Below are 118,969 nucleotides of genomic sequence, written 5' to 3'. Positions count from 1 at the left end.
TTTAAAATATTGCTATAAAATATCGATATATCTTTAGGTTTCCAGTTTTCCAAAAAAGTGCCTCAGAATAAAAAGTAATATAAGTTAAACGTTAATTCAAACAAACAAAAATAATATGAGATAAGATTCCATTCTACGTTCCACTTCTTTCTCTTTGACCCCCCATTGAGCATAGCATCTCTCTTGACCGCCCTCTTCACAACGATAACAAATCTGCCGAAAAGTATGCAATGTTCAATTAAACTCGAACAACAGATGTCGCTCAACTCGGATAAAAACCTTAATGCTTGTTATACCCTTGCAGAGGGTATTATGATTTCAGTCAGAAGTTTGCAACTCAGTGAAGAAGACTTTTCCGACCCCATAAAGTGTATATTGTGAATCACCATCACTAGACGAGTCGATCTAGCCATGTCCGTCCCTTTCTACGCAAACTAGTCTCTCAGCTTTAAAGCTATCGGGCTGAAACCTTCCCAAAAGTCTTCTTTCTTTTGCTGGTAGTATATAAGTCTGAACCAGCCAGATCGGACAACTATATCTTATAGCTCCCATAGAAATAATCGGAAAAAAAAATTATTTCTTTGGTGTTTTTTAACATATAAACTCCCACGCTTGGTAATAACATTTTTAAATTAGTTCTGAATTTCGAATTTAATTTTATCAAAATCGGACGACTATGTCATATAGCTGCCATTGGAACGACCGGAAAATTGGTGGAAAAATAATATGAAACAAATTATAGCTTCGGTGTTTTTTGACATATTATTTTACATTATTGGGAATATCATTTTTTGTAATTTGAAGAATTTCGAATTAATTTTAATAATTATAACTGCAAGGGTATACAACCTTCGGCTTGCCGAAGTTAACTAACATCCTCGTTTATTTTTTTTTAAACTTATCATTATTAATATGAGTATTTATTTGAAATACTTTGCCAAAAATCTTGTTTTAAATTTTAATATTAAAAACAAATAAATTGGTATTTAAAACATATTAATTATTTTAATTCAAAAAACGTAAGCGATGAGTCAAACGATGAGTCGGAAACGTTGGATCAATTTATTATTATTTTTAAAATATTAATAAATGGGCCGTAAAATAAAGAATTTTTTTACGGTCTTTCGACAAAATATGAAATTGTCTCATCTTTTCATTTTAAAGATAATTCCAAAGTCACACAGATATAAAATTTTGTATCTCGCAAGATTTTTATATTCGTTGTTATTCGGTAATAATATGAATTTTATTAATTTTGCAAAAAAAATTTACTCTTACCAAGAAACTTACCCAAACTGCGAATCCGGCTTTTCCCCGAAGCCTGCCAATCAACAATGAAAACCGGTGCCTAACCATTACTTATGTTTTCCTGTTCAGCTGCTTTGTGCAAAAGTTATATTTCGCAAAGGAAAACAAGGGTAGAATGTTGTTTTGGATAGAATATTTGTGTAGCGAGGGCTGTTCCATAGAAAGTCTGCTCCCATTGGTTCGCTTCGGCTGAGAAGCGGATACAGAGAGTGTGCAGCCGGTTGTCTCGCTTCAACTTTATCCGGTTCAAAAATGAAAGACTCTTGAGCCATAGGATTTTGGTTAATACCGGGTGGCTTTACTATCTTGTCCGAGGAGTTTTTGCATAATTTTGCACCTTAAACAGTCAAGGTCATTCACGAGTCCTTCGTCAATGTTTATGTTGTTCAAATTCCACGAGATTCCAAGAGATTAAAGTTAAGTGAATTGTCAGGACGTGTACAATTCGAATTAACGAATACAATGCGTATATAATAAAAACTTAAGATCTAATTAAAAAGTTTGAAGTTAATTTAATAAAAAAAAAGGTTACAGTGCCCTTTTTTCTTTAACTTCGTTCTTTTAATAATTTCAAGAGGGAAATATCATGTGGTTTTCGGTTGCACTCTGTGAACAACCCAGTATACATTTAAGAGACTTCATATGCTAATTTTATGTTACCATACATACATTTTTCTACATGTAAAGAAAAATTTTCGCAAAGCTTAAACAACAAGTTCAATTAAAGTTATTACCCTACAGGTGGAAACTAAAATATGTTACAGTAAAGTTTTTACATATAACAAACCAATTTGACTTTTCTTTTTTTTTATGAGGGTTTTGTTATTTTGCAACACGGTGAAGAAGATATTTATTAACCTATAAACTTTATATAATTTTAAAAATCAGCAGACTTTCTGCTTGTCTGCCCGTCTCTACGCAAACTAGTCTCTCAATTTTTAAGCTAACTCAATAAAATCTTTGCTTAAATATTTTTGTTGATCTAATTATTCTAATGATTGTAATACTAGTTGTACGTTTTATATATCACATATCAACCAAACTGATGTGTATTTGTTTATTGATAAAACAAGAGAAAACGATATAGTCGATGGCTTCGACTATCAGACTACCCTTTACTTAGTTAGAGATAACAGAGAGATGCAGATATCTGCTGTTTCCGAGATTGCACATCACACTACCCGACCACCTAACCTATATTCCTTTATTATACCCTTGCAGAGGGTATAATGATTTCAGTCAGAAGTGTGCAACGCAGTAAAAGAGACGTTTCCGACCCAACAAAGAATATACATTCTTGATCAGCATCACCAGACGAGTCAATCAGAATTCATATGGCAAGACAAAGACGTCCGGTTTTTTACATTTTATTCGAAACGCTTGGATAATTAATGTCAAAATTATACAAAGAGCGTTATATGTTGTTTTCCATAAACATATACAATAGTAAATTAAATTATTACATTATATCAATATATAAGTAACAAGTTTTTAGTTTTCTAAAAATAGGAAAGCTCTGATGGGCCCAGAAACTTAGCTTCCTTTCATGTTTGTTAATAACTTTTTGTTGAATGGTCCGATGTAGATGGGTATTGATTATGGCCATGTAGGTATTGATAGAAGGAACAAAATGGGCGCTAGACAGGTTCTAGCGTTACTTCGATTAAACAATCTTGCGCTGCGCAGAAAGCACATGCTTAATCCCAACTTTTTGGCTCTTATAGATTCAGATATATCAGTACTCATACGCACAGACGGACATTGTTAGATCGAATCGGCTAGTGATCCTGATTAAGAATATTTATAATCTATAGGGTCGTAACGATTACATACAAAGGTATATTTGCCTATTTGAGTATTTAGATATTCAACCATTAGCCAGAACTAAATGAAATAAAAAAATATTTCCTTGAAGTATAGGAAAGAAAAACTCTTTCGTAACTTCGCAGCCAACCTCGATTTGCCGACTCGAAGTGACCGACTTATGTGTGTAAATTGAGGAATTTTCATAAAAACTCTGAAAAATGAGTCGTCTCCAATTAGATGTATCAATCAAGAAAATACCTGACGAGATCCCCGTGAAGAAGTTTTGGAATTAGCCGAAAAATTGACATGTGATGAATTCAGCAACTAATTGGGGTAGGAAGCTTAAAATCCTATTCATAAAGGTAATGAGCTTGTCTGGTCTGATTCCATATTCAATTAAAGAGGCGACGGACCAGTCAGCACGACTCTTGGCCAACATGCAACAGGCATCCGTCGCCCTCTCAGCAGAGCCTGATAAGTACTTTCGATTAATTAATCATTACAGAAGCGAACAAAACGCCAGAGTCAAAAGCTGCACAAAACCAAAATCCCAGAAAAAAAAACGAAACAAAAAAATGGCACAAATATCGATTTACCCAAAAATTACAAAGGAAACCCAAAAAGTACCGCCAAGTTTTGTTCTTGGAGCGGTGACAGTCGGCGCCGGGCAATCCATCAATTTGGTTGCAGTGCCAATTACGCCAGTTACTCGTCACGTCACGTCTCGAACACCGGCGGACAACGGACACTGGACAACGGACAACGAACTACGGACACCGAAGACCGGACAGATACGGGCTGCCGTGGGGAGACACCAAAACTGTGTAACAAAAATCGAATCGAATCAACTTAAATCGAACGACGCTAGTTCAGGTTTTTGGAGTTTCGGAGCTATAGCAGCGGCGCCCATCAACTTGGCGTCAGCTTGTGGTCAGTTTTGGGCCCATATATCTTACTTCCGACGCTTTTCATGGCGCTAAACAGACGTTAATGGCGCGCCTACAAATCCACCGAAAGTCATAAGGTGCTTCAAGCACTTGACTAGACATTATAGGAAGGGTGTGGAAATGGCCTCTATTGTTCGTAGATTGTGATAACATGATCTTTACAGATATGCCTTAATGTACTATTTGATTGGAGGAGGAAATGATTAAAGAACAACTCTCTTAGATAATTATCACGAGTAATTTAAAATCGGTGGCCATTGGGCAAGGGCAGGAGATATTTAATATACTAAACTTTGGCTATATTAATAATTGTCCGACGTCAACTTTTGATCAAACAATTGCATTTCAATAACACTGTGAATCATTTCTTTGAGATTTGAATTATAGCCGAAGGTTGGATTTTAAATTCTAAAAGTACTGAATAAAATGAGAAATTGTTATAGCGACATGACTTTTTCAAGTAAAAATTGGCTATATCTAGGACCGAGTTTTCATTATTATAATCACTATTTAAAAAGTTGTTAAAATTATGTCATTACCTAGAATACTTTTGAAGGCGTGCACCTAAAATGTGAACAGGCTTAAGAAAACCCTATAAATCCATTTTCATATACAAAAAAAAAGAAAGAATGCTATAGCGAGTACCTAGACTATCAGATACCCGTTACTAAGCTAAAGGAACTAAAGGGAGATGGAGAGTGGAAGTGGCAAACTTTTTTTGGGTGAATCGATCGTCAATACGAGACTAATTCATTTCAGATACAATTTTTTTCTAGCACGAAAATTGTGGTTGCCACAGGCTTTGGCGGCTTGTGGGCGTAGGAGTGGGCGAAACTGACGATAAAATCTGCATGCCTAATCCCAGTATTGCAGCTTTTATAGTTTCCGAGATCACAGCGTTCATACGGACAAACGGACAACGGACAGACGGACATGGCTAGATCGACTCGGCTAGTGATCCTGATCAAGAATATATGTACTTTATGGGGTCGGAAACGCTTCCTTCTGCTTGTTACATACTTTCCGACGAATGTAGTATACCCTTTTACGCTACGAGTAACGGGAGTTAGGCCAGATGAACTATAAATGGGGTTTTTAAACTTTTAGATTTTAAAATTCTAACTGCTCCTTCCGCGTTCCAGTTTTTCATTTTAAATGTAACATTAGTAGGCGTCTCAAAATATTTCGACTAGTGGGCGTGGAAACATCTTGAAACACAACCCTCTAGCTTGTATAATAAAAATCCGACTGTACGTTTCTAAGCAAACTCTCAGTTTCAAAGTTATCGACTATATCATACAGATGCCACCGAAACAAAAGAGAATCAACAAGAAAATAATATATAAAACATTTTACCTGTGGCGTTCTTCTAAAGTTCTCTTCTACTCAAGAGTTTAAGATTTTATAATTTTGAATAAAGAGTAAACTAAAATGTACACTAAATAAAAGCTCAAAAAATGTGCACTTCACAAACTTCAAATTGTGGGAGTTCGAGTGGGCGTGGCACACTGTTGAGATGCGAAAGAATCTCCAATATCTCCGTTTTTAATCCCAAAGTTAATGCTTTTATAGTTTACAAGATCTAAGCTTCCATACGGACATGGCTAGCTGATCCTAGTCAAGAATATATATAATTTATGAGGTCGAAAACGCTTCCTTCTACCTATTACTTACTGTTTCTACTTATATACCCTTTTACTCTACCGGTATAGTAACATGAAAAAAGTAAAAGCTCATTTGTTTTTAATCATATTCTTTTTCAAATATACAGCATATTAACAATTCAGATCTTCTAGTTAATTTATTTACTTTATTGGCTGTTATAGGAACTATTGATATATTTATACGGTTAAAATGGTTTCTTTTATAATTAAATCCAGTCACTTAGTCGTACTTTAAGAAATTGTCACACCAGATTTTTATGTAAAGGTAACAAGGTAACAACTCTCCGGTTTTCTTAATATACTTATAAATTACTTACAAATATAAGATTTTTAATATAAATAATGATTTCGATTTGACCTTTAAAATATAATAAAATAATAAACGGACAAGTTTGCCGCTTATGTTTCTTAGCCAAAATTTAAACATCTACATTATGGTAACAAACATTTTGCAAAAAGAGGAAATATCGCTTAACTCCCCAGGAACTGTCGTGTTGTATCCCAATCCCTACTCAATGCTGAAACATGGATACCTTGGCCATTACATATACTTCGCTTTAGCCGTGTGGGACAGTTTCAGTTTTGGGATCGGGATTGGGCCGAGCTATGTTAGTTGTGTACATATGTGTGTATATTGAGAGACACTCGCCCACATCCTGTTACTATTAATTGCTGCTGTCCGAAAAATATAACAAATCACCTTGGAGCGTTGGGCAGGACCGCCCGAAAGGACGAAACGAATGGCCACTCCAGTGTTCCTTTCCCTCGCACCAAATTCCCCGTGCGAGTGTAGAGACAAAAACTTGTGAAAATGTCAATCAAGTTGTACAAAAAACGAAAAATTCCCAATCCGAAAGAGGAAGGAGCGAACAACGAAGTTTTCCAGACAGCCAAAGATGATGCATTGTGCGTGAAAGGTGCATGAAGATATCTGACGGTTGTATCTCTATCCCTGCCAAGTGACAGACCCATACACCGGATAACTCTTAGGGGGCGCCTACGAATTGCATCCCACTGAGTCAGAGTCAAGGCCCGGAGATAATGTCAGGAATCGGTGTCCGTCGGGGTCGGGGGAAGTCGTTCGACGACGATTTAAATTCCACAGTGCTGCCATAGATGAGCTGTCATATGTGCAAATGACGATTGACAGCTGCCACAGTCAGCATCCGTTGGCAGCTCCTCCTGGTCGCAATCCCAGTCCCGAAAACCCATTCCTAGTTACCAGATCCCAGTTCCCAATTCCAATCCCCTGGCAAGCTCCTCTTCCTTACCTGCCCGTCAATTCATTTGGGAATTTCGTGCGAGGTGCTAAAACGTGCCAAAACCACAAAACAAATACACAACATTGGGTTTCCAGTTAAAACAAGACGTCGACATGAGCATGGTCTGGTCAGGGGCGTAACTTTTAGTACTATCAGCGGGCGGCAGGGGTGGATTAACTTGGAAACGAATTGGGCCCAAAACAGAAGACATGGAACCTGTGGGTAAAATGCATATATGGTGGGCAAGCAGTTGTCTACTTTTACTTTTTAATGAATAAACATGAAATAATGGTATTGTGAATTTAAGTTTGTTTCTCTAGAGTTTTTGACAACCAGTTTTTGCAGATGTGAGTCGTTTTGTTTTCTCATATAAATCTTTTTTGCCATCGATTAATATTTGAGGTATAAGAAAATTGAACACTCGTAGCAGATATTTTGTTTAATATATATGTTTTCAATTATGTATAATAATCTAATCTAATATAATATTTTTTTGCCATCGATGAATATTTGAGGTATAAGAAAATTAAAGACTCTTAGCAGATATTTTGTTCAATATATATGATTTCAATAACTTATACACTTAAGACAATGTTTCCTTTGATTATGTATAGTGTTTTGCTAGATCTTAAAGATCATTTCGAATCAAGAACAGTGTTATGTGAAGTATTACGATTTATTTGGAATGGGTTATAAGTATAACATCTACAACGGAGATGTTATAAAGATCATATTAATGTAGAAGTAATGCCAAAAAGTGCCTATAAGTTATCAAACAAACGATTTCCAAAACGAGTTACTATTATTATGTCTAAACTAATATACTATAAGTTTTAAGATTTTTAAAATGCATTGAAGGACAAGAAACAGTGAGGTACTTTATTAAAATGGATTAAGTTGTTTTCAATAATTAGTGAACTTAAACGATATCTCGGGTATCTGAACTAATGGTAAACCCAGACAGACCAACACCAGCTTATTACATAATTTCGACTCCTCTCCCTACATAGATCTCCCATCTTGGTTGCTGGAAATCCGCTCCTGCCATGGCGACTAGCAAAAAACACGGGCAAACAGAGAACGAGAAAATCTAAATGGAAACGGCAACTGCCAAAAACCGGTAGTGAATATACGCTATACATGACTAACCCCCGAACCACTGATAAGGCCAGTCATGCGGGGAACCCGGGAGAGGGAGCGAGATGACAGTGGGACCACATGCGCAGCACCCACAAGAGCAGGCGAGACAGCAGGCTGTGCGCAGAGGGGCGTGGCCTAAGGCCAGTGGTTGTATGGTCTGAAAGAAATCGGGTTCGGGCCAGTAATCAGTCACGACTTGGTTAGCGCGCAGGCAGCACGTCGTCGTCGTCACCGGGAGTCGTGTTTGCAGTTCAATAAAGATAAAACCCAAACCCCAACCGATACCACTCGACCGTCGCGTAATATTCTCGAGGAGCAAACATTCAAAACAAATATTTCAAGAACTGTGTGCGGCAAAGTGAAGTGAAACAAGAGATATACCGGTTATATCGAAGTTGAAGAAAGTGCGGTTCCGGCTGGACAATATGATGGACGTAAGCAGCATGTACGGCAACCACCCGCACCACCACCACCCACATGCCAATGCCTACGACGGCTACAGCACCACCACGGCGGCGACCGCCAACGCCAGCAGCTACTTTGCCCCGCAGCAACACCAGCACCACCTGCAGCAGCAGCAGCAACAACATCAGCAGTTGCAGCAGCAACACCAGCAGCATCTCACCTACAACGGCTACGAGAGCAGCTCCCCCGGCAACTACTATCCGCAGCAGCAGGCGCAGCTGACACCGCCGCCCACCGGCAACCACCAGGTGGTGCAGCAGCAGCAGCAACAGCAGCAGGCGCAGCAGCAACAGCTCTATCCGCACTCGCACCTCTTCAGCCCCAGTGCGGCGGAGTATGGCATCACCACGAGCACGGCCACGGGAAACCCGGGCACTCCACTGCACCCCAGCAGCCACTCGCCGGCGGACTCCTACTACGAAAGCGACTCCGTGCACTCGTACTACGCCACCGCCGCCGTGGCCACCGTTGCCCCACCCAGCAACAGCTCCCCCGTTACTGCCACCAATGCCAGTGCCACCAGCAACACGCAGCAGCAACAGCAGCAACAGGCGGCGATCATCAGCTCCGAGAACGGGATGATGTACACCAACCTGGACTGCATGTATCCCACGGCCCAGGCCCAGGCTCCGGTCCACGGATACGCCGGCCAGATCGAGGAGAAGTACGCCGCAGTGCTGCATGCCAGCTATGCCCCCGGACTGGTGCTGGAGGAGCAGGACCCCATGATGCAGCAGGCCACGCAGTCGCAGATGTGGCACCACCAGCAGCACCTGGCCGGCGGCTATGCCCTGGACGCCATGGACTCGCTGGGGATGCACGCGCACATGCACCACGGCCTGGCCCACGGACACCTGGCCAACCTGGCCAGCAACTCGCACCAGCAACACCCACAGCTCCAGCAGCAACAGCAGCAGCAGGCGCACCAGCAACAGCCACACCCGCAGAACCAATCGCCAGCGGCACAGCAGCAGCAACACCAGAACTCCGTGTCGCCCAACGGCGGGATGAGCCGCCAGCAGCGCGGCGGGGTGATCTCCCCCGGCAGCTCCACGTCCTCCTCCACCGCCTCCGCCTCGAATGGCGCGCATCCTTCGAGCACACAATCGAAATCGCCGAATCATTCCAGCAGCATCCCCACCTACAAGTGGATGCAGCTCAAGAGGAATGTTCCCAAGCCTCAAGGTAAGTCTTGAGCTAAGAAGTCAAGTCAAAAGAATAGGTTTTAAATGCATAAAGGTAAACTCAAATATTTTTAGAAAATTGGGTAAAGCTTACTTTATTTAATAAATACTTAAATTAAAAAATTCTTTTTGATTAGAGTACAAGTGTTTGGCAGAAACGTTTCCTCAATATTTTGTTTAAAATTGTTAAAAATTTTAAAAGTTTTTAAGTAAGTAAGTAATAAGGAAATAAGAATTTTTCAAAAACTATTTTCCTTACAATTATTATGATTTTTCGATTGCAAGATGGCACCCTTTATTTGCTTATAACTTTTTAATGCATTGTCAGATTTGAGCAATTCCTAGTATGTAGATGGATATTAATAATAAAACCGAATCCTTTTTACTTTTTTCGAAACTTCAAAAATGTAGGCACTAGGCCGTTTTTAGCGTTCTGGGCGTTTGTGAGCGGTAGAGTGGCTTGGCACCTCGATGGAATAAACTTGCGCTACGCAAGAAGCTCGAGAATCTGCATGCAAAATCCCAACTTTCTAGCTCTTATAGTTAGCTAGGTCGACTCGGCTAGTGATCCTGATCAAGAATATATATATATATATACGTTATAGAGTCGGAAACGCTTCCTTCTACATGTTACATACTTTCCGACGAATCTAGTATACCCTTTTACTCTACGAGTAACATTATAAAAAGGGAAAAATATGCCTCAAATGCCACAAAATATTAGCAAAGATGCAGTTACTATTAGTTTTTTTGCTTTCAAACCGAGGAAAAAAGCTCAAAAAGTAGACTCTCACAAAAATTCGGCACTTTCAATAAGTGCTAAATGGGTTAAGAAAAGTCTTGTGTCATTCAAACGGAATTTTAATGACCTCTCAATTAATGCCGTACTATCCACGAAATAAGTTATAATTATGAGTATACCTAACTTTGGTTTGTAGTGTAGTTCAACACTTACAAATTTAAATGCCTAAATTAAATTATTTCTGGCTTTGCTATTCAGTGATACCTTTTAAATCGTCAACTACTCTTCACACTCTCACCACTTTGAAATAATATCCGGTTACTAGAAGTAACTAAATATATGACAACGGCTCATTAGGCAGCGCCTCTGGCAATTAAAGAACCACATATTTCTCTAATTGCCGCATTTCAGCTTTTCACCTACCTGACTGCAAAAATAGTGTCAACTCAAGTGGTTCCCTCAATAGATCACATATTAGCTTAGGGAATATATTAAGCTAATCAGAAAGTAATTATGCAAACATGCTCTCCCATATATAAAAAAAATGTTTGTTAAAAGAATGAGCGTATAAAGGAAAACAAAGACGATTTCAAAAATCATAAAACGATGACTTTCAAAACTGATTGACAGGCCCAGATACAAGAATCAGTCAACCAGTGAAACCAAAGAAGATGAATAAGAATGAGAATGATATGACGTCGAAGAGAGGAGATTTAACAAATTTATAAAGAATGTAAATACATAGTATAAGAAGATGAACAATTTTAACAATGGTAGGATCACAAATATGAACAATTAGCACAGCAGAAATATTAGCAAGCATAAAGCAAGTTGATGCGTCAGACAAAATGTCAAGAAAGACGTCCAACCGAGGGCATGTCACCTAAAAATAAGAATGTCTCTTCAAATGCCAAAGATTTCGCCCACCTCTTCCCTCCTTTCTACAGCCCCCAGGCTACAGAATCTCAATTCTCCCCGATCTCCACGCCCCACTCCACCTCTCATAATTTTCGCCGTTCTCTTGGACTCTCCTTTGGCATATTTCTTGCATATTTCAGATAATTTTGTCAATGCCTGTGCAGTCAGTCAGGTTGTCACTTGTCACATTGCCGAGTGGAGTTTTGTATCTCGGAATTAGCCAGCTAAGAAAATGTATTTGCTTTGATAAAAAAGATTCGAACAACGTATAATGTATACGATAAATAAAATGTTGAATATCCAAAAGAAGCAGCTGCCACTGAAAAAACGAGTATTTTTATTGATACTTCATGAATTGCATAAAATTCGAGCTTAAGCTTTTAATTGCTTTCCTAAGAGTTTAAGGTCATTCAAATAAATATCAACTTACTGAATGAGGCACACGCAAGTGTTTATGGTTCACCCTGAATTTTATATAATTGTTGGGGAAAGGTTGTAGAACAAATTTGAGGCCAAATTTTATTCATCTTAGTTTGGTTCATATAAAATGTTCGAAAATTGATGTTAAATATATTTTGTTCTGTATCATTATGTGTTAATGATTCTTTTTACATACTCGATTTAAATAGCGAAGATAGAGTAACTGTAGGGATTTCCTTTACATTTTGTACACAAAATTCTGCTACCCACAGTTCAATATTTCACTTATCCAGCCCCCAAACCTGCTGACCAATTTCAGTTGGCTTGTGGGCCTGTTGGTAATGCACTTAACCTGTTCATGAATCGGGTTGCACAACTGACGCTGATCGCTGATATCGGAGCATCGAGCGTCGGACCACTTACAGTTCAAACGTTAATCCCTTGGCTACACCAATAATCATACAAATATTTGCTTATTAATGCTGAAAAGTGTCATTTACATGCATCGTTTTCAATTAAACGACGCCACAGAGGCCCAAGTCGAACGCAGCCGATCTGAGATCCCAGATCGCCGATCCGAGATCCCCACGCCGCACCCAAAACCGAACCGCTTCGAGACCCAAATACGATCCCAAAAGCCCCTCGAATGACGCGTGCAAGTGGAACCAGGCGCTAAGAAGAGGGAGCTGGGTGGGGCAGGGAGTTGTAGATTGCACCGAAAGAAAATTAATAAATTTGTAATGATTAATTGGTAGGCTTGCGATGTTTAAAAACCTGGTTTTGATCCTTATATTACGGGAACTTTTTAACTCTCCTGATCATTCCGACTATCTTCTGCTTACTCCAAAGTTTCTGGCATTCTATGTCTACAAACATGATATAGGTTTAACAGTGATAAACATTTTGTGGTATTCATTATTTAATTATTTGGTGAGAAAAAGTAGGGACTTAAGCCTATCATGTCACCTTACCCGAAGACGCAATTGAAATGCAGAAAATAGGATCATTTGGAGTTTTAAAAAGTAGTATGTTCTTTTTTTACAAATTCTGGAATCTAAATCATCGATTCTTTTTCATCGATTTGGAATATGTTTTTTCTCGGTGTGTTGCAGGGGCGACCACAAGTCAAACAAACAATTAAAGCGTGCAGCCAGCGGTCGGGAGATGCAGCTCGAATCCAGAATGAAACTTGCAGCCAGGGGAGGGGGCTTAAATTGGGGGACAGGGGCTGCTCCTCTGCATGCCGAACTGGAACTGGAAGTCAAGTTGGCTGTCAGAAAAAATGATTATTTAAATAAGAGTCTCTCGTTTGAGCCTCACTGCAACCGAACTGTCACTGAGCAATGATCTGCTGCCTCGTGGCTCCCCTGGAATCCCTGGGATGTTGGGTGCTGGATGCTGTATGGTGGATATTGGATGCTGGATGTGGATGCTGCGAGATGCTGCTCGCTGTGAGCACATGCTTGGGTCCATCTGTCATGTCATCCATTTTCAGGCAGGGAAACAGCATAATCAGCAATCATGGTTATAAATGGTAGCATTCGACATATTGGCATTCACGCACATACCGACTGGATGTGCGCTGACCAGTCTTCGATTCAAAGAGTTCTCTAATGTGTTAATCAGCATTTTTCAGTAACCAGACCACGATCGCCAGTTGGAGTAGGAAGGAAAAAGGAGCTCGCCATGAAGATTAATGGACATTTTTACAGGGATTTGTCACTGACTAGGAATCGGTTTAAGATACACAAATACACCCATAGAACTTTCTACTTTTTCAGTAACCAATATCAATCAATGTGCGAAATCTCGAAAATACTTTTGACAAGATTATGATGACACCTAGATAAAACTAAAATTAGCAAACGCTGAACAAAATAAGCCAAGCAAGGAAACGAAAAACTTATCCATCATTCAAATGTCAGGGTTAAAGTATTTAGAACCCATAGGAACTCAACGTTTGCGTACGAATCATGCGAGATTTGAGTGGAATAAACTGACGCTTAGTATGCAAAAAGAAAACATTTAACAAAATCACTTTAATAAAATCCATAGACCCATTATCAGTTTTATGCTTCAATGGTAAATCGTGAAATTTAATACCATTCTTAAATAATTAAATATCCATTTAATCTCTCAAGATTTCTCCTCCATTTTCCATTGATTTTTCGCCTTATCTTCCATACATCTACCCTGCTTAGCACCCAACTAAAGTTTTACGACCTGATATAGTGATAATTTTGTTTACTTTTATTAGCCTTTTGATGGGTCCTATCGTAATTGAAAAGTTCCCATCGAGGCGGGTCAGCCTTGTTGTGGTTGAACAGTTTAATTAATGCCTGGCAACTGGAAGTTCGCCGCTGTTTCTGTTCGTGTTTTATTGTTTTTTAAACGATCTACCACTTTGTTCGGGAATTCGACCCACTCCCCTGAGGGCGGGTGGGAATTTCCACACGCAAAGCTACTGCTCTGAAAATATGAAATATGAAAATAGCTGACAAAAGTGAAGGAAACTCGAATTAACATAAATGTTGGTGGAAAAACGAAACGCTAGAAAACTTTTGGCCAAAAGGCTGCAAAAGGTGTTGGTTCTCTGGGCCAATGGAAGTTCAGGGGTCAGGGGAGTGGCAGAGGAGGGGCCTTTGCTTGGGGTATTCAACATTTATTTGATGTGATGTTTTGATATTTCTTGACACCAACACGCGACGCTGCCCGAAGAGCGACGAATGTGCCACAATGAAAACGAAATGAATTAATTACGTGCATTTCAAAACAGAAATTGGTAAGATATATAAAGCAGCGAGCGGCGACCGAAAACCCCGAAACAAAGACCCTTGGTCAAAAAATGAGGCAGACTATTTAAATGAAATGATATTGTGGATAGAAAAGTGACCACCAGGAATGCGAGATAACATCAAACGCTTGCCCAAACCCGGCCGCACCGAACTGAACCTAACCGAACAGAACCGAGAGCTCAACCGGGAGCCCCGCCCGCCTGTCTGTCACCGACATCGTCATCGTCAGTTCTGGGTTCTGGGGTCTGCGGTCCGTCACAGAGGCTAGCTAGTTAGAGATCGCAGCGTGAGCGGTTCGGAATGAGATCTAGAATGTTAAAAATTTGAAAACACCGTCACATTATCATCTATATCTCCAAAGCTTGGTTACAGAAACATGTTCTAAAATGCTACATTTTGGTTTCATCTTAAATTGTTTTAAATATAAATTGGTGTATTTGAATTATATATATATATTAAATATGCCTTATGATGTAAAACCATTTTATTTCTACTAATACGCACTAGACAGAGCCAAGCTATAACCAGTAGTTATTATTTTTGGAAAGACTTTTAATACCCAATGACCTTAATTATTTTTGATAAAGTCCTTCATTCGCCACCCTCTAACGCTTCCATCTCTATCTTGGGTTCTCGTATACCTCCTCCAACCTCAACCAAAAACAAAAAGGGCCAAACCGGAGCCAAAAAAAATGTATGGCATGTGTCGTGACAAATTTTGTTGGCTGGCGCGCGCTGAGTTAACATTTTTGAAAGCGTATTATTAAATTTCATTCCCCTCTGTGCCTTTCCCTTTCTCCACACACCTCAATCAGGGTCGAGGGGTCCAAGTCTTAACGAAACCCCAGAACCCGGAGGAGCCTAGCCTTGGCCTTTGACTTTTTTTCGGCCGATCAACGAATCGATTTGTTAGGTGATAAGCCCCGGTTAGTACCTACAATAATTACCACTTAAGTGGGATAGGAAAGGGTCAGTCTTGGACCCGAATCCGAATCCCTATCGCACTCCAAATTACCTCTACTGCCAACCGAACTTCGTCTGCACTGCCTCAGTGACATTTACACACCTAAAATGTCAGTTTTCATAAAGTCTGACTCGATCCCAGGCGAGTTTCTGGAGACAACATGAGAAGCACATTAGTCCAGTCTGCGTGACAGTCAGGGGAATTTCGGAAGGGGAGAAACTGGCAGAGCTGCTCCCAAAAATAAAAGGAGACAGAATGGTATTGCCGATATATGAACTGGTAGTTACTTGGTACTTAGTTTTGATAGAAAAGTTAACTGTGCAGATTTGCAAATCTGTTTCAATTTGTGAGTAAGTTGAAAATGTGGGTCATATAATATTCAATAACAAATTACTGTTTCATTTTATTTTACAATTTAAAAAGGATCGGCAATCAAGTTGTTTTTTACATTTACTCAAGTAATTTTCTTGGTAAGGTAATGTTATCTATTTTAAAAATTCAAGTGCAACTTTAAAAAATAAACCGTTAAAGCTCGCATAAAAGTCTTCCATCTGAATGAAATAAAATATGTGGAACAGTGCCAAATTCCCTTTTCGAAAATGAGTGACAGCCCGACTACACTGCATTAAAGGATATTCCTTCAAGGGTGCGCTTTCTCGATGTCCTTCCTTGCGATGTGTTATGTAATATTAAGCACAAATATACACACAGTGATGTGGGTATCTGCGCGGAGTTGTTTGCCCTGAGCGGACATTTGGTGCAAACAGTGCGCCAAAAGCGGAGGATACGGATATCTTATCTGCTGTTTGCATTCGGTTGGCGTTGGCCCAAGGTTCCCGTACTCTCCATATCCATGGCGCCCCGTATTCCGTTTCCTTCGGCGGCGCTGGCCGCCTTAATACTTTTCGAGTGTATAATTTAGTAAATTATATAAATATCGCGTTACGTGGCCTGACACAAACCCAAACACACTCAGCCCCCACCTCGATATCGTCGATAAATGCGGCTCAATATCGTTAGGCTTTGCCCTTTGTTTTCCCTCCTTTCCGTCTGCAAAATTGCACAATGTCATCATAGTCTTTCGATTTTCCCGAGAACTTTCGTTCTGATAGGGTTATCAATGCGTAGCTAATTGATTGTGATTTATTTGTGGCGAGAATTTCGTGGTTCAGGTCTGTCCTTTCCAAACTTCACGTTATTTTTAAGTTGGTTTTACTAAAAATAAATTTCGCTTGAAGTGGCTCGTCTAGAGCTGCAATTTAAGTGGATTATCGCTTGTGGAACTGGTGAAATAAGCTAAAAGGCACATAATTATTTGATTTACATTCGTAAAAATTAAAAAAAAAAATATCAGTAGAATGCGGAAACTCAGCTCAAAAGCATGTACCATTTTTTTGGGAGGAAAACCCCATTCCACTCAAATGGAGTTTCGTTGTAAGCGGCAGCAGAAAACAAAATACTTGGCGACCTAATGAATCATTTGACGAGACAAACAGTAGTCGACCAACAATTTAAGCTGTTCCCAAACTGATTTGCGGCCAAAAAAATGGGCAAAACAATGAGACAAATGGTTTGGGCTATGAAAAGTTTTGCTCTGCGGTGCGCTTTGAATAGTTGGTCAAAAAGCTCGAGCATTTAGCAATTGATCTGCGAATCAAAGGCACCGCTCTGAGCCCCAGAGCTCTACAATTGTCTCGATTTCTCAGTGTGCCGGCGTGCGAGGTGATTTCATTCCAAAATTCTCTCCGTACCCTCGAACGGTAGATAAAATGGTAAACGAAAGCTGTCAATTTGAAGTCCCATTGTTGACTTCGATTATTGTTACTGCTCTCGCTTTGGATTCCGTTCGAAGAAGGTGTCCACCACTCCCAACTCCCGATCCACCCGATCCGCCCCACCACCCCGCAGATAACAACAATGGACAGCGGGCGGCTTTAAAGCGGACATTCTAGTGTCCAGAAAGGTATTAGCCCTGAACGCCTGAACTTCAACTTGGCTGCCGAGTTGATTCATTTAGTTTTCATTTCGGCCGCGAACGAGGCCAACTGATGGATGTATCCTATCTATCTTTAGGCCCGGCCACTAGGGACAGAAGGGTGGTATTAGGGTATTAACTGTACGACCCCATATGGGCTTAGTTTAGATTGAAAAGATTTGATTCGACGATGATTGAGAATTGATGGGAGGTATCGAAAATTAAAGCGTGGTGAGAAATTAGGGAAGGGGCTTGTTGAATTCGTTGTTTAATCGCAATGATCAACGGAGCAATTTTTTTTCATTGTTATATATATATTTATTATTAAACTCGTTAATAGTTCTCTAAAAATGTATAAAATGTTCTTACTTTTTAATTATTTAAACTTTGAAGCACATGATTCATGATTTCATGCCCGAGTAATTCCTAAGCCTCGTAACACTTGGCTACGACAGTTCGAATCCAAGGACAACCAAAAACAAACATAAAAATTAAAATCTCAATTTTGTGAGAACAGCTAAGAAAAAAATACACCGAGAAAGAAAAAATGATTTATTATATAGAAATTATCTCATGTAAACAAGTCAAGTCAGTTGCCAGTTTGGCTAATGCCACTTGTCTCCTCGGAGGCCCCATAAACCGCCACCCCATCGCACCAGTCGGTAAAATTTGTTAATTTGTCTAATGAAAATTGTATATACTTTCTGGGGGGACTCGGGAAAATCCAAAGTAAACCCGAGGCCTATGAGCCATGTCGCAGACATACTTCGGGTAGTATTGAAGGCGACAGGCTGAAGTCTGAGGCTCGGCGTCTTGTCTGCACGAATTTCCACGGCGGGCACGAAGATTGATGATGACATTAGCATCATTGTCGAAAAATATTTCTTTTAAAGCCAGCCAAAGGACCAAGGCAGCAACCTTTTCCTTGCCATCCACTTGAGAGGCAAAATGTTTTGAAATTTGTTTTGTTGACATTTTAATTTGCAAATACTTGGTGTGTTGTGTGCGAATATAGACATGGTCGTGTGTGCGAACGAATGGAGCATTAATTGAATTAAATCATCAAAAAGTGGAGGAGGGGATGGGGTTCTGGGATGGGGAAGGGCCATGTCAAGTGGAGCCACTCAAAGTGTTGACTGCCAGCCACACGCACACCCAACTGGAGTGTATATAAGTATATATATATCTCCGTGCGTCTATGTGTGTAGCCCACATTTCCTCTTTTTTGGCATTTGGCAGCCATTTTTATTTCTTCTTTTTCTTAGACCCTATCAAACACCCTTATTTCTTTCCTTATTTCAACAGCTCTTCAGCAAATGTCCGTATATACGGTGTACTATGTACGAATACAAAAGGGAAACTACACACATCTGCACATGTGTTCGTGCATTTTCGTTTGGTGATCCGTCATCTTGTCAGAATGTATTATTCGAATTAAGATTTTACTTTTTTTCTGCTGCCATTGAATTGAATTAACACAAGACCGAAAGAGCAGCTGTAACTCACACAAATGAGAAACCTACCCCCTTCCGAGCTCACCCACCCCCTGGAATCAGTAATTTCACCTACTCACTTCTATTTATATGTGCAAATCAAAGCACTTTAGCCTAAGTTTAAAAATAAACACCGGCCAACAAATAATTATCCGTAAAAAACAGCTTTTAGTCGGAAATGTGGAGTTGTCAATCCTATCGGCCGGGGAACAGAAAGCCTCTCGAGCCAATTATCGCCAAACGGGGAAAGATAATCTACCAAATAGTTGTCAAACTCAACTAAATTTCTTGAAAATACCTTCAAGGAGCTATCGATGCATAGAAAGACAACTAAAATTAAATCGACCACGTTTTTGAAAGATTAGACTGGAAACTAGAAGAGATATTAATGTTTACTGAATATGAACATGATAGAAATATTTATATTTTCATCAAGACATAAAATACTGAACTTGAATTCTATTTTATATTTTATTACATTTTCAAACTATTTTATTAAAAATAATGTCAAATGCTTAAGAGGACTTACGCTGTATGGCGAAGATTTACTTAAATTGAGATGGAAACTCTTCCCACTTTGTTCAAAACTTCTGGTTAAAGTTTCCAAATGACTCCCAATATGGTTGGGGACCAAACGATCACAGGAACCTTAACCAAATCACAATCACTTCTGTACAACATGCCTAATTTAATTTTCTCCCCCGAACACACTTCCTAACCCTATGTTGGGCAATTTCTTATCGCCAAAAAATATGTAGTACAAATAATGTCGACAATTTTGATTTTCGGGTCTATCAGATGGCTACCGGAATTCAGCGTAATCTATAGAATAGAAAATAAAAGTAAAACAAACAGAAAACAGTAGCCAAAACGTTGCTATTAAGATAACACAAATATGTGCATTCGAGTATCTGAGTAAATATTTAAATCGAGTTTAGTGTTGTGTTGCGTGTGACGGCGACATAATTTTCGGAAAGGTAAACAAACCGATTGAGATGTTTGATAAGGAATTGAAAACTTCTTCCGGGGCGACAGAAGAGACAGTTAACAAGATTAAGAACTGCTGCTCGGGCGCCAGCTGAGACTTTTCTAATGCCCTGAAGGAGGTTAATATCTGACTCAGACAAGCTGCCAGCTCGGTTTCTTTTTGGGATTTCTTTCAAAAACTTCGAGCCCTTTGTCGAACAATTTCCATGTGTGTTAGACATCGTGACTAATAAGCGGCGGGGCGTCCGCTATGCCTATACAAAACTTTCAATTAAGCTGGAAAACTTCACCTCACCTTTGTGGCAGGGAGTTGGATATCTTTGGAGAACGATGATCTGTAGATACAATTATGGGAATTCGGTTTTTGTGCATTTCACGATTCGTGTTTGAAATGTAGATGCCAAGATACGACTGCATCATCGCATGACATGTGGAAAAAGTCACGGGTTGACAGGCGGCCAATAAAACTGACAGAATGAATGGACATGGCTCGTGGATTTTCGACGGGATTACGGCAGTTTAGTCAAGTCAGAGTCCGAGGGTCCATTCCTCGGACTCCGAAATGCCAAAGAGTGTTGACTGTGCCTAATTAGCTGGGTCAACCCTCCCCCGAAAAGGGTTTTCAGCTGAGATTTGGACTGCCAACTCAATTAGTGCCGACTGACCTCTGGCCAGTGGAGTTGAACATCTGTCCGGCCAAAGCAAATAATCCAGCCTCTATTGATTGCAAAATATTATGGTCTATATTAGCTCTCTTGCTTCTTTTCGATTGGGGGCCATAAATTACCCGCAGGTGATCAATCACTTCGTCGCCAGAGCCACCGATCGTCAGCATATTTTGGTCAGCTTTTCGTGCACTTTTATGGCCCCAGATTAGGGGCAGCAGAATCGGTTCTCGAAAGTTTCGCCACATGACGTTGATGTTGATGTTCTGTTTAATCAACAATTAAAACAATTTACTTTTAATTGAAATATAATTTTCTATTTGCACTCGAATTAAATATTATTATCAATTGAGCCGCCGGCCAGACGGCGTTCCACGCACCACGGTCCCGGGTCTCCAGTCTTCGCTCTGCGGTCTACGGTCTGCGGCCTCAGGCCCACTTAATCGCCCCAAAACGGACCCCATGTAATGCCACCCGGGCTCACAGATTGCCAGCGAGTGTGTGAGTGTGGGCGAGTGGGATCTCCGCAAAGTGGCAGTGGCGCCTGCATAATAGAAATGATAATATCATTATATCATATCAAAATGGCCGTTCTCCAGCGGGTGATTCACGACCCCAGGGAACTATACTTGAAGCGTAGAATTCAAGGACAATGACTAGACTATTGCGATTCAAATTCGATGAGCAGTAGATAATAACTATAACAGTTAACAGTTCGAGTTAATTAACCATGATGAACTATGCTAAACAAAGTATATGAAAAATGCAATCTTCAGATTTATACATAAACGATTCCAAAAACAAAATGTTTACCTGATTTTAAATTTATATTTAACAATTATTGTCTTAATAATATAATTTCACATATTGTTAAAGCTAAGATACTTACATTCTTAACCTCTTTGAACTATTTAAGACAATCCCATTCAATTGTGAATCTTTCACGGATTTTCCCCAATCAAGATATGCAAAAGTCAACAATCGTTTGACTGGGTTAAACCTGCAATTGTAATTACCACTAGTTAAGATGTTATCAAATTACATTGACTCCGTGTGGCGCCCCTAGCTGTTGCACTAAGCCCCCTTTTCCCCTCCCGGCTCATCCGACCCCTTGGTAAATTCTGCAGCAGCGACTCTAGTTGTTTACATTGATTGTCAACAGTGTCAGCTAAGCGCCATGGTGCCAGACCACTGTCCCACCCACCCCCTTCTGGGATGGCCTTCAGCAGGAGGGGGTGGTGTCTCCTGCTCCGACTCCGTTAGCCGCGGAGTTTCCCTACGTTCCGCCCTGCGGCCACCTCTCTCCTCATCGAACCCGGCATTCGGAGCACTGAAGTGGAAGCGATCCCCCGATAATGCTCTCTAAAACTAATATTACAAAGTAGATATCGTTTGGCGCCGGACAAAAGCGACAGTGCCGCCAACTGGCCGCGACATGTTTGACAACCCGAGCGACACCAGCAGCGCCCGAGGCAGCCGTGCCACTAACAGAGGCCGCACCGTGCCACAGTGAAACCAGGGAAGCAAACAGGACAACTTTTTAAATATCATACTTTTTTACCATATGTGGAAAATGTTGAATTTGTTGTTTTTATCTACAAAACTCTCCCCAAATGTTGACAAAAAAGTATAGCTACAGCATTCAAGTTTTTACTACAAGTCTTTACTGTAATGTGGGTTTTCGCTCAGATCAGATTTTGACCCCAGGAACAACTTAATGCATTATTTGTAAGAAAACTTTGAGCTTAGTATTATATGCAATCAACAAAATGCATTTGTCCAGTTTAATATTAATTCATACCCTTGTGTTCTTTAACATACTTTTTACGATCATCCCTGTAGAGTGTAATATTTTATAATAAAAATGGAGAACCAATTGTACGATTTTGTAACGTCAGAAAAATTTTTTTCGAAAACTATAATACCTACTAAATCTTTTGACTGACTGCCTAAAAGAAAATATGAAAATGATGGTGCTCGTTGAGGGAAAAAAGAAAACACTTGATACGTTATGTATATTACTCAAGTTAATTTATTTTTTTCCGCTTTACTTTACAATTCTTTATCAACGGAGTGCCACTCCTTATCATCAGTAACTTCCTATATAAATATCGAAAAGTTGAATTTCATTGTATTCGAAAAAAAAAATTTGCATAGACAACTATTGTTAAATTGGCATCTCCCAAAAGATATGATGGATATAACTAAACCACTGTGCAACGACTGGCGGCAGCATATTGATAACCCAGCTGGAATGCAGTCACTCTCAACTGTGGCAGTCTTTGCTGCCGTTACTGCTACCGTGAATGGGAACGTGAAGGTGATTATGGCTGTGACTGTGACTGGCGGTGCAACTACCGTCGCGTTTGCTCAGTTTTGTTTGCCTACTTGCGGGAAAATTCAAATGCAGCCCAGGCCACTCGGCACGGTAATCCTGGGGCTTGTTTTCTTAGACATTCCTGTGTGCATTACGATAGGAGAGTGGCGTTCCCAGCCCGACTTGGCACTTATCGATCGATCCGCGCAAGCACTTCCCAAATCCCCGAAAGGTGCGCGCCAGCTACTGTGCGGATATTTCGACTGGATGCCAATTTGGGTATCGGTAGCACTTAGAGGAGCAGTCATAAATTCATCACTCATTCGGCTCTGTAAAACTTATTTATTGCTCGTGGCTTCGGGTTTGATTTATTGCACTCGCAGTGGCCAATTGCCTAAAAACTGTTAAACCAACTCGATAACTAAACGGGATCGGGCAGTTCATATTAATATTGCCACCGATCGGCACCTTTTAACTTGATCGCCGTCATCATCGAGTCATAAGGTCGCATAATGCTTATTAATTGACTTGTGCTGTAGAAATGTTCTTTAAGATTTATGATTGTGTTAAAAGGTTTTTTATGAGCTAGCGATTTATATACCCTACTGCTGTTGGTTCCATAAATAAAACAACTTCTAAAACTCTGTTTTCCATTTATTGTATATCAGTTCAAAGATCCCTAAGGTTCTTATTCGTGGGACAGATCCAATATGACACCTGTATATTGGTAACCAAAAAAAACCAAAAAAAAAAAATGGAAAACCTCCAATTATCCACTTTTCTGACCACACTCGTTACGTCTTTAAGAAATTCCCGGACTAACAAGCAATGCTAAGTCCCGGACAAGCCCACAAATATAATAATTCCTGAACCTCCCACAAGACAAGGTGAGAGTTAGAATCGGAGTCAGGGAATCCGAGTTAGGGAACCGAATGCCCACTGTCAGGATAATCCCAATATTTCCAAACAAACCTATTGAGCGCATTAAATCCTTCTATGGAAAGGCAAACGGCCAAAAGGAATTATTTTCATCATCGTCGGCTTTAGCCACGGGGCGCATGTCAAATTATGAATAAAATGCAAAATCACGCAAACAAGCCAAAAGTCAAACGGGAAAGAGAGACTTTGGGGAAGGGGCAGGATGGGTCGTCGAAGGTCGAAACTCTCACAATGATTAGCTGCGACAGCTAAAGATCAACGTTAAGGGATCGCCCGCCTCACCTGAACCTCTACCTATGCCCCTAACCACAACAAAGGCAAACATGAAAACCAATATTACACTGAAGAAATCATCTATATATGTATTTTAATTATTCCCGATAGTATTTTTGGTGAATTGTACTTTTGGTGAATCAAAACAATTGTGTTGAGCTAACGCGTCTTGATACTTTTAATAAATAAAAGATTTTTAATCTATTTCGAGGCAGTCGAACATTAAGTATCGCATTAGTTTCCTAGTCATGAAATAGAGTTTTATAATTATAATATATGCCTAGTACTTCTGAATAATAACATTTAATTGAAATAATTTCACTAAACAACGGGGATATCGTTTATATATGCGAAGTTTTAAAATGTGCAACTATTTACCTCAACTCTTTCTTGTTTTATTCGCATTTTAATATTATAGAACAGTTTTATTTATACAAATTTTGGAAAGTGTGTCTCACAACCCTCTTCCTTTGCTTTGCAGCACCGAAACTACCTGCCAGCGGGATTGCCAGCATACACGACTACCAGATGAATGGACAGCTGGACATGTGTCGTGGCGGAGGAGGCGGGGGCAGCGGCGTCACGAGCGGTCCTGTGGGCGTTGGGGGCAACGGATCCTCTGGGATCGGAGGCGTCCTGGCCGTGCAGAACTCCCTGATGATGGCCAACAATGCGGCGGCGGGCAGTGCCCATCCCAACGGCATGGGCGTGGGCCTGGGCAACGGATCCGGATCCGGCCTGAGCAGCTGCAGCCTCTCCAGCAACACCAACAACTCTGGCCGGACTAACTTCACCAACAAGCAGCTGACCGAACTGGAAAAGGAGTTTCACTTCAATCGCTACTTGACGCGAGCGCGACGGATCGAAATCGCCAATACGCTTCAGCTAAACGAAACTCAGGTGAGAAAACGTGTTTTGTAAGTCTAACGTAGGCGAAACTTTTAAAGTTAGTTTTTATTAAGAGTAATGCATTTTTAATAAACATTGTAATATGTTTATTAAAAAGTTTACTTTGTTAAAATATTTTTATTACTTCAAAAATATTTGGAACATAATATATATTGTGTGTTTAAAACATTAAATTTAGTAAAATAGATTTTAAAATGTTATCTTTATTGTTATTAAAACGTTCAAATTATCCTAGTAATATACGGAACTACATAAAAATACTACAACAAATCTATTTATTTTTGTAAATGCAAAAGACTTAGGGAAGGTAAATAATTAAGCAAAAAACATGTCATATTTATACGTAAAATACGTCCTGAAAAATTCATACAGACAGCTAATACATTTTTACTTATGGTGAAATGGGTATTAAAGTCATTAACAACAAACTTATAACAATTTTCTATAAATTAATGCAAACAAATTGCTTTAAACTGTGGTTATACCTAGTATAAAAGTAATCAGTATCTTTAAATTTTTCCTGTTATGAACTATTGTTGTAAAAATGTAGGTATCTTTCAAAAATATATTTAAAGGTAGCACTTAAATTTATTTGAATCCCGCCTAACAGTAAGAATATTATGATAAATCAAAACTGTTGGAAAATCCTGACTGCTTTTAAACAAAGCGAGTTTATAAACGAAAAATTTTACTTAATCGACTTTTTCCATTTCTTTGCAGGTTAAGATCTGGTTCCAGAACCGCCGCATGAAGCAGAAGAAGCGGGTGAAGGAGGGACTCATTCCGGCAGACATTTTGACCCAGCACTCTGCGCCCGTGATCAGCGAGAAGCCCCCGCAGCAGCAACAACAGCCGCCGGAGCTGCAGATGAAGCCGCAGGGCGGAGACCTGGGCGGGAGTGATCTGACCACAGGAGCATCTTCGGCTCCTTCCACGACATTAACACTGACAGCACCTACAACCAAACAAAGTTGAAGGGCTTTCTATGTTAGTTGTTATTGTTATGCTATTGTTGTTGCTGCCGCCAAAATATTGACGCATTTCGTTGTGATAAATTAAAAGAAAATGCACAGAAGATCGTAAAAAAGCTATATAAGGAAATACAATAATAAAATAATTATTATGTCACGTAGCAAATTGATAATGCAAATCCATACAAAATCTATAATCAAACGCTAGGAACTTGTGGAACCGAGGTGCCATATTCATCTGGGGGCTGTAAATACTTAAATTAACATTTCGCATTGCCGCAACTAATGTTTATTGGACTAGCATAAACTAAACTCAGGGTTATTTAAAAAATTAAACTTACTTAAAAGCACGCAGAGCAATTGACAAAATACGAATATAAACTGAATCAAAAGGAAAATCCAAAACTAAAATATTTAAAACTTTACAAGAACTATACCAAGTAGAACCCTAGCGTAAACCCCTGCCCACCACCACCACCACTCGTCTGTAGTATTATTAGATAAGTTTTAGGATGCCCCCGAGTTATTCGTTTTGTGCTAGAAAGTAATCGGTAAAACAATCTTGATGTACGTCTGTATATTTAATCTAGTCCTAATTGTAATATAATTATAACTGTACAACACATGTATGAATAAACAATAAACGAAAGCCGATTGCAAATTGTTAATAAACAATATGGACAACTTATTGCGAGTGTGGGCATTACAAGTATATCTCTGACGAATTGTGGACGTTTTCATTTTTGGTAATCGCCGATTTCCAAGTACACCGATAAGCGAGGTAGCATTTGACTGGGGATTTCTGCTGGAAAGGGCAGTCGCCACATCAGCCTTGAAATAGGGTCAGGATATCATGATTAATTGGAAACCAAGACCCATGGTCAAAATATCATATGCAAATCTATCACTGCACAGACAGACCTGGGTTCGGGATTATACTTTTTATATATTTATCACATGATTGTGAAAACTTGAACTTCGTGGGGATTTATTGATTTTATATTTTTTGCTTTTGATAACTTGAGTTATTCTACCGACAAGAAATATAACCAGGAAATTCATCAAGTGGTTTTTAGCAAAATAGTTTTGCATATGGTTGATAGATATGATTTTAAGACCACATTATAGATAGCAGATAAGTTCAAAAAATAAATCGAAATTCCATTCATTTTCTTCGTAGACGATGAATCACTAAATAAGCAAAACAAATAGTGGCAAAGTTTAATATGAAACGAAAGTAGATCGGCTTACATAAAATATTAATAAGGCAGGTACATTATAAATTTAAAATTAACTTTTGAAATCAACCGCATTACATCGTCTGTAGAAGCTAGTTATTTGTACACCCTTGCAGAGTGTATACTGATTTCAGTCAGAAGTTTGCAACGCAGTGAAGAAAAGTAAATATATTATTGGTCACTGGTTACTCAAACTTGTCTCTCAGTTTTTAAGCTATCAACAAACTGCAAAAGGAGTTTTACTTCAATGATGTAAGCGCGACGCATCGAAGTCGCCAACACCCTTCAGCTAAATATATTCTTGATCAGCATCACTAGTAAGAGTCAATCTAGCCATGTCCTTCATGTCATGTTTTCAAAAAATTGGACGACTATATCATATAGCTGCCATATGCACGATCGGATAATTAATGGGAAAATAGTTATAGCTTTCTTATTTTTCATCATATTCTCTTCTATTCCTGTACATAGCCTTTTTTAATTATTTGCTATGAATTCCATTCAATAAAAATCAGACTGCTATATTGTCTAGCCGAAATATGAAGAATTGCAAAAATTAATGTGCAATTAATAAAAAAAAACCGTTATGTTTCGTTTTCGGTAAAATTATACATAAGCTATTAAGTTGAAATGAAATAATATCTTAATAATTCTGTAATTATTTTTTAGTTATCTTTAAATCAGAAAGTTTTCGTAGGAATGTTGGTATTCTTGTTATTCGTCATTTGGCTGAGATTTACGTACATATGTATGTATGTAAGCACTTAAGCCTGGATACAATTTGCTGTAGGGAAAAACGCGACTTGTTTAGAATTTAGACGTACCGCCATGTTTGCCAGTTTTTCTAAAACTTAAAAACTTTTCTTCACATCACTGATTTAAGAAAATTAGATCAAACTACCTTTCTGGCACATTTTACGTCTTAAGTTTTAATAAGAACTGAAGTCTTTGGCTACCTTAAACTTTTAGGTTCAGCATTTAATAAATACATTTCATGAGGTTAATATTCGTTTTAGTAAGTCCATTTTTGTCACTTGCTTTTACTAGCACTAAAAAATGAGCGGCGTTTTGGGATTGAGATTAAATCAGATAGGTTTTAATTAAAAGCAAAATTTATTTAAAGCAATGTGTCATGATAATTTATAAAGTCTGATTTAAATTTACAGGACATTTACATCTCTCAAAAATCACAATCGCTTCACAGTGATGTTTAATTATGTGCACTATGAAGTGCACTTTACGAAAAAACAATTTAATTACCAATTTTATAATATTATTACATTCATACATACATTTCAAAACTATCATGGGCCTTGGATTATTCTTAATTCAAATTTGGCAGAGTTCTGACTTCATTGTTTGTCATCAAATCTGGCAACCTTAGTTTTAGCTCTGAAGGAAGGGTTTTTTGGCGCTCTAGCTGTGGTCACATTGTACGTTTTCATTCACTAAGTTCTTGAAACTAAACTCGACTTGGAAAATAGGCGCGAAGTGACAATGTGGTTCGCTCAGAACGCCCAGGTACAATTGATTCCATTGGAGAATCCGCCGAAGACCATATGCTACACCTTCCTGGCGACCAAATTTGGCCAGATGATTATGGGCGTCACTAAGCAGTCCACCGTGGATTCGAAAGACCAGTTCGCAATTTGTGTGCTCTATTTTGTGGATAAGAGCGTTGAGAAAACTTACGAGGAAGTTCGGAAGCGTTGGCCAAAGTCTGAGCTCTTGAAGGACGACGTCGCCACCCAGTTGGTGGCGGATAAACTCTTCGGGGACGACAAGGAGAACTCGGAGGCGATTCCAATTGCCATCGTGGGCACGGAATTCCAGATGTCTGTGTGGCGAGCTCTTGTAGATCTAAAAAATGGTGAAACCTGCACCTACTCCCAACTGGCCGAGCGTATGGGGCGTCCAGCAGCGATTAGAGCAGTTGCCAATGCCGTGGCCAAAAACGAAGTAGCCATCCTCATTCCCTGCCATCGCATTGTGTCCCAAAATGGAGCGTCAAAGTACCACTGGGGTGCTGCTCTCAAGCAGCAACTACTTGATTTTGAAAAGTCATCGAACTATTAAAAATTGTTACTTGTATCTTTATTGAAACTCAGCTCCGCACAAAGGTCTTTCTGTTCGGGGTGGTAAGGAAATGGAAAATGCAGACAGGCTCGAGATTGTGCACTTCCTACTTATAAATTGTACCTACAAATTAAGAGCGAACCCCGTTATTCCCGATGCAGCAGCACGAAAATGGCCAGGATGGAAAGGATGGCCCACTGAGGAGAGAAAATTCAGGAATCAGTTGGGGAAACAGGGTTATTTCAAGTCGATCGACCTACCTTAACTTTGGGATATTCGTTCATGAAGATCGTGATGATGCCCACATAGGGCAGGAAGCCCCTGGCCCGGCCCACAATGTCCTTTTTGGTCAACCACAGCTGGTTGGGCGCGTACAGACCCCGGTCGTCCACGTTGTTATTGTCACCCTTGGTCAGGAACTTGACGGAACCATCCTCCCTGTCGAAAGAAGTGGAGATTATTAACCAGTTCGGTTTCAAAATTTGTTTACCAATAGTGGGCATTTTTACGAAAAAAAAGTGTACATTGCAACTGAAAACTACATTCACTTCACAAGTTAGGGCCTATTTAGAATGCAAATTGAACAATAATACAATTTGTCACGATTTCCATTCCATTATAATACATGGTAGAACAGTAAAATGAAAGTTAAAAAAAAAAACTTTTCTATCTGTTGGTACCCGCAAAAAATTTAAATTATACATTATATCTAAATAAAGAAAGATAGCATATGCAACTTGGCTAAATACCTAACCAAAACTCCTCAAAGCCTCCACCAAAGTTCACAAATCGATACAATTTTATTTTAATCTAACTAAAAGCCAAAGAAACCTTTATAAAAGCTTAACTCTCAATAATGAAATATCTAGAAGGACGCTTTCGCCAATATATTTCGAACATGTGTACAAACTACACATCAAGTAGCTGAGAAACTAACAACATATATTGTCTATATGCGAATGTCGGATATGGATTTCAACAATTTATAATTGAAGATCTTTACAAACTCTTAGCACACATAAATAAAATAATATTTTGGACATATTTTTTAACGGAGAACACTTTAGTTCACTCTGCTTTTTGAGAAAGGGTATTTCGGACGGAATGGAAGTTTCGGAACGATCCTTCCAATTACACATAAAAATCCTTGTTCAACATGTGCACTACTTGGACAACGTTAAATCAGACTTTACTAATCAAGGATATATCTGCCTTAAAGCCTAGAGTCCCTGGGTACATCCTGCTATTTAACTTTAAATCTTTACGCCCTTAGTGGGATTCTTATCCCTGCTCCACAGGACACTCACTTCTCGTGCAGCTTGATGACGCGGTGCACTATGGGTATGTCCCTGCCCTCCACCTTGAAGACCACGATCTCGCCAACGCGCACCGGCTCCTCCTTGTAGTTGGTGAGGAAGAGGAGGTCGCCGCGGTGGAAAGCCGGCTCCATACTGCCACTGAGCACCACCACGATCGGGGATTCGCTGCCTGTGACCACCATCAGGCCCTTCCAGATCATCAGCGCCGAGGAGACGATCATGGCGAAGCTCAGCACCTGGTAGAGCGACTGTGGGAGGGGAAAATCCGGATCAGGATGCTATATATGTGCATATGGCCGGAAGAGCGGCGCCGCTCACCTGACGCTTGTTCATTCTGTTGAAGTCTCCCAGCATCTCGTCGATCTGCAACATGCTGGCTACGCCCATGGCTGCGGCTGTGTGTTCGGGGTCCTTAAAGAGGATATTAACCTATCTAAATGCAGTTATCGGGCCTTTAACAAAACTCCTCGGCTTCGTCCACGAAGACAGAAAATTACATACACGTATGTGGCATAGTGATTAGAGCTGGGCTAACCGCTCGATAGTATCGATACATCGAAAGAGGTTCGGTTTTGCGAAACACTATCGCGGTTGTGGTTTCGATAGTTGAATTTATAATATTGAAACGACACTGAAAAGATCCTGCTGTCAAATTTGTATAACAAAAATACATGTATTACTTAGTTTCTTATTATAAGTTTATAATTTCCAATAAAATTTGGGGAGCTTCTTATCAGCTACTCCATAGAATCTCAATTTTCATAAATTCCAGCAGTTACAACCTCGAGGCTTTTGAGTTTCTGAAACCCAGGGAATGCCCTAATAATTATGTGATAATGACTAGAAATACACTTCAACTAATACTTATTTTGACAAAATCAATTGATCAAGTTCTTGTGTCCCCTTTCGTTTGATAATTTACCAGTACAAATTTATATTGAATTGTGTCATGTTATTTAAAATTATATACAATAAAATGATGTATAATAATATACAATAAAAAGAGGTAGAATAATAAGAAATATGTCAACATTTTTGATTCGGCACACATGGTTAAACGTTTTGCAATTTTGTTCCTCACTTTTTAATGTATCTAACAGAATACCCTTTCTCTAGCCACCCATCGCAATTGACAACTAGAAATGCCATCTCCAATAGTAAGACCGTAGGCGAAATCCGCACTTGGTGTGACCGCATCCGGAAACGTGAAGTGAGCGCCATCGGTTGCGTTTTCTCGCGAAATAAATTGGAAATAAACGGAGCGACATGGGCGACAAACTGCTGGACTCGACGCAGATTATCAATGGCCTGGCTGTGATGCTGTCCTTCTTCGTGGGTTACCGCTACGCCCTGAAGCGCGGCGACGCCAAGGATTCGACCTCCGACGAGGGAGCGGCGGCCCCATCTTTGGCCGGATCCTCAGTGACCAGTGCTTCCGAGGCTCCTGTGTCGGATAAGGTAAGAAAGAAACCCTTTATGAGGTCATGGGAGGTAGTACAGAGATTTCGCCATTGGCACACCTAGTACCTGGTACTTTTCACAGCTACCACAAATGCAAAAATACACACCTACACTGGCGGCCACAAGAATAGCAGTGCGATTCTAGGCTTTTAAATTTGTATTTCAAACAATATTCACAACTTCGGTTAGCTTTCCTAAATAAACTCTCAATTTTAATATAAGCATCGGGCCATACAAAACAATTGACATACCTGATTTCAATCATTATTAAATCAAAGTTTGTAAATACTACAAAATATTTTAGGTTCGTAATTGTGAGTTCCATTAAACTCCACAAATGCATTTCTGAGGATCGACAGACTAATAATTTTGATTTGAAAAAAAGCCGACTTCCAAATGGGCTAGCTTATTTCTCAATTCCCCAGGTTCAAGGATTTTTTGTATTGACCCTTTTTTTATATTTTCGATCCTTATAAAAAAAATTGAAATACAAATCTCTAAAGAAAATGTGATTCATATTTCCCGCCTTACATTTGTATTATTTTAAATAATTCGATCTTTAGAGTTAATTGAAAAAATATTCACCAATGTTTTATTGTTCAATTATCAATTAGCTGGCTTAATAAACAGATTGATTAACTGATGTACCATTTAGGGCTACGGTGGTTTCAACGAGAACTTCAAGATGGTCCTGGTGGTGCGCAACGACCTTAAGATGGGCAAGGGTAAGATTGCCGCCCAGTGTGGCCACGGAGCAGTGGGCGCCTACCAGAGGGCGGTGGTCAGAACGCCCCGGTTGTTACGGGCGTGGGAGAACTGCGGATGCGCCAAAATCGCTGTGCGGGTTGAGAGCGAGGCGGAGCTGATGGCCATTAAGAAGGCAGCCGAGCGCCAGCAGCTGAACACGTGCCTCATACGCGACGCCGGTCGCACCCAGATCGAGGCGAACTCCAAGACTGTGCTGGCCGTGGGTCCAGCGGCTGCCGTGGACATCGACCGGGTCACCGGCCACCTGAAGCTGCTGTAAAATCAGCACTACGGGAACTCTCGAAGGCCATGAGGCATCACTTACTCGCCCGAGTGCAATCGGACAATTCTCAAAGCAATAGGGCGCATGGGTAGAGCGGTGGAGGAGGCTGGAGATGGCGTCATGCCCCCGTGGAGGACGACAACTGTGACATGCAAGTTAAGCTAAGATTTACGTTATCACGTTAACTGTGAACTGAGCTATTAAAAATTAAACGATTGGCAGTCCAACCTGGCACTGCAAAGCTCCTAAACATTTGTTTTTATGTGGGGTCAACACTCCAATCACCAGTTTAAGCCAACGTGTCTACGTAGTCTGTTAACTTGAAATAAATTGATTCAAACTTAAAAATAATGAAAATTTCTTTGGTGCCTTTAATGGAAATATTTATTTTTTAAAGTAGAAAAAAGTAATTTTTTGACCGTAATAAACAAAAATGTTTTAAATAAACACCAGGAACTTATCTAACTTTGCTAACAAATTATATGAGTTTTAAATTGACAGTTAAGTCGGACTAAATAAACAGACATTTCCACAAAGTAGGTATATCAATCGACTCTGAAATTAAAAATAACATTTTTGGGTCTAAAAAATAAAATTTTTACTTATGACCTAGATAGTCAAATAATAATTTTATTTATATGAAAAATATGAAGTTAAGTTAGTTATAATTTTTGCGACTGTAACCTAGCTGTTTACAAATGGTTTTTATGACATCAGAGAAAAATATTATAGCAGATTTAATGGACTTCCAAGTCAAGCTTAATGAACATGTAAACACAAAGTAAACGTCCAGGGGCAACAAAAAAGTATTTTTTTGGTTCTTACAACTAACAATGATATTTAATCACTAGAAAGTCCAGGCATAATCATTGTCTCCTTGCGGCGTCTGCTGCTGCTGCAGTTGCTCTGGTTGCAGTGGGGGCATCTGCTGCTGCATCACTTGGTGTTGCAACTGCTCCATTCCCTGCTGGAAGTCCAGCTGCGGTGGCTGCTGGTAGTCTAAGTTTGTGGGCTCGTTGGACGAATCCACGAGGTAGATCTGCGACTGCGATTGCGATTGCTGTCCCATCTGCTGGTGGTGCTGCAAGGCGTAGTCTCCGTCGTCAAATACCTCTTTTTTGATGCGCACTCGGGAACCATCGTCCTCCTCGTCGCTCTCCGAAATGTCCAGATCATCGTCGATGCCCATGCCGTTGTTCATCGTGTTAGTAGGCATTTCCGACGGCATTTGCAGGGCGAGGGAATCATCCTCCTGGGACGGAAAACTCATTCCCATACCTGAAGCGGCACTTGTGCTGGCTTCGGGGGCATTGTACGGTCCACTGTCATCTTGAGCATGGGAGAGGAAATTGGTAAAGGCGCCCTGCAAGCTGCTGGGCTCGCCGAGATTCTGGCGAGGCTTGTGCATGGCCAGGAAGTCGGAGGGATCGTAGTTGGGGTCCACATCCATGGACTCATCTGAAACATTTGGAAAAATTTGATCAGTAAGAGTGGACTTCATGACCAAGTCAAATAAGGGATTAGGGGGTAGGGACATGGACATCAAGGGCACAACACAAACACTTATTAAGGATAATAAAGACCTTGCTGCTGTTGAGCATAGTAGCCAGCGCCCACGCTACTTAATTGCACCATTGCTTCGGCCACCTGCTGGCTGTCATCTTCGCCGATTGGCTCCTCTGCTCAGGCGATTTAAGTAAAATCAGAAACAGAAACAAAATCCAAAGTAAACGATCGAAAGTGTTTTTAGATTAGTAATAAACTTCCAAGTTGGGACAGAGAACCATAATAAATACAATTGTTCAGAATAATGCTTTTCTTGAAAAGTTAGTGATTTTAACAATATAATAGTAATGATTACAATGAATTATAATTATTAATAAATATATATAGTGCCGATCACATAATACTGTGTTACAGCAATAGTTCACCTCGACGAATGCATAGATTTCTTATTTGGTGTTTAAAAAAGACATTGTTGGACTTTTTAAATGTTTTGAATAACTAACAATCCAAGAACTCCCTCGCCATTTCAAGCAAAGCAAAAAAACATAGTTGACCTTCTTTATCTCAGAATCTGGCGTTGAGTAATTTTTTCGCGAAAAAATGTTTAAAAAGCGATTCGATGCGTACACGGTTTTCTAGCATCCATCGAGGTAAATAAATGAAGGTTTAATTTTATAACATAGTGTAATTTGCAAATATTCCCAAAAGTATTCAGCTATCTATTTAACACTAAATAAATTTTGATAAACAACGCGGCAACCAAAGAGAGTAAACCGAATGGCTTTCTTCACCGTTTTGCGATGAGCTAACAAATTATTCGTTCCTCTCAGAAAATGATCCGAAGTAGAAAGGCCTTTGACCGGAAACACCCACCTGCAATTTGCTGGGCCTCGATGTCGATCTCCGTCTTAATGTTTTTGGGATCGAACATGCCATCCATGGCTTCGGCAGGTGCGTGAATGCGTTCGCCCTGATCCAAAATGCTGGCCGCATTGTTCTCGTCTTCGGAAACCTCTTGGAAGTCCTCCTCCTCGTCATCATCCTCGTCATCCGTCGAGCATTGCAGGTCTGATAGAAAGCAAATTTGTTATTAAAAAAGTTCCAATTTGGGTAGGCAATTTGTGCATTACCAACAACTGAAATAAAACTCAAGTTTAATTTACAATTTTCAAAAAGGTAAAATTAAATTCTAATCTAAGAAATCATGCCAAAACTTAACTACTTTGTTATGTATTTAGGATTAGCACTACAGTTAGTCATCTAAAATCCAAACCGAAAATGAGGTGCGTGTGAAAAAGCAGTGGGGTGTCAATCAATTTTGGGTTTCATGTGTATTAAGAAATTATTGCAAGTGAATATTTGTGTGGAGGCCCGATGACTTAGTTCCGAGCAGTCGGCGATTTGAGGCTTACCTTCATCCAGGAAGTAAGCTTGCGTCTGACTCATGTTTGAGGCAAGGCTGTCCTTCCTCGGACGCCCCCGACCACGCTTAACCGGATTCTGGGATTTGACTAGAAAAAGGTAAAAGTTTTTGCAGTTCGTGGGTGGCAACAGTAAAGTTTTTTGGTCTTTTTCATTTGTTCGTGTATAAGGCTATCCCAAATTGAGACCCTCGCTAAGCGAGTATCGTCCGAAATAAACTAAATATGTGTTCGTCTGGCTTAAAATCTGGATATTCTCAAAACGTCTACTTCTGTATGTATTAACTGTGGAGCATAAACTAATATAATGTTTTATGTTCTCTGTTTAATACTAAAGCGAGAACGGACCACACCTTCGGCAAGCTAAACTTTAAATACCTTGCAGATTTATTTAATTAAAATTTGGTTTAATAAGGCCTAATTCGATTTGCAATGTTCCATGTTGCTAGCTTTTAAGCTGCTTAACAAAAATGAAAACAAAAAATCGGTTTATTTTAACAGATTGTTGCTATCGAAGCTATAAGATATAGTCCTCCGATAGGCAAGATCTTTTACGATCGAGGTATGCACAAGAAAAGCGATTTGTCTCGCACTGCGTGAAATTCCTTTAAAACCGCTCGAAAACGGTATGGAAAAGGACACACACATCGAATAGTCGTTGACTAAGAATATATATACTTTACAGACTCCGAAACGTCTTACTGCTTTACAAGCTTCTAAACAAGGGTATTAAAGGGAATTCAATTTAAAATAAGGAAGAGCACAAAACAAAGGTTTCGTTGAAATATACGCTACCTAAGTTCAAACAAACTTTTTATCAAAGGCAACATTATGTGTGACGTTAAAACGCACATTTGCAAAAAAACTTATTTTGGACTGCGATAATGCGCACAATATACAACAGTGAGAGTAGGGGACCTTAAGAATTCCTATATAAATATGGATCTTGCTAATATACATAAATACATATATGTATTAAGATTCTATTTTTACACGTTATAATAATGAAATTCAAATTGTCAAAAATAGAGAAATTTAAAGTTTCTTCCGTTTACTTTACATATACTCAGTTTCATGCATGGCGATGAAGTCTGTTTCCCCAATATCTACATGATATCGAACAAACATCATCCATTCAGAAGTTCAGTTTTACTACGCTTAAATTGTTTAGGATTAGTATAAGCATAAGAATCCATTTGGATCCGTGTCAACCATAACCAAAGATTTTGCCATATGCAAATTTTGTATATATTTCTTATAGTTTACTGATTTTGAAATGTAGGAGGAAGCGTGATCAATACCAATAGTTTTTAAGAAGACCAGGAGAAAGAGTAAATGTAGAAATGTATATGTATGAAATTGTAGAGATAATGCCACAGATCCTAAACCGATCAGGCTTATTGAAAATGAGGTAACAGATCGTAGCCCACTTACCCTCCTCCACGGGATCGCGCTGCTTGCGGGGTCTGCCCCTTCCGCGCTTCACCTCACCAGGTCCAGGGGGTGCGGATTTCCGCAATGACGGCGCGGCATGAGTCGAACCCAACTCAGCTCCCATGCTGCGATGGATGGAATTCGATGAGGACGCGTGCACCCCATGGCCCTCCACATCGATGTAGTCGTCCCCTGGAGAGCTAGCACGGCTGCCGCGGTCAAAGTTGTAGTCATCGTTGCCCCAGGCTTCTTCGAACTCAGGCGCATTCTCTCTAGCACGCTCCTGGGTCTTGGATATGTTATTCTCTAACTGAGCACAGTGCTCCGCGAACTAGTGTGGAATAAAAACACAAGATGAACTAACAGTCTCTGAGGCAATAAGAAACATACCACCTCTAACTGGGTTTGCGCGTAATGCAGTATCTTCTTGGCAAACCTGGTATAGCGGGTATCGCTGCCATTGTATTGTTCACAATTGGTGGCAATCAGCTCGATGTCAGCCAGATACTCGGCTCGACTGTGATAGCGATGACCTGGATTAACAGTTAGGATTAGTACACAAGTGCGATTAAATAATATGGAATAACCCTGACGACTCACTTTCAATGTTCTTGCCAATAGTTTCGAGGTCCATGGGTCGTTTAATGACCGTGTAGTAGTCTTTAACCTGTTTCTTGTTGACCGGCTTGAGGAAAGGCCAGCTTTCGGTCATTTGTTTAATCTGCGCATGCAGTTTGTCGAAGATAAAGGAGAGTGCCACTTGATCGTCGTCGTCCAGCAGCGGGTTTATGGCCTTTTCGAGGCGCATCAGTTTATCCTCTCGCTCTGCAAGCAGCTCGAAGCAGCTGCTGAACATGCGTTGGGCGGCCAAAGTGTATGCACTTTGTTGTCCGTTGTAGATGATCGAGTTGTCTACAATCTGCTTGAGATCTTCTAAAAACATCTCGCGACTTGTGTAGCGCCTCTGACGAATATACTCCCTCATCGTCTGCAGATCCATGGGCTTGGTAACCACGCGGTAGTAGTCCGGCACTTTTTTAGCATTCACCGGCTGTAGGAACGGTGTGACATCCGGCATGGAACGCAATTCATTGTGGATGATCTCCAGGATGGAGGACAGCACCACCACAGGATCTGTGCGCCTTCTGTTGGCCGTCTTGTTGTGCCGCTGTAGGTAGTCGCAGTGGAGATCGCCACCCACTCTGCGTTTCTTTTTGCCCATTGCATCTCGGGGAACCTTTAATGTGAGACCCGAGCTGGAGCGTCGCTTTCCGTCATCACCACCATGCCGTTTGAGCACCTTGCTGCTCAGCGTCACCTTGGTTCCATCGACATTCACCAGATCGTCGTCATCCATGGCCATCTCCTTTTCGCTCTGCTCGTCCAAATCGTCGGCCAGAGAAGGATTCGACTGGGACAAACTGCTCTGCATACCCGTGTACAAAGGACAGGCCTTGTTCGTGCGCATGTGACCAACCTGCCCACAGGCGCCGCACTTGAGCTTCAGGTCCGGCTTCAGCTTAAACTTCTTACGTGAAGGACTGACCTCCTTATAGCCACTATCCCGCTCCTTGTGGGAGTGTCCACCCGAGCTTTTGGGATCGCCCAAGGAAGTGGGCATGCCACCTGGCTGCAGCTTTTGGTTTTGGGCCAGCTGCGCTAGTCGTTCGCGCTCCTGGTTGCGCTTAATACGTCGCAGCTGCTCCTGGATGCGCCTCTTCTCGCGCTTCATCTCCTCCTTCTGCTGCTCGTCTAGCGTGGCGAACTGCTTGATGAACTGCTCATCCTTAGTGGTGCGTATCTTGATGTAGGCATCGATCACCGGCTGCCGCCGCACAGTCTCCACGCGGGTATACTCCTTGCCATCGTTTCCTCTGAAGGTACGCGTGATGCGAAGAATGCGACCTTGATTGCTGGTGGCCAGCAACTGCTGGCCGGCCTCTTCCTTGCCCTTAGCTCCCTTGGCGCCCCCACTTCCACTTGGCCCGCCGTGCTCTTCGTCCAGCTGGCGGAGCAACTCCTGGCGCTCTAGCTCTTCGCGTTCTCTTGACAGCTGCGTGGAGGTCTTCTTGTTGGACAACATGTTCTCCAAGTTCTTGCCCAGTTCTTCGAGGTCAGATTCCTCGGAGGCCGACGACTCTGCCTCGTCGGTGGATAGCACCTCCGAGCTGGCGAGAACTCGGTTCTGCAGATCGAAAATGCGTTGGCACTCTTCCTTATAACGCTCCTGGTGCTCAGCAATGGAGAACCGATTGCCGCGGGAGAACTTATCCATTCCCTCCTCGCCGGCCTTGGCTTTCTCCGTGGACAAGGTGCGCACCACGTCAATAACCTCCCAGCGGGAAAGCTTTTTGATCTCCTCCTCAGGCACTTTGAACTGTCGTAGAAGCTCCTTTGCACGCTGGAGTGGCAATCGACGCAGATCTGCATCCGTTCCGGTAACTGACCGCTTTGGCTGCGACTCCTGTTCTTCCTTGGTTTGCTGTTGAAAATAATTGACATTCATTTAGATAACATGTTACTTTACATTTCTAAAATGAATTATTAACTGTTTAATTATTTCATGTTACCGTTGGCTTATTTGGCACTCGAACGTAAGAGAATCCTTCACCACAACCCGTGGGATCAGCGGGACCACTCAGCTGGAGCAAACACTTTCCACGCATGGCCTGGATATATGCGCGAGTCGTGTTCCAGGGAGCAACCTTCACTTCGTCATCAAGTTTCAGTTGCGCTTCCTCGTCGTCATCTTCCTGAGGGGCGAACAAAAACTTCTCCCCGTAGCCTGCATCCTAAGAACAGAGAAATAATTTCATCATTTATCACAGATTTCAAAAATCCAAGAACGCTCGAGCATTTTTTATAACCGCTACCAGGGGACGGAGTTGAGTTTTTAACAGATTTTAAGCTGATGCGGGCAGTCGCAAACAGGTGCATTGACCATCTTCTAGATGCGGAAAATGTTACTTATCGTAATTTACCAAGAAAAGATGGCGTAATTTTGATAGCGAGAAACAAAACATTAACTTCAAATAAACAAAAAAAAACAGATTACTAACCTTCAATCGCTGTTCTGCCGCGATCATGCTGAAGTAAGCACAGCACTGCTCAGGTGAGACCATGGCACGGATCTCCTCCTCAGAGGGAAGTCGAAACTCCGGCTTAATAACCCACCAATTGGAGTCCATGCCGGTGCGTTTAAAGTCGGCGCACTGCTTCAGCCGCTTGCGGATGCTGCTCTCGGAATGGGCGGGAAACGCTTGTTTTATGTCGTCCATCCGAATGCGGCGAGGATTGTCGCGACTCTTCCAAAACAAGCGGTAAATAAAGACCTGACCAAACAAACATAATTAAAACCAATTAAAAACAGTTCAGATCTCGTCACTTACCTGCAGAAAGTCTCGTGTAAAGTTGTTAGCGCGCTTGGAGTTCGGACCCGGAACTTCGTACAGCGGACACTCTTGGCCGACTGTGAAGATGGAGTTCACCGATCGGATCCAGTAGCTGTTTCGGGTGCGAATAACGAGGAAATCGTTATGTGCCATCTTGTGCGGATAAATGGGCGCACGGTACATGTTGTTCTCAATCGCCTGGATGCATTGGCCAGGATGCAGGATACCCAGGAAGGGACTAGTGTGCGCAAAGGCGACCTCTCCGTAGACATAATCCTGGGGGCCACTGTCCTTCTCCGCCTTGCGCTTGTAGTAGTTCTTGATCTTGGAGCACATGCCCACCTGGTTCATCAGCGGCGGGTGCTCCTCACAGAATTCGGCCAACACGATGTCTCCGTCCCTGCCGCTCAGATCCTCCGGGTTGCGCATAAAAAAGACGTCTCCGCCACCAGAGGCGATGCGCTCCACCTCTCGCTGCTTGGCCTTTTTAGCGATGGTCTTTAGCAGTGGGAAGACGGGATGCGGCGAAACCTGGGCCATCGGTCCGTGCGAGTACTTCTTGAGTGGGGGGCGATGGAAAGAGCGGAGCTTCATCGGGCCCATGTGCGTAGGCACGAAGGGAGCCCGCAGCTCTACCACCGGAGTCGAGTGCTGAATGAGATTTCCTCCACCCACCTTAAGGCGCAGTGTCGGTTCTGTCTTGGGTGTATAGTAGCTACAGGACGATTAACAATTAGATTCCGCTTCTGTAAAATCTATAGGAGACTTACGTGTCATTAGATATGTTAAAGGGGTCTCGGTCGGGACTTTTGGGTGGCGGCGGCGGCGTGTCCTCAGCCAGCACATTGATTACTCCCGCCTTACCCAATAGAATTTTAGACTTCTTTACGTGGGGATGGGGAATTTTGATCTTTGGCGGAGGACCCGTGCTCTTGTTGATCTTAGAGGGATCGATGTCGTCGGGTATGCCCAGGATGATGTTTTCGTCGTTGGGATCCAAAGTAAGTACCTTCGGCTTGGGCACCTTGCTCATTTGCTGTGCATCCCATATCACCTCGTCCTCCCACTTGTGGTATATTAGCTCCTCGTTTTCCACCGGGAACAGACTGTACCAGGTGTCATCGGGTGCCTCCGCTGGCTTTGCTTGAGCACTGAAATTGAGAGCCATATTAGTCCTATATACCGGTATATTGTAAAGTCGATAAATTACTTTTGCTGTGCCTTTTTGCTGGATGCCGCTGAGCCCTGCTTGGAGCTACCACTGCTGTTTCCTACTGGCAGGGACGTCTTTCCCGGCTGACTGAAGGCGCCAGCAGTTCTCGATCCGCTGGAGGGCAGCCATCCAGCTGCATTTGTCTTTGAATTGAGCTTTTGTAGCACCTTGGCCTTGATGTCGTTCCCATCCCAGACCACGTCGTCCTCCCAGTGCAGCTGTGAGACCATTAGAAAGGCGTCGTCCGCAATGCTTGGCTCCTCGGCCTCTTCCTCTGGACTGTTAACACGTCGCTCATCCTTGGTCTGAGGCTGAGACGAGGAGGTTGCCGTCTTTGTCTTGAATCCGTAGTTGAATCCCTCGCCGGAGTCAGGCACCTCCAACATGTCGTACCAAATTTGTGCTGGCCCGTAACGCCAGTCAGCCACCTTGGGCTTTTGGTCACTGTTCTCTCCGTTTTCCGGTCCCTCCGGCCGCACGTCCTCGCTATTGAAGTCTCCCAGCAGTTTGTCTTCGTCGTCAGACATGCACTCCGCCGGCGTTGGCTCTGATGCATAGTGCAGACTGAAGCCTCTCTTTCGAGGCTCCTCAGTGTCGCTAGGGGAATCGGAGCCACCAGTGTTGGTCAGCTGCAAGGCAAGAAGTATTTACAAGGGCAAGTAAAGCAATTAACGTATATTATCCTGCTCAAAAATAATATCCCTTTATAAAATGTACTTTAAAATATTAGTTCCTACCTTCTGATCCCTGGACTGATTGCGCTTCCGGCGGCGTTTGCGCACGTGTCTCCAGATCTGGGGCAGACTAGTGGGCTTACCCGGTCCAAAGAGACGCGAAAAGCGTAGCACCTTTTGGGGGCGAAAGTCGGGAAAGAGCTCGCGCACATCCACGTTCTGGTACTTGGAGGGCAGAATGTCGGCCAGCGGTGTGTCCAGTTTGCGATCCGCATCTAGAAGGCATTAGTTATATTAAATAACATTTTTGCTTTAAAATCCCAATTTACCTTTGGGATCGGTGGACTTGGAGTCGCCGCCGGGACTGGAGCCCTCGTTTGGTTTGGCCGGTTCATCAGTTCCGCTGCCAGAGCCCGATCGCATGGGAGCACTGGGTGGAGGCATCAGTTCCTTGTCGTCCTTGGCTGCAACATAAAATTGTTTAAATAAGACACACAAGTGCTATATGTTTTATTGAGAAAATTTGTTTGCGTCACTTTGAATCAAAAATGTCACTTTAACTAGAAATACACAGAGACTGCGATGTATTCGGTTAGGCGAAACATAAATAATTCCTATAAATATTTTCAATCGCTAGCCTTTTCTCGTACAATAATAAAACATATGTAGAATTCTTTTAACACTCTACAAAAACACGCTGGTACATATATGTTTATGAATAATGAAGTTATTGAAGTTATTATTAACATTAAAAACAAATAAGCACATAAATATGTATTAAAAAACATTCTAAGAGTTTAATAAAATAAATTCAGAAGAAATGTATGTACATTCCTGAAACAATATTTGCATCTATAATTTTTCTTTAAGCCCCGAAGATGTTGACTAAATAGACGATTCGAGGCATCACTTACTCAGCTTGGCCTCCACCTTGGAAGCGGGAATGGCGTCCTCTAAGTCATCGTAGGACGTTGATTCTTCCGGCGGAGTGCGAGGACAATCCTCGGATAACTCAGTAATATCCGAATAATCTATGGCATCGTCCTGAGCTCTTACGGCACCATCCTCCTTTTCGTCACTCTTTACGCCAGCCTTTAGAGCATCGAACACACTCAGTCCTCCACTGGCACTGGCCTCAGACTTTTCCTCGTCGTCGTCCTCGGACAAGGGCTCGGCCTCCTTGCGGTCTATTACTTCGAGCAGCATTGAATCCAGACCCAATCTGATGAGGACGGTTTTTTGATAATATAAGATATATGTACGTTTGATAGGTTTCAATGTTAAAAATTAAAGTTTTGCCTGCACCATAGATTTAAAGGGATATTAGCACCTAGTGACATCACTAGTAGTATCACTAAATTGTAATTAGATATGTGTACATTTGATAGGTTTCAATGTTAAATATTAAAGTTTTGCCTGCACCAAAGATTTCAAGAGTTGATAGTGCTTAAAGGGATATAAGCACCTAGTGACATCACTTGTAGTATCACTAAATTGTAATTAGCAACGACGATCATTGTATTGTTATAATTGATAGTTCATGTTTACTAAAGCAGGAGGAAGTATTTTGAAATCTCCAAGTAATCCAGCCTCATACATATTAGGGAGATAATTTAAGATGTCTCCGCAAGCACTTGGGACATCTACATATGTATACTTACTTGGACAGGGATCCAATGTTCTCCCGGAGCTCCGCATCGAATCCGGTGCTCCCGCGTCCCTCGCCGTCATCTTCTAGCAATCTGCCCTCGGAGTCGATGTTTCCGAAAAGAATGCCGGTCAAGTCCAATCCATTGCCAATCGAGCCCTCGTCGTCACTGTTGTCGGATTCCATCTCCATATCCATCGCTCTCCAATGTTTACGCGGCTAAATTCTTGTTTTTGTCGGAGCGTAATTGCATTTTTTCCACGAAACACGGTTAAGTATGACCGTAGCGGAACATCTCAAAAATATCACACACAAAAAACCATTCATCCATATGGGCCGGCAATTGAAATGGCCAAGGGTTGGAAACTTGGCTATTTACAATTTCGGTCAAAATAATAGTAATGCCTGCGTTATTTTCTTCTGTCCAATTCAAACAAAGCTCACATTAATTTTTGTTGAGAAAACTAAAAAATCACTGGAGAGTTTACGAAGATGTCTACTATATATATAGCCGCAGAATTGAAAATCTGCAGTGATGGTTGATCAGGGCAAGTGATATCAATTGAAATGTATCGCAAAAACTAAAAAGATACGAGTACTTTTACAATTAGTTTGGGAAAATTAGCGGTAAAAGTGTAAACGTAAAATTTAAGAAAATTCGAGCTGTTGGGGACATTGGCATAAAAGTTCATTAGGCATGTTTTATTCTTTCTGAAATACGCACCGAATGACACTTTTCTCAAAACTCGCTAGTTTAGCGGGAAACAGCTATAAATAGCTTAATTTCAAAGGGCAGTAACTTCAGAACATGTAACGAACAGACTTGTGCTCTGTGTCGTTGAAAAGTACTTCAAAATACTATAAACGCCTTCTTAACGTAATTACACACACCTTTTAATGCAATTTTTCTCAACACCATAGACTAAAAACAAGAGAGAACGCTTTTGTCGAATCCCTTGACTAAATGTAATGAAAAAAAAACTTTTTATTAATAAATAGTTACGATCGCACCTTCATCATACATAAGTCTAAATATCAATTTTATCCTGCATATTGTCTTGCAGATTTCAGAGTGATTAAAATTAGGAAGTGTATTTATTTAGTTGATATCAAAACTTTTGTATGTTCCGATCGTCACTAGTTTTTAACTCGGTAAGACTTTTGTTTATTTGTTTATATTTTTGTAAATTTCGTTTGTGCAATCTTAATTTTCTGAAACATTAACTCAATATTGTGCAACAATGGTAGTTTTTGAGAAATTAAAATACGAAATTACAGTAAGCGGGTTAGGATCATGAATTTATGTACTTGAAGTTTTATTATGTAGCTAAGCTAAGTAAGTCATTAAATGCGAGAGTTAAGTGTCGCTTCGAGCTTGAATGAGTCAATTATTGAAGAATCCTTTTGTTTCTGTCCAGCATTTTTGTAGAAAGCAGTCCAAGTCCGATCGTTGAATAGACGCCCCCTTGTTGAATGTCAGGTGTACCAGGTCCTGAATAGCAACAGGTGAATTAGCAAATCATTTTCGGCCTACGAATTGTCGGCATCTGAAATGTTGAATAATTAGGAATGTATATAATATAAGCCCCATTGTTATTTTACCTTTGAGGCATTAAGTATTTAAGCTCGCGGCGCCAGACTTCTCTTCCCAAATATGGACAAATAATCATCCGCGAAAAATTGAATGTCGAATAATAGCTAAAAAATTCTGCGAGCTTCTGGCGAGTCTGGTCAGCATTTAACGGAATCTTGTTCATCTTGAAGTCGTACAAATTTAATTTACAAAATGTAGTTATCCATGCTTCGAAAGAAAGAAAATTAAAAATTAAATTAAACGAATTATACAACAACCTTATCAACTTGCGAGGTGAAAAGCTTTATACACAAACACAATACTCAGTTTTATTCAATGGACCCAATAGGAGATAAAAATGTACTCACGACCAACATTGGGACTTAGACCACTTTGAAGTTGGAACACAGATGGTAAATATCCGCGAACTTGCAGGAAGAATATAACCATTAGTACAAGCAAGTGGCTGCGAAAGACGGACTTAATCTGTTGTTTTTCCGCCCATTCCCGTAGATAGATGACCATCAATCGAGCTAGGTAATAACGATTAATATCTGATCTTTCCAACGAACCAACATTACTCACCGACGGGCTGCAGTTCAAATATGTAGATAACCAGCTTGTTCTGGCCATAGGTTAAGCTGTTCGTAAAGCTAATGTCGCACTGGACATTCGAGTTCTTGTGCCGGACAACAATTACAGGACGTTTACCTCCCGATTTTTTTAGAAAGGCCCACATCGAGCGATTGTTTTGTAGGGCTTTGGTAATGACTTTCTCTTCATGAAGAACTTTTTCAGTCACAGTTGTGCTGTATATAGTGCTAGAATTGTCTGTCCCCAACAATTTTTCAGAAAAGTTCCAGAATGATTTTTAGGAAAAGCTCTTACCAATATCCACATATATGTCAAGATCCGAGTCAGGTCCGGCCAAGCCCAAAATTCGCGAGCCGAAAAGATTAATCTGAATTGACTCAGAAGGAAACTCCGGGCGCAAGGTCGCCACTAGTTCGGATGTAATTTTCTGATGGAATCTACCATTGTTTTGTAGCTTATTGGCTCTGCGCTCTTTATTTAAAAGAGTAATCCAAAAATCGCGGGTTTCTAATGGGTTTCAAAACATCAGAAAGGATGCTTGATTGCTTTAACTTTAAACTTACTGAGATCCATTTTGTGGTCAGGAACTTAAGTTAGTTCGAATAATCTGAACTTTCAATTTCCCCCAAAATTATTAGATTGTCCAGTGTGACCAAGACTTTCTTTTATTAAAGAGGCCCTACGTAGCCATGCCCTTAATTTGGGCCTGTTCAGAGTAGGGTCGAGTCTTGCCGTTATCGAGTCTTGGGCAAGACTCGAGTTTTGACTTGAAACAGTTTGTCTAATAGTTTGTCAGGTGCGTAGCCAGGGGGTTTTGGTAGTTTTACCACCCCATGACGGTTTTTTGTTAACTAGATAAATTTTTTCTAAAAATTAATTTTAAATAAGCAAAATTTGTAAGTCGTTTTGGTGATATAAAAAAGCCTTGCGATTAGATTTCTGATTTTGGTGGTCATACGCGGCCACTCAGATGCTGTTTGACCTACTGAAGGAAAACATCGACGAAACAATTGCAAGCCTTTCGTGTTAAGGGCTAGTATTCAACCTAACAAAAAGTCGTTCAGAACCAAAAAATGTATATAAAAAAAACGTCACAAGAATTTTGAATACTTGGCCAAAAATAAAACAGCTAACATGTTTTTTTAAAAGTTCCATCAGGGATCGAAAGTAAGTATTGGTTCAAATCAAGAAGAAAGTATTCTTGAAATAAAGCACGATTCATACTAAAATCAATCAAAAATCGCTTTTTAAAACAAGTAATTTACTACAATCAAGGGCGATTAACTCCTGGAAAGGAGAGCGCCTAAGCATGAACTCGAGAGCGCTTATGCTTGAATTCGAGAAGTCTTCTTCTCGAAACCGAGAAGACTTATGCTAAAAGTGAGACAACATATTTTCAAAAAAGTGTTCTCAAGCCAAGAGCACTTCTTCTTGATTTCAGTAAAAGTACGGTCGGCTTACTGTTGAGCACGAAAATACTGAGATTGAGACAGAATATAACGCTTTTTTTGATCGGTGTGCTGTTTTTAAAGCCACATTTTTTAACGGGCATACAAATAGTTCATGGTTATAGTGGAGCTTTCTTTATTTTTGGGCAAACGGATATAAAGACAATGGTATTGATTAGGGAAATAACGATAAATCTTGATTTATTATGGGAATTGATCTATTTATTGAAAGTATTGTTTCATTCTTTATAAAAACAGTTTTGAATAATTTATTGCGGTAATTCGAAAAATTTGTTTTTAAAGATCAAATCGTGTTTTATACTCTTAAAAACGAATAAGTAAAATAAAACTAAACTAAACTAAAAATTAATGCAGGGTCCTCTTTTAGAAAAGATGACGCTGACTTAAATAGTATGATGATATGCTTTATCCACATTCGACTGATTATTTTAGGTTTTACAAAAATATACGTGTGCTAATGAACTGTACTTTGCGAGATTCTGGCAGCCAGTGAGTATGGCGGTGCGTTGCCACTTTTCACTCCCGTTGCAACTGGGTATCGAATACAACTTAGGAATATCGAGTGTTACTTAGGAATATCGAGTACAGAAAGGGAAAGATATTAGATCAGTAGGTGAGACCGCTTCTAGTGGTCCTTGTCTCTCCAGTACCGCATCCCACAATCGGCCCTCCTGACGCAGGATTCGTCCCGAATGCCTTCATGTACTCTGCGACGGTTGATGTCTTCACCTTCACCTTCTCCTACCCTTTCAACTTCGTATCTTCCATGGTTTCCTACTTTGACTACTTTATACGGCCCTAGGTTCTTTCCTTTCAGTTTCAAACCAGTACCATACTGGGTGCGTTTAATGGCTACCAAATCGTTTAATTGGAACTTCTTTTCTACCTTTCTTTTTGCATCAAAAGCTTTCTTGTCTTCCGCTTGGATTTTCCCTTGCTTCCTTCCTGAATTAAACAATCCTTTAACAATGACTTGAGCTGGACATCTCCTGAGATACGCATATCTAATCCTGTTAACAGTTTGAATGGTGAAACTTTGGTACTCCTTGGCTCAGTGTTGTTTATGATCTGCTGTACCTTACCTACATGCTTATACCAGCACCCTGGGCTTTCAAGACTTAGTATGGAGAGCATCGGAACAACTATTTTATGCATGCGTTCTACTTGTCCGTTTCCCCTTGGTACGCCTGTTGCAATCAGCAAATGTTGGATCTTCTCCCTATCGCAGTACTCTTTGAACAGGTGGGATGTGAATGCAGCTCCACGATCTGACACTATCTTGTACGGATTTCCAAAACAAACAGCCTGGCGCTCCAAACAAGTCACCACTTCATCAACCCCTGTGCTTCGTGAGGGTTACAACCATACGTACTTGGAAAAGGCATCTACAATTACGAAGATGTGATTATATCGTTTTTTGGTTAACTACATCGGACCAACATGATCAACATGGTGTGTGACGAGCGGCTTGTCTCCTTTGTCTATTGGTGTAAGGAACCCTTCTTGCCTACCAACCTTAGCATTCACAAGGATGCACTCTACGCAGCTATCGACCACTCGCGCTACTTTCTCTTTTAGCTTCGGAATGTAGTACGACTTCTCGATCAAATCCTGAGTTTTCTTGGATGAGAAGTGTCCTTGCTTGTGACTATTCTGGATGATTTCGGTTTCCATGAGTGAAGGAACTACTAGCAACTCTTTGTTAGAATCCTTGAACAGAACTTCGTTCACTATGTAGAAGTCTTCATAGCCTTTGGTCTCGACGACACTTTTGAGCACCTTCGTCCAATCATCTAGAAGCTGTGCTTCCCGCAAACGATGAAACAAACTGTCAGTCAACGTATAACATGACACCCTACTCAACGCATCGACATGTCTCATCTTCGAACCTGACCTGTGTTCTATTTCGTAGTCGAAATCTTGTAGATACATCGCCCATCTAGACACTCTGAGTGGAATCTCTTTCTTCTTCATGGTCATGGCAAAAGCGTTACAGTCCGTAATTATTTTAAACTTCTTCCCTAGAACGTACACCCGCCACTTTACCAAGGCTCCAATAACTGCAAGTACTTCCAGTTCATAGGAATGATACTTTTCCTCACATGGGTTGGTTTTACGGCTCATGTAGAAAACTGGATGTCACAAGTTAACACAGGGATCTCGTTAAAGCAAAACGGCTCCAAGTCCGAACTTGGATGCATCGGTATGAATTTCTGTGTCAAGTGAATGATTATAGAGCTTCAGAACTGGTCCACTGATCAACGCTTCTTTAAGCTTTTTGAATGCCGCTAACTGCTGGTCTTGAAACTCTAACCTCACTTCCTTGCGCAACATGTCGGACAACGGTTTGGCAATTACGGCGTATCCTTCCACAAACCTACGGAAATACGACGTCAATCCTAAGAATCTTTGGACTCCTTTCTTATCGCGCGGAATCGGAAAATCAGGAACTGCTTGAGTTTTCTCATTACCTGGCTTGATGGTACCGTTTTCAACGACATAGCCTAAGAAGTTAACTTTGCGCTTCAACACCTGACATTTACTCCAATTTATACGCAAACCATTTCCTTGTGCCACTTCCAAAACTCGCTTCAACTTTTGCACGCCCTCATCGATACTCTTGCTCGAAATGATCACATCGTCCATGCATACAACCGCATCCTCGTTCTTAATCGAATCACGCATAACTGCCATGATAAACCTGGTAAACACTGCTGGAGAGTTTGTTATGCCGAAGGGTACAAACAGGAACTCATACTGACCACTCTTAGTTACGAACGATGTATACTTTTGGGATTCTGGCGAAACAGGCACGTGAAAGAAACCATTAGTCAAATCTAGAGTTGTAAAAACTTGTCCACATCGTAGCTTTTCGATCACACTGTCTATTTGAGCTGTTGGGAAGTTATCTCGGACAATCTTTTCATTTAACTTTCTATAATCGCAACACAAGCGCTTTTTCCCGTTCTTCTTATCTACAAGCACCACTGGCGAAGCAAACTCGGATGTACTAGGCTTGATTATCCCTTCCTCTAGCCATTCTTGAACCTGGTCATCGACAATTTTTTGATCGCAATAAGCTAATCGTCTCGGATGTTGGAAAACAGGCAACTCGTCTGTCAACAAGATCTTCATCTTTCTTTTTGGCTTGTAACTTTCGATCAATGACTCCACTTCAGAAGCTACTTCCTGATTCAAGTGCTCCAAATCTACTTCCGAAACTGTCTTAGAGTCTTTCGTGGTGATCATGCACAAACTTTCGAACTCGCTAATTAGCTGCATACAAGTACTTTGCCCTGCCTGGTTGTCGTCTGATCCTGTCATTGGTCTTTTCTGAACACTTTGAACTCTTGGCGAAAATATAGTGCCAGACCTGGTTACCATCATGTCAACGCTGTTTAAGATTGTTGTGCCTAAGATTGCGTCAAACTTCATATCGTCATCTGGTATGACATGAAACTCGACCGACATGTCGATTCCATCGATAACGATCTTTGTAACGAAGCTTCCGAATGTTAGGACCTGACTTTCACCGATACCTGTCAAAACTCTCTGACGACCCATCAGACTGCCTACTCCAACACCTAGCTTCAAGAACAAACGCCTACGCATCAAACACAGTTCAGCACCAGTGTCCACAAGTCCTTTGAATTCTGAATTCCTGCAAATCACAGATTTCAGTTCCAAGCTCGAAGAAAAGGACTCACGCGATGGTTGTGAAACGACTTTATCGTCCTGGACGACATTGGTTGCTCTCTCTGTTTTGACCTGTACATCTGCTTTACATTGCGCTGCTCGGTGTCCTGGCTGATCACATTTGAAACATTTCTCCTTCACAGGACAGTCATTCTTCATGTGCGACGAATCTCCGCACCTAAAACATTTCCTAACTGATCCACCTACCGCATCTTGTTTTGTATCGTGCACAGCCTTGCTACTACTACTTGTTTACTGGTTTGGATGATCCACGTGATTTTTGACAAGCGTCGATTTGTAGCTTTAGATCCTTGAGGTTTCTGGCCTGGTATAGCATTGCTTTATTTGATCTAGCATCTGGGATACCCTCAACGAAATACTCGATCAAACTTTCTTCCTCCAAACAAATGGGCTTTGCAATTTCCATAAGTGCATAAAGGAACTCGTGCAAGGATTCACCCTTATGCTGCTGTCGTTTTCCCAACCTGCGATGAACTTCTGCTGAGGATAACTTGATTCCAAACTCCTCCAACAAAGCCGATTTCAAACTTGCCCAGTCTTTGATATTTCTCTGGCTACGCACAAACATGTTTGCTGCTCCACTAAGCAACCGTTTTGCATACACAAACAACTGAAAAGGGTTCCACTCAACTGTAGCTGCACAATCCTCCAACTCTCCTATCCATTGGTTTATATCTGGGGAACTCGACCCAGAAAACTGCGAAACACTGCCCTCTACATCTTTCAACGTGAACCATGATCTACCCTGCCTTTCATTTCCTAGTCCTTGATGCCAACCTGCAGCGTTTGGCCGATTTATAGTGGTTTCTGCGGACGTTACTGATAAACCATCTTCACCATTATCCTCCGTTTCCGCCTCACCATCGTTGTTTAGACCGTAGTAAGTCAACAACCTCTCTTGCAATTCCGCTTTCAATCCAGTCGTACCCAATTGCAACTCCGACAACTTCCGACGCAACTCTTCAACTCGCAGTGCCAAGATCTCGTTTCTCTCCATTTTACAACTTTGTCCTGTAGATTATTAGGATTAAACAATATTTTCTTAAATTTAGTATCAAAAGCAATTTGTAAATAGATTAACCACCCTGTCTCTGGAACTGCTTGATTTCAATGTTAGCCCACTACTTTGCAAACGACTTGAAATAAACTTTCCGGCAAAACTCCTCCAAAAGTTCAGCCACTTGCTCAATGATGTCGCTTTTGGTCGTCGTCGTATTTCTTTGCCACGCTTCCCGCTTTTGTAGCGTCACACATACAATGAAGACTTCCAAACTCAACTGGAACTTTCTGGATGCTTTCGTCTGCTGCCAAGATCTGTGCACCAGCCTTCCGCTTGCACAATCCTGCACGCACGCTCCGATGACCACACCAGATCCAATCTCTTGCTCGCTGTATCTCCACTGCTTCCAGCCCGTGTCTGCTGCTCCTCCTAGATCTCCAGCCACGATCAGCTGCCTCCTAATCCTTTCAGCACTTCGTCCGCTAGTTCTCCAAGTTCTTGCCTTTGCAAAAGCCACCAACTGTGTCTGCTTTCTACGCCAGCCTTCTTTGTCACACTCCAGCCAAATTGCTTATGACGATTTGAAGATATCTAGCCGATTTGCTAAATTTCACCAGCTCTCCGCTTACGCACTCCACGTGTTTTTTGCCAAAGTGTAAGTTCTGTCGAATGGTAGGCTATATCCCGGTTGAGCCCCCAAAAATTGCAGGGTCCTCTTTTAGAAAAATGACGCTGACTTATATAGTATCATGATATTCTTTATTCACATTCGACTGATTATTTTAGGTTTTACAAAAATATACGTGTGCTAATGAACTGTACTTTGCGAGATTCTGGCAGCCAGTGAGTATGGCGGTGCGTTGCCACTTTTCAATCACGTTGCAACTGGGTATCGAATACAACTTAGGAATATCGAGTGTTACTTAGGAATATCGAGTACAGAAAGGGAAAGATATTAGATCAGTAGGTGAGACCGCTTCTAGTGGTCCTTGTCTCTCCAGTACCGCATCCCACATTAATGTAAGATGACAATGCCGAAGGACTTCTTAAAAATACACACCATAAAAAAAATCTCCCTTAAATCAAAAAATTCGCCTTTAAATCAAGAAAATCGCCTATGATTTTCATCCAACGGCGACTCACCTTTATTTTAAATAAATAATTTTCTTGAATTTATGGTTTGCCATTTCTGGAAATAATGACAAATTTTTCTTAAATGTATGGTAAAAAACCTTAAAATTAAGGAAAAATTTATTAAAATAAGAAAACAAATATTTATAATGTAAGATTACATTACATTTTACATTTTACATCTTACACTTTACATTTGAGGAATTTGGTTGGATTTGTATACAAATTTTGGATTTTAAATGGATAAAACCGTTTCTAATTTTAATGGCAATTATTACATGGGAATACAGTCTAAAAATGTTTATATTTACCTGAATCTATTAAAGATTTATTTTATATAAATACTTTTTCTAAACATATAAATAAATATAACAAATGGAAAAATCCTTACCTCAGACAACCCCGGCGTGAACTCTAACCCGCAACTGCTCACACCATAGCCAGACGTCTTAACCATTCGGCCACGCGTGCTTCTTGTTATACAATGACTAAAGAGGGCTAAGGTGTTTTTGGTCCAGCTTTACGCATACCAATAACGTTTATTCTAATCTAAACCTTTTTAACAACCGTTTAAACAATTTAGTAAATAGAAAAGTGAAACTAATAAGAAAAATTACATAAATTAAAAAAAAAAGAAAAATAAATAAACAAAGGGTACACTTGCCGTGACGTGGGCTCGAACCAGGTACTTTTGTTCGATTGTTTATTGACCGGACGTCTTTACCAGCTAGACCACCATCAAAATGTATAAAAAAAAGTCACTTTCTCTTAAAATATGGGTATTTCTTTCCTAAATTTAAGTAAGAATTTACAATTATTTCATGAAAAAAAATCAAGAAAAATTCGCCATTAGTTAAAGAAAAAAATTCGATTCTTCCTCTTCTTCATTACAAAAAAAAAAAAATTATGGCGAATTCCTTAAATTGTAGACATTTTTTCGAGTGCACGTTGTGTTTAGTTAGGAATCTTGACAGGAGTGAAAGTATCACATCGAAATCCAAACCCTTGGATTCCAGCAATTCCATAATATTTTGTAGCAATTTTTTTAGCCCCCAAGATTTTCAATAAAATTCACCAGAATGCTAACATTGTTATCTGCGTCGGCACCATCACCTTATCATCAAAACTAATTTTACAGAGAATCACAAGTGGGTGACTGATAAGCTTATTAGATTAGTCGGAGATTACTGCAAGCTCAATGAGCCAGAAGGTCTCCGGTGTTCAGTATTTTTGTTCCAGCGTATAGTGCAGACTGGCAGGAGTGAAATATGGCTGGAGAAACTGTAATTTTGGCCTACTCTGGTGGCCTGGACACTAGCTGTATCCTCAAGTGGTTGTTGGACAAGCAGTATGAGGTCATCTGCGTCCTAGCCGATGTTGGTCAGAAGGAAGATTTTGCCGCCGCCGAGAAGAAGGCCCTAAAGATTGGGGCAAAGAAGGTTAGTTGTAATGAGACGTGTGAACAAATATGTGATATGAAGAGGCAAAGCCATCTTAGAAAATTTGAATAATATAATTTATTTTCACTGTATTAAAAATAGCTTTATTCGACTTCTAGGTGATCGTGGCTGATGTGAAGCAGTCCTTCGTAAACGATTATATATGGCCGGCCACACAGATGGGTCTGGTCTATGAGGAGCGCTATCTGCTTGGCACTTCTCTGGCCCGGCCCTGCATCAGTGTTGCCCTGATGGAGGCGGCCCGCCAGTGCGGGGCTAAGTACCTAGCCCACGGAGCCACCGGAAAGGGGAACGACCAGGTGCGCTTCGAGCTGTGCGCCTATGCGCTCAAACCGGATCTTAAGGTGAGTCTAAGCATCCCAGGGGTATCAGACTGACTGATAAGCGTTTTCAAGGGCAGATTGGAGTGCTTATCAGGCTTTTGTATTTCCCCTTACAAAAATGTAGTATTAGTTCTATCTGATAGTCGATCAGATACCCGTTACTCAGCTAAAGTGACCAAAGGGAAATGAAGATATGCAAGCAGCAAAGCGAGATTGAAATGCGCCACTACCCGCGATCTCAATATATGGTTATTTGGGCGATAGACAGCTTTAAGCGCGATGGGCGTTAGAGTTGGCGTGGCAAACTTTTTTTGGGTCAATCGATAGGTATTGATGAAAATAGGTATCAAGAAAATTGTGGGCGCCACAGGCTTAGGCGGCTTGTGGGCGTTAGAGTGTGCGTGGCATAGTCGCGTAACAAAACACTAAAATCTTAGATCATTTGCTTTAGTCTTGTTGATCTATGTTTCCTCCTCGCGAACCGTATTTACCCGCATATTGTGCCCGCGCGTTTGTACTGCTCTTAGTGCATTAACGTTCAACGATAAAAAACTTGAGCTGCTTACAAGGCTACGGAATCGAAATCTGAAAACCCCATTCTCTATCTTTGATAGTTTCCGAGATATCCGCGTTAATATTTACGTTTTTTTGAAGTTTGTGGGCGGTTTGTGCGTGTTAAAGTGGGCGTGGAAATTTTTTTTTGGATCAATCGACAGGTATTGATAAGAACAATACATTTCAGCTAAAATTTTTATTCTAGCATTAAAACTGTAGGAGCCACAGTTTTGTGCTGTTTGTGGGCCTTAGAGTGGGCGAAATTGACGAAGCAAACATGCGCTGCGCAGGAATCTCTAAAATCTGCATGCCTAATCCCAGTATTGTAGCTTTTATTGTTTCCAAGATGATAACGTTCATACGGACAGACGGACATGGCTAGATCGACTCGGCTAGTGATCCTGATCAATAATATATATACTTTATGGGGTCGGCAACGCTTCCTTCTGCCTGTTACATACTTTCCCACGAATCTAGTGTACCCTTTTACTCTACGAGTTACGGGTACAACTATGAACTTTTTTTTCTTGAGGTGTTATAGATACTTGTAAAAAGCAAGGTATACAATTATGTCTCTTTCTACTTATTAAGGAACATATTTGTTCCACATATTTTCCTTTTATAAAAAAGTTTCAATGTTGTGCCCATCCGAGTACAAGGAAAAATTAGAATATGGGAGGGTGAAGTAAGAATGATACATTTTGTTTTTATCTAGAACCTGTGGAAAAAATACTAAATCAAAAGATCGAACAACTAACCTAAGATCTATAAGCCTTGAATGGTATGCAATATAATGGTTTGATACTATTTATAAATAGTATTTATATTTTTATTTATAAAACTGATATCTGGAGTTTAAAAATATGTTATAAAATTCAGTATATAAATAAACCAAGACGTATTCTTGACGATTATGCCTCTTCTAAATTTTTTAGATCATCGCTCCCTGGAGGGATGTGGAGTTCTGCCGCCAGTTCCAGGGCCGTCAGGACCTCATTGCCTATGCCCAAAAGCACGGAATCGAGGTGAGTGCCAAGCCGGCTACTCCGTGGAGCACCGATGCCAACATCCTGCACATAAGCTACGAGTCCGGAGTCCTCGAAGATCCCAACACTGTGGCTCCGGACAATCTCTACGAGATGACCGTCGATCCTTTGACGAAGGCTCCTCGGGATGCCGTGCGTCTGGTCATTCAGTTCCATCGCGGACTGCCCACCAGTGTGGAGGATTTGGCAAGCAGTCGAGTTTATACCGAACCCCTGGATATGCTGGAGTTCCTAAACGAGCTGGGTGGATCTTACGGCATCGGACGGATTGACATTGTTGAAAATCGTTATGTGGGCTTAAAATCTCGCGGGGTATACGAAACGCCCGGAGGCACCATCCTGTATGCTGCTCACCAGGATCTCGAGGTCTTTGCCTTGGACCGCGAAGTACTCCGCACCAAGCAAGTCCTGCGAGATCGCATGGCCGACTATGTGTACAATGGCTTCTGGTTCAGTCCAGAGGCGATTTATGTCCGAAAATGCATAGAGTTGGCCGAGGAGCGTGTCTCTGGAAAGGTGACCGTGGAATTGGCACCTGGGTATTGTCGCGCCGTTGCCCGCAAGGCCGCGGACGATGTCGGAGCTCTTTACAACGAACAGCTCGTCTCCATGGACGTCCATGGTGGCTATGTCCCGCAGGATGCAGGAGGCTTTATTGCCATCAATGCGGTCCGGATTAGGGAACATGTGCGAGCATTTGGCGCCTACGAAGTGCCAAAGCAGGGCAAATGAACGATGTTGTAATACATTTATTATACCCGTTACTCGTAGAGTAAAAGGGTATCTTCTAGATTCGTCGGAAAGTATGTAACAGGCAGAAGGAAGCGTTTCCGGCCCCATAAAGTATATATATTCTTGATCAGGATCACTAGCCGAGTCGATCTAGCCATGTCCGTCTGTCCGTCTGTTCGTCTGTCCGTATGAACGCTGAGATCTTGGAAACTATACAAGCTACAATACTGGGATAAGGCACGCATATTCCTGAGATTCCTGCGCAGCGCAAGTTTGTTTCAGCAGAGGCCACGCCCACTCTAACGCCCACAAACCGCCCAAAACTGAGGCGCCCACAATTTTCATGCTAGATAAAAAGTTTTAACTGAAATGTATTGGTCTCGTCAATACCTATCGATTGATCCAAACAAAAATTTGCCACGCCCATTCTAACGCCCATAACGCTTAAATCTGTCGACCGCCGGTAGGTGGCGCATTTCAATCTCGCTTTGCTGCTTGCATACCTCCATTTCCCTTTGGTCCCATTAGTTGAGTAACGGGTATCTGATAGTCGAGGTACTTGACTATAGCGTTCTTCCTTGTTTTTTAAATAAACTTGAGTTTGTTTTTATTGCCCATGTGCTGCAATAATATATGGAGCTTGTACACTTTTTATTTTTGTAGTCGATATTCTTTTGACCTTTTATTATATTACACATATTAATCAAATGACATATGTATAAGCCGAGGCGATCAAATTGGTTGGATAACCAGATTACTGGAATTGATTTTACACTATATATTAATTTTAACCAGGGCTTTAAAGATAATGTTGGAGTTAGTAAAAAGCGGAAATAATATTGACTAACTTTACTGCCAAAAACAAATTAAATATTATCGACTAACATAAAATGTCAAATATTTTGACGAGAGTTCTCATCGTTTTTATATAAACTATACGTTGTATTTATCTTTTTATCAATCTTTTTTTGGGTGCACATTTTCCGTGTATTATCCTTTCACATTTCTGGGTGCAGTTTATCGCACCAAAGAAAAACTAAGTCGATAAAAGCACGTCGATTTCCTCTTATATTAAACACATACTTTTATTTTTTGGTAAATAAATCAAGGTGATGAGATTGGTTTGGGAACCAGCATACTGGAATTTATTTTGCACAAAATTATTATTATGTTCAGTAGCAGTTATAGTGCGGAGTCAGAAAAAAGGGAAACATCATTGAGTGACATCGCCGTTGATAGAACAAAAAGGATCAACAACAAAATGACGTATAGATTACCCTGACGATTGGCACAACCACTGAAAATAATTATAATTAAAAAAGATAAACTTGTTTATGTAAACCATACGTTGTATCCCTATGTTTGTGCTTCTTCTTATGCTTCTTTTCCTTTTTCTTTATTTTACGCACATTGTCCGTGTATAATCCTGGAACATTTCCAGGTGGAGTATATCTGACCACAAGAACACCTTGCAAGGCACTGTAAATAAAAAATATTAAAATTAAAAACATGAATTAGTGGTACGCCCGGCTTCTGATATTCATTGATCAGGCTACTTACTTTATGTTAGCATCTCCATACCCCATAAATTGGGAAGATCTCCAAATCAGGGCTGTATACTCCTTAGCTCTGGGGTCTAGTACGTCAAATTTTCTTCCTTTATACCAATTGCGGACACACCGAGACAGTGCTCCCGCTCTAATTTCATATTTGCAGATGTTTTCGGTGTATTCCTTGTTAGTGGGGTCCGAATATGTAAAATTTCCCCATTTGGCTAGTTTCTGTGAAAAAACTCGTTAGGCAGTCAGGGTAGGGGTCCGAATGGTAGAACTGAATCATACGTTAGCATATTTTTGGCATCCGTCGCTGAGAGCCAAATCCAAAGCCAATGACTGCGATTCGTGGCGTTTTCTCCTCTTGTTTGTATCTCTCAAAACTATCCGTGCATTGTCCATGTTTATTGCATATATCGGGCTAACCTGGAATGGATTCTAAGCTCCGGAACTGTTACAGATTCTGTATTTTTATCAATTACCTCGCTCGCCGCCAAAAACATAAATATTGAAATTTTTATAAACATCATACTTGAATTTTTGGTGAGTCTCTTAGAGAGTCTCTTTACGAAAAGTTTCGATATCTAATAGTTTAACATTTTAGAGTAGTTCTGAAAGGTTTTTCAATGCTCAGTTGTACCATTTTTCTCAAAAATATCAATAATATGTTAATTTAATTGTTTGGATCTTAAACTAAAAATGGTTATACTTTTTCCAGAAATCCCAGTTTCAACAGGAAAATTCGAGTAAAGTGCATTCCTGTCGAACTAAATGTTTCGTCCACATGCACTTCGGAATGGCAGTTAGATGTGTGATTTCCATTGCAATCAATTCGAGTGTTTGTTTAATAAATCTGCTGCCCGAGTGTGTCGGCGGGGACACTTGTAAGGGCAGAAGAATACACAATTAATGAAATACTAGCATATAAATAAATATACATATATCATTCCCAATATTTGGCAGAGCTGAGGCAAGAGTAAACAGAAGAGCCGGCACAACTGCTCCATGTTGGATTCCCAATTGCATTAATCTTATTTCCGGAGTGGCTCAGGTCCGGCGAAAGATGAGCAAAACAAAAGATGCTTCTTGTGTGTACACACTCGCACATAAATGCAAAAACTAATATTATTACAACAAATAAATAGAGACCCTCGGCCAGTCCGACAGCAGCAGAAACATCGGCTGGGATTGTATTTCAGACTAGTTGGATATTTATACGTCCGTCTGCATCTGTGCCTTCGTGTGTAGGCAAACATTGTCTATCTATCGACATGAATTGATGACGGAGGCGAGTGTCGGATGCCATCGAAGACATTTCCGAGCGCAGGGAATCACGGCTAGTCACAGAAACATAAGTGATAAAAACTTTCTGCCCAACTTGGATCTCCCAGACGACATCGTGCATCAATATTTCGTTAAGTTGTTAGGACTTAACTGTTCTTTTTTTTCCCTGTGGCAAATACCAAACCCTTAGATTAAACTTCTCGCAAAAATAACTATAATTGAACACTGGTATGGCGGTTTTTGTATTACATTATTTATTGCTAAGGCATGTGGAAAACAAAATATACTTATAAGTATAAAGTTACTACCACTTTCAATGGATACCCTTTGGTAAATTGAATCATTTGGCCTAGCAAATACCAAAACAATTATAACTTTGGTGTTTTTTGACATATTAATTTCTTCTCTTGGGAATATCATTATTTGAATATTTCAAAACTTCGATCGATCGTTTTCGGTAAACATATACGGTAGTATATTGAAATGGAACATTATCTTAAAATTTCTATACTTAGTTTTTAGTTTTCTTAAAATCGAAAAGCTCTGTAGGTGCAATGATCTCACGGGAACTACCTGCAAGGGTATAGGAACTTCGGCTTGCCGAAGTTAGCTTCCTTTCTTGTTCAACATACATTGAGTGAGATTGAAAAGTATGCTTACCAATCATGATTAAGTTAACTAACTGAACGCATGGTCTAAAAGGTAGAAACTTTCCTGTATACTTTGAGGTATAAATAATAGTTCCATTAAACCATTCGATATGGCATAGTGATTTTCTTCTGCGCAGAATATCTACTTATGTTTGGCTTTGTTCGATGCGGAATTTCGCTGAACTCTGGCCAGAAAATGCCTTTGTCTGTTGGTCAGGCGTATCGCTGGTACGTATCCTATAGGGGGCCTCGAAACCGCGGCGATGGACCAACTTAACTGAACTCGACTCGGGGATGGTGCAGCCCATCCATCCTTCCACTGGTGCATCCAGGAATCTATCCATCCATCAGCGGCAGGGACAATGTTGCTTTTGTTGGTTGCGTCGGTTGCTGGTGGCACACGATCAGAATCAGACAGCGTTGACGTTTCAACTTTGCGCCAAACTAGGCGAATGGCAAAAAGGGCTTTGGCCCAAATATGGGCGAACGCAACCCCCCATAAATGCTGAAAAAGTTAAGCTCTCGGTTTTTGCGGGATTATTTGCGAGCGTTCAAAGGATGTCGTTAGTCCTTTGCGATTCGCAGGCGCAACTTTTGCGAAAGCCCCGCGCTCTCTCCTTCTGGTTTTTGTGGCCCCTCTGTGTGTGTCGCCTTTTTTGCTGTTCTGTTTATTGAAGTTGATAAATTGAATCAAAGGTTAACTTTGCGAAAAGTGTGAAGTATGATTAACAAGAAGGCGGGAAAAGCGGCTTAAAGCGCGCATTTAAATGGCTGCTAATTTGCCCGAGTTACCCGATGATATCCTTGCCGGGAAAATTGATTTAGTCGAACAGTAAACAAGACTCGAAAGAGCAGCCCGAATTCCCCAGATACATTGCACAGGATGATAAAATAGAAGTCCCTGTAATTGCAAAGAAAAACACGCTCTGTCTCTTTCACTGGAGCTGTCTGAAAGCTGTCGGAGCTGGCAACAACAGCCAGAAATTTATGGCCAACTGGAACTGGAACCAGGAGCCAAGAGCTGGGAGCTGGGAGCCGAGATCCTGGCACGCCCAATACACTTCAGCAAACATAAATTTATTTATGAGCATGTGTCCGCTCCCCGCCCCCCCACATCTCACAGGGAAGGAGGAGGGTCCTTCCGCCCAAGCTCACAAATTGTTTGAGGGTGAATTTTAATTATTCCTCATTGTTTTGATAGCAACGCATGCAGCGCCCTTCTCTTTCATCCAAGAATCGTGTAGCTATAGGGAACCGAAATGTTTATATAACAACGATACTTGGAACTTTGGTTTTTTAGGTGCTGTTCTAAAATATTAACTGTTAGTATTCTTTTTGGATTAGGAAAATCACCGTAGTGACTTGAAAATGTGTGTTAAAATAAATAATAATAAAAATGTCTCTCGACTCGACTTTTGCTGATAAGTGATCACAAACTTTTACACATAAGTTTTTACTAAAAAGTTTTCAGGAATAATTTCAAAACTAAAATTAGGTAATTTTAGTTCTATATAAATTCGAAGCTACATTATAAAACATTTAAAATTTTTTATGCCACTTTTTCTCCTTGTGTTCTGAATACATTTGTTATTCTTTTCGACTTTTACTCATTTAAAATGGTTTATAAATGACTTTAATTGTTAGCTAACTACAAACATAGCGAAAACGTATCCCAAAAATATTGCTTTTATATTCTAATCGGAGACCATTATATGTAGATAAGATCAATGGCCGCGGAGACCTGTTCTGCTTCATTGTACTCAAGAATTCGCCTCGATGTCCCAATCACAATTCAAGCGAAAGTCTTGACCTCTTTCAGCGCTTTGATTTTAATTATCACGCAGTTGCATTCGCCATCTGCGCTGTCTCCATGACTCCTGGCCTCTGACTCTTGACTCTCGACTCCTGACATCCGACTTCCGATTTCCGACACCCTGCTCCGGACCTTTCGTCCTGCTCCTTCGCGGCGCCAAAACTATGGGGCAAAAGGAATTTTAATATTGAAATTTGTTTGCGCGGCTTTGTTGTAGCTGTAGTTGCTGGCCCTGCCGCTGGATGCATTCTCGTTTTGTAATTAAGTGCAGACAGAAGTGGAAATCAGGTCACTCATACGCCCCATTGGCCGACGGTGTGACGCGGCGTTGTCCGTGAGAAAACTTAATTTTTCAAATGAATTTTTCCGTTTGCAGCAGCGGCGCAATGGCTTTTCAAATTATTACACTTGGCAGCGGGGAGAGAAGACCATTTTGTTTTTCCCGCTTCCAAGTCGGCGGCAGCAGCTGCAGGTAATGTTGAAGGGCCGAGATCTGGGGACAAGCGAAACTAATTAATTTGTGAACATCCCAGGTGGACCTAAGAATTCGTATATTTTTTTGTGCTGCAGCGGATGATATTGTTTTTCAGCTCCCTTTTACGTAAATATGCAAATCGCTGCGAGCAAACTTTTTCCGTGCAATTGAAATTGAGTTTTAAAGTTTCGAAATCCATTTTAATGCATTTCGCTCCACTCTTTTCCGCGCATGCAGTTCGCAAAAGCGGGTAAAAGCCGTGGAGCACAAGGTAACTACAAAATTCCAGATACAATTTTCCAACAGAATGTTGCCCTGCCAACGCGGCACGTGGAACGTGGCCAGATTATGCTGTATTATCACCTGTAAATCCTTATTGGCAATCAAAACTTTGCCAGTAGCGCTGCCCCCTGTCCACCTCCAGCTCTACCCACCAACCACCCTCCCCACCCGGCTGCTTTTTCTATTTTTCGTTAGTATTTGTATTTGCTACTTTCAATGGATTTCGTGAAATCTGCAAAATCTGTGCATGCAGGCAAACTTTTAATTTTATTGGAAAACTTGTTGAGTTTTTCGGTTCGGCATATTTTTATATTCTCTGCGAAAAAGTATGGGGTTGTACAAACATCTCTAAAATCATAAACGTTATTTTAGCAAAACTAAAAGAAATAATCAACTTTGATAAAATCGTTTTCATGTCAGCAAAAATTATATTTAAAATTTAGATGTAGTGGCTTTATACTTATATTAAGTGCAATAAGGATACACTGAGGAAACACTGTTTTATGATGCACACATTTTGTGAAATGGTTTGCAACAGTTCAACGGAACCGTTAGAAATATGATATTACGTAGGGTACTCATAAACATATTTTATAACAGGCAACCAAAATAAAAGTTTTATTGTTGGGACGTCTCACTTATATTATTTCTCTGCAGCCTTATAAGTTGATTTACAAATGTCAGATGCATTGACAAGATTTTCACAGTTACATTAGCAAGAACAAGATAGAATATTCTATTACCAAATTACCTTCTGCTCATAAACCTAATCAAAGTCAGATTTAAAGCAGAAAAAAGAAATAATATATTTTTTAGCTAACCAATTTATCCCAGACTGCCTATATAAGCATATATATTTTTAGCCAACCCATTTTTTGCCAGATAGCCTATAAAAGCTTCAAAAGTTCAGATCCGCCGGCTGTTCTGCAGTTGATGTCCCAAAGCAATTACGAGCGCATTATGCCGCTGACAGTGTGGATTTGAGAGGCGGTTAAATGCCGCTTCGAATTATTTTGGCAAGGCCTTAGTCGAACATCGCGTAACTGTTTTGAAGGCTGCAAAGCCCCAGTTTTATGTGTGGAAAATTGCACCTTGGCCCTCACCTACCAGCTAATCACGCAGCTGTCGGGGATGTGGACGGGGATCGGGGAAGGACGAGGCCAACGAGGATGACAGGATGGCAACCGCATCACACGGCACCGCAGCATATTTCCGTCACCGATTGCCTGCCGATTGCAACGATGGGTTGCCAGTTGCCTGGTTGCATCGCCATTAAACTGCAAATCCGCAGTCGAGCAATTCTCGCATGTAATGCTGATGTCGACATTTTACTGCTGCTGCTGTTGCTGCTGCAAGTGGCATTGCTGCTGCTGCTGCTGCTGCTGCTGATGCGGGCTCGTGTTTTGCCACAACAGCGCGCCAGTGCCAGGGCAGCGACACCTTCTGTGGCAACAAGGAAGCCGGAGCAGACATTTCACCCCACCCCAGTCCATTGGCACCCGGTTGCCCCTTCCCCTTCCCCAGCCCCATCCATCCCCATCCCCATCCCCCTGAAACTGCAGCACTTAAGCATTGCTGTTGCTCCTGCTGCTGCTGCTGCTGCGATCGGCAGCTGCTGCTGTTGTGGATTTTTGCATCGCCCTGCCAAGGGGCCAGCGGCAGGAAGAACAGGACTAAGGACACAGGACGACGGGTGAAGGGCAACTGCAGCAGCAGCAGCAACAGCCATAAAATCCTTTGCAATCAGTTGCATGCAACAAACACTTTGGTTCATGTTCCCACAGCGCCGGCCCCGGCTTTTGTGCACTGAACGTAATTATTCTGGTTCTTTTTCTTCAAGTTGACTAATTCAAAAGTTTAGAAGTTCCTCTGTTCAATGCTATTCAAAATTCAAACAATTTAAAATCATCATATTTTAGCCATGCGTCGAGCTATGTGGGTGTTAAAATATATATTATATTATATACTGTATTATATTTCCGTTAAAAAATCATTTTCTGTAAATACATACTCGGCTAAATTAAAATTTAATACAAATTTAAGCAACATAATTAAGGACAGAACTTAAAAACTACAAATTCTATCTTAGGCTTATCCAAAAACCAAAATTACAAGCTAGTGTATTAAATATATGGTTAAACTTTGGAGCATGGGGAATATTTATAATAAACAATATCGTATATAAAAATGTTTCCTTTCTTTTCTTTTTTAAAATAAGGCCGAAATGTGAAGATCTTGAAGATATATTGACCAACCAACTAGGTGCATTTATATTTTAATACCTATTATATTTAATTTTTCTCTTCAGTGCATCTGAGGCAAAGCTTACTGAAGCTTCTTCAATGCGAGGGAATCGAACCCGGGCTCAGCACACACTTGGACCCGTAGAAGAGGCCACATTTACGTTTGTCTATTTGGGATTTCTTATCGTTGTTGCTGGGCAGGACACAAACACACACAGAAGTACAAAACAATTTCCTAATGCCGAGAATTGGCTTTTGTGCAATTTACAGTTCTCGGGTACTTAAAAATAATTTGAAATCTGAAGTGTTGCTGCATTTCCGATAACTCCGAAATGCGAAATGAATGGCCACACATGAGGAGATGGGATACTAAAAGATATTACCATGTTGAAATGGTACAACAAAATTGTATTTGTTGCTGGGAGCAATGCCATCCTGAGGCATCTTGGGACTTTAGTCGCCTAAACGACACTTACTCTCCTGATTTTGCATTTGGACTTGGCCTCTGAGGCGAAGTTTCAATCGACTGGCATTGATTCCTTTAAAATTAATGAACTGTTGGGTAGCTGGAACATTAGCAGAGGCTGATTAGATTTCTGTATAGGAATATAGTGTATATCAATTAAATAAGTGAACAACCATTCTCTATGATGTTCCCAATCAAGGGATCTAAAATACATACAATATTTTACACGTGATATTTTAGCGTCGGCTAGAGCACTACTTGGTTTAATTTTTACTGCCAAAATACGCATAGAATTCAAAAAGTAAAGTAAGACTTTTAGTTTACTTATTTTAGTCCCATCAACTAACTAACTAAACTAATTTAGCAATAAGTGCTTTTCACATTGGCTATTTAAAGCCAAGCTTTTGGCCTAACCCGCGGCTATTATTGAAAGTTGAGCGAGCTGCCATTGGAGAGATTAAATTCACATGACATTTCATTCCCCACGTGGATTTGCCTGCGTAACGCAGTCGAGAGCTAAACTCCGGGCTAACAACTGTCGGGTGTCCTGTTGTCCCGGTGTCCTAGTGTCCTGGCGACGTGTGTAGCTGTCGCACGAAACTATCGAACGGAAAACAGAAAGCCATCAGCCTGATTTGTACCCCCAAAAAGGGCGGTGTGTACGACAAACATTCGGATATGGTATAAAAATCCGCTCGGCAACAAAAAACGAGTGAGACACCAGCGCGGGCAAACTTTTTGAATATTTAGCAAAAATGTCAGCGCACAAAAGCGAAGTAGAACAACTGACCGAATCCGAACACGGATCACAAAAAATAAATGCCAACCAATGTGGAGCACTGTAAGTGCCGCAGGGCCAGGGCTTGGACTTTATCCCTGCCGGGGTCTACGGGAAAATGTGGAAATATTTTTGGCACTGTCACAATATCCGGCATGCCACATGCACTTCACCATCGCCAGCCAACTGGAGTCGGTTGGTGGCTTGAGCCCTGGGAGTTTCCCTGAGAAAGGTGGCGGACTCTTCCAAGGATCTACTTTAAAGCAACTCAATTAACCGCGGGTAAAATGAATTGTTTGCGGGCAATTATTATTTGACAAGCGTTTTAATGATTCCAGCCACTTAGGGGCGTAATTAGAGCATCTTTGGCAGCAGACAACGAACATGGAGAAGCGCTTCGAATCAGTTGCAGTGGCAATTATAATTTCAATTTTACGATTTTTCAAGTACGAGTTTTCCGCAGCCAAAGTCGGTCTGCAGCTTTTCCTGCTTCCGGCAACCCCTGCACTTTCCTTCTTAGCCCTCTCTGTGGCACTCCCAATTGTCTGACTTTTGTTTATGCCAGTTGTGTGCTCCAAAGTGCTTAGTTTTAATTCCGTTCCGAAGACAAGGAAAACGAAACAGTGTATAGACAGCTGGGGGCAAGCTAATAGCAATTGTTTAGCCCCCAAAAATAAGAGTAAAGGGGTGGTTAACTACATAATCACTTTCTAATAAAAAGCACATATGTCAAACCATTAGATATTATACGGTCGATGGCACTGACAACTAGTTCCTTGCTTAGTCTTAGGTTTTAAAAACCTTATACTAACATCCTAAAAGATACATTTGTTGGAAATGTCATTAATTTAATTCCATTTTTAGCCTTTCGGCTTAAGGAAAATACATATTATTTTGACGACCACTGTACATATGCAGTCCCAGGTCGAGTTCAGTGCAGCACAGTCATTTGTGGAAGTTGGTCATACTTAATTGGAGCTTGTGTTGCTCCAAATGAGTTTTTCCTCTTCAGTGCCACGTGAGAGATTATGGAGAATATTTGTACAATACACAGTTCAGCACAACAATGGAGCAGCACTTTCTTAAAGACTCACCGCTCTATCATTAGCACAAAGGCCAGGATAATCAAACGACTTCACGTGCCTGAAATGGAATCCGTTTCCGATTTCCTTTCTCGCCCAAAAACCGATTGGATTTGATTTCTCCTTGCCGCCGTGTCAAACGTGTTGGGATCCCATCCCGTATTCACCCCCTAAACACATTGGAAAACATTTACATTTGCTCCGATTCGTGCTCGTTAACAAAAGATACATATGTATCTCGTAGATATTTGGCTTTTGTGCTCCGTGCGCGCAATGTGCTCGGGGTTTTTCTTATTCCCTGCCGCTTGGTTGGATTTAAATGCCGAATTTCCAATGCAGCACACATCATCCCGAGGACCAAGGACATGTGCTCACCTGTATATCTGTTTCTATCCCTGTATCTCCCGAGTGCGAGGGTGTAATCACTTGTACTTAATATGCAGATGATGACAATGTGACAATCAAACCGATTCCAAGTCGCCTGGCACTCCTGCCTCGGCATTCCGGTCTCTCACCCCCATATCGCCCGATGTTATGCGAATCGGATTATTATTATCATTGTTATCGTTATCGTAAAAAGCAAAGGCAGAATGCGCATTTTCCTCTTCCTTTTGAGGCGCAGATTCGCCCGAGGCATAAACGCATTAAACCTGCCCCTGGCGGCACTTTGAATCCTAAAAAGGCAATTTGTTTGCATTATGATTTTTATCTTTCTGCTCGAATTGTTTGTTTTCATATCAAATCGCTAATGCAAAATATAGCATAAAGCTAATTTTTAGAATTTTGAATGAAGAGCAGGCTTTTCCTATGTTCTACTTTATAAATAAATATTTTACAATTGGTTTTAAGTAATGTGAAAAGCAAGATGTCCTCAAATTTGATGGTAAGGAATACATTTACCTGCTTAGCTAAACTAATTTAAGGCATTTAAAAGAAATTATTTTACAATTGATTCCAAGTAATTTAAAATACAAGATGCTTTTTTTAAGATCCCCTTTTTGTCCTTAAGGGAATCATTTTCAAGCACTTACCTGAACTCCATAAATCGATTGTGTATGGAATATTGTGTCTGGAATTTTATACCGCATATAAAAAGCATAAATTGATGCCTTAATAGCGGCGGTTAATCATATTTGTATCCGCCAGAGCATTGTGATGGTAAAAAGTCGCTCATTTTTTTGGCGCCTCCTCCGCACACTGGTGGCGGTCATTTCATTTGGAAAATTCACATTTTCATCTGGCATGTGTTAATGCACTGGGCGTCGGCGGATGGAATGCAGCTGAGTTTGTGGTATAACTTCATAAAAATGCCAACTGGTTGCACTGCAAGATTTGCTGCAGGCAGGGAAAAAATGCGAAAAGGAAACCGAAGCGTTGCCAGTCAAAAGTGTGGCTGCGATAAATGGACTGACGAACGCGAAAGGATAACAGCAGGATACATCGTTCTGGAATACAAATGTGGGGAGCATGTTTGTTTTACCCAATTTGTTGCTGCCCTTTTGCGTTTTTCTTCTACGGCATTGTTTTTTCGCTGAGAACACACTCCAGGCACAAAACCAATGGAAAAGCGAGGAGGGTGCGGTGTGGTCCTCGACATTTTAACTGAAATGCAACAGGAGGCCGCGTGTTAATGCTGAAAAAAGGACAACAACCCAAGGACCCTTTTGCAGCAAAGTGGCAAAGTCGTGACGAACTCTGAACTCCAGCGAACAAGTAAAATAAAATAACTGAAAAAGGAGTGGGGCAGCTGCCAGCTGGATGTCGCGGTCACTTTTCATGCTTTCTGCTGAGCCTTTTCAGATCCCTTTTTCATTATCCCGGGCCGGGCTTGTGCGGGATTTTCTGGGGCGGGCCAGCAACAAATGTCTGGGGTGAAAGTCACGCGCTGAATTTAATGCCCAGCCAATGCCCCCGAAAACGAGGCGTGTCAATGACTCTGGGTCACCAAATTGTTGTCGCAGGCAATCCGATTTCTGGCATCTCGCTGATTGCCCCACACAACTTGATGGCCAACTTTCAGTTCTGCGCTTTCGATTTCGATGTTAACCATACGCCCCGTCGCACGCACAGCAATTGATGGATGGATAGAAATCTGTGGCGGGCCCAATGCCAAAGCAAGGCAACAGCAGGGTAAAACTTCCCGAGTGTCTCGTGCTGGAAATGTTCTTAAACATTTCACCCAACTGTCGGAGAACTGCCACAAAATTCCAGCTGACAAGAAGTGCTTCTGCCGAGAACAAGGCCTTGGAATATCAGATTCCTAATGTCGTTTTACTTACCGTAGTCCATGCAACGTAAAATATTGTGTAATTTTGCAAATATTCAAAATAAAAACAAGGAAGAACGCTATAGTCGAGTACCTCGACTATCAGATACCCGTTACTCAAAGGGAAATGGAGATATGCAAGCAGCAAAGCGAAATTAAAATGCGCCACCTACCGGCGGTAGACAGATTTAAGCGTTATGGGCGTTAGAGTGGGCGTGGCAAAATTATTTTTGGATCAATCGATAGGTATTGACGACACCAATACATTTCAGTTAAAATTTTTTATCTAGCATGCAAATTGTGGGCGTCACAGGTTTTCGCGGTTTGTGGGCGTTTAAGTGGGCGTGGCAAACTTTTTTTTAGGTCAATCGATAGGTATTGATGAGAACAATACATTTCAGTTAAAATTTTCTATCTAGCATCAAAACTGTAGGAGTTACAGTTTTTGGCGGTTTGTGGGCGTTAGAGTGGGCGTGGCAGTCTACTGAAACAAACTTGCGCTGCGTAAGAAGCTCAGGAATCTGTACGCCAAATCTCAATAGCCTAGCTCTCATAGTTTCCGAGATCTCAGCGTTCATCCGGACGGACAGACAGACGGACAGACGGACAGACGGTCAGACGGACAGACGGACAGACGGACAGACGGACATGGCTAGATCGACTCGGCTAGTGATCCTGATCAAGAATATATATACTTTATGGGGTCGGAAACGCTTCCTTCTGCCTGTTACATACTTTCCGACGAATCTAGTATACCCTTTTACTCTACGAGTAACGGGTATAATAATTATATATTTAAAAATGATTCCGGGTTATTTAACACTTTGATAGCTTTGAAATCCAAGAGACTTTTAAAGAGTTTGGTTTACCCTGAGATATCTTTAATAGTAAAGAAGGACCTTTGGTATCTGCCACTTTTCTGTGGATTTCCTTGACAGGGAACATTTGTTTCATGTAAAACTAACATTTAACCAACAAATGTATGAAATCCGTTCCCTTTCATCTGCAACCTCCATAGACATAATTTTTGGGGGAACTTAATTAGAATTTTGCTGGCTCTGAGAGTTTCCTTGTTTCGCCTCCGGAGCCCGCATATGTTGCGCAAATTTAATTGCGCTACAAAGCCGCAAAATAGACAAACAAAAGTTCCCGCACCGCCTACACAACATTGAAATCCATTCGGAAGGAGTTGAACATGAACACAAGACTCAGATTTCGACAAAAAAAAAAGAAGCAAAACAGAAGCGCCCGCAGTGGCATTCGCAGTCTGCGGAGGCAATTTCAACTTTTCCCAGTGTGTACTTAATGGAAAATGACTTTATTGTAAGCCGGCTTGCAAGCCTCTAAGCGCCAATTTTCAACACTTGCGCTATTTTATGAAATCTGCTCTAAGCAGGTTGGGAATGTATAAAATTATGCAAAACACAACGACTTTTTGTCCACAAAGTAAAGCGTTTTCTTTTAATATTCATCTTCCGGCGGAAACATTGACTCAATGTTATGGCAGTATGCCACCAACGATCTGTCCTTGTCATCGGGAAATATTTTCCCCAAAAACTCGAGCAGACCAGGCTGGTTTTGGACAATCTCGGCATACTCTTCAAAGGCTATAACTCCATCCTTGTCCGTGTCGAATTTGGCGAACAAGAATTCGCACATGTCCTGTTCGGAAAAATAACTTAAGTTCAAGGTTATCACTTCATATTTACACTCACCGCTCGGAGCTCATTGACCTCATCATCGTCATCGCCGTAGAAGAATTTTTCAATGGCCAAGCCGACCACCTCACGATTCAGAACCACTGTACCAGCACTTGTATAAACCTATAGTTGATATGGGAATTTAGTAAATGGCTAGTCATCAGATAGTTGGGTTGAATGAAGCTTCAAGCGCTGTGAAATCAAAGTAGCGGAATCAAAAAAGATAGGTAATTCACGGCTTTTACCTATCTTTTTTGATTCCGCAAAGGCAAAATAAGTATTTAAAAAACAATTTTTTTTTAACTATCTTAGCTTTTAAGTATCCCAAAAAGCTTTAAAACTATATTCGATTATGTTTAATTAGAAAACTCCAATTATCGTAGCACTAGCCACCTCAAATGCAAACTTCATTCGCTCCTGCAGATTTCCGGTGAAGAACACGCAGAACAGTCGCATCCAGGCTTCTGGAGAAACTGAACGACCGTCCTGCGTGATATTCATCAGAACGCGGTCGATGATGGTTGTGTCGAAGATCCCAAAGCTGACTAGGAACAGATTGTAGAGCTGGTTGGTGGTCATCATGCGGGATCCGTTGTTGAGGGCGTATTTGTAGAACACGATCAGCAGGCTGACCACGTCGTTGGAAGAGAATTCCGTGGAGGCGGTGAAGCTCTTGATCAGGCTGTTATATAACGTAAGGAACTTGGTGTTGGCCATGTCATCCAGGGTGAGGTCGATGCGATTCATTGTGGTTTTTGTTTTGGTCTTTAATTAATAAACAATAACTATGTCTTTGTTTTTTTTTTATTTTTACTCAGTGTTGTTTAGTGGGGAGTGTGCTTTGGGTGTGTGATGAAAATGATTAACATGTGGGCCCCAGGCCTACTTAAAAGTGTGTGGGTTATGCAAGACAAATTGCAAATAGATTGGGTAAGCCGGAGCAGCAGCCCAAAGACTCGCAGGGAATGTAACGAGCGCAATTTAAAAGCAATAAAACAACGCCGCGACATAAAAAATACATCAGGCACGCTACATGGACTACATCTGTCCCCCATTTCGAATAAATATTTGAAGCAAACCCTGCCGAAACACACAAAGGCCGAGGCAAAAGCTGAAAGCTGTGCGCATGAGAAACGCGAATATAATAATCCAAACAAAAGCGCTGAGATGGATGTAAAGCCTTCCATGTGGAAATTCGGCGGAAATGGCTGTGTAGCCATTTTGTTTGGGGTAACAAATGTTCGGAATCTCCCTCCCTTTGTTGTGTAATTGTATGCCCCCGCCCGCCACACACTCACACGTGCCACGCCCTCGAAAATACCAAAGAAATGAGGAGGCGGCTGAACCGCTCGACACGGCATAATAACAATAAAATAAGAGGGAAGAGCCTTACAAAAATGAAGAAAGGGCGGCAAGGCTTCACGCTCCTTAATGTCTCCAAAGTTGACATCGCAAAGTGTTGGCGGATTTACAGGAGAGTTGGGCTGGATTTTGGTATAGAGTTTTGATTGATATATTCTTACCACGGTGTTTGGAAAAGACTTAAGGCATAAATTTGTTGAGTAAGACAAATTGTGCGGAAACAAAATTGGAAACATTTTAATTCCCATAAAAAGGCAACCATAAATGTTTTACACTTTATTAAAGCAGGCTAAGGCATCATATGCCATTGAACCTAAACAGATAAATCCAAAAAAACATTAGGACACGTCGAGCACCAACCAACATATAGAAACCGAAGATAACCAGAAGGTCATCAATAATTATACTTAAAGACTTTACATAAGCCACCTACAGAGAATACCTGAACCATGGAAAATCTGGACTCCACAATAAATACCACCGAGAACAGCCGCTTTTCCGCACTCTATGGCGGACTGATCAAGGAGATAGCTGCCAATTCGAAAATGTCGACCTTGGACATTACCTGTTTGCTGTGCGTCTACTACAAGTTCGTCAAGTTCAACGGACCGGGAGCCAGGCAGATGAAGAAGCACCAGTTCTACCAGATCTACCTGGTGCTCTTCAACGTGGCCAATGTCCAGGTCATAGAACGCAGCCTACTGGCCATCACGAAGGATACGAAGTTCGTCAGTCCCCAGGCCTGGGTTGATCTCTTCGAGCTCTATACAACAGAGGACCTTGAAAGGCGCATGCGTTTCGCCTTCGAAGTGAGTGTTATTATTATCAAACTTATTTAGGAACTATATAGGTTTTCCCTATTTTTAGGTATATGACACTAAGAACACCGGAGTTATCGATCGCGAGCAGGTGGGCGTGGCATGCGAGAAATTCTTTATTGAAGGCGACGACGAGGATGAACTTATTGAACTCAGGGCGGTGAGCATTTAAAGTCGTGATTTTAAACTAAAGAGTTACTAAAGCCTTGCTTTCAGGACATGACTGAGTTTATCATGAAGAAGTTTGATGTGGACAAGGATGGAGTCATTTCTTTTGAGGACTACTCCTCAGTAGTCTCCCAGCAGCCCGTTTTGGTTGAGTTCTTGGGTTGGCTCTTTCCGTCGAACGAAGAGAAGGATCTCATGGCTCATGTTATTAACATGGACTCCATGCTTAAATATTGTAATCCCGAGTTATAATATACTGGTTTTTCTTAAAAATATTCTAAATTTCTATATATATAAATAAATATAAATACTGATACTAAGGCTAACTTTAGTTTCTTAGTAACATTTTTATTGTTCGATTTGACTGTAACGTGAATTTATAGGAATTGACAAGTATAATTTCAATGCTACCATTAACTGAGGCTGCGCATGCCATCCAAGATTCTCAAATTTTCTAGCCTGTATGGTTCCCAAGACATCACCGTCTATATGGACAGACGGAAAAGGATAGATCGAAGCGGCTGGTAATCCTGATAAAAAATGCAACAACTTTTCGACAATCGCACATTTTGCATACATTTACTTACATTTTTAAGGGTTTCAGTACATTTAATTAAATAACAATTCCAATTCCTTTCCTAAAACGGCAAATGATTTATTGATTACTATTAGCAATAGTTACAATTGATTCTGTTATGATTGGCATCATTTATTTATATTTGTTTATAGATTTTATTTTTATATTAAGAAGGCTTTCGAAATAGTTGTCATTCATAAACAAGATATAAAGAAATGTACTAGGGTCAAAACTACAAAAAAACTGAAAGGAAAAACATAAAAAACAATAAAAAAAAAAGGAGTTTATTGACAAAAAAAATCAAAAACCACGAAATGGAGAATCTAGACGCCACTATAGATAACATGGAAAACAGTCGATTTGCGGCCCTTTACGGAAGTTTGATTAAGGAGTTGGCCGCAACTTCGGAGATGTCTCAAACGGATATCACCTGTTTGCTTGTCGTTTATTACAAGTTCTCTAAGGCCAATGGACCTCAGTGCAAGAAGATGACCAAGAAGCAGTTCTATCAGATCTTCTTGGTTTTGTTTAACGTTGCCAATGTCCAGGTAATTGAACGCACTCTGCTGGCCATCACCAAGGATACGAAGTATGTGAGTCCCCAGGCCTGGATCCATCTCTTCGATCTCTACACAACCAAGGACATCCATGTGCGCATGAAATTTGCCTTCGAGGTCAGTATATGGGACCTTACCCACACTTGCATAGGGAACACATGTACATTTTTTTATACTCGTTACTCGTAGAGTAACCCTATATGCTAGATTCGTCGGAGAGTATGTAACAGGCAGATGAAGCGTTTCCGACCCCATAAAGTATATATATTCTTGACCTTCTGTCCGTCTGTCCGTATGAACGCTGAGAGCTCGGAAACTATAGGAGCTACAATACTGGGATTAGGTATGCAGATTCCTGAGATTCCTGCGCAGCGCAAGTTTGTTTCAGCAATGTGCCACGCCTACTCTAACGCCCAAAAACCGCCCAAAATTGTGGCTTCTACTGTTTTGATGCCAGAATATAAATTTTAACTGAAATGTATTGTTCTCATCAATACCTATCGATTGACCCACAAAGAGTTTGCCACGCCGACTTTAACGCCCACAAACCGCCCAAATTTGTGGCGCCCACAATTTTCATGCTAGATAAAAAATTTTAACTAAAATGTATTGGTCTCGTCAATACCTATCGACTGATTCAAAAAAAAGTTTACCACGCCCACTCAAACGCCCATAACGCTTAAATCTGTCTACCGCACACATAACCGCATATTGAGATCACGGGTAGGTGGCGCATTTCTATCTCGCGTTGCTGCTTGTATATCTCCATTTCCCTTTGGTCCCATTAGCTGAGTAATGGGTATCTGATAGTCGAGGTACTCGACTATAGCGTTCTTCCTTGTTTTTTATAGGTTTATGACACAAAAGGAACTGGTGTTATTGATCGAGAGCAAGTTGGTATAGCTTGCGAAAAATTTTTTTACGGTGAAGACGAAGATGAGCTTAATGAACTTAAGGCGGTGAGCACTTCCTAAGACAACAAGATTAAAGTTTATTTAAATATTGGTTCTTTTAGGACATGACTGAGTTTCTCATGAAAAAGTTTGACCTGGACAAAGACGGCGTAATTTCATATGAGGACTACTCAACTGTCGTCGAGCAGCAGCCAATTTTAGTCGAGTTCTTGGGCTGGTTATTTCCGTCGAAGGAAGACAAGGATCTTATGGCCCATTGCATTAACCTACAATTGAATCAAAATTAAACATTGCATTGAAAATACCCACATTATTAGTTCTTTTCTGCTTGTTTATGATTTTTATACCCGTTACTCGTAGAGTAAAAGGGTATACTAGATTCGTCGGAAAGTATGTAAAAGGTAGAAGGAAGCTTTTCCGACCCCATAAAGTATATACATTCTTGATCAAGATCACTAGCCGAGTCGATCTAGCCATGTCCGTCTGTCTGTCCGTCCGGATGAACGCTGAGATCTCGGAAACTATGAGAGCTAGGCTATTGAGATTTGGCGTGCAGATTCCTGAGCTTCTTACGCAGCGCAAGTTTGTTTCAGCAGCATGCCACGCCCACTTTAACGCCTACAAACCGCCCAAAACTGTGGCTCCTACAGTTTTGATGCTAGAGTAGAAATTTTAACTGGAATGAATTGTTCTTATCAATACCTATAGATTGACCCAAAAAAAGTTTGCCACACCCACTTTAACGAGCACAAACCGCCCACAAACTTCAAAAAATCGTAAATATGAACGCGGCCTTAAGCGCAGCGCAAGTTTGTTATGCGAATATGCCACGCCCACTCTAACGCCCACAAACCGCCCGAAACCGCCCGAAACTGTGGCGCCCACAATTTTCATGCTAGATAAAAAAGCATGTTCGAGACTGATTCTCGACGGTCTCTTTTTTAACGCACCTGGAACATGTATCTAGGAATGCAACCCAGATGGAACCAGGAATGCACCAAGATGCAACAAACAAGACACATTCTGGACGAACACTTTTAGGGTTGCACCCCTTAAAAATGCGAAAACCCCATTAAAAAATGTGAAAATTAAAAAAAAAATTAATTTACCGAGGAATTCACCCAGATGTACCTAGGGTTGCACCCCGATGTACCTAGGGCTGCACCCCTTAAAAAAGCGAAAACTCCATTAAAAAAATGTGAAAATTAAAAAAAAAATTTTTGTTTAATTTACCTAGGAAAAAAATAATTTATCTAGGAATGCACCCAGATGTATCTAGGAATGCACCCAAATGTAACTAGGGTTGCACCCCAATGTACCTAGGGTTGCACCCCTTAAAAATGCGAAGACCCCATTAAAAAATGTGAAAGTTAAAAAAAAATTAAAAAAAATTGAATGCACCCAGATGTATCTAGGAATGCACCCAAATGTAACTAGGGTTGCACCCCTTATAAATACAAAAACCCCATTAAAAATGCGAAAACTTAAAAAAAAAATTAATTTACCTAGGAATGCACCCAGATGTACCTAGCAATGCATCCAAATGTAACTAGGGTTGCACCCCTTAAAAATGCGAAAACCCCCTTAAAAAATGCGAAAATTAAATAAAAAATTATTTACCTAGAAATCCATTAAAAAATGCGAAAATTTAAAAAAAATTAATTTATTTAGGAATGCACCCAGATGTACCTAGGACTGCACCCAGATGTACCTAGGGTTGCACTCAGATGTACCCCTTAAAAATGCGAAAACACCTTTAAAAAATGCGAAAATTAAAAAACAAATCATTTACCTAGGAATGCACCCAAATGTAACTAGGGTTACACCCCTTAAAAATGCGAAAATTAAAAAAAAATGAATTTACCTAGGAATGCACCCAGATGTACCTAGGAATACACCCATATTTACCTAAGGTTGCACCCCTTAAAAATGCGAAAATTAAAAAAAAAATAATTTACCTAGGAATCCATTAAAAATGCGAAAATTAAAAAAAAAAAGGAATGCACCCAAATGTAACTAGGGTGGCACCCCTTAAAAATTAAAAAAAAAATAGTTTACCTAGGAATGCACCCAGATGTACCTAGGAATGCACCCAGATGTACCTAGGGTTGCACCCCAATGTACCTAGGGTTGCACCCCTTAAAAATGCGAAAACCCCATAAAAAAATGCAAAAATTAAACAAAAACATTAATTTACCTAGGAAAAAAATTAATTTACCTAGGAATGCACCCAGATGTACCTAGGAATGCACCCGGATGTAACAAACTAGACACATTCTGGACGCACTTTTTTTTAATACACCTGGAATATTTCGATCTCAGATTTAAATTCCGTAGCCTTGCGCGCAGCGCAAGTTTGTTACGGAAATATGCCACGCCCACTTTAACGCCCACAAACCGTCCAAATCTATGGGACCCACAATTTTCATGCTAGTTAAAAAATTTTTAACAGAAATGTATTAGACTCGTCAATACCTATCGATTGACCCAAAAAAAGTTTGCCACGCCCACTCTAACGCCCATAACGCTTAAATCTGTCTACCGCCCACATAACAACATATTGTGATCAGGGGTAGGTGGCACATTTCAGTCTCGCTTTGCTGCTTGCATATCTCCATTTCCCTTTTGTCCCTTTAGCTGAGTAACGGGTATCTGATAGTCGAGGTACTCGACTATAGTGTTCTTCCTTGTTGTTTTTGAATTTCTATGGGCTTTAAGATATTTTTGATTAAAAGAGAAAAATATGTTACTTAAAACCATCAGTACAATAGACAAACCGTAGGCAAATAGTATACTAAAAAGTTAAAAATATTTTATAGTCTGCTTCACAACTTCCCTCATTGTCAAATGTCCTGAATGTTATGAAGGCGTTTACAATACAAGGTTTTCTAATGGGAGTTTTGGAATAAAAACAATGTTACATTTTCAACGCGTCTTCGAACTTTCTTCTATCCACAGGGTTCCTGTGGAAAATAGTCGCACATTAATAATTTTCCCTTTCTAAACACATTAGTACAGAACTTTTAGGTAATTTTCGTTTGAACTGCTCGAAGGCATAATATCAGTTGCATTGCCAATCATTAAGAGGAGTGTCCTACTACATATATGTTGAATTATGAAATATTCACACAATAAACGAGGTTTTCGACCGGCAGCAAAAGCCTTTAAAGCTGAATAAAAGCGATAATACATCCCCTGATTGAAAGTGGTCTAAGCCCACCTTTGCTGAGGGCATTTGTGGTCGACTAGGCTCCTCGACCTAAATCAAGGCATCCCATAATTATATGACTCACCGCAGCCGCACATTCCTCTGTGGATGGGATTCAGTTCCAGGTCGGAAGTGGGAAGTCGGTTAAGTAGCTCATTAACTTCAATACGTTTGATTACATTACGTACGGTTTTGTGCGGTGTTCAAGCCAAACAATTTGAGAATTGTGTGCTGCGGCCCCCTCAGTGCCCCTTTCCCTCCGTGTCTGTTAATTTGCCCGATTCAATTGGCATTTGCAAGTATTTGGGACATGGCTAAGCCCCGGAATGCTCACGTATTTGCCATGATTTGGCATTTATGCAGTGGCATTATGTGATGCGAATTGATTTACATTAATTGCTGCCAGCGGGCGGCTTATTTTCCATCCATCTAGTTTCCCACCATAACCCAAAAATCTGGGCTCGACATCAAATTTAAGTTGCAGCAAGTTGTAGTTTCATTTAAACCACGAAGACGGGTTAACTCGATCGACTCGACTGGCTGCAGTTGACAACTTCCAGACTCGAAACCCCATATCAACGGTCTAAGCCAGCGTGTGGCCCAGGGACTTCAGTTGGCCAGAACTCCCTGGCCGAGTTGGCCTTTTGTCAAACCGTCAGTCCGCCGTCGGCCGTCGGCCAACATGTTTGAGTCTCGCTGGCATCAACATTAATTATCCCTGATAGTAATCATGCAATTTGTACGTGAGCCTGAGCCGAGCTAGCGCTCCTCGGGCCATCGGCATCCATGCTGCGGTCTTTATTGTGGCATTAACAGCAGCATCCGCATGGCCTGCAGCCCCGGCAGCATCATTATGCTCATTATTGTCGTCAAAGGCGTGCAGGGCGTTCTGCCGGAGGCCCAGAGAACCGAGAACCGGAGAACCGAGCACCGGAGACCCAGCCGGAGAAACGGGAGCCGAGGCACGGGCACGGCGGCCTGGAGATCCGGGGACAATGCGCGTTTGATGAATTGCATTAGGACATGTATGTAATTATAATCAATTAACCCAGGCGGGCATGTGGTGCCCAGCAATTTACTCTGCAATTTAAAGGACAAATGAGCAATGGGGTGGACGCAGTGTGGCGCTTTCCAGTCGTATAACTATGATATTAAAGATCTGGCATCATTGATTTCTTAAATGTTTCTTAGTTACTATCTATACGATATGTGATTTCTATCAAATGAATATAAATAAATATATATCAATGGTTATTTAATATTTTTTTGGTGCTCTTTTCAACTATGATATTTTAAAAAAGTTTATTGATAGACTTATTAAACTTATCAACTTATCAACAGTGCATATGGGTTAAATGGTTAAATTGTTGTAAGTTTAAATAAAAATAGATTAAGCACTTTTCCTTAGCTTCAAGTACTTATATGTTTAATAACTTTTAAGAAGTTATTTATAAGAAGTTCTTATTAAGAGCGTGCTTAATCTTTATAAGCTTAAAAAATCAGAAAGCTAGCTAAAATATTTGTTTCATAAATTACCCATACAAATTTAAAATTTTCAAACCCAACTGCATCCAATCTAATAATGTATGGGCCAAAAAGTCAAAATGTTGTAAGCTTAAATGAAAATATCTTAAACATTTTACACAAGCTGCAAGTACTTAAAAGCAGCATTGAATTCTGGTCCACCCACAAGAAATACAAGTCCCTAATTGTATCTCCCACGAAATCTAACCGCAGTCCGTTGACAATCTTCGGCGATGGCGACAAGTGACTTTTGGGCTATCAATGGCCAAGCCGAGTTGGCAAAGCAAACAGACCATTTAGCTCAGTGGACAATGCAAACTTTGAAGCCAAACGGGGCGGAAAAGGCGACCCGCTGCAATTTTCGATTAAAATTCCAGTTTGCAATTCAATTAAACACTAATTAAAAGACATTTTTCCGCCAAGCGTTCCCTTTGACAACTTGCCTCACTCACTGCCACTCTCTCCCGGAGAAATGCTCGTTTTTGTCTCGGGATTCTCGGGGCTCTCGGGGCTTTCCCCGGGGATCTCGGGGCTGTCAAAGCGGCGGCGGATGTTAGGCCACCCACTCGGGATAAGGCGACTCGACAAATGCGCACAAACTGTGATAAATGAAGGCGAATCGAGGGGCCACTAGGTGCAGGACGCAGGACGAAGGACGAGGGCGGGTCCTGGCATAATGAATGCCATAGAGGAGCCGGGAAGATAAAACACAAGGAGAACGAACCGAAGCAAAGGGGCGGGGACGGAAGGCCAAGGAATCAAAGCCAAGTATTTTTTGCTGCATTTCTGCACCGGCTTTTGGCTTTGACTTTCTGTGGGACAGTGTAAGCGAGTGAGTTAATTTCTGGCCAACTCAAAAGCTTCACGGAATTTGAGTTCGTTAAAGTAAATTTCATCTCCGCCTCTTTTTGCCCCGTGTCCCCATCCTCTTCCCCTTCCGGGTGGCAACTACTTTGTGGCAAATTGAGAAGGGAAACACAAACAAACCCGGTTAAAAGGCAAAAGCGTTTGTCAATTGTATCCCAAGATGAAGGTGCAAAAAGTGTGTGTGCTACTACTCGTTTTTTTTGGGAAACTTCATTAAGTTGGCAGCATCTCACTTGTAAAGGTAAAATAAAGAAGAAGTAGTTTTCGTAAATGTAACTTTTACTAGTGATCCTTAAAGTAATACTTCCTTTAACGTTTATAGAACATTTCTAAAAATAATTGTGCTTCTAAATATTTTATAATAAATCATTATTAAAAATAAAGATAAATATATATAAATATTCATATTTTATACGGAAAGGCAATTTCAGTTAAAGATATTGGGATTTTGCTTATAAGACAGTTCCACAGATTTTATTACGATAACAACAACATAGTAATAAATAAGTATATTACATGACCAAGAATATTAAGCTTAGTTTTTATCGTCTTCAATATATAGTAATTAAACTAAATCCTAATACCCTATTAACTAATTGCCAATAACGCAAACTCATTGTTGTATCAACTTTCTTCCTTGTGGCTCCAGGCTAAATTCACGGCATTCAATCTCCTAATTATCAGTTTCATTGACTAACCAGCACAACTTCGGAGAATCAATTACCAGAGCTCAGAACTTTGGCTAATTACCCGCAATTTTGTGGCGAATTTTGCTATGCGATACAAAAATGTCGGAGCAACTTAGAGCTGCTAAGTAGATCCACCATCCGAGTGCAGCTCAAAGTCAGGAGCCGTCAAAGGCGGAGGACTTTTGAGCGCTTTCCATTATCCGCTTGGCTGTGCTCGTCAAAGCTCGGAGCGGATGAACTGGCGGATGCATCCTGGCAGGACGGCGATGGTGGAGGAGGCGACTTAAGGGGGCGGACCTCCTTGTCCTGCCCAGAAATATTGGATGGCAATTTGTCGGAAACTGCTTAATTGCATCGCAGCTCAATTTTGCAACCCTTTGCCCCTTTCTCCGGTTTTGCGGACCCCAACTTTTGTGCACTTGACATCGAATCGGGCTAAATGGCCCTGTGTATCTTTTCGTTGGCGGCTTAGTTGCATATCATTATGATAAAAGTTTAAATTATTGGCGGTTGTTTTGTTCACAGCATGACCAGCAAATTTTTATGGTCCGGCTCGACCTTCAGCCCCCGAAAGTTTTATTTTCTTTTCTTGCTCTTGCAACTGCTGTTTTTTACGCGATGGCCCCCAGCGCACAGAGCCCGGCTAATGCCATAATCCGATTTGGGATTGGAAATTCATAGAATTTTCATAAAAATGGAGCAAACAATGGAAAAGTGAAAACAAAAAGAACCCACACATACCAATAATAATTGCCAGGACGTGGTCGGCAACGCGAACATAAAAAATAAAGCTTCGTATACGGACGTGATCCTCGACGGGAAAAATGCGGAAGTGGGTCCGCATAAATTTTGAACTAATTACAATTTCAGTGTCCGGTACATTCCCATGCACACTCCCACATTTGAACAATCGATGCGAAAACTATAACAATTACAAATACAAAATGAAATACAAGGAGGAAAAGCGAGGAAAGTGACCCTGCGCATGAAAAAACGTGTAAGAGCAAACAAGAGGGTCAGTTAAGATTTTGGAAAACAGGTGTTTGCTTACCCTTACATGAGAATTGCTAACTTGCACAGAATATATTTTGGGATAAATACTACGTATTTGACCTTATTATAAGATTATAGTTTAAATTTAATAAAATAAGTGCAACATGTTGAGTTCCAGCGATAAGGCATAACCGTGGTAATTTAAAAAACTCATTTATAAGCCATAAAGAAGAGTATTATTTTAAACATTTGACTTGATTCTTAAATATTTTGTAAGTTCTTCAATTTAAGAAAAACAGATAGGGGAATATGTGTTTGCTATGAACAACCCTTGCAGAATATACATATGAAGATCTTACGCAAAAAATGTCAGAACAATACAAACCCTACAACATTGCCTTTGAATTTTTTTAAAATTACAACATTATTTCAATTTAAAAAACATGTTTTTTCCACGACCTACGAAGTCATATATGATAGCCCCTTTGCCTAGTGTATATCAAACAAAGGCAACACGGAACAGATTACTGTTTTTGGTGAGTGCGCTTAATGGCTGGGACTTGGTCCACGGACCCACATTTCGGGAGGGGTGGGAAGTCCCGGGGTTCTGTGTGTGCATTTGGGCTTTTGGCTTTCTGCTGTTAAACCCATTTGGTGGGCCGAATGCCGTCTGCTCGACCACAGTGAAAACTCATTAATTTATTCTTCGTTTCGTTTGTTGAACTTAAAATAACAGCGTTAATCCGCTTAGCGCTGCCATTCAACTAAAAACAACGCCGAGAACAACAGCTGGAGAAGGCTTCTCGTCTGGCTCATCACTTTGTGCACTTGAAAAAATATATAAAATATTTTTGAAGAGTAGTTATTTAATAGAAAATAGGTACTGATCAAACTTTTTCTTAAGTATCTTAAGATAGTACTTTTTGGTAATTTAGTTTAAGCACTTTAAATAGCTACAGCTAAAACTTTTTTTGATTTTTCATAGTTTTTTACGTTACTACTTCCTTACGATTCAAACTTATTTTTGTCATTTGCGTACTATAATTTTATTTAAGTGCCTTGTTCTCTGTCTATATTGCTTTCTCTTTTGCTGACAGTGTTCCCGTCTCTTTCGCCGCCTGTGTCTCTGCACTCAGTGGACTGCGGTTTTCACTGACAATGACGATGAGGATGACGATGACGATGACGATGACGACGACAGTGACAATGTCGCGCCGCCTACAAACAAAATGAATTAAGGAAACCGCAATGACATAGTTACAGTGGCAAACACTCGCACACACAGTCGGAGGACTCATCCATAAATGTGTGTGTGAGCCGGCTCCAAGTTTTAAGCTGACTTCAAGTTGTTGCCAAACTCCGGGACAAGAAGTCAAGTAATGACCCGAAAGCCAATGGAGGAAGCACTTCGCTGAGGATTCAACTTGCAAATGCAAGTAAAACTTTAATCCCCCGAAAATAAATTTCCGGAAATTCGTTACCTTCCTTAATATTGATACGGTGTGTACCCAGGACCACAAACTTCAATAGTTCGGGGACCCATGTTTGGGTTTTGTTTTTATGCAAAGCTATAAACAAATCTGCTGGCACCCACACAAGCCACTCTATTTATACATAGATATGGCTATATATACGGCATCATATTTGTATTGGGTCTGGCCAACAACTCAATGCGCATAATTTCATCTTTCCCCTCTTTTTATTCGGGGTCTTGAGGCCCAAACTCATGGGCCCCCCAAGACAATCGAAATTCGATAATATTCGACTTCCAAAAACAAAAAAAGGAAGCGATGGGGCTGTAACCAAAGACAGTGCCGCAGGACACACAAATGGGTCAGCAAAAGGAGCAAGTCGGGTGCCAGAGCGAAAACCCATCAAAATAAACTACAGCTTAGCTTTGAAATTTGATGACAGAGGGGGAAAAGCGGAGCCTGGAGGCTAGGAAATAAAGAGTATAAAAACAATGAAAATGCCCCGAATGCATGCTAAATAGAGAATTTACGTAAATGGATTTCTGGCATTTTCGCATTTTGGCCTGGGAATTGAATATAAACTTCGTCTGTCTGTGTCAGTGTCCTTTTTCTGTCTATCGCAGAGTAGGCCCACATGTGTGTGTGTGGTTGTGGGATGCGTGTGTGTGCGTGTGGTGTAGCAACATTAATAGGCCAAGTTTAGGCAAAGATTTGGTTTTATTATGTGCAAATTTATGAAAGCCTTTGGGCCAGGACCCTAGCATTTTAATCGTTGCTCCTCGTTGAAGGCCCGGGCATTTATGTACTTATGTACGTACCCTGGCTCGAAGTCCTTTGCTCTCCGCTCCAGCCACTTTGCCAGCCAGTGGGCTGTGGTGAAGGAATAATTGGATATCCTTGTTACTTATTTACAGTCCTTCTGCTCTGCACTGCACTGCCACTTTCGCCCCGCCCCGACAGCTCTTACTCGGGCTGGGATTCTTGGATTTGGTCTCGGACTTGCAGCTCCGAGGGCTGCGACTGACGTTGACGTTTGTTAGCTTTTCAAAATGCTTTAAGTAAGTTTAATGGCTTCCCTAAGCTGTCCCGAAAGTGCTGCAAAGTATCCATGGCAATGGAGCAAGCTGGGCCTTCGGAGAGGGAAAAATCGTAAATGTTTCACTAAATGGGAGTTTTATATTTCCAGCAACGCAACCATTACATACGCTATATTTTACTTTCCACTCCAGGGGTAATAATCTGTGGCTGTTTGGTAAGATTGAATGAACGTTAGCTGTTATATGTTTTGAAACACTTTGGTTTTATAAAGTTATTTACTGCAAGACAGTATGACAAACAATGCATATAATAACAAAATTATATAAATCCGAATCAGTCCCGAAATAAATTTGGAGCTAAGCAACGGAGTCCGTGTTTTACTGTAAGGATCCGGAAAAAGACCATTGGAATGGGTTAAATTTTAAATAATAGTGAAGGTTTAAGACCATTCGATATAACTAAGGAATATATATATAAATAACTAATACCTGTGCAAGGGATTTCTGCTGATATTACCAATATAATAATATAATTTATCTTTTCAAAGACAGTTAAAAACCTGATATATTTAAAAATCAATTGGCTTTTTATGTAGTTTCTATCCTCTCCAGATACCCTTCCTGTTTTCCCTGTCACCTTTCCCCGTGGCAAACATCTGTTGACTTTATTTATTATCCTGTGCCATGCTCTGGGTCAATGATACGTGCCTCGGGTAGTGTGTCTTCCAATGCACTGTAAAATTCAGTTGATTGCTTCCCATGTTTGTATCCGCCGTTCCTCACTCTTTCCACACCCGCTCGAGAAATCCGGCAGGACGACAAACAAAGACGGCAATTCCAGCTATTTTTTCAACAACTCACTTTGCTTCCGTGTTTAGCTGTTCTCAGCTTCCGCTGTTGTTTCACTTGGCTCTTGGGAATGGAACGGTCCCTCATCCACCAACCCTCCGCCCACACCCACACTTTTCCGATGCGCTTTTCCAGCCCGCAGGATGAGGGACGTGGCGAAGACGAGGTCGTCGAGCAGGGGCGACAATCTCAAATGGGAATTAGCGCGGTCTGTAATAAGGATCGCCGACGCAATCGCCAAGCGCACAATCATTGGCCTGTGTAAACCTGCACTTAGCGTGGTCATCGCTCCGCCTGCACCGCGAGTCCTACGAGTCCGTCGGGTCCTGCGAGTCCTGCATCCTGCGGATACGCGACTGTGCATCCCAGCTGGGCGCAAATGGTGGCACGCTTTGTGCGGCTTCCGCCTCGCCGGCTAATACCCAAATGGATGTTTAGTGTAAGTCGGCCCGTCCCGCCCTCTCTTTTTACAGGGTAGATGTCTCACTAAAGGGAGTACTAATGTGATGCAAGTCAAAGGAATGAATTAAATGTATTTTAGGATCCGAGGGAAAGAGTAAATCGGTAAGCAATTAACAGAATAAAATGTGATCAATTAAAGAGCATTTGTATACATATATTTGTATGTGATATATTTTGGAAATTTCTTGCATTTTATTCCATACTCAGAAAATTATGATACGTATAGCATTGCTAGATTGGTGAGTCCAAGTACATTTATTTAACTAGAGCCTTCTTTAAAATAGTTCTAGTTTATTTTTAGCTCTAATACAGGTTTTGACAGAAATTCGATTTTTGAGTACTTAAGATAGATGCTCCCATATAAGTAACTAGAATCGAAGCCCAGACTGTACAAAACTCTTTTATCACCAATAGAAAACTTCTACCTAAACAGAACAATTATGATCATACTTTTGATATGTTTGAAAAGGTAATACTTGACCCAGCTTATTTACATCATAGTTCAAATCGACTAAGAACTACAAAATTGTATTGATAGGTATACCGGAATCCGTGGAGGCTTTTCAATGTTTTTCTGTTCATTACTTAAAATATCGACTATTTGGTGAATTTGTAAGAATTTTTTTAAGATTTGGTTTACATGCGCCCATTTAAAAAACAGAAGTGTGTGAGAGGCCACCCTAGTTACCAGGTATCCCCTGGTCGAACCGCGTCCCTCTAACCTTCTTAGGTGTCCTTTTTGGGGCGTCCTTGTCGCCAGTCGCCATTTGCCATTGTTCGAGGCTTTGGCCGCATCCTCTTTATGTTTTGCTTAATTTCTCTTTGGCTCTCTGTCGCTTGCTTTTGTTTTTGTGGCGGCTTTGGGTCCAGTCTTGGACCCATCGTAATTACGCCGCTTGTTATTGTTGACAAAGTCGCCATCGTCATCACCATCCCAACTTCATTGCCATCGAGTCCTTTCTCCACAGAGCTCGAGTCCCAACTCGAGGCGCACGTTGTTGCTTACTTCTGCTTAAAACTTAATGACACTTTTAGTTAATTATCGCGGTGGATTTGCAAAATTAAGCGATTTGGGCATAATTACAAGGGATTATGTGGCCAGATTTTTTCCAGTCCTCCTTTTAAGTCCTCGACCGCAGTGGTTGAAGGACCCGGCACAGCAGATTCCCTTTTTGATGGCGCATAAATTAAATCTGCCTTTTTGGTTAAACACAATTCCCAATTCATTTGAAAGGTTTGTTTTTAAGGTGGCTTGGCTCTAAATATTTTAACACACCTTGGGCCTTTAACATTTTCTTTTCTTCGCCATTTCCCTTGGCCAAAAGTGCAGCAAGGCCAACTTGGGCAAATAATTTGTGCGTTAAGCTTAACGCAACCCAAAAAAAAAACATGAAACCGCAGGAGAAACTTTTTAGACAACAATTTCGCAAACTTTTCACAAGTGCTGCAAGTTGTAGCACAAGGCGGAGAAGAAGGATGTTGGCAAAAATGCCGAATGTCGATGTGGATGTGGATGTGGCTGCAGATGCGGATGGGAATGAGAATACGGCAACTTGTATTTGCCCACTTAGACAACGAACGAGTTAAAATTTATAGGTATTTCGGCTAAAATCTCGCTGAGTATAAACCACTTAGGCTGGGGCACCGGCCCCCGAAAAAGGGGCGTGGCCAGCCACTTTAGAGAGCATCCTCGAACCTCGAAGCAAGCAGCACTTTCGGCTGCCGCTGCACTCGCAGCGCATAAATCAGCCATGAAGAGCAGCCAAGTGCCAGGACGCGGCTAACGCGTGTGTGGTTATGTGAGTGTCCAGGACCGTGTTACCAAAAGGCAGGTGGAGCGGTTGCAATGCTTCTTAAGACTGCCGAGATATCCGTAAGGCCAGTTTCGACCCCTCTCTATATCCTGTTTTCCGTTTCCGGTTGTGGTTATCGAAATATAACACGGAGTGTAATAATCAAGATATGGTTCGTTTTTATGAAATTCGGCACAAATTCTTCTATCTAAATAAGGGGTTAATCACTTTGACAGGTTCGCTATCTTGCTTTTAAATCTCTATCGCAGTTTATGGGAGTTTCGGAAATTCCTGATTCGCCTTTACACAGAGTTATTTTAGGCGCTAATGAATAAAAGATATTGAATCAGTGGTAATGATACCAAATAAATTTACCATGATGCGAGTACAAAATTAATCTTTACGTGTTTTATCCTGGTTATTGAAATGCTTAAGTTAATATTAAATTACATAACTTCATTATTGCTAAATTATGATCACCCTAATGGAGAAGTAAGAAATGTTGATCAGAAATATTCTTATTAATAAATCTGTATAGTAGTTCTAAGTTTATTAGAAACGAATATTATATTTTATTTCCAAAGAAAGCTGGCGGAAAACGAATCCACCCATTTAAAAATGCATACCCCTATTAAAGCAGCTTCCTATTCCACCACTGTTTAAGGCGTCGTAAACTTTTTGTTTTGAGCCAAACTTTGCTTATATTTCATTGTATTTTTCGCGCCACATTGCCTTTTAAGCGGGAATATTGAAGGAAACTATACATAAAGCAAATAACAATAAATTGTGGAAATCAACAAATAAACAACAGCAACATACAAAGTCCTGGGGCCAGGAGAGCACTTACCCGTAGGCTCCTGGCAAAACATAAAGAAGATTTCATTTAATTTCTGTGGTCATCCAGCTGGAGTGGTCTGGCTCGCCTTTTCGAGTGCTCGAGTGGCGGGAAAAATCAGCATAGAACTGCATCGAAGGGGTGGCCAAATCGGGGAGCAGTACTGGTGGGGCAGTGGTGCAGTGGTGCAGGGGCAGTTGTAAGTGGATCCAGATCCAGCATGAGTTGCATTTGCATACAAAGAGCTTTTACTGTTCTTCTGCTGTTGTCATTTCTTTATTGCACTCCTGCCCCACTGAAAGGACTCCACACACACGCTCTCATATTCGCCCTTGTCCAGCCGCTTATGCATACAACTATGTCATGTCGTATGTGGGATGACAGGCTATTTAATAGTTACCTGTTCACTTGGCCAGACTTCTTCTGCTCCTTTTCTTTTCGGTCCTGGCCCTTGTCTTCCGCAATAAAGTTTACATAACTTTCAAAGAATAGCTTCGAAATGTGCTCGGAAAGAATTTCTGAATGTGGTCGAAGTGCTTCTGTGTGGGTGGGTTTGTTACGCAAACAAAGCTTAAACCACTTTTGGTTGATAACATCGACGAATGTTGCATTTTCGTAGCATACTTTTTTGGGTAAGTAAAGTGTGTGGATTGCAAATAAAAGAAATCTATAATAAACATGTTGGAAAATGAAGCTAAATTCTTCTGTTTTAAGGAAAAGTATTTGCTGTACATATCGTTTTATTAGTATTAGATAAACGTGATATCCCAATCATTAAAATAAAAGCTTTACTTTAGTGGAACATGGTCTATTGACAATGTATATATATGAAAGAGTAAAAGATTTAACTTAAAGTTACAGTATGTAGAACCTTTTTCAGAATTTGACTGTACTATGAATTCCTGTTGATCAATACAAACGTCGATGTCTTCTGAGAATAATAATAATATCTTGAATCTTTCTGTAAGTATAACCTATCTCTAAAGATGACTTATTTAGTTTCGTAGTTTCGTGCCGTTGAATACATAGTAGCTGAATGAAGAACAGGATAAAATCTGTGAAAAGAAATTAAATTAATTTCAAATGAAAAATGCAAGCTAAACCCTTTACAATTTTTTTTCGTAATGCTGTAGCACTGTGCAAGTGCCAGGTGCAGACGGCGTAATCCCAGGGAAAAGGCTATTGGGCTAAGTGTGTGTCCCATCTGTGTTTTCTCAGCGACCAACGAGCTGGGGGACATGGCATATATTCCCACACGAACATACATATCTTCTCCGGCATACTTGCCAGGCATATCTGACCTCATACCTGAATTTACGTTCAAGATGTATTGAACGCCCGAGCAATCTGTTGCCGCTGAAAAGTCGTTGCGGTTGCTCCTTTTTCTGTTCTCAAACTGTTTGCCCATTTTGCGTATTTATTATTGCCAAGCTATCAATGTTGCAGTGGCATATGAATTATTTAAATGCTTCAGTCGGCATCGGCTATGAAAATTTACCCATGAACTGGTAAAGTGGTAAACTACTTGAAGCATATTTTATATTTGTGACATTTGAGGGTATTTGACTTAGACCTATAAAATGTCAATGACCTTTATTGGAGTCTATTAACAAACAATTACTGAATAATTAAAGAAAAGTTTGTTTGGTATTTAAATTTATTAAATGACCATCTAAATAGTGAGTATCATGGTGGAAATATCAAAAGTTTATTAAAATGCTAATATAATAGTATTATGACCCCATTAGAAGTGATGGAAACGCATGTAGTTTCCTTTTACAGAGACTTAAGCTTGATCATCTAACTTCCTTATCTATTTTTTCTACTAGGATCCCCACCGGATCTCTAGCCGATTGTTCGATCCTAATCTACTGGCCGGAAATTGAGCCTGGCTTGTTATTTTCGCAGGCTCTTCTTTTCTAGCGATTATCCCGGCGAGTTTGGCCACTTGAGGAGCTATCCCGGTGGACAACTTCGTTAACAGCTGCGACAGATTCCTTTGAGCCTTCTGCTTCTTTACTCAATGGACATCCGGTGATGTTTTAATAATTTAATTTTTTCCACCCACTTTTTCTGTTTTCGGAGCACGCAACTCGACCAAGACGTCCATTGGGAGCGGCGGCCCGGAGGAGGAGCTGGTGGCCATATACTATATAGCCGGCTGCTGGTGCTTTTGGAGCTGGTTCTGACTGTTCCTGGTCCTGGCCAAAAGCATTGAGGTTCAGCGAGGCAGAAACTTGGCAAACAAAACCGGATGCGTGGGCTGAGAATCTGGGGGACGTCTTCAAGTTTAAGTTGCCCGGAAATTGTCTGTTGTAGCGATATCCTGCAGCGTTTTTATATTCGCGTTATGAACTTGTGTCTGTCCTGGTATCCTTGTGCGTGTGTTTGAGTGTGGATGGATTAATAGCAGCAACGTCTGCCGCACGCGCTGACCCCAATGGCAAGCTCCTGAATCCCGAGTCCTGGGTCCTGAATCCGCCCCTGCCCCGCCCACTTCCTCACCTTTGGCTTCATCATGGTCATCATAATTTTCCCCAGTTTTTTCCCCAACTCCGCTTGTGTCTTTTAGCTTTGTCTGTTTGTTTGTTTGTTTCGTTTTTCCTCTTTTTTCCACCGTGTGCGTGTCTTGCCAAAGTTTTAATTAATTTTCATATTTTGCGCAGAGGAAGTGTCCGAGTAAGGAGCTGCGGCGAAATGCCCTGGGGCGTTTTCCGAAAGCGAAATTTCCCTTTTGGCCAGCGAGAGCTGGACAGGTTCATCTGGGCTTTGAGCTATTTCAGTTTGTTAGTTCTGCCATAAATGCCATAGAAGGAATGGAGAAGATGAGTGTAAGGGCCAAACACTTACAACTTATTCTGCAGATATTTCGGAATTCAACATAAATTGTCAGCCATGGTAGCAGTGATAAAAATTACTGTACCACTCATAAACCATTTGGTAGTGCTAAAAATAATAAGAAAATTAATTTTGTAGTCTTAATTAATTGGTGATTGGTATGGGTACTATCCACACTCATGAACAGTTTTGTGAATTAAAAAAGTTTTGCCTATTGTAATGCAATACTATCACAAAGAATTTGGTTAACTTGGTTGAGAACTGTTAGTTCGGTTTTAGGGCCTTTGTTTAGTCCTTTTCTAACAAAGCCAAAACTATTTTAATTTAATAAAAGTTGTGTTATGCAGTAAAACAGTCTGCCCTTTTTTAAAGAATGTCTGAAGTTAACATTCCATACTGTTTATTTAAAAAAAAATTATTTCGCAAAGTCCAGAAAAACGGCCAGGGGAATACTATTTTTTTAAGTGGCAGTCGTGCTTACATGTGGTTACCTATTTTTATGCATCTATGACTCCGTTCGGAATTTGGTTAGCAGCTTTCCTGGAACGTGCTCATCCTCCCAAGAGCTGCTGAAATTGCTGCCAACAATGGTGAAATCTAGCAGAGCAAAACGGATGTTCATTTGGCATTGGGCCCCCACACACACCCTCCGGATGCCAACGGCCAAGGAATGTTTCCGGAATTATTTATCGGAGCGAATGCAGCGGAGGTGCACATTAAATGGCGAAATTTATAAGGGCAACGCACCGACTCCCAAATCTCGTTGCGTTCTGTTGCTGTGTGGCTGTTGTCGTCGAGGTGCACTTTATGATGTCTCCTTAGCCGCATTTGGGATGTGGCTGCTGCGACGGCGTCGTGGAAGAACCCATCTAGGTTAGCCATTCGGTTGGGTGGACAGCTTTATCTGCGGCGAAAGTGGCTGATACTTTACGGTGGAGACCGACGGAGCAGCACACACACATATCCCGTTTCCGTTCTAAGGCTGCACAGTGGGCTTAAATTGGCGAATTGTGGTAGGCTAAGAGTATTTTTGGAAATTCAATAAACAGAGACCTTTCGTTTATGTTTTTAATAAGAACTGATAGCCGGGGTGACACAGAAAAAGCTTCCAACCTAGATAGGTGAATACGGTTAGTTAGGTGTCATCTATATAAAATAATTATTTTTTTACTGTTTCGAATTAGAATTTGGAGGTCTACATTTTTTATATTATATAAGTGTCTTTGAATACTGTTTCGGCTTATATTTGGAGACCATTACTATCTGTCTATTTTAGTAAATTATAAGGTGATATATATATGTGTACCCTACACTTATGTTCCTATTCTTACATTTATTACAATGTGGAACTCAATTGCAAATGAAAACCTCTTCTTTTTCGGTAACCTACTTTATCCCTACAATTGCGTTATTAATCTCTTGTGATCATTTTTCGGACCGGCAACCTTCGATTACATCTGATTTTGAACTTGGTATGAGTTTCTGTGGATAGAACTCGTTTTCGCATAAGACCACAGGGCCATTTCCATTTTTCATTTCTCACAGTTGTCTTGCGGCGATGATCGCAGCGCTTTTGTCGTCATCAGACGACCATCCTCAACCCTTCGCCATCCTATCCCTATCCCCATTTCCATTTCCATCCCCATCCGAATCCTCGTCGTCCTGGCCATTGTCGTTCATCCTGCGTCCTGCGTCCTTATCGTTGAGACGCTTGCAAGCCGCCGCTGACTCTAAATAATCCTTTCCATGCGACACAAAAAATAAAGGAACACACAGAGAAAAGTGGCAGCCGCCGCAGACGAAACGAGTTCGGTGGCGAAGGGGGCATTGCGAGAAGGGGGCTGTAAAATCCAAGTTAGTGCGCATAAATCAAGCCTTTAAAACGTGCCTCGCAACCGAAATGTCCGCCAAGGATGCATGCGCCCCACTGCCACCCATCCGTCCACCCACTTGGCCCCCACCACCACCACCACCACCCACTCGCAGCTGCTCCACTCTTCCGCAGCCACAACGACGTCGCAGCCATCGACGTTGGCCCAGAAGTTGTGGTGGTTCAGTTTTCCGTATGCAATTTTATGCAACTGTGGCACATCCGCCTCTTTTTCCATGGAAAATCCATCCCCCATTCCTTATAGAGATACCCACCCGGCCTGCGGTCGCATGTCTGAAATTGTTTACAACTGCATAAAATTTATAATCTTGAAGAATTTATATATTTATTTATTCCGTGCTGTTCATTACAGACTGGTTGAGGAGCAAGGAAGTCATAGCTGGCATAGGGAATTCAAACCCATCAACACGCCGTTAATTGGATACGTTATTTGGCCAGAAACCATAAAAGCTTGCCAAATTAAATAGGGATTTCCGCAGTAAGATACGATTTTGTTCCTTGATTTGCTCGTAATTATTATTTAAGCGCTTGCAATGCTCAGACAAAGGTCTGCCCTCTGAGGGCTTACGTTTTAATTAAATTTCGATTGCGCACTGCCAGGGGAAACACAAACAGTGCAGGCCAAGCACACTTTGCCCTGATGAACTACAAAAATAATTACAAATATCAATGCAAGGCAAACAAATTCGCACAAACACATCTTAGGTGTAAATCCAATAATAATTGAATTTCTTTGAAAAGGTCCAAATGAAATTGACAATTCCCATAAGCACTCGAAAGTCAATTCTTCCAATTCAATTAACAAAAAATTGCGTTTAAATAAAAGCAAATATCAAATGGCAAACCATCAATAGGCACTAAGAGCCACTTCAGTCTTCGACATAACAAACAAACAAAGCGTTCCCACTTCAGAGTTGTTGGCTGTGCAATTGCAAGGAAATTGCACTAAAGTCCAAGAAAAGAAGGCTGAAATCCCTTGAAATCTTCGCCCCGGGCTTCGTTTACTTCTCCGCCAGCTCCGAGTGGAGCGGAGGATATTTTCCGCCCGTTTGGATCATTTCCATGATGGAAACGAAAGTGAAAACAAATGAAAGTCGTGCGAGGGAATACATTAAAATGAGAGTTCCTTTGACCGGGTCTGAAGTGAAAGCCCGCCCGCTGCATTATAAATATTCATGCACCGAACTTATATATCTGGATACATATCTTCTCCCGAATGAGATTCTCCGTGAGTATGTTTAAGGAATGTAGGTGAGGTATTAGAATTTATGGGTTTGGGAGGAAAAGGAGTTTTAGAGGAATCTTGTTTCCCATATAAAGTTTCGCTTATTTTTGTTGTTTAAACGCGCATCCTTACTTTCCGAAAATATATCTACATATCTTTCCCTAGCTTGTGCTTGTGATAAGCTCGTTGTGGGATTTATATTATTATATTTTAGAGGTTCTTTTAGATTTATTGAATTTTTCTTATAATTGAAAATACATGCATTTCTTTCTATAAATAAAACAGAGTTTTCAGAAAAATTTAAATTTTGAATTTAAGCAAGTATTTTATAATGTTGATTTTCTTATCAGTATTTTTATTTTAAATATAAATCGCTGCGCTTTTATTGTAGTTTTCTTGAATGTTTACAAATTGATGGGAAACTAATAAAAAATTTTTTAAAAATGGTTTAACATCGAATACCTAGCCTGTATCAGATCAATCAATGTCATTTTAGTTTCCGAAACTTAAATGTGGAATAAAAACCTTCTGTTCCGAATTTGGTTCCATATTTTAAATATGATTTGACTCGGCATCGTTTTCATTTGCACCTGGCTGACTTTCGACTTTGGCCAATTTATCGACCCGCAACTCCTGCCATGGATCGGCCAAATATTTGCATCTGTCATTACGACGGCTGGGTCAAGTGGGCCGTCCTGGGCGCGGGTCCGATTCGGTTTTATGGAATCATAAAAGTAATTAATTGATATATGCGTGCTGGCGTAATTGCCCGGCCAGTGGGAGGGTAAAATGCGGAGATAAAGAGCACCGGGAATCCCAACAAAAATATGCAATGGGTTGCGTAATGAAAGCATTGCAATTTTTCAGCTTTTTGCCGCCACTTTTCCCCATAATCCCCCAAGAGGCCAAGGCTACTGAACGGGTCCGAGTTCGACTCCGGATCCGGGCCCGTTACGGATATTACGTAATGAAAGTTAACAATTACGCCCCCCGTGCGTGGGCTTCAATTAAATTTTTGAGTTGTGGCCGTTTTTATTGTAACTGATAATTGCATTGTAATGACACTGGGACACCACGACCACGACCACTCCTCCTGCTCCTCCGCCTCCTCCGTCTGCGTCTCCAGGTCGTCACATGGGGTTAAGCGTGCATCTCTGTCGATGCCACAGCCCAGCATTTTAATTATCCCATTGTGCGGCATGCGAATGTCGACGGTTACAGATGCGGACAAGGGGCAGGGCATATTGAATCGCATGTGGCGTGAAATTGCCGAGAAATCGGGCAAACAAAAATCTCAGAAATGTTCAGCGTTAATGGCTGTGAGATCGATTTGGAACGTTGTATCGCCCATGGATTTAAATTAGCGCTGAGGAGAATCGAGCCGAAATTGAGCCACCGCAACCACCAGTTGAGGGTTGGCCTGCAAGGGTTTAACGACCAGGGGCTGAGGCGAACCATCGGTGACGCATTTCCGCTGGGCATGAAGCTGTTATCAACAATTAATTAAATAAAAGCCTGATCATTAGGCCACGATTTGTGGGGCGTTTCCGTTTCCGCATCGGGCTGACCCCAACACATACGCACCCCCTCACACACACATATCTGGCGATGTGTTCCATAAAGCTCTCCAGCCAGGAGGCAGGATTTCGACGGAGTTCCGAGCAGATAGCTCCGGAGCCTCGCACAAACTACACTTAGATAATTAACTTAAACTTAGATAATATATTTAGGCACCACGAATCTAAAAATAATAATAATAATTATTAATTAAATGACTTTTCTGCAGTATTTGTGTTCCTAATTTTAAAACAAAATAATGATGATGATCTATTTTATAGCGTGTTTTGGAAAAATGTTATCTCAAGGGTTTTTTGTTTTAAACTAAATTGTATTTACTTAAACTTATGTACTTACACTTTTTAAAAGTGGAAGTATTAAAATAAATGGCAGTATTATTACCATATATATATTTTATTAGGGGATATCATTATTACTATTAAAATAAGAGGTAAAGATAAAACAGTTGTAAAAAGTTCTTATAGGCAACACTTTAGGTTACTTCGACCAATAATTTCAATTACGTTCTGTTGTTGATTCCAAGCAGTTTAAGATCATGAAAAACATTTTCTCTTGGTGTACCTGAATAGGTGGCAATCAGCACCCCCACATGCAGGGGCCTCCGGACTTCCATTGTTGCCTTTTGATGGCTGGGGGCACTCTGCTGTGTTTGTTGTGCTGGCTGCCACTGCGCTTCTTGGTGGCCGTGCCATATCATCATTATTGTTGTACTGCCGACTGTGATTTGTTGGCATCGTTACTGTTGTCGCTCTCAGCAAACTGTGCATAAATCGTGCACACCTACATTATGTTGCGATAAATCTGTAATGACCAGAACAGACCAGCAGTCCGGCAGACTGGGCAGCCGACCATATAACCATCCAGCCATCCAAACATTCGACCATCCTGCCAGCAACAACGGAACACACAGGCGGTCATACGAGTTGCGTTCAAGTTAATTTGCGTGTGTTTAAATGTGCGTAATTATTGTTTATCTACCATGCCATACAATTTAACCGCAAACGGGGTTTTTATATCAATTGCAATCTATTGAAATATTTCAAATGAACATGAGTACGAGCAAATTAAGGGTCGCATACCAGAGTGTTTGAGTGTGTGTTGCTAGGAAAGGGGAATAATGCAATATTATCTTAAATTGTGTTGGACATACAAAGAACGTTAACTGAGTTTATACAATCCCATTTATTTTTAAAGTTATGGTTTTTATTATGCACGATTGATGCCAAAACTTCCATTTCCTTTCAACTACTCTCGGTTCAATAATTTAAGATATAAGAAATATTTTTCAAAACTACTCTCCTTTAAAATGTTCAATAAATGCAAATGAATTTCTGCTAAGTAAACCAAGAATCAAGGCTCTTTCAAAGGCAAAACTTTCGCTCTCGAGTACTGCCAACTTGCGTGCAAATACGCTTGCAATAAAATTAGTATGAACATCCAACAAATTTACAGAAATATTCTGCTTAAATCATTTGTATAATTTCATTCCCATTTCCCCGGTGGCAAGCGCCCATTCCTTGAGTGCCATATGAAACTTTCACCTTTGCGAGGGCGGCTGAGTCGCGAGCTGCGAGGGGAGGGGGAACATTTGCCAGGCTCGCAGTCAGTTTGGAGTAATTAAGTTAATTTGTCTTGACTGCCGGGCCAGAGATTTCAACTTTTTCTTCATGTTCTCGTTAGCAGGCGAACGTTGATTACGCTGCACATTAATTTAACCATTTCATTTTGTCATTTTATTACGCGAGTGGCTGGCAGGGGCCCTCCAAGAACTTCTCCCCCTATCAATTGCAACTTTAATAAACTCCTTTGCTCAAATTATATTTACGAGGGTCACAAAGTGCGGAAAAATTGGCGAGGAGTGCTGTGGCTGGGATACACGGGTAGGCAGCATATTTTGCCAATGTGCCAAAGTAGATACGCGACCAAGTCTGTCACTGCTCGGGTGCACGGGGAAAAATGTTGACAGAATAAATACCACAATATGGTTTTTTCAATGAAAAAAGGATTCCCAAAGAAGTCTATCGAAAGAACTCCAATTACTCCTATGACTCTACACTTTATTAATTCTTTACTCACTGGATTTAACTAAACAAGTAATGGTAACCTAATTCTAATTCAAAAAAACAAATTCATAAAATGTTGTTCAGCCCTTTCTTTTGGTTTAAAAAAATTCATTTAATTAGTCAAAAATCAAGCAAGTTTCATAAGGTTCTTAAAAATTTAACCAAGCAAAAATCAGGGAGATTTATAAAGTTTATAAACAAGAGTTTATTATTATCATAACTAATTGATTTGAATGGTAAAAAGAAAAAGTTCATGAACAAATAAAAATACATGTATTTATCTTTTTTATATGAAGAGTAGTATTATTTCCTTTTTTCTGTGTAAATATGGGGGCACCATTAAGCGCTCCATTTTCATACTTAAAACTTTGCGGCAATGCTGCTCGTGGCAGCCGCAGCAGCAACATCAACACCAGCAGCAGCAGCAACTGCAGCTGCAACTCCAACAACGACAGCAACTGCAACTCGCCCAGCGAAAGGCGACGTAATTTTTAATAGTTTCGCAATTAAATCGTAAAATTTAACAACTTTGCGCACTTCTTAACGAAATTGCGCAGCCAGCGAAACTGACACTGATGCATTTCCGGTTAGCCAGAAGGGCGAAAGGCAGGAAGTGGGCGTGGCAAACTGCATTGCGCTTAATGAGAAAATTTCACCCGAAAAAGTTTTCCACCCCACGCGCTTTTCATGCTGTTTGCGTTGATGCGTTGTTTGCTTGTTTGTTTGTTGCTGCCGCTGCTCAACTTTCAACTTTCGCTTTCATATCTTTATTTTCGGATTACTTTTCTGCTACGCTTGCGTGTTTTTAAACAAGCGGCACATTAATTATTGCCCTGCTACAAAAAGCAGTGAAAAGTGCATCCAAAACTAGGGATGCAACTTCATTAGCTGAGTTTGAAAACTGTTATAAAGCCCCAATTAATTAAAAAAAATAAGGTAATACAAAATGAATATATTAATTGCTTAGGCTTACAGTATGCGGTTGTCAAAAAGTTATATAGCAATTATTACATGTTGTATTCTAAAAAGATATGACAACGTGTACCTATTTTAAATGATTTTTTCGGAACAATTTTCTTTTTGTCTTATTTATTTTTTGTCATTTGACAAGTCTTTTTCAACAATACAAAAGCCAGAGAAATCGCGCTGCAAAAACTTTAATGTTTTTCGTTCTTTTTGAAAGAATTTAAGTTCTTTCTTAAGCCATAAAACGCCAATTTAAATTGTTTTGAAGCATCCAATTTAACCCATTAATTAAATTCAGAAGGATATAATATATGTAAAAATGCCTCAGTTTAAAACTTGTTGCCCATAGTGGACGGATGTGCTTTTAAATTCAAAAAAGCAATTTTGAGATCACAGTAAGCATTGTAATGCTTACCAAATACAGTCTGAGAGAACGATAGTTCCAAGAAAATAAATCAAGAGGGGCTCACAGAAATCGCTATGAAATATGAGCCAAATTAGCCACGTTAGCCAACCAATTCAATCGGAAGGAAGTGATGAGGATGAGCAACGTCATGTGGACTTACCAGTTTATCCGAAGCCGCTGCCTGACCGCGATTTAAGCTACAGACCTGATGAGAATGGCTTTACAATGGTGGAAAAGGCGGCCTTGCGCAATGCCTGGCGTTTGATTGAGCCATTCCAGCGTCGATTTGGCAAGGAAAATTTCTATAGGTAGCAGTCATTGATCAACATATTGTGTCCGGTTCCATAAACTCCCTCCATATATTTCACAGATTCCTTACGCAGCACGAGAGCCTCATCAACATCTTTAGGCGAGATGGAAAAATCAACCTTAGTAAGCTACATGGTCATGCCATGGCAATGATGAAGCTGATGTCGAAGCTGGTTCAAACGCTGGATACTAATCTAGCCTTCCGCATGGCCTTGGATGAAAACCTTCCAAAGCATCTGCAAAATGGCATCGATTCCGACTACATGAAGGTGAGTGGTACAGGAACATAGCTACAATAAAATTTGATCTGATATATTTATAATTTCTTATTAGATGCTGGCCACTGCACTCAAGAGATATATTCTGGAGTCTTCTGTAATCGAGAACCACAACTCCTGTACTCTAACTAGCGCCCTGACGCGATTGGTGCAGATCGTCGGGGAATACGCCCAAGTGGATGTGGCCAGAAAACGAGCCTTGTCGACTGCCCTCAGGACCACTATCGACGAGAGTGGCAACAAAGTCATAAAGATAATTACCTGATTAGTATTTCATCAAATATATTTCCAATCCTCTTAGTATGCTATGTACCATCTTGCGAAAAGTAAACAAAAATTAAATTGTGAACATACTTTACTTTCTTTGTGTTTTTTATAAATTTTCTTATTACATTTGAAGTTTTACTATAAATAAGCAAGAAATAACTGAAATTTCATAATGAGTGAAAAATGATTTTGATTTATTCATAGTGCATTCATAGTGCAAAGAAATAAATAACCCGAGATTTGGGACCTCGTTAAGGGCTGTTTTTGTAATATTCGCAAACACCTGCCTTGAAAAAAATTCAAATAACAAATATTAAAGTTTTCGATTCCAAATCATTATGACTCGGCTTATACATGTGGACTACGAGCTTGGAAAGAGCAAAAGTCAAAATTTTAAATATTTCGATTTGGATCAGGAACCTTGTTCCCAACCGTGGTTCTCAAAATGCTGTTACCCAATCTCCTCCTTTTAGATTTCTGTGCATCGATGGACAAAAGGAAGCAGTTTTTTTTAGGAAATCTGCTTTTGCCATGCATCACCGAAGGACCGAACCGAATTGGCAACTAATCTAAGGCCTCCGCACTCGCATGCATATAAATCCAGCAACCACAGACAGATTTTGCCACAGTTGCAGGCGGTGACCGGGCAGGCACCTCAAATTAAATTAAGCCATAATTTATTTTCCATGGAGACGGGCGGGGAGACACCAGCCCACAAAAGCTCAAAATTCAAATGCCCAACAAAAATATGGCACTAAGAGCTGTTGCTGCTTCTGCAGCGGTTAAAACACACAGACTCTAGGAAAAGAGGAGCCAGCTGAGAGGAGGATTTATTGGAATTCCATCAATGGTGAGGCTGCAGCTCCACTGCTCCCAACTCGCATGGCAGGCATCCCACTGTGACCCGCACGAACTCTAACTGCAGGACATGCCCTGTGTGCCAGTGATGCCAGGAGCCGATGAAGATTGGAGGTTAGAAGGAATAAAACGAAATGGCGATCACTCGCATTCTAAAAAAAATTGAAGAACTTCAATATTCAAAATATCAACTAAACTTGAAGGTTGTACTTGGAGGAGTCTATTGAATTTATTTTTATTCCAACATAAGTTCTGTGTGTTTTGGTGGAATTAAACCGATATTTACAGTGCAATGAAAATATATTCCTCTTTCACTAAGTAATTTATAAAATTATCAGAATTTATGAACTCATCCAAGTATGTAAGTGCTTTGGTTAGTCCAAAAAATAAAACCTTATTTTAACCCTTAATTTTAGAGACTTTAGTGAGCAACAAAAGGATTCCAAAACTAGAAAATGTTTAAAATTTACAGGTGCGCAATAGTCTTAAAGTTTCCCTAAAATTACTCATAAGCCTCGGATGCCAGATAGACTTAGCCCAAAAAATCGATTACCAACTTAACCTTGTCAACTTATAGATATCGTTGTTCTTTTAAAAATAGGGGATAGCAAAAAAAATTTTGGTTGAAATCTATGTCACCTAGATTAAAATTCAATGTCAATCTATGTATTGATGATTAGCTTCGAAGTCAACCATTAAACTTATTTAAAAACAAAAATGTCAAGTGATATGGCATGAATGCCTTAATTCGCATGATATTATCATATAGGAAAGTATAAGATATACATATAGAATAAGTCAAAATCTCTCGAGGCTAGCACTACACCTCCTATGTTACTATTAGTATTGTAAACTTTACTATCATCTTAAATAAATAAATAAGCCAGAATCAACCCTTATGTTTATAGTTTCGATTTTGAGTGTTAAGTATTTCACATTTGTTTGATGATGCCAGCAGCCCTTATACGTTACATTTTAAAGAAATCACCCTATAAAACCGAATTGCAGACTAGGTTGAGACTAAGTTTAGCTAGATGTGTCATTTGCCAGCTCCGAGGGGCAGTGCACGGCAGCTTCCGTTCGGAGGAAGGGACTGGGTCAGGGGAGGGCTGGGTGACCCGCAGGAGGCACGGGATTGGCACGACGAGGGACTTTGGCACGGATGGCTCATCATAAATACAAAGCAGGCCGGCGCTTTGTCAGGCAGCCTTCGACACTTTTATTGGCCCGGTCCGTCGGGGTGGACAGCTCGCCTTTCTGCAGGAGAATCCCCTATTTCCGGGGAAGAGGTGGCAGAGGCCGTCATCGATATGCCAGTAGCATCCTGCACTTGCGCCGCTCCTTGCTCCTTGGTCCTTGTAGTTCGCCTCTGGATCCTATCCCGCTGCTCCTGATGGCCTCTTCTTTGTGCCAGGCAAATGAAATTGAAAATTTTTATGATGCCAACACCAGGGCTGCAAATAGAATGCTGAAAATTTAAGCAGCTGCATAAAGTTGGTTAATCTGCCAGCTGATTAAGACGGGATTGAGCGGCGCCCGGGGTCGGACACCTCTCGACATTAATGGCGGAGTCAAAGCCAAAGTCTGTATAATTTTTATGACCACCGATGGGCTACACGTGCTCGAAAATGTTTATGGCTCGCCCTGTGGAAACTGCTGGGAAGTGCAGCTCGAATATTTTCTAGGGCGGAACTCTTGAGCTAAACGAGTTAGCATTTCGGGGCGGAGGGCAGAGGGCAGGGGGCTTTCGGAAAAGTAGCTGGCAAGTAACAAGCTTAACCGCAAAAGTTTTAAATAAACTTTTGTTGCTGTTGTGCCTGGCAAAAATATATTTGCAGAATGCGTCCGCGCAAGCGGCATAACTATAACTTCCGATTCCGTTGGCTGGCTTTGGATGGGAATGTGGGCGGGGTGTGGATGTGGACGGGCTGGGGGAGCAGTTGCCTTGTAATACAGTTAAATATAAATTCAAAAAATATACGAGTGTGCGGGGGAGTTTGGCGAAAGCAAGTTTGTTTGCCACTATTTGCCTTGTTGGTTTTTACTTTTTACTTTCTGCTTTTTCGCCTTACTTCTCGCCAGGCTTTTTTCCCCCGCTTTCGTTACTTATGCAATTTGCATGAGGCGGCAAACACCCACGAACAACTAACAAGTCTGCTGGCCAACAACAGCAACAAACGGCCGCAACAACAATGGAGGAGGCAAGCAAACTTCCGCCTGATGAATAAGTGTCTGCCGCCCTCCGCCCCCGCATCCCGCCCTTCGCCAGTGGAAGTGGGCGTGGCCATGTTTGCCACCCATCCGCATACCCCATGTTTAGTTTGTTTAACTGTACGCAGCGCACAACAATAATAAAAACAGCTTCCTAATTGAGAAAATAAAAATCAAGTACTAGGATAACTGGCCGAGCGGCGACCATGGGCAGGACTCCATCAAAACGAAGTCCTTATTGGGTGGAATAACAGTCAAGGACATTTGACCGGAATTTAACTTTATAAAATTTATACGGAAATAGATTGTAGAGATAGATAGATAGATAGATCCAAATTGGAATACTATTTTATAAAATTAAAAACTAATCCAGAGATCTATTAAAGTGTTTGCTTAACACTTAAAATTATATAAAATTAACATTTTGGAGTTTGTTAGATTTTTTAGGCTTCCTAGAAAACACCTAAGAAGTGGTATCGCTAAACATGTAGTAAGTATTATCTAAAACAGTTCCCCTGTCTTTAAGTTATGGAAAAATAATCTAAAATGTGACTTGAGCCCATGTCTTGATTCTATTTTAAGGTCGTGTTTTCCAAAATATAACTTTGCCAAAAAATATTCCTAACTTTTGGGTAATTCCAGTATTCTTTCTGTAGATAATACATATTTGCATGCCTTTTACCTTTTTCATAAAATATGCCCAGAAGTCTTAACCTGCTCTATATATTTTATTATTATGAAAAATTCCTAAGCAATTAGTTTCTCAGTTTTAAAGCCAACCTACATAAAATTCTCCCTTGCTCACAGAACAAGTTGAAAGGTTACAAATTGGCTTATACTCGCTAATTCCATCTGCTTTCATCCGGTCCTTCTCATTTAACCCATTGTACCAATGTGGGCAACAGCAGCTTCAGGATGAAGAGGATCTGCGGCTGCAGCTGCAACTGCAGCGCTGTGAAGCCGCATTCTGGCATAAATTTAACGCCGTACAACTCGGACTTCCGGTCCGAGCAACCGCCATGTTGTTATGCATGCAGTCTGCGCCGGCAAAAATGCAGTTTAACCGAAAGAATGGAGCGCGAACTGGGAACCAGCCAACAGCTGCGAAGGACCAAGGACTCGGCCAAACAAACCGGGTCCAAATGAAGTTATACCAACGCTGATAGCCAAACGAGGGGCGCGGACTCATATTAATTTCTGCTATCTCGGCGACGCTTTACATGCGTACTGCAAATGCTGCCAAGCTCCGGCAATAAATTTGATTTGTTTAGCAATTTGTTGCATATCGCATTGCGCATACGCCCCGTACATCCATCTCGCCGTCCGCCGCTGTCGTCATCGCTCCAGTCTGCAGTTGCTTTAACGATGAGTAACGCGTTTCGCTGGCTTTTCCCTTTGTTTTTAGCCCCGGCCCTATTTGTTGTTCGGTGTTTTCATGTTGCAGCTACATGCCACATTTTATGCACTCCCATTGACAATAATTTATATTGAAATGTGTCACTGCAACTGCTGAAGTCTCCCTATCTGAACGAGGGTGGGATTGCATTAGTTGCGACAGCCGCGTTTAATTTCTGGGCGCAACCATTAGTCGTTGCGAAGAGTAAATCAACTTTTAGGAGGCAGAATAAATTGTATTTCTTTGATAGAGAGGGGATATTTTCAACGCTCGACTCTGTTTATAAAAAAGGCCAATATATTTATCGAAATCTATCAAACTATTGAACTATTAAATAAAAAGCTATTTCGTTTCTCAGAAAATTTAATACATTGCTGATATTTAATTATTTGATATCCTATAATAATTATTGAAACTAATAGAAGACCACTTAAAAATATAATATACAAAACAGAAGACTACCTCAAAAATTATTAAAAGATCGTTCATGTTTAACTTACTACATTCGCTTTAAAATTTTAGAATGGAAAACCTCGCCCTATATTTGGTGCACTGAAAATTTATGGTCAAGTACACCTGTAATTAAAGTATCAACCTGCAGCTCGCAAATGGTGACACTTGCAACAAACTAGCCCCTCTCTTTTAAGTATTTCTCTGCACGCCATCGATGGAAGTTGGTGGCATCTTCGCGTGCACTTTATAATTAATAACAATTTAGCATGCACTTAATTTTAATTATTACTCAATTAGGTCAGCGCCATTATAATTTAAGCACCCGGCGCACTGCAGATAATTAAGAGAGGGCGAAATTAAACAATTTCCAGTACCGCGGAATGGAGTCCTGCCAACCAGACATTACGTCCAACGTCTTGACTTCGTCCTTTTCCGGAACGGCGCCTCCGCGTTTCCGTTCTGTTTGTGGGCTTGGTCATTAGGGATGGTTTGTGTGTAAATTTGATTTCACAACATTTTCTCTGAGCGTTGCTCAAACTTTCAGCCCTTACGACGCACATAAATTTTACGACCAAGTTCAACTTATATAGTTGACAAACCGTGCTCTCCCTATAACCCAAACAGCAATGAAGTGACAATGGGGTCCATTTTATAGGAGCTTTTTAGGAGGCACGAAATGAAAATACCCAAATACTTAAAAAATATTCATTTATTTTATACGGTTCCTGGCTGAATTGGATTATTTTAAGAAAATATCTGTAGTGATTATAACATCCCATAACAAAATATAAAATATAACTCTTGTGCAAGATGAGAGGGGGCGTTTCTTACGTACAATCACAAAATGCTAAGTTAAAATATTTAAGCTTTTTGTTCTGCTTTGAGAATCTCAGATAGGCTTCATCACTATTAAAAACATCTAAGGAAGGGATACTGTCCCACTCAACCCGTCGTCAAAGAAATACCTGGGGAGCTGGCTTCCCTAGGTGCCGTGATCTATAATTCCATTAATTTTGTTGAAGGTGTTCCAATTGAAACCGACCGGAGATGGAAGCAATTTGAATGTCATTAGGTGAGCCCACGCACGACGCTGCCAGCCAGAAAGAAAAGCCAACTGAGAGCCAAACAAAAAGGCATTCGACTCCATATCTGATTGAATAATAATGAGTGCTTAAGGATTTAATGCGCTCCCGGCAGCTGCTAGGCCCCAGACATCGACTTCCACTAGGGAACAGACATGTAGGAAAACAAAGCAAGAAATATCCTTGTAGTCGAGTGAGATATCCGGTAAACAACATTTTGCATACGCTAAAACTTGAATTATATGGTAGGTAACTTTCTTTAAATAACAAAGGGATACCTTTTAAGAAATGACATAACAGATAGAGAATAAGGCGGTGATGGGGTTTTAAAACTTCGATACGAATTGAAATATAATTTGATAATTATATCATCATAACATTATATCATCTAAGTTTACTAGTGTAGAGTATACAAAGCCAAATGTTAAATGACAATCCCACAAACGCGGGAGCATTTTCGAATCTTTCCCGCCACTTTGTTGACACCGGGATGGCCAATGGGGGATTCAGTTGGCCCAAAGCTGATTGCCAAAAAAAGATTGTAATAAATACGGAAAGAAAAGGGCCAGCAACAAGCGTTAAAATCTCGCACTTATTGCAAAAAATGGAAAAACCTTATCACACGATTTAAAATTTACCCAACAACACAACAGTGTGACTTCGCTGCAGTACAGATTTGAAGAATTTATAAAAAACCTTATTTTTTAAATAAGCGATAAACAAATAATATACTCAATATATAATTCTGAACATTTTCTTTTTGCTAGAAAGTCAAATGTTTAATATGTCTGGACATATTTAAGCTATTGCTAATTTGAGATCTTAACTTTGTTATTTTACTGTGAGTTTACTGTACCCTCAAAAACTACTCGCCCTGAACTTTATAAACTTGGAGTGTTTCTTGTTAAAAATTAAAAATTGTCATGTTTATTTCTGGATGATGCCTTATTCACATAAAGTTTGATTTTTATCACTTAACTTTACAATTAAAATTACACACAAAAACTACATTTTAAATAAAAAACAAGGAAGAACGCTATAGTTGAGTACCTCGACTATCAGATACCCGTTACTCAGCTAAATAGAGATATGCAAGTAGCAAAGCGAGATTAAAATGCGCCACCTACCGGCGGTATACAGATTTAAGCGTTATGGGCGTTAGAGGTAGGACTAATCGATAGGTATTGACGAGACCAATACATTTCAGTTAAAATTTTTTATCTAGCATAAAAATTGTGGGCGTCACAGGTTTTCGCGGTTTATGGGCGTTAGAGTGGGCGTGGCATATTCGTGTAATAAACTTGCGCTGCGTATAAGACTACGGAATCTAAATCTGAAATCCCAATTCTCTATCTTTGATAGTTTCCGAGATATCCACGTTCATATTTACGATTTTTTGAAGTTTGTGGGCGGTTTATGGGCGTTAGGGTGGGCGTGGCAAACTTTTTTTTGGGTCAATCGATAGGTATTGATGGGAAAATTACATTTCAGTTAAAATTTTTATTCTAGAATCAAAACTGTAGGAGCCACAGTTTTGGGCGGTTTGTGGGCGTTAGAGTGGGCGTGGCACTCTACTGAAACAAACTTGCGCTGCGTAAGAAGCTCAGGAATCTGCACGCCAAATCTCAATATCCTAGCTCTCATAGTTTCCGAGATCTCAGCGTTCATCCGGACAGACGGACAGACGGACATGGCTAGATCGACTCGGCTAGTGATCCTGATCAAGAATATATATACTTTATGGGGTCGGAAATGCTTCCTTCTGCCTGTTACATACTTTCCGACGAATCTAGTATACCTTTTTAATCTACGAGTAACGGGTATAATAAGAATAAATAATTCTAAAAAATGACAGAAAAGAAGGAAAATTTAATTTAAACACAATTTTTCTTGCGGTGTCTGAACTGAAAAAGGCTAAATATGGACGTCCTAGATATTATATTTTCGGGAAACATTTTCAAAACGGCTGATTTGGTTCTATCGCAAATAAAAAGTAATGAGAAATAATAAACAGTTCCAAAGTCAAACTGTGTATATAGCCGGGAATCAAAATAATTGATAATAATAAAAATAGTTACCTTTCTTTTAGTTGAAATATAAGCCTATATACGTTATAACATTATGTAATGAAAGCCCTTAACAGTAAAGTCGATGTTTAAAGACACCAGAAAATCTGATGCTTGCCACGGCAATTTTTTTGATGTGTTGACAGCTGGTCGCGGTGGTTTGATGCTTTTGGCATTAGGCAGTGACTGACAGATGACTACCAAAAATACACCGAGAATAAAACGAATGTACAATGATATTACTATATATATATTATTATCAATATTTCTTCAGTTACTGTGTTTATACTATGCAATAGGCGCCCCCCGCCTGATATAATTTCATAAATTTGTCAGTGTTGTGTAAACGGGGGTTACTTTAATTTTAAAGGGATTATTTTTATAAGGGATACAATAAATAATATTTTTAAAGGATTTACCATGTGTATATACTCGTCTGGAAACGTGAAGATAACTTATTTTCGTTACAAAAGTGTTTGTGCTTGCTAAATTTTTTTTTTTTTATAACTTATACTCCCATATTTCAAACAATTCGCAAGATTTTAAGGAGTAAAATATACCAGATTAATCTAGATTCTAAACTTCAACAATATCTGATTAAATTTTAATTTAAGCTGTCATATTTAACTTTAAAGATACTTTAAAATCCATCCAAAAAATACATCGTTGTTCTACAATGTAGAAGCCTAGTTGATTTTAAATAGGCTACATGTTTTAAGCCCGTTTCTGTGACACCGATATCTAGAATATGGTTGGAGGAGGATTTTGACGAATTCTGACGAACTATCATGATTCTTTTTGCACTTACATTTACATATTTATTACTTTTTGTAAATTTCGTTATTGTAATTCTGCTTAAAGGAAATATCTTCGTAACGTCATATTATTTTCTCTGTATGCAAACGAGCGAGCTGGCTTATTGGCGGTGCAGTGTGCAATTATTTTGAGCGAGTAACCGCCACCAGGGGAAAGGATAATGCGATGAGTTCAGATCGTCAGCGGCAGCGGGCTAACTCTAATAGAGCCACGCCCCCAGCCCACAAGCCCTGCGCCAGATATTAAATTTTCGCTGTTGGTCCTGTTGCTCCGTGGAGCTGTGGCAATAAAGGTTTGGCCCTGGCCGGCATGTGTGAGGGCACTTTGTGAGGGATGAGCTGTTGTTCCCACACATGTGGCTGATGCTTTGGGCCATCATTGTTGACAACAATATCAGTGGCTTTGGAAACAGCGGCAGCCGCAGCAAAAAAAAGCCTGGAACACGGGCCAGTGGAACTTACTTTGTCCTCTGCGTGGCTTTGGTTTTTGGTTTTTGGCTGTAAAATGTCAATTTGGGCCCGTGACGAAGATTTATTGTGTTCGTGCTTGATAGGCGCTCTAAATATCCCATTCGGCGCACATATTTCCACTATCAATTTCGACGGAACCATCATCATGAGCCTAATGTGGTTCGTCAATGGTAGTGGAAAAATAAGTACCTCTGCAGTTTTTCTTGGAAATGAAAATAACGCACTTTAACTTAAATTAGGTTTTTGATGTTTTAATAACCATTTTGTATTTGTATTTTGTATCAGGTCGCATAAATTAGTCCACATTGTCAGTCAATACCTTAATAATGCAAACAGAATAAATTTAAAAATATTACGGGAACCAATCGGAACTCCATTTTGAGATATCAGTGATTAAAGTAAAGTATGTTCTTTTTTATTATAAACATTTATTTATTTACATGCATAGAGAAATTCGTCAAAGAATTTAGTAAAAAAGCTTTCTAGCTTGATGAAGAAGTATTTCTAATTCACTTATACTTTATGCACTTAATTACAGATGTATACATGTGTTATGCATTTGTCTTTTGTATTTACGAATTTTTTTAGATCACAACACAATTACAATTTAAGAACACATTCCGCACGAGCTGAACTTTGCTGGGATATATGTAGAATAGTCGCCAAACAGCAAACGAGTTGAACCACTGCCAAGAGCATTAAAAAGGGAAATGGCACATTCATGCCACACAATGGTTAACCGACATCAGAAGAGCAACACGCAAATTTTCGCATTTTTTGTGAAAAACCTACCACTATGGCAAGGAAAGCGAGCACACACACACAACCGAAATGGAAGGAAAAACTTGCATAATAAATGCAATTTATCCAACCGAGCTGTCTCCCGCCGCCGGCCCCAAGTTGTCCCATTCGCACAATGCCGATAACTCAATAGAGTAACCCGGGGGACATTGGCATAACTAAACTAATTTCTTTTAATTCAAACAGAGCAAACACAGCACCACCGGCTCCCCGAACAATGATGTCCCAATGCCTGGGTGCGAAACTTTGATGGCGCCCCTTGCGCTGACCCCCAGCCAGGTGGTCTGACCCTCCTCCGGCCCCCGGCTTTGGGATCCGGGCTCCAACCTCCAACCTCCCACTGCCCACTGCCCACAGCGCACTCGCCCAATCCACTTTCTCCCTGGTGGCAGCCCTGACCGACATTCGATGAATTGACCAACGCAGCTTGTTATTTTTAGTGTGCAACAGCGCGTTTCATTCGCTCCTGGAGGTTATCTGCCCCTACACCCACGGCATCATTCAATCCAATCAGAGGGGCTTGATGTTCCGAAGTCTGAGGAAATAGGTGGAACAAAATCTAATTTTCTGTAAGGACACCTTTGAAGTTCCAAGAACATGATTTAATTTTTGTGTTTTTAACTGATAACTTAAAAAAAGAACAGAATTTTCAAGCATAGATAATAGTATATGAAACCCAAAAAGGTACTTACAAAAACTCGAATATTCTTTAAAGATACCTCATTTTGGAGTCCTACAAAAATGTTTTAATTTGTGTTTTTAACTGATAATTAAAAAAAAAGAGAATTTCCCAGCATAAATAATAGTTATAAATGCATGAAAAACATATATTTATTATCCCAGCTGGCATCTTACCTCAGCTATCTTGTCTGTTGCTATTATTTGTTTCCTCAGTAATCTGTTAACTTAATTAAAAGCATTAAAAAAGTATTTTTACCATTATAAGCTCCATTATATTTCAGCTAATGTAACCTGGAACAGCTCCTTTTGGCATCACTATGTATTGGACGTTTCCTAATCGGAGAACAGATCGCCTTGCCTTTTTTGTCTGGCCAAAAGTTTTCCTCTGTTTTCGCCAGATTCCGCATTCGGGGAGTTGGACAGCCGACGTCTGTTTTTCACCTGCCAGGTTTCCGCTCCACTCGGGTTCGGAATCGGAATCCCCTATTTGTTTGCGGATGGGAAATCGGCGGGGCTTGCCCATCTGTTGGTGTGCTCGTGAGTTTTGTGAGCAGGTGCGCGTGAATTTTACGCTGACAATTGTGATTTTCGCATGGTTCAGCATCGGGCAAAGGTTTTTAATTAGATTTTACTTCATTTTCCGCTGTCATTCAATGCAATGGAAGCGGTTGCTTTGTACCATTTCTACCCATCAAAGCGGATAGCCGTGTTCAATCATTTAATCGTGAGTTGTTTTCCCTTCGTCGAAACTCTTTGTGCTATTGTGGACTACGGAAGTCGGGTTTTGTAATATATTTATAAAACTTGCTACCGCTTCGAATTGCCAAGGTAAAAACAATTATTAAAATATGTTGGTTGGTAACATGGCTTAACAATAAGCGATTTACAAAATATTTACAAGGATTTCTGCAGAAAGACATGTGTTCGGTTTCTGTATGTGCTTAATTTGCGTATTGTTTTCTGTGATAATTTGGTTATTAATTCTTTATAATTCTTATTCTGATTAATGATTGATTAATGTTTGGATTAAAGTTTCTCATGAAAAATAATTGTGTCGATATTTTCAGGGCACTCCCGTTGATTCTAGTTGAAACAGTATCGATTTCACATAAGTACCTTTATAGCATTTCAAATATATTGTGGCTCAACCAAAACTTCATACTGAAAAGCTGCTATACAGTTCATTACGAATATATCTAGAATTAATTTATTTTATTAAAAGGACAAAATAATATGAATATGATAACAGAAACAATTTAAATGCAACTGGTATATATATTTTTTGAGCGTGTATGTTTGCTCAGCATGTGTTTGAATGGCATAACGAGGGTTAAGTGCCTGAATGGATATATTTATGTCGTCTTTTTACTGTAGGGAGCGGGCTTGTCCTATCTGTCTTATAAAAATGTATTATTCTATAAGTTACTCGAAAACTCTTAAAAGTATTTCAATAAATTTTAAGTTAAATAAAACTTTAATAACAATGCCGTTTATCATATCATTATAGGTAAATCTAATAGTTATGTAATTAATAATAAATAGATAGCTTTGAGTGACAAAATAAGTTTGGATTAATTTTGATTTCATCAACAATATTTCACGGTATTTTTAAGGACAATTTTGTTGGTGGTTATATATTTATATCAGACCATCATACATAGTTCAAATATTCAACAACAATGATATTCCTGTTTACATTTATCATTGAATTAGTTTGCTCTGCGGTTTAAGTTACAAAAACTTAAAATATATTTTACCTGATGGTTATTATCACAGTTCATTTTTGGTTTTTGCGTTCTCTGTTTATTGGGTGTTTGTTACGAGTTGAACAATAGTTCATTTCAATGGATCAAGAGATATATTCGGAGACTATTGAACTCAATAAAACAAAGTTTAAATTTGTACCATGCATGGCTCCTGGAATTCCCGTACTTGCGACTTGTAAGATTGAAGAGCCCAAAAAGGAAACAAAATTGTTGATTTCCACACAGGCTAAACCGCAAAATGTATTCCATTGCGAGGAACATACAGATTCCACATATCAAGGATCATTGACTGTTGAAGAAGGGGGAGAATCACTTGAAGAAAGTCTTGTGGAAGTCAAAGATATTCACGAAGAAGTTAGCCGCTTAAGGCTGCGCGTAAATCGGCTCAATCACCTACTTGGCACAAATATACCGGACTGTCCAACTATCGATCTCTGTAAGAGCGATCAAATATTTTTGACGAAGCCTGACGAGGTCCATCCTGAGATCCTTCAGATGCAGATTGCAAGTAAAAAACTTGCTTATCAACTGATTCAGCTGCAAACGGTCCGAAAAGCAGCAGATGTGGCCATCCGAATTGTACGGAATGATCACGGCAGAAACAAGAATTTAGAGCTTCAACTACAAAGTAGAATTCAGGAACTTAACTCCTTTAAACTCAAATTCGAGAAATATCAAGGACTATGCCTGCAACGGTTTCGATTCTTGGAAGAGGAAAAATACTGTGGCAGGGAATTTGGAAAATATCTTAATAAATCGGCGGAGTTAATAAAGAAGAATCATAACAAACTGATAATTAGGAAGGAATATGAGCCTTTAAGGCAAGATGCACTTAAAGTGATAGATAATTTAAGGAGGGCGTCGGAGCATTTAAGAGACCATCTGTCTGATGAGATAAGTAACAAAAAACAGCAACTTTTCCAGAACATATAAAATTAAAGTGTATTTATTTAGTCAAAGCTTAAAATAAAGCTACACTAGTCTTTTAATTAAGTAAATTTTCTTTTTTGTTTTATTTCTCTTTTGGAAAACAAAATTTGTAAGCAACTATTACTATGGAAGCGATGTCTTTGTTGTTATAGTTTGCTAAATATTGACTTTTGACATGAAAATGGAAAAAAATATATCCTTGCAAACAATATTTTTTTCAAAAAAGTTAAAAAATGTAGTGCTGTATAACTATCGAATTTGGGAGATTGCTAGAAATACACAAAATTGTCTTGCCGCCAAAGGGTTGTTTCTTCACTCAGTGGCAATGAAAATTAGTTTTCATGTTCTAGTTTGACAATTGCAGAAGAACGTTGAACTCCCTTTTTGTTTAATACTAAATAGTTTATGAAATGCTAGCAAAAGAAAAGCAAGATATCTGAAAATCGGTCACAGCTGTTATTACCGGTTAGGGATCTTTATCTGCTATGAATGAATGAAAACATGAATTCGTCTCTGTCGCGTCCTTTTTGAGAGTTCATGAAACTCCCACTCTAAATATCTCAATGAGGAAGACTGCCAGAAGGACTCTGTTTGCTATCGTTGTTAGCGCGTTTCCAAAATTCGCTGGTCTCACTGGTCGACCACCAAGAGATTTGGAATCGTATTTCGCAGTTTAAAATAACTTTTTGGAGCGCTGCGAGTCCCAGTCGGGCTCAGGCACACAATAAACCCACAAATCCCTCTTTAAATTGTTCAATTTGTCAGGAGGCACAGGTTCTCACCCCATGTGCGAGTTTCCTTGATTATGCTGGCCAGCGAAGGCGTCGCATCCACGTGGCGGCAGCTGCCACAAATGGCGGTACTCTGATGTCCTTGGGGGTAGGAAGGGCATACCACATATTTTACAAGCCTTGTGTTTCGCTACTTATAACTAATCTAGTACGCAAACATTTCTGTATTATTAAATAATCTCAAAATATTGTGTTAAAATTTAATTTAAATTTGAAAAAAATTATATGTTTACATAATTCTTATTAATAAACTAATAAGTAACATTAAAGGGTACATTTTGTTTATCAAGTTTACTTCTCTTCTTTTTAATTTTTTTTTTATCTTGGATTATACAACTTTTCTTTTTATATGCTGATAGTCGTAACCCAATTATGTATCAGAATAGAGGTGTTTTAGAATAGAGTATCCCCTTTGCTTAGTGGATGATGAAGAAAATCTCGGATTTCTTTTGTCGCTTTCGGTTTCTGTGTTTGTATTTTGGGTCCGACAACGAAACGTATTTAGCATAAAAATTTACGATAATGAGGGGCAGAACAGCAGAGACACTACAAACATCGCCACCAAAAAAACAGACAGACAGCGCATCAAATTTCGCATAGGCAAATAGACAAATAACTGAGGTTTACCCCCTGGGCGGTGGGAGTTTTAGGGCAGGGGACCGTCAGCATTTGTGGCCAGCTTTTAACACGATGTGCTGCCACAGGTTCTCCACAGTCAAGTGTCATTGCTCGGCTAATGCGCAAAGTTAAATTAATATTTACCACGAGACAGTTGTTTCGCCTTGATTTCATCGGTGGCATTTCAAAAATTGACGAATTCCAGTGCGGTCTAACCAGCATCAAAGTCAACTGCGCTGCTTGTTGACGGAATTTCCCTAGCTGTCATTCTGGTATTCACTGGTTTTCCGTCAGATTAGCAAAGTTTTCTGCAGTCATTTATTTAAACTTTTCGTTTGACGCGGCTGGAAATATGAGATGGATGCCGAGTGGGATACAGCCAATTTGATAACGCGATAATCGCATTTGGAATGCCGGCAGAACGACAATCGGCACATAAAGCTGACTTTCCTCGTAAATACGAAATGCTGGGAGTGCATCACTGACACTTGGCTGCTTTGTGCTGGAAGTACATTTCCTTTTGCGGGAATTATGCTGCATACTTCGGTGGGAGTGCTGGTGCGAAAAATGAAAATAAATGCAAAGGTATCCCGAGCACTTCAGCTTGCCATTTACATTCTGCATCGGCATTGCCATTTTATTTTGTCAGTCGCATTGAAATCCATGAATGGAATGTGTGTGTCAACTAATGCGTAGCTGCCTGAGCGCTATAGTTGCACACAGGGGCGCATCCAGGACTTTGTCAGGGGGGTCAACTATTTTCTGCAACACATACAAAATGAAATCTAATTTTTAAATACAATTATATACCGAAAAATACGTTACGAACGTTGGATAGGATAAATGACAAAATTAAGTTTCAAATAAATCACATTAAAATTAAAATTACTATAATGTTTTCATTATAAGAGTATTTACGGGAGATCAAAAATAAATTTATATAAAATAAAGTAATCTAGTTCATGGATTCCCTCATATATAATTATGTTATTAAATTGAGAACATTCTTTCTTAAAAACCGTGTGAGTACATTTTGGGTTCAATGTTCTCAATACCACAACAAAAAGGTGAGAAGAGAAAAGTAAAATTAAGTTTATTTAACAACTGACTGAACTAACAGTTTAGTTGTTGAGATAAACAATATAAATACCGTCAATTCAACTTGATTCAAAAGCATTGAAAATATTTTCAACTTGAAAAATGTTTTCACTTAAAATAAAAACACTTTCAACTCAGATGAGAACGTCAGGATTCCATTAAAGATCAAAGTTCGATTAAAATAAGGACATGAAAAAGTATGCAACATAAAATGTTTTTGGAAAACACACTAGTTCAG

At 40.5% G+C, this 118,969-nt stretch overlaps 13 protein-coding genes across 18 annotated transcripts; 8 read left to right on the top strand and 5 right to left on the bottom strand.

The window, feature by feature from the left end:
- Window positions 1-8,308: 8,308 nt before the first annotated feature.
- lab (labial) lies at window positions 8,309-26,816 on the top strand. The gene is made up of 3 exons (XM_017080274.4): window positions 8,309-9,777; window positions 24,746-25,164; window positions 25,894-26,816. Exons 1-3 carry the CDS (start codon window positions 8,553-8,555, stop codon window positions 26,146-26,148), a joined length of 1,899 nt encoding a protein of 632 aa, XP_016935763.4. The 5' UTR covers window positions 8,309-8,552; the 3' UTR covers window positions 26,149-26,816.
- A 1,981-nt stretch (window positions 26,817-28,797) lies between these two features.
- On the top strand, window positions 28,798-29,489 carry agt (O-6-alkylguanine-DNA alkyltransferase). The gene has a single exon (XM_017082567.4). The coding sequence runs from the start codon at window positions 28,880-28,882 to the stop codon at window positions 29,456-29,458; it is 579 nt and encodes a 192-aa protein (XP_016938056.3). The 5' UTR covers window positions 28,798-28,879; the 3' UTR covers window positions 29,459-29,489.
- Window positions 29,455-31,293, bottom strand: twr (signal peptidase complex catalytic subunit SEC11 homolog C twr). Its single transcript, XM_017082568.4, has 4 exons — window positions 31,096-31,293; window positions 30,766-31,025; window positions 29,719-29,896; window positions 29,455-29,655 (listed from the first exon to the last, which is right to left on the bottom strand). Exons 1-4 carry the CDS (start codon window positions 31,162-31,164, stop codon window positions 29,605-29,607), a joined length of 558 nt encoding a protein of 185 aa, XP_016938057.1. The 5' UTR covers window positions 31,165-31,293; the 3' UTR covers window positions 29,455-29,604.
- A 662-nt stretch (window positions 31,294-31,955) lies between these two features.
- On the top strand, window positions 31,956-33,518 carry LOC108015984 (probable peptidyl-tRNA hydrolase 2). Its single transcript, XM_017082571.4, has 2 exons — window positions 31,956-32,235; window positions 32,894-33,518. Exons 1-2 carry the CDS (start codon window positions 32,044-32,046, stop codon window positions 33,263-33,265), a joined length of 564 nt encoding a protein of 187 aa, XP_016938060.1. The 5' UTR covers window positions 31,956-32,043; the 3' UTR covers window positions 33,266-33,518.
- Window positions 33,519-33,609: 91 nt separating this feature from the next.
- Window positions 33,610-44,841, bottom strand: Taf1 (TATA-box binding protein associated factor 1). 5 transcript variants are annotated; one of them, XM_017082578.4, is made up of 16 exons: window positions 44,570-44,841; window positions 43,823-44,130; window positions 43,238-43,372; window positions 42,972-43,183; window positions 42,232-42,863; window positions 41,792-42,172; window positions 41,019-41,736; window positions 40,689-40,961; window positions 40,200-40,421; window positions 38,230-40,111; window positions 38,020-38,162; window positions 37,630-37,960; window positions 36,187-36,285; window positions 35,648-35,842; window positions 34,852-34,947; window positions 33,610-34,726 (listed from the first exon to the last, which is right to left on the bottom strand). In XM_017082578.4, exons 1-16 carry the CDS (start codon window positions 44,752-44,754, stop codon window positions 34,116-34,118), a joined length of 6,423 nt encoding a protein of 2,140 aa, XP_016938067.4. In that variant the 5' UTR covers window positions 44,755-44,841; the 3' UTR covers window positions 33,610-34,115. The 5 variants fall into 5 exon arrangements, with proteins under 5 accessions (XP_016938067.4, XP_016938068.4, XP_016938069.4 ...); XM_017082579.4 differs by having other exon boundaries at window positions 38,023-38,162; XM_017082580.4 differs by lacking the exon at window positions 34,852-34,947 and having other exon boundaries at window positions 44,570-44,840.
- A 634-nt stretch (window positions 44,842-45,475) lies between these two features.
- Window positions 45,476-47,474, bottom strand: LOC108015978 (terminal uridylyltransferase Tailor-like). Of its 2 annotated transcripts, none has more exons than XM_065866228.2 (6): window positions 47,287-47,474; window positions 47,018-47,230; window positions 46,715-46,960; window positions 46,498-46,662; window positions 46,159-46,357; window positions 45,476-46,048 (listed from the first exon to the last, which is right to left on the bottom strand). In XM_065866228.2, exons 1-6 carry the CDS (start codon window positions 47,294-47,296, stop codon window positions 46,033-46,035), a joined length of 849 nt encoding a protein of 282 aa, XP_065722300.2. In that variant the 5' UTR covers window positions 47,297-47,474; the 3' UTR covers window positions 45,476-46,032. The 2 variants fall into 2 exon arrangements, with proteins under 2 accessions (XP_065722300.2, XP_065722299.2); XM_065866227.2 differs by having other exon boundaries at window positions 45,485-46,103; window positions 47,287-47,472.
- Window positions 47,475-55,256: 7,782 nt separating this feature from the next.
- Window positions 55,257-58,794, top strand: Ass (argininosuccinate synthase). The gene is made up of 3 exons (XM_036819242.3): window positions 55,257-55,479; window positions 55,599-55,844; window positions 57,314-58,794. Exons 1-3 carry the CDS (start codon window positions 55,309-55,311, stop codon window positions 58,154-58,156), a joined length of 1,260 nt encoding a protein of 419 aa, XP_036675137.1. The 5' UTR covers window positions 55,257-55,308; the 3' UTR covers window positions 58,157-58,794.
- A 421-nt stretch (window positions 58,795-59,215) lies between these two features.
- On the bottom strand, window positions 59,216-60,348 carry LOC108015986 (ectin). The gene is made up of 5 exons (XM_017082575.4): window positions 60,192-60,348; window positions 59,998-60,135; window positions 59,717-59,937; window positions 59,504-59,635; window positions 59,216-59,453 (listed from the first exon to the last, which is right to left on the bottom strand). The coding sequence occupies exons 1-5, from the start codon at window positions 60,237-60,239 to the stop codon at window positions 59,339-59,341; spliced, it is 654 nt and encodes a 217-aa protein (XP_016938064.3). The 5' UTR covers window positions 60,240-60,348; the 3' UTR covers window positions 59,216-59,338.
- A 12,117-nt stretch (window positions 60,349-72,465) lies between these two features.
- Window positions 72,466-73,613, bottom strand: sunz (sungrazer). Its single transcript, XM_036819160.3, has 3 exons — window positions 73,142-73,613; window positions 72,764-72,871; window positions 72,466-72,710 (listed from the first exon to the last, which is right to left on the bottom strand). The coding sequence occupies exons 1-3, from the start codon at window positions 73,493-73,495 to the stop codon at window positions 72,510-72,512; spliced, it is 663 nt and encodes a 220-aa protein (XP_036675055.2). The 5' UTR covers window positions 73,496-73,613; the 3' UTR covers window positions 72,466-72,509.
- A 787-nt stretch (window positions 73,614-74,400) lies between these two features.
- On the top strand, window positions 74,401-75,416 carry LOC108015987 (calaxin). The gene is made up of 3 exons (XM_065866760.2): window positions 74,401-74,919; window positions 74,978-75,088; window positions 75,145-75,416. The coding sequence occupies exons 1-3, from the start codon at window positions 74,560-74,562 to the stop codon at window positions 75,346-75,348; spliced, it is 675 nt and encodes a 224-aa protein (XP_065722832.1). The 5' UTR covers window positions 74,401-74,559; the 3' UTR covers window positions 75,349-75,416.
- Window positions 75,417-75,866: 450 nt separating this feature from the next.
- On the top strand, window positions 75,867-77,448 carry sowi (solwind). Its single transcript, XM_017082572.4, has 3 exons — window positions 75,867-76,347; window positions 77,082-77,189; window positions 77,246-77,448. The coding sequence occupies exons 1-3, from the start codon at window positions 75,988-75,990 to the stop codon at window positions 77,429-77,431; spliced, it is 654 nt and encodes a 217-aa protein (XP_016938061.1). The 5' UTR covers window positions 75,867-75,987; the 3' UTR covers window positions 77,432-77,448.
- Window positions 77,449-101,830: 24,382 nt separating this feature from the next.
- On the top strand, window positions 101,831-102,785 carry glob2 (globin 2). The gene is made up of 3 exons (XM_036819168.3): window positions 101,831-102,148; window positions 102,211-102,418; window positions 102,483-102,785. Exons 1-3 carry the CDS (start codon window positions 101,922-101,924, stop codon window positions 102,690-102,692), a joined length of 645 nt encoding a protein of 214 aa, XP_036675063.3. The 5' UTR covers window positions 101,831-101,921; the 3' UTR covers window positions 102,693-102,785.
- A 12,461-nt stretch (window positions 102,786-115,246) lies between these two features.
- LOC136117090 (uncharacterized) lies at window positions 115,247-116,271 on the top strand. Its single transcript, XM_065866296.2, has one exon. It carries the CDS (start codon window positions 115,373-115,375, stop codon window positions 116,225-116,227), a length of 855 nt encoding a protein of 284 aa, XP_065722368.2. The 5' UTR covers window positions 115,247-115,372; the 3' UTR covers window positions 116,228-116,271.
- The last annotated feature ends 2,698 nt before the right edge of the window (window positions 116,272-118,969 follow it).

This window comes from Drosophila suzukii, chromosome 3, assembly GCF_043229965.1.
Source record: "Drosophila suzukii chromosome 3, CBGP_Dsuzu_IsoJpt1.0, whole genome shotgun sequence".
In the NCBI taxonomy this organism is placed as follows: Eukaryota; Metazoa; Arthropoda; class Insecta; order Diptera; family Drosophilidae; genus Drosophila; species Drosophila suzukii.
This window is presented reverse-complemented; position numbering and strand designations above follow the sequence as displayed.

Excerpts from the sequence above, each read along its gene's own strand:
- lab (XM_017080274.4), top strand. The coding sequence starts at position 8,553 with ATGATGGACGTAAGCAGCATGTACGGCAACCACCCGCACCACCACCAC. Across the intron at positions 9,778-24,745 it reads GAATGTTCCCAAGCCTCAAG|CACCGAAACTACCTGCCAGC; the intron begins GTAAGTCTTGAG and ends TTTGCTTTGCAG. Across the intron at positions 25,165-25,893 it reads TTCAGCTAAACGAAACTCAG|GTTAAGATCTGGTTCCAGAA; the intron begins GTGAGAAAACGT and ends ATTTCTTTGCAG.
- agt (XM_017082567.4), top strand. The coding sequence starts at position 28,880 with ATGTGGTTCGCTCAGAACGCCCAGGTACAATTGATTCCATTGGAGAAT.
- twr (XM_017082568.4), bottom strand. The coding sequence starts at position 31,164 with ATGGGCGTAGCCAGCATGTTGCAGATCGACGAGATGCTGGGAGACTTC. Across the intron at positions 31,026-31,095 it reads ACAGAATGAACAAGCGTCAG|TCGCTCTACCAGGTGCTGAG; the intron begins GTGAGCGGCGCC and ends CCCCTCCCACAG. Across the intron at positions 29,897-30,765 it reads GTCATCAAGCTGCACGAGAA|GGAGGATGGTTCCGTCAAGT; the intron begins GTGAGTGTCCTG and ends TTCTTTCGACAG.
- LOC108015984 (XM_017082571.4), top strand. The coding sequence starts at position 32,044 with ATGGGCGACAAACTGCTGGACTCGACGCAGATTATCAATGGCCTGGCT. Across the intron at positions 32,236-32,893 it reads AGGCTCCTGTGTCGGATAAG|GGCTACGGTGGTTTCAACGA; the intron begins GTAAGAAAGAAA and ends TGTACCATTTAG.
- Taf1 (XM_017082578.4), bottom strand. The coding sequence starts at position 44,754 with ATGGATATGGAGATGGAATCCGACAACAGTGACGACGAGGGCTCGATT. Across the intron at positions 43,184-43,237 it reads CAAGTCCACCGATCCCAAAG|ATGCGGATCGCAAACTGGAC; the intron begins GTAAATTGGGAT and ends AATGCCTTCTAG. Across the intron at positions 40,112-40,199 it reads GAGTGCCAAATAAGCCAACG|CAAACCAAGGAAGAACAGGA; the intron begins GTAACATGAAAT and ends TATTTTCAACAG.
- LOC108015978 (XM_065866227.2), bottom strand. Across the intron at positions 46,663-46,714 it reads ATTTGAACTGCAGCCCGTCG|CTCGATTGATGGTCATCTAT; the intron begins GTGAGTAATGTT and ends GTTATTACCTAG. Across the intron at positions 46,358-46,497 it reads TCTAAGTCCCAATGTTGGTC|CATGGATAACTACATTTTGT; the intron begins GTGAGTACATTT and ends TTTCTTTCGAAG.
- Ass (XM_036819242.3), top strand. The coding sequence starts at position 55,309 with ATGGCTGGAGAAACTGTAATTTTGGCCTACTCTGGTGGCCTGGACACT. Across the intron at positions 55,480-55,598 it reads TAAAGATTGGGGCAAAGAAG|GTGATCGTGGCTGATGTGAA; the intron begins GTTAGTTGTAAT and ends TTCGACTTCTAG. Across the intron at positions 55,845-57,313 it reads CGCTCAAACCGGATCTTAAG|ATCATCGCTCCCTGGAGGGA; the intron begins GTGAGTCTAAGC and ends TAAATTTTTTAG.
- LOC108015986 (XM_017082575.4), bottom strand. The coding sequence starts at position 60,239 with ATGATGTTTATAAAAATTTCAATATTTATGTTTTTGGCGGCGAGCGAG. Across the intron at positions 60,136-60,191 it reads TGTTTTTGGCGGCGAGCGAG|GTTAGCCCGATATATGCAAT; the intron begins GTAATTGATAAA and ends AATCCATTCCAG. Across the intron at positions 59,454-59,503 it reads CACAAACATAGGGATACAAC|TGGTTGTGCCAATCGTCAGG; the intron begins GTATGGTTTACA and ends AATTATTTTCAG.
- sunz (XM_036819160.3), bottom strand. The coding sequence starts at position 73,495 with ATGAATCGCATCGACCTCACCCTGGATGACATGGCCAACACCAAGTTC. Across the intron at positions 72,872-73,141 it reads GAATGAAGTTTGCATTTGAG|GTTTATACAAGTGCTGGTAC; the intron begins GTGGCTAGTGCT and ends TATCAACTATAG. Across the intron at positions 72,711-72,763 it reads AGGTCAATGAGCTCCGAGCG|GACATGTGCGAATTCTTGTT; the intron begins GTGAGTGTAAAT and ends TTTTCCGAACAG.
- LOC108015987 (XM_065866760.2), top strand. The coding sequence starts at position 74,560 with ATGGAAAATCTGGACTCCACAATAAATACCACCGAGAACAGCCGCTTT. Across the intron at positions 74,920-74,977 it reads GCATGCGTTTCGCCTTCGAA|GTATATGACACTAAGAACAC; the intron begins GTGAGTGTTATT and ends CCCTATTTTTAG. Across the intron at positions 75,089-75,144 it reads AACTTATTGAACTCAGGGCG|GACATGACTGAGTTTATCAT; the intron begins GTGAGCATTTAA and ends CCTTGCTTTCAG.
- sowi (XM_017082572.4), top strand. The coding sequence starts at position 75,988 with ATGGAGAATCTAGACGCCACTATAGATAACATGGAAAACAGTCGATTT. Across the intron at positions 76,348-77,081 it reads GCATGAAATTTGCCTTCGAG|GTTTATGACACAAAAGGAAC; the intron begins GTCAGTATATGG and ends TGTTTTTTATAG. Across the intron at positions 77,190-77,245 it reads AGCTTAATGAACTTAAGGCG|GACATGACTGAGTTTCTCAT; the intron begins GTGAGCACTTCC and ends TGGTTCTTTTAG.
- glob2 (XM_036819168.3), top strand. The coding sequence starts at position 101,922 with ATGAGCCAAATTAGCCACGTTAGCCAACCAATTCAATCGGAAGGAAGT. Across the intron at positions 102,149-102,210 it reads GGCAAGGAAAATTTCTATAG|ATTCCTTACGCAGCACGAGA; the intron begins GTAGCAGTCATT and ends TATATTTCACAG. Across the intron at positions 102,419-102,482 it reads TCGATTCCGACTACATGAAG|ATGCTGGCCACTGCACTCAA; the intron begins GTGAGTGGTACA and ends ATTTCTTATTAG.
- LOC136117090 (XM_065866296.2), top strand. The coding sequence starts at position 115,373 with ATGGATCAAGAGATATATTCGGAGACTATTGAACTCAATAAAACAAAG.